At 43.3% G+C, this 144,179-nt stretch overlaps 1 protein-coding gene across 1 annotated transcript; it reads right to left on the bottom strand.

The window, feature by feature from the left end:
* Positions 1-19,091: 19,091 nt before the first annotated feature.
* Positions 19,092-73,433, bottom strand: LOC310949059 (solute carrier family 23 member 2; the record flags this gene model as incomplete). The annotated part of the gene is made up of 12 exons (XM_083916392.1): positions 19,092-19,273; positions 19,364-19,459; positions 23,709-23,817; positions 27,183-27,347; positions 34,177-34,430; positions 42,832-42,988; positions 45,806-45,923; positions 50,637-50,818; positions 54,558-54,741; positions 57,700-57,857; positions 63,055-63,207; positions 73,362-73,433. 12 exons carry the CDS (start codon positions 73,431-73,433, stop codon positions 19,092-19,094), a joined length of 1,830 nt encoding a protein of 609 aa, XP_083772518.1.
* Positions 73,434-144,179: the final 70,746 nt, after the last annotated feature.

The raw sequence follows: 144,179 nt of genomic DNA on the forward strand, positions 1-144,179 counted from the left end.
CAGATCTGAATCCCATAGAGGATCTCTGGAAAATCCTTGGCAACAAAGTAATGGCTAAGAAACCCAATACAATAACCAAACTGTGGAAGAGACCGCAAGAAGAATGGACCACAATCAAACCAGAGCACTGTGAGAAACTAGTGATGTCCTGTGGGCGCATTTTTGAATCCTATAGCCCTGAGACAACATTGTATAAATCTTCTCTTCTGATATATATATATATATTTTTTTTTTTAGAAAATAAAGGTTTTTGTTAAAATGCCTTAGTTAATTTAAGTTAAAGGTTAAAGGTTATTTTAAAAAAGGTTGCTAGTACAGCAGTGTTATAGCCACAGGATAATTCTTCTTCATAAAATCAAAAATTTATAATGTGATCTCTAATTTTCAGTGTATATCTGACAATGTTCAGTTGCATCAGAGCCGAGTATACACATTTGAAGATCTCTTACTTGTCCCTTGTGACATTACTTTGTCTCCAGGTCCACACCTTTTCTCCTGACATGTATTGTACCACTGCTCATCTTTTGCTGCCTCATGTTGCCAGTAATGGTAACTGGCGAGGCAAATACCACCTACATGGTTACTGGAGTTGTTTGCACTTGATGTGTTGGGCGGCTTGTACACTACCTTTAACCTGTCTGGTTTTGTGGTATGAGCCTGTAATCTGATACCAGAAAGACAATAGTTATAAGGGAGAGGGCTAACAAATCAACTCTACCACCCCCTCCAGTGGCCAGTAATGGCTATTGGTTAAACCAATTATGTAAAAAACGCTTCATGCTGCAGGAATAGCAACAAATGAAATTTCAACATCTGTATGTGAAGGCCCCCATGAGTCCAAATCTTGTATGACTACCTCCAATGTTGTCACAAGTTAGCACAGATCACCAAAGAAATTAAACGTTCTAACCTAAACATGCTCAGGATAAGTGAAGCTAGATGGACGGATTCAGGATCAATCAAAAACACTGGAGAAACAGTCCCATACAATGGGTGAAGCGATGGCTAAAATCATAAGGGGTATAGAGAAGTCCAGCAGTGAATGGAAACCCACCAACAACATAATAATAAGAATCAGTTTCAAGGGACAACACAACAATCTTACAGTTATTTAATGCTATCATTCAACCAATGATGCCAAAGAAGAATCAGAAGACCTATTCTATAACATCCTCCAATCTGAAGTCCAAAGAAGACCGTTATCTTTGCATAGTTCGCAGTGACCTAAATGCAAAGGTGGGCAACAGCAACAGCAAATATGAGCGAGCAATGTGAAAAAATGGAGTGATGGACAACAATGGTGAGCAATTCATTGCATTCTGTTTATCTAACAACATGGTTATTGGAGGCACCCTGTTTCCCCACAATAAACATCCCCAAACTGACTCTCACCAAATGGGAAAGACAAGAGCCGGATCAACAATTTCCAAATTATTTATAAAGCACATTATAAAGCACAACAAGGTTACCCAAAGTGCTGTACAGTCAGACATCAAAACAACACAAGAAGACCAACTTAGAACCAACAAGACACTAAAACAATAAAAGCATTCAGACCAATAGGAAAGGGAAAAGGATTAAGATGGGCAACTCTCATACCGAGCCAAAAGCCAAGGAATAAAAGTGCGTTATGAGGTTTGGTTTAAAAACAGGCAGTGTGGGGGACGGCTGAACATGTGGCGGAAGAGCATTCCAGAGCTTTGGAGCTGTGACTGAAAAGGCTCTTTCCCACCTAAGCTTCGGTCTTGACCTCGGGACAGTCAGAAGCAGCTGGTCAGATGGTCTGGGTGTCTTTGATAGAATAAGTGGTTTTAGACTGAGAGGTACTTTGGAGATTGCCCCTGCAATGATTTATATGTTAATAATAAAATCTTAAAACCCATCCACAAGCCAGAACAGGGGAGATGTGCTCAGGTTTACGGGTACCAGTGAAAAGACAAGCTGGTGTGTTCTCAACTAGCCGCAGGCGAGACAGACAGGCTTGGCTGACACCATGGTTAAGTGCATTGCAATAATCGATTTGATGATTAATGGCAAGTGGAGACGCTTATTATTTATTATTTATTGTTATTGAATGGCTTATCAGTGAAATCACTTAAGAATTGGAAATCCCCATGTGCTGACACCTTAAACGCAGAACTCTTCGAAGCTGATCCAGAACTAGCTGCAACCACCTGGGAAGATACCAGCAGGCTGGGCGATAGGAAGTTATTGTTAAAGTACCAAAGAAAGGTACATAGGCTGCACTGCACTTCACTGCAACAACTGGAGGGGCATTACACTTCTCTCTGTTCTCAGCAAAATGATTAAACTGTATATTGAATCACATCGGCAGTGAACAAATCAGTCATTGCTGCTATTGCTCATATAGGGCAGCCGACGAGTGAGGACTATATAAATGAGCTGCATAGTACTAATTCTTTTTCCACCCACCAAGTCCTTAAACAGTGGCGTGCACAGTCTTTTTTAAGGGCAAGGGAGAACAAGAAAACAAGGGCACATAAAGCGCATCCTCGCCACTGAAGAGGGCACTTTAACACACGTTTTGGCTCCTAGAAAGCACTTTAACACACGTTTTGGCTCCTAGAGGACACTTTAGCACGCATTTTGGCTCCTAGAGGACACTTTAGCACGCATTTTAGCTTCCAAGAGGGCACTTTAGCACATGTTTTGGCTTCCAAGAGGGCACTTTAGCACGCATTTTAGCTTCCAAGAGGGCACTTTAGCACATGTTTCGGCTTCCAAGAGGGCACTTTAGCACGCATTTTGGCTTTCAAGAGTGGACTTTAGCACGCAATTTGGCTCCTAGAGGGCACTTTAGCACACGTGTTGGCTCCAAGAGGGCACTTTAGCACACTTTTTGGCTTCCAAGAGGGCACTTTAGCACGCATTTTGGCTCCTAGAGGGCACTTTAGCAAATGTTTTGGCTTCCAAGAGGGCATTTTAGCACACGTTTTGGCTTTCAAGAGGGCACTTTAGCACGCAATTTGGCTCCTAGAGGGCACTTTAGTACACGTTTTGGCTTCCAAGAGGGCACTTTAGCACACGTTTTGGCTCCAAAGGGCACTTTAGCACGCATTTTGGCTTTCAAGAGGGCACTTTAGCACACGTTTTGGCTCCAAAGGGCACTTTAGCACACTTTTTGTCTGCAAGAGGGAACTTTAGCACATTTTAGGCTTCCAAGAGGGCACTTTAGCACGCATTTTGGCTCCTAGAGGGCACTTCAGCACACGTTTTGGCTTCCAAGAGGGCACTTTAGCACATGTTTTGGCTCCTAGATGGCACTTTAGCACGCATTTTGGCTCCTAAAAGACACTTTAGCACACATTTTGGCTCCTAGAGGGCACTTAAACACATGTTATGGCTGCAATGAGGGCAATTTAACGTGCATTTTGGCTCCCAGGGGGCACTTTAGCACACGCTTTTCAACAACTGGGCCAGGAGGGGGGTAGACCGCTGACACTGCATGCACTTTACGAAGCACAAGTTAAGTTACACACAGGGAGGCATGGATGTTCTGCTGAAACAGCAATAAAGGTTTCACACTTTCACTCCACAGCAGGCTAGGGCAAATGTGCCTCAAGATGCAGCAATGCAGCAAGACAACGAAAACAATGTGACTTTCGTGATCTGAATCAGAATAATTACTTTACTTAAATACTTTCTTTACAAAACTCCAAACAACAAATATTATACAGACAACATACAGCATAATAGAAAAACAGAATATAAATATATATTTATATGAAATATCAAGTTTAAATTTAAAGAAGGAATATAATATATACAAGATCAAAGATACCAGAATAATGTGCAAAAGAGCAGATTGTCTATGATTGAGTCCGTATTACAGAGAGGAGGTGACGCGTCGTACAGTTTAATGACGACAGGCAGGAAAGATTCCTCGTCAGCCTGGACCAAGTGGTTTTTGTGGCAGTCTGCCAGGAGGTCGAACAAAGTTTTCTTTAGTTATTCATTTATTTAAAATGATCATGAGATAAACGAACAATTAATGAATTATCATAATCCAGTTATTGCATCATGGCCCTAGTTCAGTGGTCTTCCACTTACATTCTTGTAAACCACTTTATCTTATCACCACTGGCTCCAGAGAACTGTAAAGCCTATAATGCATTTGAAAACAGCTTTTTTTTTTTACCTGCCAGTTTCCTGGTAATCACATGCTCCTGTGTCTGGCAGACTGACGACTAGACATATGATATGGATCCTGTTTGAAGGAATTATTCTCCCTCTGGATTCCCTGATACTCAGCCGGCATCTCGCCTCATTTTTCTCCTACTGTTAACTTTGAGTTGAGTTAACCTATTAAACTTTGTATTATCCACTTGTGTAGATTTGAATCGGTAAAACAATTATTGTAACGCTTGAGTTTGGATCTCTTAGTTTACTTATATTTAGCAAAAAAAGGAGCATGTCATGTACTTACAGTAACAACTTCACATTTATAATTTCGATATGAGTTTGAATAAAATAAAACAACATTCCATTGGGGCGGCTGTGGCTCAGTGGAAGAGTGGATCGTCCTCCATTCGGGAAATTGGTAGTTTGATCCCCACCTCCCCCGGTCCACATGTTGAAGTGTCCTTGGGCAAGACACTGAACCCCGAATTTCTTCCCAGTGCTGAGCATGGGTGTGTAAATGTGGTGTGAATGGTTAGATTAGATGGTATGTAGATGTCCACTGCCGTCAGTGTGAATGTCTGTGTGAACGGGTGAATGTGACAAACACTGTGAAAGCGCCCTGAGTAGTCAGAAGACTATTTACACACCCCTGCGCAGCACGGGGAGAAATTCAGGGTCCAGTGTCTTGCCCAAGGACACTTCGACATGTGGACATGTGGAGGTGGGGATCGAGCCGCCAATCTCTCGAATAGAGGACGACCCACACTGCAACTGATCCACAGTCGCCTGCAGTTACTATCAACCCTGTTTGCCACTAACAGTGTTGAGCCTGAACCTCCTAAAAGTGAATGATGCACTGAAGGTAACCGTCGTCAACACTTGTGACAGTTTTACGCTCTCACACTTTGTTTGACCCAAGGGTCTACTCGCTCTCTTGCTATTACACAGTAGCTCCACCCGACTCCGTTTTGGTAGCAGACACGGCGTTTTCCATGACACTTGAGTTTGTCATAGTACCTCCTCAATGTCGACGGGGTCGTCATAGCGGGGCTGCGCGAATGGGCCGTGTGATTGTTTTCTAAACACAAACAATTATGCGAAGCTTGAGGAGAGAGCCAGACAAAGATGCAGGCTGCGAGACAGTTTGGGAAGTCATAAAACAGTATGAGGCAGTATGAGAGGATAGGGGCCTCCGAAAGACGACCTACGTGGGTAAGCTACTGGTTGCTTGCATCATAAGTCAAGTGTAAGATACAATGAACGCAGGGTCTGATGCTTTAGTTGTTGTCGAATAATTAAATATTCATTTTGCCTTTGTCATGTGCCGACACGTGTACACCTGTGATTTGAGACCAACATTAAACCTTTGTACTCCACTTCTGTTTTATTATACTTTATATTTGCAAAGGTTACCAAGATTTACTGACATATAATAAATACTGCAAGATTGAAAAAAAAAAAGAATACTCCATAAAAAAAGTAAACTGCCAGTGGCCTGCAGTCTGTTGACAACACCTTTTAGTATTGACTCAGCTCGCTTGGATGTTCGAGAGAGGTCTCATCTCATCTCGTCTTCAACCGCTTATCCGGGGTCGGGTCTCAGGGGCAGCAGCTTTAGCAGGGGACCTCAAACTTCCCTTTCCCGGGCCACATTAACCAGCTCTAACTGGGGGATCCTGAGGCGTTCCCAGGCCAGTGTGGAGATCTAATCTCTCCACCTAGTCCTGGGTCTTCCCTGAGGCCTCCTCCCATGGATGTGCCTGGAACACCTCCTGTAGCTGCCTGCTGTGTAGGGGTTCCAGGTTCAGCTGTGGCTCTCCGATCAGCCGTACTAGCCCACCTCACAATTTGGTTTAGGGAATTTTCATTTTTTCGGGGGTAGGTTGCTGAACCAAGAGACCAGGTTAAAAGAGATGTGACCCAATTTACTCTTACTGTATTGCCTATTTCTCATATAAAATATTTTCAGAAACACATTTTAATATCCCTGAGCATACACCACCATTTTGTTACTGTAATTACGTCTGTCTGTCGTTCCTGCCTGTTACAGGGAAGGTTTTCGTTGCCAACATACTCTACGGGGGAATTGTTGGGTCTATGTTTATCATAAATAAGTCATAGAGTGTGGTCTTTACCTACTCTGTAAAGTGTCCTGAGATAACTTTTGTTATGATTTGGCACTATAAATAAAACTGAATTGAATTTAATTAATTGGTTGTAATTGGTTCATGGCTCTAGGTCTATCCAGTTGCATCTATATTCGTTTGCTATTAGTCTCGTGATGCCATTCATTCATTCATTCATTCATTCATCTTCAAACGCTTGTCCCTGTCGGGGTCACGGGGGGCTGGAGCTGATCCCAGTTGACATCGGGCGTGAGGCGGGGTCCACCCTGGACAGGACGCCAGTCTATCACAGGACACATAGAGACGAACAGAGACGGACAACCATTCACACCTACGGGCGATTTAAGAGTCCTCAATGAACCGAACTAAATATTAAAGGGTCGGCGTACCTGTAGGTAAGTCTGATTAACTCCATTCTATCACAGCTGATTTGTTTGGTGAGAAAAACTTACTTTTCCCAGTTTCAGAAAGAAATATTTGAGTTTTTGTAGATAACCAATTGATCTCTGTCTCAATTTTAGAAGTCATGAGTTCAAAATGCTGCAGCTTCCCCTCTCATGATCTCTTTCTTAATGTGCGCGACTAACATCATTTCATGGTTTTTTCTTGGAAACTCAAAAGTTAGGAAATATTTATTAACACGCTCCAGCTCTTATGGCGGACAATAACAGGTCGTGGTGGGGCCAATGCTTTGTGTGGATCTTACTTTATCGGTAATGTAACTCTAAATTATCAGTGTATCACCCAGGATGAACATACATGTCTCAGCAGATTAGCACAATATCATTTAATAATAGTAGCACTACTGTAATAATGTTTTTTTTCCAATTCAACAAAAACAGATTAGTGGTGTGACGTCGGATTAGGCTGACAATCACACTGAATTATGCATGACCTGCTCATTATTTTATCACCATCTAGTGACACTACTTGTGATGGCCAAAGATGATTTATTGAAAGACTATTGGTGAATTATTTAAGACTTAATACTAATAATATAATATGAAAACAGATTTCCTCACTGTAAATAGGTTGATTACAATATATGCATTTTTTTGAACCTCAGTTTTGGCTCATTTTATCATTTGTCCGTGCGTTTATAATGAATCATTTGAGAAATATTGCATGTAATGAATTTCTGCAGATCTATCACAGTTTATATTCATAACAAAATATATACTTCACATGTAATGTGATATAAAGAAATAACTCGGAAGTCAAATAAAAACTGAACATTAATGGCGAATGCATGCTGATAGATTTATTCAGTCAATACAATATGTTGTATACACATATACCCGTATATGTGAATAATATAATGCAAAGTTAGTAATTGGAGATGTCATCATGTGCTGTAGATAATATAAAAGTGTCAAATAATCTAAATTCAATTCAGTTTTATTCATAACAAAAGTTATCTGAGGACGATTTACATATGGAGTAGGTAAAGACCACACTCTGTGACTTATTGTTGATTTACAGAGACCCACGATTCCCTCTTGAGGCAATCTAAAGAAATCTCTTTACACAAGGGACAAGACCATAATTGGACGGCTGTGATCTTCGGGCTCTGGAGAGCCAATCAGAGGCCATCTCTATGAGAGCCAATCAGAGGCCAGCTCTGGAGAGCCAATCAGAGGCCACCTCTGTGAGATCCAATCAGAGGCCAGCTCTGGAGAGCCAATCAGAGGTCAACCCTGTTAGCTTAAATCAGAGGCCAGCTCTTTGACTTAATCAGAGGCGAGCTATGTGAGAGCCAATCAGATTCCAACTCTGAGAGCCAATCAGAGGCTGCGAGGCCAATGAACTATGACGACTGACTTGGTTGTTCCAAATACGGAATGTGCATGTGTAGTTCAGATAGATGGATAGAGAGAGAGATAGCTTGCTTAATGGATGTCTGGCGTCCTCTGGTGTTTTTTTATTATTATTTCGTAGTACTTTGTGCAATGACACTAAAGACATTCTGATTCTCATCTCATCTTCAGCCTCTTATCCAGGGTCGGGTCCCGGGGGCAGCAGCTCTAGCAGGGAACCCCAAACTTCCTTTTCCCGGGCCACATTTTTTTCTCAAAACATAAAATTTTTTAATCTGAGGTCGATGAACACAACCTGCGACCCTATGGTTCCCAGCTGAGTTCTGTTAGGACTGACCTTTTGACCTCATCACCCAGCTGTGACAAATCAGCGGTTGCCATGGCGAAGGCCCTGCAGTGTATATGTGGGTCAAACTAAAGCATTGGTCTCTGCACTGAAATGCATAGAAATTTGCTTCGAAACAACTTCTCACGGAAAAACTATGACTTGTATTGTTAAAATGTATTCACTTTGAGAATTATAAGGGTTTGGTCAACATGGAGATAAGTTTTTTGTTTGGAAAATGGAAAAATGACTAATAAATCATAGTTTTAAAACCATGCAGTTGTCTCGGCCCGATAGTTCGGTTGAACACATTTTAACATTGGAGAAAATGGGAGCAGAGAGGGACTTAGTGCTAGTGCTACAACAAGCACATTTTCTGAAAGAATTCTACATTTTGAGATAGAAATTATATCTGAGAAGTCAAAGTAGTGAAAGCTGGAGGAAATTTAGTCAGAAAGAGAACTGAACTCTTTAGCTCCAGTTAGGCAAGATCAAAGGGTTTCCTGTACACGCTCTCTTTGAGACCAGGTCTCAACAAACCATGAAACAGAAACTGTAAAAGTTATCCTGTGAATATTCTCATTTGTCCAGGTCGTCGTTATCCTCAAAGCAACTGGACTTGGTTATTTGTCTAGGAAGACGTTTAACCTCTCATCCAAGAGGCTTCATCAGTTCATTTACGCATCTGACCAGGCTGGGACTGGACCAGGACCAGGACCAGGACCAGGCTGGGACAGGACCAGGACCAGGACCAGGACCAGGCTGGGACTGGACCAACTAACTGGGATGGAAATCCAGGCATTTAACCTCTAACCTTTGTGAGAGGTTAAATACCTGGATCTCCACACCAGGTATTTTAGTAGGATGAGCGGTGAAACGTCTTCCTAGACAAATAACCCCAAACTTCCCTTTCCAGGGCCACATTAACCAGCTCTAACTGGGGGATACCGAGGCGTTCCCAGGCCAGTGTGGAGATATAATCTCTCCACCTGGTCCTGGGTCTTCCCCGAGGCCTCCTCCCAGCTGGACGTGCCTGGAACACCTCCCTAGGGAGGCGCCCAGGGTTCATCCTTACCAGATGATCCTGAACCACCTCAACTGGCTCCTTTCAACGCAAAGGAGCAGCGGCTCTACTCCGAGTTCCTCACGGATGCTGAACTTCTCCCCCTCTCTCTAAGGGAGACTCCAGCCCCCCTCCTGAGGAAACACATTTTGGCTGCTTGTACCCGTGACCTCTTTCTTTGGTCATGACCCAGCTTTCATGACCATAGGTGAGGGTAGGAACCAGGACTGACTGGTAGATCGAGAGCTTTGCCTTCCTCAGCTCTCTTTTCGTCACAACGGTGCGGTAGAGCGACTGCAGCACCGCCCCCGCTGCTCTGATTCTCCGGCCAAACTCACGCTCCATCGTCCCCTCACTGGTGAACATGATCCCGAGGTACTTGAACTCCTTCACCTGGAGTAAGCAATCCACTGGTTTCCTGCTGAGAGCCATTCAGTATCAACATTTGAAAAGTTTTGTGCCATTTTCAATTATGTATGGGGTTTCTATGACTTGCAAACGATTGCATTCAGTTTTTATTTATATCTTTGTCAAACTTTTCCCCAAAAATGTTTAACAGGGTTGTTTTCAAATAAAAAACATATGCCAAATAACAAAAAACAACAAAACAAAAGTGGACCGTAAAGTTCACATCTGTTATGGCAAAACACCAATTAAAGACACACAAGCAGCCACACTGTATCATGAATGGAAATGCTACTGTGAAATGTTTGGATAATTTGAGGGTGCACTTGAATTCCTTGTAAACAGATCCAGGAACAGAGGCATGTGTGTGTTTTCGTACATCCAACATCGTGCTAATTATCCCAGTAGTATCACTCACAACAAATTGAACATGCCTCAACTTGCGCAAAACTTTATCTTGAAATTCATTTTCCTGGAGAATGATTTGTCACGGCTTGTTTTCAGAACCGATACAAGTAACAAAACACGGACATACTCATACTGTGGCGACACAAGGCTGCATTAAGAGGCGTCTTACAGAGCAGCAAAGGGCTTCCATTCGAATCAACAGACAGAGAGACAGAGAGAGAGAGAGAGAGAGAGAGAGAGAGAGAGAGAGAGACAGAGAGAGAGAGAGACACACTGAGAGAGAGACAGAGAGAGAGAGAGAGAGAGAGAGAGAGAGTCAGAGAGGGAGAGAGAGACAGGGAATGAGACAGAGAGAGAGAGAGAGAGAGAGACAGAGAGACAGAGAATGAGACAGAGAGAGAGAGACAGACAGAGAGGGAGAGGGAGAGGGGAGAGAGAGAGAGGGAGACATAGAGAGGGAGACAGAGAGAGAGGGAGACAGAGAGAGAGGGAGAGAGAGAGAGATAGAGAGAGATAGAGAGAGAGAGAGAGAGAGAGAGAGAGAGAGAGAGAGAGACAGACAGAGAGGGAGAGGGAGAGGGGAGAGAGAGAGAGAGGGAGACAGAGAGAGAGGGAGACAGAGAGATAGGGAGAGAGAGAGAGAGAGATAGAGAGAGAGAGAGAGAGAGAGAGAGAGAGAGAGAGACAGACAGACAGAGAGAGAGGGAGAGACAGACAGACACAGAGAGAGAGAGAGACAGACAGAGAATGAGACAGACAGAGAGAAAGAGAGAGAGTCAGAGAGGGAGAGGGAGAGAGGGAGAGACAGAGAGGGAGATAGAGAGAGGGAGACAGAGAGGGAGAGAGAGAGAGACACAGAGAGAGAGTCAGAGAGGGAGAGAGAGACAGGGAATGAGACAGAGAGAGAGACAGAGAATGAGACAGAGAGGGAGAGGGAGAGGGGAGAGAGAGAGAGAGAGTGAGAGGGAGAGGGAGAGAGAGAGAGGGAGAGGGAGAGGGAGAGGGAGAGGGAGAGAGAGAGAGGGAGAGGGAGAGAGAAATAGAGAGAGGGAGACAGAGAAAGAGAGAGAGACAGAGAGGGAGAGGGAGAGGGGGGGAGAGAGAGAGAGAGAGGGAGACAGAGAGAGAGAGAGAGATACTGGTTAACAGGCTCGGTAGTGAATCACACAGTACTGCGGGTGTTCTCATTTGTCCAGGTCATCGTTATCCCCAGAGCACCAGGACCCGTCTCAGCCTGGTCACATGCGTACATGAACTGATGAAGCCTCTTTATTTTGATTTGATTCATGTTTTTATGCTTATTATTGTCACTCTGACCCTTTCCTGTCTTTGTGTTGAAACTGTTGCACAATAATTTCCCTCGGGATAAATAAAGCTTCTTGAATCTTGACGGATTGTTTTGGAAGTAGTTAATGACAGAAGTAACAGGTGAATCAGCTTTTAAAGTGACATTTTTTCAGTCCAGTGGGTCTAATTATGCAAATGTGGGGAGTGGTTCACGTGGATTTTTAAAAATAACTGATTCAAATACTATATTTTAGTTACATTTGAGAAGATAATTTGGTGTGGTGGTAGAATAGGTTATGTCTGGGTCACCAAAATGACATAATAAGCCCTATTTTTGTTATTTTGTTAATCGTGTTGCTGTTACTTGTTTGAATCCACAGTTTTGCATTTGAATATGTAAACATTTGTTCACATTTTGCTTTTGTTGCGTTAAACTATAAATGAAAGTTAGTGAAAATAGATGAACGTGGCCTAAATGAAACATAGTTAATGAGCTCTGAAAGTTCGTACCCAGAGGATTCCCAGGGTAGTTGTTAGTGGCAACCCTAAAGAGAAAATACATTTTGTAGATTTTAATAAAAGGAGGGTTGGCTGGAGTCTCCCTTAGAGAGAGGGGGAGAAGTTCAGCATCCGTGAGGAACTCGGAGTAGAGCCGCTGCTCCTTTGTGTTGAAAGGAGCCAGTTGAGGTGGTTCAGGATCATCTGGTAAGGATGAACCCTGGGCGCCTCCCTAGGGAGGTGTTCCAGGCACGTCCAGCTGGGAGGAGGCCTCGGGGAAGACCCAGGACCAGGTGGAGAGATTAGATCTCCACACTGGCCTGGGAACGCCTCAGGATCCCCCAGTTAGAGCTGGTTAATGTGGCCCGGGAAAGGGAAGTTTGGGGTCCCCTGCTAAAGCTGCTGCCCCCGCGACCCGACCCCGGATAAGAGGCTGAAGATGAGATGAGATGAGTAAAAGGATCTTTTTTTTGTATCAAATCGTGAGTTCAGCTTATAATTACATCCCTACTGTATATCCAGTTGTTCCCTGCCCTGTTTGTCCTGCACTGTTGAATTGAATGTATGGGACACAGGGGTTTTTTACCTTTAAGTCACTGTAAACAATCATTGTGATTGGGTTTATAGAATCCCAATGGCTCTTTTAAATGAAGCCTCTCAAATAATCCTACATAGAACATTTATTCTATACCTTAAATGTTGTACGTACAACCACTGACTGTATTTACACAGCCAAAAGGATTTTAAAATTGCCAGTGCAAATGAGTTCCATATGAAAGTAGCCGGTACAGTAGGAGTCAGGATTGGTGTTTTGGACGTTGTGATTATTGGCATGATTTACATGAGGAGGCTCTGGGTGTCTGGAGGTTCAGATAAGATCCTTGGTGATGTCTCCGACTTCCATGTTGAATAATCTGGTCCAAGAGTTACTCAACATTGTTTTGTCTCGTCCTCGGTGGCGTGATAATACTGGATTCTGTATGAAAGGGTACATACTATGTGACTTTAAGTTTGGGGTATGACTGTGTCCATGCCTACGAGCTACCAAGATCTTTTTTCATATTTTTGTGTAATAATTGTTGTAATAAACATATATTTTCAACTAAGTACGCTTAAAGCAACAACTAACTTTTTTATTCATCTTATTGAAAACATGGAGCTCAAGTTGATTTCAGAGCTGAAACACTAATACTAGGTGTTGTAATCAGTAAATTTAGACTTATGCAACAACAAGATGTCATGTACGACAACAGACATACGCAAACAATGTACATAACACACAGATACGTGACTTACACACATCCTGTATTGCCTTGTCCATGGTGCTGAGTGTCAGCGTATGGACACTTAAAACATGTGTATTTTTAAATCTAACACAAATGCAGAATACTATTTTGCATACTCAATGACCTTTACTTGGTTTGAAGGAGCAAAGATTGTCAGCCCCAAAAAATATTACATTTTTTCCCATATTTCAATATTATATGACACGTAATATTTAAAATGATAACGCATTTCCTGTGTAAATCAGGGAGTGGAAACCCAAAAACGGGCATAACCTTTTTAATAGTAACCAACTTAAAGACATTCCGGTATCATCATGATCCTATTAAGACTAATAAATGGCAGGTCCAGCCTTCTGGGCCCCATGGACTAATTCAATATGGTGTTCCTTGGAGTAAAGCTGCATAAAGTAGCTTAAGCAAGAGGAATCTAATCTGCACAATCGTTTGCTGTAATGCTCCATCTATTGGCCTTGGCTGCATCTGAAGATTCATTTCTTTTACTCTCCCTGATCTTTCTTGAGACTCCGAATTGTGCATCCAAATCCCCAAAATGTCCATCCAGCTTATTCTGTCCGTTTCGAACATCCGCTGTGTTAAGTTTTCAAAGACAACAAAGCTACAACTTGCCAGCACGTATGCCCACTACCCATGAATACATGACTGTCTTCTACAAATTCCATTACTTTGATTTTAAAGAGTTGTCATGGTTGTGTTCTGAGTTTAGTAGGCAGCACATTCCTTGTGTCAGCTCCCTGTATAGAAATTGAGATATCCTGACATACCACTTCACGGTTCACTGCAATAGTATTCCTAGCAGATGATCCAAAAGCATGCAATGTTCACACCATGCCCCGTGTCACCATGTTGTCAAAATGAAGCGCGTGTAGGTGTTTCAGGACGTGATGATGGAGATTCTACGTGTAGAGTTGACATGTGTAGTGTCGTATTTTAGTGTAGATGATTAGATCCAGGTCAGGTAATGCCCTGAAAGACTTTCTCTAATACCCTGAGTTCAGAACATTGTGGCTGAAGGTGCCTCTTCACTTAATCAACACTCGCATCTGTCGATACAACTCAATCCTGATTAGGATTTAGTAATCCCATTAGATTTGTGCCAACCGGGTTGAAAGGCTAGACAACCATCTCAATTTTACATCTGTGCAACTGGCCTGTTCCCTTGACCAGGTGATGGGGCTTGGTGATAAACTTGGCACTTGGCCCAGACACATGGCTTTCACATATGGTACTCACTGTGTGTGACCCGGTTTTTACCCCCGCTGATGTCACAGAAGCTGTTGGTTATGTACGTTACGTCAAATCAGCTTCAATTTACATATCGTATAAACACAAGCAGCTGGTGCACGTGGTTGGCAGCAGACCTAATATGTACAACACAATAAAGCTACAGGTGACATCCCTTAGAAGTTGAACATTTTATGTTTTTATTCTTCTATTTGATCCAAAACACTTATGTACAGTGCTCGCACCACTGCCTGATGGCAAAGGTTCACAGAACTAAATACAGTTTATGGCCATCCACATCAGGGAAACCTCTTACTCAACCTTTGCAACTACAACCATGAGCTCACTTGTCGAGACGATCGAGCGCTACAAGCACCTGGGATCAGTGACCGACATGAACTTGCATGATCTCAACAACATCTGCAATCTGCAAAAACGGCCTGCAGAGACTTCAGTTTGAGCACGGGCGCAATACTTTTAGTCAATTTTAACCATTTGTTTGATTTCTTGTAATGGGAACCTTAAAGTGCAAAACAAAAGTTGACTTTAAAGTTGGTTCAAATGCAATAAATGAACCTTGACTGCACTGTTCAGTAGCATTTGATCACATCTCTCATTCCAATGGTACTTTAAACGAAAGAATACATAATTTTTATTGGTTGTTTACTGTAACTGTGGTGTCTCAAGTCATCTTCTATGTTGTGTTTTGCCCTCTACAGCAAATCAAATGTACCCAATGTACCCAAGGGACAATACAGATCTTAACTCAACATAAGGATGGTTAAAATTAAAAAAAAGCCACCCACAAATTGCCTGATTGTGGAGGGGGTCCTATGGAAGAGGGACCTCAGCTTACCTGTGTTATTTCTAAGGTACTGTGCGCCTTGTGTGGTGCCAGTTTGATCCTGAGTATAAAGGGTCTGGAAATAAAAATAAATATGTTTTGCATAGCTGTTCCTATCAAAGTTCGTCTTCATATCATCAAAGCGCATGCCACTGACAGAAAGACAGTAAATGCCACAGGAGATTAAACCTTTGACCTCTGTTGAGATGTGACATGCTTGATCAGGAGACAGAAGAATGCGGAGACATTTTAATCACCCAACATTTTCTGAACTCCCTCAGAAGAGGCACCTGAAAGACAAATCTGCGCAGTCGGATAAACAAAAGTCCCTAATCCCTAGAAAAGGAAGAGATTTTAAAAGATCAATATCTGTGGAGAACGAAGAGCAAGACAAAACATGCACTTCAAAGTTTGTCTTTAAAGGCAACCAATTGAAAATGTCATAATATGTGGAGACATACTGTACATTCTCATGCGTCAACGTGCTAATTCACACACACACACGTGTAAGGGTCTCTTAGCTGCAGGACCCAAACCTCAACCTGACCGTGACTCTAACCTTACCAAACGTACCTTCTCCTAAGCCATGGGTGTCAAAGTCAAGGCCCGCAGGCCAGATCCAGCCCGCGAATGAAGTATCTCGGCCCCCGGGATGCTATTTGATTAGCATTAGAACCGGCCCGCACGCCACAGCCACCTGCTGGTGTTTTTCACGCACCAAAACTACATTACCCACCCATGCAAAGGTAGCCCGCAAACTCACTGCAGCGCCGCAAGTGGGCCGCCTCGGCTTCATTATTCATCAGCATTCAGGGCAGATGTCAACTTTCAGCACCCCCCCCCCCCCCCCCCCCCAATAATGGCTTAACTGAAGGTGGACGATGAGAACAGGGTGTTTGAAGCTCGGTGGGAGGCAGAGCACATCTTCACACAGCTGTGCGTCTTTATCTTGATATTAAAGGAACACATTTTATGTTTGAAGGACATTTTCTTTTTTGCTGTTTGCCTGTTGAAAATGTTTTCCTTGAAATAACTAAAGTCATAAGAAAATCTTGCTTTATTCATTTAATGCACAGGAAGTTTGTTTTTGTCTGTGAGCCGGTTGAAAAATTACTGACAGAGCCGTACAAAATATTGGATTATTCATTGAATTATTAAATAAAATACAGTACACTGTGTTAGGTCTTGGTTCAATAGGTTATATGCATCATTTTAATATGTTTTAATAAACATTGAACCAGTCCGGCCCTGGGCTTGTAGCAGATTAGTTTTTTTGGCCCTCTGATGTATTTGACTTTGACATCCCTGTCCTAAGCCTTTATACCAACCCAAGATGAAATGGTGCAGTGCAGCAAGTAGTGGCTACCTCAAATTTCTACGTCGTATCACAGAGGATTCATCCACAGGACCATCCTCCGAAGCTTGTTTTTAAATAGAAAGTAATGTTGCAATTATCGTCGTTAGCTCTTAACGTGCTATCACAAGTCCCCGGCGTTCGCCAGACACGGGCAGCCCAAAGGAGCGAAAGCAGACAAACGAGCAGACATAGCCTCGAGTATTTTATGATAGAAAATTAACTTAGAACAAGCCACCTTTGATATAATTGATCCTAAATTGTGCCAATCCTCATTAAGAACAACAACAGCCCCATTCACAGTAACTGATGACATGATGACCCCTCAGATAATATGCAGGTTGTCTGACCTCAGACAGGCACAATTTGGTACGTTACCCTCAGGATAAACTGCAATTACTGACTCTTCCCTGGTTTATGATTACATAGTAATGACATTAACATCAGCCTCAGTGGTACGTTTAGTACTAATTAAGATATGCTAAGACTTTATTGATCTCCAGAGGCGAAACTCCAATTTTGCTGCAGCACATACAGCAATAAGTAAATACAGAGGAAAGATGAGAATAAATCAAATTGTTTATACATATATATTCAAATATATCTCAAAATACAGTGAGCAAAACTAAAGAAAAGTAACCATTGTGTCAGAAGAGAGGATTTAAACAATGTTTTCTTCAGGCTATAAGATTCAAAAATGAACAGGAAGTGTAGAGGCCACAGCTTTGAATGAATTCAGCACATCTGCGAACACAGGACATCACCAGTTTCTCACACTGCTCTGGTTTGATCTATGTTCATTCTTCTTGTGGTCTCTAACACAGTTTGGTAGTTGTAGTGGGTTTCGTTGCCAAGGATTTTCCAGAGATTCTCTTTGGGGTTTAGATCTGGACTCTGAGCTGGCCATTTCATTGTTTCAATATTCTTAGCTCCAAGGAACTGCTTCACCTGTTTTGCCTTTGTGTGACAGGGGGCATTGTCTTGCATGAAAATCGCAGCGGACACAATTGCAGTAGCTGTTCAAGAGGCCCAACTCCTGCTGCAGAAAACATCCTGCAAACCATGAAACTTCCTGACTTCTTAACACACTCTGGATTAGTCGTTCCCCAGTCCTACACCCAACATAATGTTTCCCCATCAGTACAAAAATTGTCTCTATTTCTCCGTTCATGAGGATTTTCATAATATTCACCCGTTTAATCAATGAAGGGCGTGGCCACTTTTGCTCAATTTGGGATCAGCCTCATTTTGGTTCTCCAGAAACCTATGGGTGTCGTCACAGCCACTATGTCTGTACTTCATACAGTCTGTACTGAAAGCACAGATATGCCCAGTAAGTCTGGCAAGGTTGCCCGCATTGCATAAAAGACAAAAAAAACGTGTTCATACCATATGAATGTAATTAGAAATCAGTGGATATAAATACTTTCCAAATACATAAATCATCTAGTTTCTTTAGTTTTGAGAAACATGGTAGACGTATATAGTAACTTCAGAATTGACTTAACAACCCATCACAGTTTAGTGCTGACTGAAAAGTATAGTACAAACATTTGTAAAATTGCATATATTCATAGATGTATAAGTATCAGAGATAAAAAAAGAATGAAATTGAACTTCTATACAGTGACAGGACACAAAATTAAATACATAAAATAGTAACATCACATATATGTTTATGAAAAAGCCTTCCATCAATGATCTGTGTCTTTAAGCTACTGTTCTTGAGGTAGTAATGATCCTACTGAGAAATGTTATTACACAGTCGTAACAGCTGAACAGTGGCTTCTATGCGGCTTCATCACACATTCATCAACACGATCTGAGTCTTTAAGCTGCGTTCACACCGGAGGCGACAACTCTGGTGACACATTGAGCGACAACTCTACATTGAAAACCAATGTAAATGGCGTGATGACGCGCGATGCAGGCGGAGGTGGCGCAATGGAGCGTCATTTCCCTACTATGCACCTTGAGCATGGGCTAATCTGCAAAAAGATCTAAGACTAGAAACATTTATATTCATAGATTAATTTAAAGATATAATACACAAGGTCTTTGTGACTCTTTGCTTATTCAGGCACTACGGACGTTTTAATTACCTAACCATTGATTTGGTTACATTCCAGCTTAACCTCAGTTTTGCAGTTGAAACTCAATATTAATTCAAAAAAATGAACCAATGTTTACTCTACGTTAATGGCATTGAACTCAGACAGTATTCATTCAACCGAAGGGTAACTACTGTTTGGCTTTGTAGGGCTAATAGGCCCTGTAAGTCAGCACTGCGTGATTAGGATGTCCCCTGTTGGGTGTTCTTGTAAGAAGGTAGGAAAGGCAGATACTGAAAACATCTGAACCTTTTAAAAACACCACTGCAGAAGGGGATGTCATAGCACGACTCATCACACATGTTTTTGCTTTCCTGTTGCGCCTTGTCCTGCCAGCTTTTGATGCCGCGCTCTTTGTCAGTGCCTGAAAGACAAAAGGAAAGACGAGATTAGTCATCAGTGATGCTACGGCTCGTTTGATCATTTCCTATTACTTGCGAGTGTTTTGTAATACCTGGGATGGTGTTGTCCAGGATAAATCCGAAGAATCCTCCAATGAACATGTGCGTGGTAAAGAGCACTACAATCACTTGATCCAGCTCTTGTATCCCTTTAAACAGAGGAGAGTAAAGAAAAAGCATGTGTGTAAGTACGTCGTAGTGAAATAACAGTGTTACAACTAAAAGTGGTTCTCTTTGCTTTATTTCTGACCTCCTCCACACGGGGGTCAGGCGTCAGGGGCAAGGTCAACCCACTAAAACTGAAAGAAATACAACCTCCCTGAAACACACAGCAGCTGGGCCTGAAAGTAAATCCTGTCTGACGGGGTAACAGCTAATCCACACACAGTCCAGCTCGGATACATCTGCTGGATTGATCTCAAACCAGCTTTATGATTGTTGAACCATCCGTATACTTTGACTTTTAACTTCCTCCACATGTCCAAAGATGAAGTTGTCAACGTCCGAAGTACACTGGTAGCCACACTACTTCAATAATCAAATTGTATGCAACATTTTGTTAATATTACATATTCATGAAGCCAAGATTAAATGCAAACACAGTTTTTCAGTTTCAGATCGGTTCAGCCGATTAGCGGGTGAAAAGGGTGGCAGGTGTCAGATCCATGCAGACCAATGGAACAAAAACACAGACAATACCATAACAGCATCCAAACAACGATTGCAGACCGGGTCAATTCCTTTGCATGTTTCAGGCAATTTCTCCGAGATATTGGACACACTCGTAATATATTTATATGAGTTTCTTTTTTGTTTGAAAGTGAAACCTTTGCGATCATTTTAACCCCCATAGCACACCTGAAAACACACATCACAAACATTTACGCACAGTGGGCATGCACGTACAGTGTGCATAACACTGCTGGACATAGAAATGGTCACAAATCGCTCAAATAATAGCTCGTCTCATGCACATGTAGGCAGGAGTTAAAAACTGGAACCACATTGAAAATGAATTAATCCAATTTTAACTTCATTTATTTAATTGTCTTTTAAGTTACCATCTATCAAAGAGTGAGTTAAACAATGGTGATTGTTCATATGACCCACTAAAGAAAGCACCTGTATTTGCTGCTTTGCCTGCAAATACGTTTGAGTGTCTTTGACGACATTCGAGTAAAATTCAATTGCAGCGCTCCATTAGTGACACTTTCACATTAGTCAGCAGTGGTTGGCCGGCCCAGGTGGAGGTAGTCACTGAAGCGTATGCTGCGTTCACTTGTAATCAGAGACTGTGAACTTCCAACTTCTGAGTCAGGCTTGTAGTAAGGGCTGAAGTGTTATAGGATCGTGTGTGTGTGTGTATGGATGGATTTAAGAGGGTAACATATAGGGAATGGACTGGTAGCAGAGGTAAATGTCTGTTTCAGTTTACAAAAAATAAAAAGAGCATGCATGTGTCCCATCTGGATATTTATATAACCTCTGAGTACGGCGTGATACAAGGCTCGCTCTAATGTGTCTGACCGGTGCATATCCATTTCATTAAGGCTGACTCACAATGGAGAATCAACAGACAGAAAGAAGAGCATTCAAGTTCCAGTCCAAAGAAAACTAAACAAAAAACCAATGGAAGAGGAGAAGGGCAATAATCAAAAAGCTTGGCGTCTGCAAACGTGACACGATGGAGGGCTCACCTGTAATTACATCGTACCGCCTTATATTACCCGGCCAAGTTAAATTAAAATTCTGCTAGCAAGATACCACTCAGGTAACGTTTCTCTGGTAACTTCTTGATCTACCTAGACGAATCTCAGTGCAACTATTTATGACACAAAACTGACATTCAAAGAGAACTGGTACACTGCTTTCAGGCGTGGATTAATGCACAGGCTGACCTAGCAGCAAAAAATGAATTATGAAAGTATAACAAACGGCTGAAAGAGGACCACGATCTAGTAAAACAACAAAACAGGGTGTTCTGTGCTGCTGCAGATGTTGTAACTGTTGGATTAGAAAACGAAAAGTTGTAACCAGCTTGCAGGTGCGCTGTTGTAGCTGCTTATAGTAAAGGCTGTCTGTCTGATCCCACTACACCCCAAGTGTGTGTATGTAAGCCATGTAATATCCCTTACACGCAATCATGGCACTAAGTTACTTTTTAATTACGGTAAAGCATGAGTAAGAGGGGACCCCATACAAAGAGTAGCCTCGGGGCCTATGAGCACCTTAATCCGCCCCTTATTGTATTGAGCTCCCCTGGACGGACACATGGCGGCCCTGGCAGAGTTACAGAGTCGTAAAAATGAAGAAACATTAAGCCAGCACTGCAGGTCAAGATATTTGGACTTAAAGGTTGCTTGGCGGCTCCTGCGACCACCGCTGCACTCCAATTTCCTGGGTCACAGTTGACCTTTGTTGTGATAATGCGGTTCATGTGTGAACTGCCTAATACAGCTGTGTGACATTGGAAAAAATATAATCAAGAACTGCAAACTGACATAGTTTGACTCTGAACAAACATACGTCGTGTTCAAAGAACAAAAGAGCCACACAAAAACATTTCCTGACCAGAAGAGGAGGAAGCAGTCGAAAGTTCAAGGCGCCCGCTGAGCTCGCTTTAAGTCCCACCGCCTGTGCATCTAAAGACGTCTGGCAGAGCGTATGTACAAAGAGTGCTTACAGGCCCCGTCTTGTGCGGCACTATCAGCAGAGTGTTGAGGCTGGGGAAAAACTCTGGAGAAAGAGTGCTTTATCTGAGCCGGGCAGATTACAGCCAGTGACATGGGGGTTAGCCAAGAGGATTGGGAGGTAAGCAGCCTAGACCTGAGAGAACCAGACAAACCCTCATGCCCACTGTTGAACTCTGGATTAGTACTTTCCTGGGAGACAGGCGCATCACATGACTCATGGGATCAAGGTCTTATGTCTGCAGAGAGGAGCTGTTTAATCTTGAGGATTGCTCTTTTGATGGTGCTTCATAGGAGGTTGCCACAAAGATGCTCCGGAGCCGAGCAACGTGTCATCAAAAGCAGGGAATCATCAGCCGATAGCCTGCGATCGATCTCTGATTGATTCTGAGAGCTCTAAATGATCAGACTTGTATTTGCAACAGCTTCACAAGGTCCAGTTTCATCTGCTGGATTAATGTTTCATGGCTGGTTTAGCGTTATTGGTTTGCAACTGTTGCGTGTATGTTTGTACTTGTGAAAGTGCAGGTGTGTATTATGTCCATGTAATGTAAAGAGGAAGATTCCCTGTCTTGCTAAACCATATTTCATGTTTTTTGTAATTTTTTTCTCAGTTCCCACAGGTTTTATCCCATTTTAACCAGCAACCACTGCCATTTGTGTACACTGGAGCATACAACCAGCATACCGACCACCATTAGACCAGTTTAAAACAGGATTAAACCTGGATTAAACCCAGGTGCTGATGACGTGTGAGAATTTTGCCCTCGGTCACCCAGGTACCCCAATGCTCTGCCTCTGAGCTTTTTCAAGAGCTGCCTGGTTCAAAGTAAGCAATAACTGGGGCATGGGTCCGTTTGGTCGTTTATCTTATTAAGCTACCCACTCAACCGGACCCCTGTGGTTTGACCTGACCAGCTGTGACACACACTGACTGACATTTCCTTCCTTCAACTGTGGGGTAAAACAATGCCAGAGTTTAGACAATTAAAAAAAAAACATCTCTTTACCACTATCAAATTCAGGCTTAACACCAAAGGTAACAAAGAATTTGCCATCTGGGCCTGTGGGATTTGGAAACACCTTGGCTTGAGGAGCTTAGGCTGGCAGAATCACTGCTATCTTTTCAACGGTAATCTGTAAATGCAGCAGTGGGAGCACACAACCTCCCACTCACTGTCAGAGGATCACATTGCTTCTTTTACATCATGGATGTTTCAGTTTCTGGCACTGTTTGCAGATTCCATCTTTGCTTTTTTAAAGAACAAACAAGACGGTGAAACCCAAGACGCATTTCTCAGCGCCAGACCGAAAGGATTGCCGCAAAACGGTTTGCACAAAATAAAAAGCACACCAACCAAAAAAGTATACATGAGAATGTGTGAGGGGAGGATGGGGGACACAAATTACGATTGTTGGGCCCATTATTGATAAAATCTAGGCATCACAAATGATCTGATCCAGTCTGGAGCTTGTAATATGGGCAGACGCTGACCACTCATCATATTCTACCTGTACCCCAATGCCTCGTCGTTCGATGTTCCAACCTGCCTGTCGAAACTAAAGAAATATGGGTATGTGTAAAAAATGTGTGTAGATGTATTAGTAATCCAAGGGCTGTTCTCATTTTAAGGGGCTGAGTCAGAGAGTGCACATGTACATTTGTGTGTGTGCATGAGTGAGTGTATGTCAAAAAAAAAAAAATCACCTGTGTCAATGATGCCCGGGTTGGAGTGAAACCAGGTAGGTAAAACAAGACCGCTGAAGGTAGAGAAGCCAAGGATGAGCAGGTTGCGGGACGAGTTAAGGTCCACATACTGCAGAGAGAGAGAGGGAGAGACAGAATTAGAGCGGGTGCACAATCTCTATGAACATATTCTGCAAAGTTAATGGTAAATGGTAAATGGACCTGTACTTATATAGCGCCTTTCTGATCTTCTGACTACTCAAGGCGCTTTCACAGTGTTTGTCACATTCACCCATTCACACAGACATTCACAATGATGGCAGTGGACATCTACAGACCATCTAATCTAATCTGACCATTCACACCACATTTACACACCCATGCGCAGCACGGGGAGCAATTCGGGGTTCAGTGTCTTGCCCAAGGACACTTCGACATGTGGACCGGGGGAGATGGGGATCGAACCGCCAATCTCTTGAGTGGAGGACAATCCACTCATCCACTTAGCCAGTCGCCCACAAAGGAACGAAGAACTACAACTCTGTTCTCATGTCTTAAGTTGCTAATCGGACCGTAAACAATTCGAAAGGAAGAAGTCTTGACCCAGATCTCCGCAATTAAGATAAAATAAAGATCCGAGAGGGACTTTATGTTCTTGCATTGCCTCAGCTGGCTACCATCTCTGTTATGGAACTTCTCTAAAATGTGATTAGAAATCTGGAGCAAAACAGGCCTGATGTCTATTTCGGTCCAGCATTCACATTTATTTGGTTATGACAGGACAAATGAGGCTAGCCTGGGGGCAACCCTGTCTTTGAACCAGCCCTGACGGATTGATTAAAGTAGAAAGAAGAAACATTTATACAGCCCTTTTACACAAAAAGGGCTGTGATACTGAGGAGGGTCGACACAATTAGCTTGTGTTCGACTGGCTTTCAGCTCTAATGTATTTTCCCAATGAAGAGTTCTTTCATTAATCTCTGGAAAAAACGAAATATGACACCAGGGTCTTCTGTCCACATTCAAGGCTGACTCTTAGCACCTCGTCATTGCAAACAATTTTGACACCTATGACTAAGACCCAAGGGAGCTGTAATTGTTCAATGCAAACAAATATACGGATAATGGATATGGATAATAATATGGACACAGAATCCTAGTATAATGTTTCATATCTTTACAAAGATGGAGAAAAAACATGGGAAATATACACTGCCTGCATGGGAGTTTGGCTCTCTATACTAAAGATTCAGGGCTCACAGTGTACATACAAAGATATTTATGTATTTTAGAGTTTAATGGTCTGGCCGATCTGTCTCGAACACCCTGCTGCTTGGACCTAAAGACCCCCTCCCCTCTCTGTCCCAGCGAAATACCCCAAGGTTTCCTCTTGATGATAAAGCCAATAACTGGCATTTCCTGAACTAATATCCAATGAAAAACACTCATCGCCTGATGTTGATAATGTAAAATAAAGCTTTGCGGTTTGTTTTAGGCAGCAGTGCTAAAAATCTACCCCGTGACTCCTGCTTTCATCACACAGAGCCAGGAAACAGGATTACAGTTCACTTGTCTGCCTGTTGCTTGGGCTGTTTCCCAACGACACACAGCTGGCTGAAAGTGTATCACCACCCAAACAAGCTCATGCATGTGTCATGGCCGATAACTGCCATGCTCAATATGAATAGTTTTTGATGGATTGGTGGATTTTGATTTGTTTGTCTGCAACCTTTTGATTAGTTTATTTGTTGTTGTTTTTTTAGCACTGACCTACTCAAATAAAGTGTATTCTTATTCATTGATCCACACAGGAGTTTTCTATGTATACTCTTATTTCAGGTCCCAGGGTCAGTGCAAAAGCAACAACCCTGGAACCAGCGAGAGTAGTTTAAAAAGCAGACTCTCAGTCATCCAAATTAAATTGCCCTTCGTCATGGTAAATTGACTGGTAGGAAACAAAATGGAGATTGTTGTTAGTTGTCATAGAACAGAATAGAATCAAAATACTTTGCTGATCCCAAGCTGGGAAATTGCAGTGGTGACATGGGGACAACAAACATGCGTGGGGGCCGTAAAGTGTGTCCCAGAGCACTGGGACGAAGCGAACCGACGAATCTTGAGAGAGGATGTTCCCCAGAGAGGCTGGGAGTGTGGACGAGGCGCCGTCAGACCCAGGGGCAATTGGTCAGCAGTTTGTCTGACCCAGGGTCATTGGGTCAGCAGATCGTTAGTCCCAGCCCGCCATTCGGCTCATTTTCTGTAGCCAATACAGCATGAAAGCAAGGCGGAACCAGCAAAGCAGCAGCCAGTCAGCAAACGGCTGGCTAGTGTGCTAGTTTGCTAACTCCTCCATGCCCCCAGACCGCTCCGTTAACAGAAAACCAGCAAATGTGTCACTTATCAAAGTACTTTTCTACGCCGTGACAGAAGTGTGCGGTTGAAGCTGGGTTGTGACTCTCATTTAGTGGCTGGCTCTCCTAACGTCGCTACTCCGTTGCTCGTTTGCTGTCAACCTCACTGCCGCAACTTGCCACAAGTTGGTTTATATGGACAGGGAAGTTAGTCCATTGCGTCGCAACAGTAGACATAAACATGGCCAACGCTTTGACCATTCTGCTACGCTGATATGAGTAGAAATTTCCTTTTTATCACATTTGATCACTAGTATCTATACTTTACTTTCTTTATTACTCAAGTAATGGAGTACTTCGTCCGCCACTGCCACCGCCTTTGTGTAGTATAAAGAGCAACGTGTGAGCTCATTAAATGAAGCTTGGCTACCTCGGGTGCTGCTGTCTCTGCTGATGCTCAGGACTCAAACTGGCTGACACTCAATTTTACTTTTATCCAGTTTAAAGCTACATTTTTACATCACACTTGAGATATTAATCGTTTTCATCTGTATCTTTTAACTGGGTGAAGGATTATAGTCGTGAGGCCTGGATTTTAAGTTTACTTAAGCCATCAGAGAACCCATGTCAGAGACAAACCAAGCCGACCTACAGGACCTAATCTTCAGCTTTTGACACATCATCCTACCCTGCCTAGCTATCTACTGCGTTTTGGCTTTTGAGCTTTCCCTCCCCTCTTTGTGGAGTTATCCTTCACACTCTGTCAGCAAGCCCACGCTGCAAACTTTAGCTGATTCAACCATGCCTTCACTCACCGCTCCACCTGAGTAGTGACTCTCATCTAGTGGCTGGCTTTCCTTACGTTACTACTCCACTGCTCGTATGACCAATACATCCAAACCTCACTTACGCAATTTGCCACAAGTTGGTTTACATGGACATTTATACAGAAGTTAGTCTGTTGCTTGGTTATAATACACATAAAAATGAGAGGAACTAGACCATTCTGCTGCACTGATATGAGTAGAAATGTCCTCTCTATCCAGTTTGAGTCTACGGTCTCAATGTTCCACACAAGTGGGGATTTTGGGAAAATTGTCCACCAAATAAAATATGATATGTTATAGCTTTGAAATGTGTTTACCTGAAGATTAGAGATCCCCACAGCTGCAATCATTCCAAACATAACGAGGAACATGCCTCCGATGACCGGGTCTGGGATGGTGATAAAAACGGCTCCAAATTTCCCGAAGATCCCCAGGACGATCATCAGAATGCCAGTCGTCTGGAGGACCAGTCTGCTGCCAACCTGACACAGGGTTTAAAGCAAGAAATGATTTACTATAGTGGTATAATCTGCAATTTCCCACCTTGGGATCAATATAGTATTTCTATTATCTTCTATCTATTGTATAATTAGGAATGGTGCGTGAGAACTTTAAGCCCTGGACTTCGATCGAGCACAGGAACTAGTTATCAAATGTATACAAAATGGTTTGCCAGCTTTATTTTTACGAGGAAAAAAACTCATGCAGAGGAACATGACTATCAATGTCATGTGCATTGATTTTAGGTTGCAGACAACACAAAAAGTCAGTAAAAGAATGCGCGGGTCAGGCCTTTAGAGGCCGTTAAACATTCAGCTGTAGCATCGACTTTTATTTGGGCTCTCCTGCTCCAAACATTTAGACTTAGGCTCGGGTACATAAAACCGACACAGCTTGTGGCTTTGGCTCAGCGCTATATACTTTTTACAAACCTAGTTAATTACTCTATAAAAATTCAACCAAATCCATGCCTTACTTCCCCGCTTATGTCGTCAGAGTATGCCAAGAAAATATAGAATACATGCGTTTGTAGATGTTCTCATCTGTGTGAGGCTGACGGTTGCCTGTGCAGTTTTATTCAAATGTAACCTGTTATTTAACGTTATTGATTCTTCTTCTTCTTCCTTCTATTTTGCCAGAATGTGGAGATTGATTTATTATTGAAGAATATATAGAAGTAGTTTAGCGGAAGTTAGAGAAAGAGGACACAGTGCAATAACAATCACAAACTGCATCTAATTTATTAGCAACCCGGCCACATGGCAAAAAACAGCAAGAACCCCCGTAAAGAACTCAAAATGGTAGCGGTGCTTCCTCCTGCAGTTATATGACCATCACTTAAACTGTCAGTCAGGTCAGCATCTCAAACAGTGAGACTCAGGAACAACTGCAAACATCTTGCCAAGCTTAAGCATATCTGACCCCTAACACAGTGCGAGGAGCGCGGCAAAAGAGTATTAAAGGCAGTATGGACCATATATAAGTCCTGACCGCAATGGCAGCACAAATATGTTACACTAATGATCATTCACTGAGGGGAGATGACCAAGAATACAACAAATATACAGACCATTGAACACACATTTTCCAACAAAGAAAGCTATCTGTATTATGTGTTATACTGATGTGGTTGTATGGTGTTAGTAACAATTGTAACAACAATGATCTAACCTCACATGCTAGACCAAAAAGAAATATATAATCAGTGTCTATTTGCACACAAGTGTATAGCCAAATCTGTGTTGTGAGGCTATTTACAGCCACTGCCCTGTGGGGACAGTAACCAAGTAAGTTTACTTAAGTACTGTATTACCCACCGCAAACCCCGTTCTTCTCCTCTCTTCCCCCTTTTTCTTTTTTAATAAGACAGCAGCTACAATGAGAGGCTTCTGGACATGAACCCAGGGGGTTGATGAAGCAGCACACATCGAGGCGTAACCCCACTCTGAGCCACGCTCCCCGGACAGGTGTGACATCCGTAGAAACCTCAACCCTCTTCACACCATTCATCCCCGACGATCGACCCACGGCCTTCATCCCTGGCAATCGACTCTCTCATCATTCCCTCGACCCCTCTCTTCATCCCACCTAAACGCACCCTCACCCCACCTTCTTGCATTAAACTTCTCCAATATCGTACAATGGTGTGGCCTTTATTATATAGGACAGACATGAAATGGGGCGAGAGAGGGGGGGGACATGCAGCAAAGTCGGAGTCAAACCCTTGACTGCTCCCTCAAGGACCTTCAGCCTCTTTACATGGGACGACTGCTCTAACCACTGTGCCACCAGCCGCCCCATTATCTATACTTTTACTCAAGTAATGGAGTACTAAGTCCACCACTGCCACCGCCTTCATTTAGTATAAAGAGCAAAGTGTGAGCTCATTAAATGAAGCTATGGCTACCTCGGGTGATGCTGTCCCTGCTGATGCTCAGGACTCATACTGCCCGCCAGAAACGCTGACTCAGATGGACTTTTATCCAATTTAAGCTACATTTTTATATCACACTTTAGATATTGATTGTTTTCCTCTGTATCTTTTAACAGGGTGAAGGAATTTAGTCATGAGGCCTGGATGTTAAGTTTATTTAAGCCATCAGAGACAAACCACACCGACCTACAGGACCTATCTTCTGAGCGGGCCCAGTCTTTAGGCCCGTATCTGTAGGTTGTTCCTGTAAGTCTGTGTAAGCTTTCGTTCACATTACCCTACCCTGCCACCGAATCAATCAATCTACTGGGTTGTTGCCTCCCTTCTCTTTTGGCTATCCTTCGCACTCTGTCAGCAAGCCAACACCGCAACATTAGCTGACTCCACCACGCTTTCACTCACCTCTCCACCTGAGTTATTCCACCTGTTGCTGACTACAAATTTGGATCTCTTCCCTCTGCTACATCAGGGAAGACGAACGGCTCCTGGACTCTACCACTGTCCCTGCTAATGTCGAGCGCTTCTTGGCTCTCCTGCTTATCCTGACTGGGAACTCCCGGCCTGAGTACTCCATTGTGTTGCTGGCAACAACACGGAGCTAAACTGAAGAAAACGGTTAGCTCTTGTCCAGTCCAGCTGACTTGGCATGTCATCCTTAACAGCTGTTAGAAGAAGTCAATCCCTCGTCACCCTCCCCCTGCAGAGCTTGATATCCTCCATCTGCAGGATTTCTGTCCATTGGACCCAGTGCCCTCCCACCGCCCAGGCCTGGCTGTATGGGTCAACCAGTGCCCTCAGCTGTACCTGCAGCTGCCAGACGTACTTTCTTCACCTCTTGATCAGCCTAAAGCCTTGCCTGTTTTTAATCAGTTTGAACCTGTGTACCTTTCCTCTCTGCAGAAAGTAGTCTGTAACTTGAAGCCCACCGCATGACCTTCTGACTACATTCCGAAACTTCTACTAAAAGAAGCGTTTGATACTGTTGACCACAGCATCCTGTCTGTTAGAAACCGTTTCCTTTCCACGGGCTGCTTCCCCTCATGTTTTAGACATGAAGCGGTTAAAACAGTCCTTAAAAAGCCTGACTTGGAAGCAAATATTCAATCTAATTAATATCACTGACAACTTCCTCACTTTCTAATCAAGAATGACATCTTTGGAGCTTTTCAGTCTGGGTCTTGGGGGCAACGTAGCACTGAATTCTCTTCTATAAGTTCACAATGATTCGTCGGTAGCAGCAGACAATGGACACTGTGCCATTCTAATACTGAGACCTTAGTGCGGCATCTGATATAGCTGATCATAAACTGCTTACAAGACGTTACAAGACTTGAACAATGGGGTTGGGATTCAGGGAACAGCCCTAAAATGCTTTAAGTCTTATCTTGAAAATAGAAGGCTCCCTCTGGGCTCTGTTCTTTCGCCTCCCCTGTTTAATCTATACATGCTCTTACTGGGTCCCCTTGTAAGGAAGCACGGTATCTCCACAACGCTGCTGCAGTGCTAATGTGTGAGCATCCTTTAAAAATGTGTGAGTGCGCCCTAAGAAACCAAGAAGAAGCAGACAAGTGAACAAGCGATTTCCAGCAAAACAATGTTATGGTGTTACTGACCCTGAGCTAAGCTTACATTACATGCTGTATTATTTTGAAGTGAGTTCAGCTGGCATTTACTGTAAACATAACTCTGAATGTCATCATACTGTATTCGGCCTTAGAACCTCGGCATTAGATGAATTACAGGTGGGTTTTGCCCCGTCAACATAAGCTCAATGCCACGAAAGAAGGAGTTACAACCAGCTGGCGAAGCTCTCAGCCAGCAGACATTAACATCAATTTATGAAGGATTTGAAAACCCCTTACGTCTGTCTGCATCGTCTGGTGCTGGTGATTTAGAGTGACTCAAAGGCAAATCTAATTTTAAATGAATTAACTGAAAGCAAAGCAAATCGTTTCTACAAAACACAACCATATGTTATCAGAATATTCAGGAAAAAGTACAACAACACGCATGTTCACACTGTAACTTGAACAAGCGTAGTTTAAACTAGCTCTAAGCTTCTGGTTAACGCACACTCAAGCCTGCTGTCAGTGCCAGATTCTGCTGTTGGTTATTTTAAGTGCGGGAACAATTTTCTGTATCTTGACAGACACATGGGTGTCACTTCATGCCTTTTAGGTTTTGCAGCCCCACGGCTCCTGTTGTCTTTAGTTCCACTTCTTTAAAATAACAACTCAGTTTGACCGAGCTCAAAGCTTTGTGATCTTCTCTCATCAGTTCCACTGCGCTACGGAAATGGAAAGTCATGTGATTGATTTATCGATTTCTCTGCCTATCTGAGGGCAACTGTGTTACTTACTTTAGCCACACTAGCACAATGCTAGAGCTTATCATGTGACAAATCTATTGGGTTATAAATTACTAAGCGCCAAGTGGAAGTGAACACGGGTAGATTCAGTTCACCCAAAGACTGAATAATGACTCGAAAGACTAGTTGCATTCGCCGAACCCACAGAGACATACCTAGCTAACTCTGCAGAGAACTTTACATTATGGTTCACTCTCAGTGTTCTCATCAACCCCATTCCAAGCAGCAGCAAACAAGAGCTGATCAACGCACTGTACTCTACCGGGCCAGCATCAGAATACTGAGTACCTTATTTTTCGGATTATAAGTCGCAGTTTTTTTTCATAGTTTGGCCGGGGGTGCGACTTATACTCTGCAGCGACTTAAGTGTGAAATTATTAACACATGCCCGGGCTATTATTTATGTCAGTCACGTAAGAGACTAGGCGTATATCAGCAATCGTCACACACACACAGACACACACACACGTCAACCAATCAAAACTCGGCGGGGATGGGTCATGGCAGAAGTGCACTGTGAAAAAAAAGATGCTAGCTGCTACCTCCGTACCGTTGAGTTGGCGGAGTTGTTCAGAAGTGACACCGAGGAAGAAGAGTTCAGTGGATTTAGTGATTAGCAGTGACAGAGTGTTTGGTAAACGTAGAGCATGTTCTATATGTTATAGTTCTGTGTGATTAGTGACAGAGTGTTTGGTAAACGTAGAGCATGTTCTATATGTTATAGTTCTGTGTGATTAGTGACAGAGTGTTTGGTAAACGTAGAGCATGTTCTATATGTTATAGTTCTGTGTGATTAGTGACAGAGTGTTTGGTAAACGTAGAGCATGTTCTATATGTTATAGTTCTGTGTGATCAGTGACAGAGTGTTTGGTAAACGTAGAGCATGTTCTATATGTTATAGTTCTGTGTGATCAGTGACAGAGTGTTTGGTAAATGTAGAGCATGTTCTATATGTTATAGTTCTGTGTGATTAGTGACAGAGTGTTTGGTAAACGTAGAGCATGTTCTATATGTTATAGTTCTGTGTGATCAGTGACAGAGTGTTTGGTAAACGTAGAGCATGTTCTATATGGTATAGTTCTGTGTGATTAGTGACAGAGTGTTTGGTAAATGTAGAGCATGTTCTATATGTTATAGTTCTGTGTGATTAGTGACAGAGTGTTTGGTAAACGTAGAGCATGTTCTATATGTTATAGTTCTGTGTGATTAGTGACAGAGTGTTTGGTAAACGTAGAGCATGTTCTATATGTTATAGTTCTGTGTGATTAGTGAGAGTGTTTGGTAAACGTAGAGCGTGTTCTATATGTTATAGTTCTGTGAATGACTCTGACCGTAACATGTTACGTTAACACACCAGGCACGTTCTCAGCTCGTTGTTCATGCGTCATATAACGTAAACACTTATTCAGCCTGTTGTTCTCTGTTCTAGTTTTATTTTAAATTGCCTTTCAAGATGAAATGTCGTTTCTTGGTGTTGGATTTTATCAAATACATTTCCCCCAAAAATGCGACTTATACTCTAGTGCGACTTATATGTTTTTTTCCTTCTTTATTCTTCATTTTCGGCCGGTGAGACTTTTACTCCGGAGACACTTTTAATCCAAAACATACGGTAAGAGACAGATATTTTCGGGGTTGGTGGAGACAAAAACAGAGCTAAAAGGAGAGTGAATAAGACATTTATAATGTTGGCAGAAACATGACTCAGGATACCGTAATTTCCGGACTATAAGCCGCTACTTTTTTCCCTCGTTCTGGTCCCTGCGGCGTATACAACGGTGCGGCTTTTCTACGGCTTACGGTAAACAGGGGCGCGCACTACCGAGGATGCGCCAGACCGAGGCAGACATCTGGCGCCAGGTAAGGAGAGCAAAACAAAGAGTAGGAGAGCGTCAGCGACAGTTTGCGCGAAGGAAGTGTTCATGCAAACACCCTCAACATGGAAAACAAACGGAGAAGTGCATATGATGCTGCTTTTAAGTTAAAGGCAATCGATCTGGCTGTCAAAGAAGGAAATAGAGCTGCTGCACGTACCCTTGACATCAATGAATGGCTGGTTATTTTGATAACGTAAACGGCCGCGGGACTGCACTTTTACTGCCGTGTTACAGGCGAGCACTTTGTATTACTTTGCACCGTTGTATTATTTGTACTCTGCACGCATGCTGTTCGCCATGTCAGAGATGTGAAAGTTTGATTGAATGATTGAAAGATTTATTGTTAATAAATGGGACGCTTTGCGTTCCCAAACAGTCATCTCTGTCCCGACAATCCCCTCTGTGGTAGCAGGAACCCCTATATACTACGGTAATTACACATCAAAACGCCTGCGGCTCATAGTTGGGTGCAGCTTTTATTTGGAGCAATCTGTATTTTACCCTAAATTTAGCTGGTGAGGCTTATAGTCAGGTGCGCTTTATAGTCCGGAAATTACGGTACATTTTCCTGAAACATTAGAGAGAAAGAGTGAAGGAGTCCTACGACACACGGAGACTATTATGACATGTACCTTGGTAATGCCGAGTGCGGCGATGTTCTGACTGTAGGAGGTGGTACCGTTTCCAGTTCCCCACAGTGCAGCCAGGATGCAGCCGAGGCCCTCCACGGCGATGCCTCGGTTTATGGCGTGAGTCGGGGGAGGAGGGGCGCCGGACAAGCGAGCACACGCGTAGTAGTCACCGATTGATTCCATGGTGGATGCCAAGACGCCTGCCATCATACCCAACACTGAAGACACACTCACTGTAGGCATACCCCATTGACCTATGTGTGCAGAGCAGAGATACAGACACTCAACTACACACTCAGAGACTGGATTTCTGCCAAAACACTTAAACATTTTAAACATGTTTGTTCTATAATTTCATATTTTTTGTTCCAGCCCTGGGCGACACATTAACTGAATGTTCAATATTTAGTTTTAACTGGGTGGATGGCTAGCAGACTGCCACCACGTGACCCGAGAGGTCATTATGGCTCATATGTCAAACCATTCCTCCTAAACTACTAAGAGATTTATAGCAGCACAAAACATCTGCCAGACCAAAGCTTCACACGGCGCCATGTTGACCTTTACTCAATGAACATCTGGACTGATCCAAATATCACGCTAGGATTTTATTTCTTACCGTTTTGCAAATGAACTCATTCGAGCAGTCTCAGCAGAATTTTTTCTGTATCAAAGAATTGCTCGCATCATTTGAACGTGCACGCGGGATGCTGGCACCCTGGCTGTGCAAACTATGTACAAAAGCATCTGATTAAATATGTTCTTCTTGATAACGGGGCAGTAGGACTCGGCACAAACGAGATAAATACTAATGAATATTACTTACTGTAGGGAAAGCTAGTTTTCTTGGGCATGTGTGCTTTAAAATTCAAAAAACTTTATTTGTCCCGGGGGGAATTCAGGGCACACAGAGCAGCAAATAACGACATTGCAACTATACAAAAACATTTTAACAAGAATAAAGTGTAAAAGAAGAATAAGTGTCAGGATGTTAGTGTGTTAGTACAGGTAGAATAAGTGTCAGGATGTTAGTGTGTTAGTACAGGTAGAATAAGTGTCAGGATGTTAGTGTGTTAGTACAGGTTAGAATAAGTGTCAGGATGTTAGTGTGTTAGTACAGGTTAGAATAAGTGTGTTAGTGTGTTAGTACAGGTTAGAATAAGTGTCAGGATGTTAGTGTGTTAGTACAGGTTAGAATAAGTGTCAGGATGTTAGTGTGTTAGTACAGGTAGAATAAGTGTCAGGATGTTAGTGTGTTAGTACAGGTTAGAATAAGTGTCAGGATGTTAGTGTGTTAGTACAGGTTAGAATAAGTGTCAGGATGTTAGTGTGTTAGTACAGGTAGAACAAGTGTCAGGATGTTAGTGTGTTAGTACAGGTAGAATAAGTGTGTTAGTGTGTTAGTACAGGTAGAATAAGTGTCAGGATGTTAGTGTGTTAGTACAGGTAGAATAAGTGTCAGGATGTTAGTGTGTTAGTACAGGTAGAACAAGTGTCAGGATGTTAGTGTGTTAGTACAGGTAGAATAAGTGTCAGGATGTTAGTGTGTTAGTACAGGTAGAATAAGTGTCAGGATGTTAGTGTGTTAGTACAGGTTAGAATAAGTGTCAGGATGTTAGTGTGTTAGTACAGGTTAGAATAAGTGTCAGGATGTTAGTGTGTTAGTACAGGTAGAGTAAGTGTCAGGATGTTAGTGTGTTAGTACAGGTAGAGTAAGTGTCAGGATGTTAGTGTGTTAGTACAGGTAGAGTAAGTGTCAGGATGTTAGTGTGTTAGTACAGGTTAGAATAAGTGTCAGGATGTTAGTGTGTTAGTACAGGTAGAGTAAGTGCCAGGATGTTAGTGTGTTAGTACAGGTAGAATAAGTGTCAGGATGTTAGTGTGTTAGTACAGGTTAGAATAAGTGTCAGGATGTTAGTGTGTTAGTACAGGTTAGAATAAGTGTCAGGATGTTAGTGTGTTAGTACAGGTAGAATAAGTGTCAGGATGTTAGTGTGTTAGTACAGGTAGAATAAGTGTGTTAGTGTGTTAGTACAGGTTAGAATAAGTGTCAGGGTGTTAGTGTGTTAGTACAGGTAGAATAAGTGTCAGGATGTTAGTGTGTTAGTACAGGTAGAATAAGTGTCAGGATGTTAGTGTGTTAGTACAGGTAGAATAAGTGTCAGGATGTTAGTGTGTTAGTACAGGTTAGAATAAGTGTCAGGATGTTAGTGTGTTAGTACAGGTAGAATAAGTGTCAGGATGTTAGTGTGTTAGTACAGGTAGAATAAGTGTCAGGATGTTAGTGTGTTAGTACAGGTAGAATAAGTGTCAGGATGTTAGTGTGTTAGTACAGGTAGAATAAGTGTCAGGATGTTAGTGTGTTAGTACAGGTAGAATAAGTGTCAGGATGTTAGTGTGTTAGTACAGGTAGAATAAGTGTCAGGATGTTAGTGTGTTAGTACAGGTTAGAATAAGTGTCAGGATGTTAGTGTGTTAGTACAGGTAGAGTAAGTGTCAGGATGTTAGTGTGTTAGTACAGGTAGAATAAGTGTCAGGATGTTAGTGTGTTAGTACAGGTAGAATAAGTGTCAGGATGTTAGTGTGTTAGTACAGGTAGAATAAGTGTGTTAGTGTGTTAGTACAGGTAGAATAAGTGTCAGGATATTAGTGTGTTAGTACAGGTAGAATAAGTGTGTTAGTGTGTTAGTACAGGTAGAATAAGTGTCAGGATGTTAGTGTGTTAGTACAGGTAGAATAAGTGTCAGGATGTTAGTGTGTTAGTACAGGTTAGAATAAGTGTCAGGATGTTAGTGTGTTAGTACAGGTAGAATAAGTGTGTTAGTGTGTTAGTACAGGTAGAATAAGTGTCAGGATGTTAGTGTGTTAGTACAGGTTAGAATAAGTGTCAGGATGTTAGTGTGTTAGTACAGGTTAGAATAAGTGTCAGGATGTTAGTGTGTTAGTACAGGTAGAATAAGTGTCAGGATGTTAGTGTGTTAGTACAGGTAGAATAAGTGTCAGGATGTTAGTGTGTTAGTACAGGTAGAATAAGTGTGTTAGTGTGTTAGTACAGGTAGAGTAAGTGTCAGGATGTTAGTGTGTTAGTACAGGTAGAATAAGTGTCAGGATGTTAGTGTGTTAGTACAGGTAGAATAAGTGTCAGGATGTTAGTGTGTTAGTACAGGTAGAATAAGTGTCAGGATGTTAGTGTGTTAGTACAGGTAGAATAAGTGTCAGGATGTTAGTGTGTTAGTACAGGTTAGAGTAAGTGTCAGGATGTTAGTGTGTTAGTACAGGTTAGAATAAGTGTCAGGATGTTAGTGTGTTAGTACAGGTAGAATAAGTGTCAGGATGTTAGTGTGTTAGTACAGGTTAGAATAAGTGTCAGGATGTTAGTGTGTTAGTACAGGTAGAACAAGTGTCAGGATGTTAGTGTGTTAGTACAGGTAGAATAAGTGTGTCAGTGTGTTAGTACAGGTTAGAATAAGTGTCAGGATGTTAGTGTGTTAGTACAGGTAGAATAAGTGTCAGGATGTTAGTGTGTTAGTACAGGTTAGAATAAGTGTCAGGATGTTAGTGTGTTAGTACAGGTAGAATAAGTGTCAGGATGTTAGTGTGTTAGTACAGGTAGAATAAGTGTCAGGGTGTTAGTGTGTTAGTACAGGTAGAATAAGTGTCAGGATGTTAGTGTGTTAGTACAGGTAGAATAAGTGTGTTAGTGTGTTAGTACAGGTAGAATAAGTGTCAGGATGTTAGTGTGTTAGTACAGGTTAGAATAAGTGTCAGGGTGTTAGTGTGTTAGTACAGGTAGAATAAGTGTCAGGATGTTAGTGTGTTAGTACAGGTTAGAATAAGTGTCAGGATGTTAGTGTGTTAGTACAGGTAGAATAAGTGTCAGGATGTTAGTGTGTTAGTACAGGTTAGAATAAGTGTCAGGATGTTAGTACAGGTAGAATAAGTGTCAGGATGTTAGTGTGTTAGTACAGGTAGAGTAAGTGTCAGGATGTTAGTGTGTTAGTACAGGTAGAATAAGTGTCAGGATGTTAGTGTGTTAGTACAGGTTAGAATAAGTGTGTTAGTGTGTTAGTACAGGTTAGAATAAGTGTCAGGATGTTAGTGTGTTAGTACAGGTTATAATAAGTGTGTTAGTGTGTTAGTACAGGTAGAATAAGTGTCAGGATGTTAGTGTGTTAGTACAGGTAGAGTAAGTGTCAGGATGTTAGTGTGTTAGTACAGGTTAGAATAAGTGTCAGGATGTTAGTGTGTTAGTACAGGTTATAATAAGTGTGTTAGTGTGTTAGTACAGGTAGAGTAAGTGTCGGGATGTTAGTGTGTTAGTACAGGTAGAGTAAGTGTCAGGATGTTAGTGTGTTAGTACAGGTTAGAATAAGTGTCAGGATGTTAGTGTGTTAGTACAGGTAGAGTAAGTGTCAGGATGTTAGTGTGTTAGTACAGGTAGAGTAAGTGTCAGGATGTTAGTGTGTTAGTACAGGTAGAATAAGTGTCAGGATGTTAGTGTGTTAGTACAGGTAGAATAAGTGTCAGGATGTTAGTGTGTTAGTACAGGTAGAATAAGTGTCAGGATGTTAGTGTGTTAGTACAGGTAGAATAAGTGTCAGGATGTTAGTGTGTTAGTACAGGTAGAATAAGTGTGTTAGTGTGTTAGTACAGGTAGAATAAGTGTCAGGATGTTAGTGTGTTAGTACAGGTAGAATAAGTGTCAGGATGTTAGTGTGTTAGTACAGGTAGAATAAGTGTCAGGATGTTAGTGTGTTAGTACAGGTAGAATAAGTGTCAGGATGTTAGTGTGTTAGTACAGGTTAGAATAAGTGTGTTAGTGTGTTAGTACAGGTAGAATAAGTGTCAGGATGTTAGTGTGTTAGTACAGGTGACAATAAGTGTCAGGATGTTAGTGTGTTAGTACAGGTAGAATAAGTGTCAGGATGTTAGTGTGTTAGTACAGGTAGAATAAGTGTCAGGATGTTAGTGTGTTAGTACAGGTAGAATAAGTGTCAGGATGTTAGTGTGTTAGTACAGGTAGAATAAGTGTCAGGATGTTAGTGTGTTAGTACAGGTTAGAATAAGTGTCAGGATGTTAGTGTGTTAGTACAGGTTAGAATAAGTGTCAGGGTGTTAGTGTGTTAGTACAGGTTAGAATAAGTGTCAGGATGTTAGTGTGTTAGTACAGGTAGAATAAGTGTCAGGATGTTAGTGTGTTAGTACAGGTTAGAATAAGTGTCAGGATGTTAGTGTGTTAGTACAGGTAGAATAAGTGTGTTAGTGTGTTAGTACAGGTAGAATAAGTGTGTTAGTGTGTTAGTACAGGTAGAATAAGTGTCAGGATGTTAGTGTGTTAGTACAGGTAGAATAAGTGTCCGGATGTTAGTGTGTTAGTACAGGTAGAATAAGTGTCAGGATGTTAGTGTGTTAGTACAGGTAGAATAAGTGTCAGCATGTTAGTGTGTTAGTACAGGTAGAATAAGTGTCAGGATGTTAGTGTGTTAGTACAGGTAGAATAAGTGTGTTAGTGTGTTAGTACAGGTAGAATAAGTGTCAGGATGTTAGTGTGTTAGTACAGGTAGAATAAGTGTGTTAGTGTGTTAGTACAGGTAGAATAAGTGTCAGGATGTTAGTGTGTTAGTACAGGTAGAATAAGTGTGTTAGTGTGTTAGTACAGGTAGAATAAGTGTCAGGATGTTAGTGTGTTAGTACAGGTAGAATAAGTGTGTTAGTGTGTTAGTACAGGTAGAATAAGTGTCAGGATGTTAGTGTGTTAGTACAGGTAGAATAAGTGTCAGGATGTTAGTGTGTTAGTACAGGTAGAATAAGTGTCAGGATGTTAGTGTGTTAGTACAGGTAGAGTAAGTGTCAGGATGTTAGTGTGTTAGTACAGGTTAGAGTAAGTGTCAGGATGTTAGTGTGTTAGTACAGGTAGAATAAGTGTCAGGATGTTAGTGTGTTAGTACAGGTAGAATAAGTGTCAGGATGTTAGTGTGTTAGTACAGGTAGAATAAGTGTGTTAGTGTGTTAGTACAGGTAGAATAAGTGTCAGGATGTTAGTGTGTTAGTACAGGTAGAATAAGTGTGTTAGTGTGTTAGTACAGGTAGAATAAGTGTCAGGATGTTAGTGTGTTAGTACAGGTAGAATAAGTGTGTTAGTGTGTTAGTACAGGTAGAATAAGTGTCAGGATGTTAGTGTGTTAGTACAGGAAGAATAAGTGTCAGGATGTTAGTGTGTTAGTACAGGTAGAATAAGTGTCAGGATGTTAGTGTGTTAGTACAGGTAGAATAAGTGTCAGGATGTTAGTGTGTTAGTACAGGTAGAATAAGTGTCAGGATGTTAGTGTGTTAGTACAGGTAGAATAAGTGTCAGGGTGTTAGTGTGTTAGTACAGGTAGAATAAGTGTGTTAGTGTGTTAGTACAGGTAGAGTAAGTGTCAGGATGTTAGTGTGTTAGTACAGGTAGAGTAAGTGTCAGGATGTCAGTGTGTTAGTACAGGTAGAATAAGTGTCAGGATGTCAGTGTGTTAGTACAGGTAGAATAAGTGTCAGGATGTCAGTGTGTTAGTACATGTTAGAATCCAGTCACAGAGTTAGATACGGAGAACAGCAGAGAGGAAAGTGTCTAGATGTTAGTACACGGATAATGGACCCCCCACGGTAACATTTACACAACAAAGTAAACTGTGATCTGACGAGGCAAAATTAGAGTTTGGGAAATCACGGACACTGTGTCCTCTGGGCTCAAAGGGAAAGGGACCGATCCGACTTGTTACCAGCACAGTTCAGAAAATGCCATTTTCAAATGACAGCAATTTGTATCCTAAGCAACCAAACACTTACAGAGGGTTGTTAAAAGAAGAGGTGACACAGCAGAGGGATAAACGTCACCCTGTCCCAACTGCTTTGACACATTTCGCTGGAATCAACTTCTAAATGAGGAAATCAGTCCTCAAAAGCAATTCAAATTTTTGGTTTCAACATTTGAAATGTTTTCTTTTCGATTAAATTTGGGGTGTCAGTGATCTGCAAATCAATACATTCTGGTTTTATTTCCATCTTACACAGCTTCCAAACTCTATGGAAACAGGTTTGTGATCTGACCCTTAAACGTGATCAAACACAGGCGCAGTACGTTTCTTTAATGAAGGCATCAACAGGTGGATGTGTGTCACACTCAAAATGACACGTGAAGCACATATGTCAACATCTTGAAGGTATATTGAAAAGATTACACACATGGTAGAAGGGGTCTGGGTTCATATCAGGATAAGAGAGAGGAAACCAGCAGATTTCATGTTTCATTCATTTATACCTGGGTATGCACACCGACTGTGTCCTGTCAAAAACACTGTGTGCAGACATTATTTGTTAGTTAACATCATATCAAAAGTTTTGTTCATTTATTCCATAGGGGAACTGTTTTTTCCTATTATAATATTTGATTATTTTATGGGTGAAGCGAGGTTTACAGGATCTTAGTGAACCTGCAAACACCAGGTGCCATGTGCAAATAATCTAAAAGTCATAAAATTGCCATTGATATTTATGAATTAAGCTGACACCCAACTGACCCTGCAAGGGAGTTTTCCAACACACTCAATCCATAGATTGCTTTTGACACATATGCATTCAATATTCGGCAGAATCAAAGAGTTGATGTCACCGTTGTAAGATGGAAACCATAACCTGCTAAAATGATTATTAATGAGTGCTTTTGAAAGTCCGTCCAAAGGTTAAAAGGATTGAATAATAGCAGCACATGTCCCTTGAAACCAAGGAACACATACTTCACATGGAAATGCTACACGAGTTGTTGCCGTTACAGCTTTCAATCCTAGCCGACGCGACAGGGTTCTCAGTCCCGGTGAGGTTTTGGAATCTGTCATTCTATTCATCCATCGCCATCATAATCGTCCCAATTTAGACACCGAATTATCAAGAGGTACACTGAAATTAAACCAAGCGGTGATCATTTTCATTCACTCCGACAGATTCAGCGAGATTTTGGCGGATCATTAAAGAGCAGTTGTGCAACCCTCGGCTAAACTACACAATGTTCTCTGTTTGCATTTGGTTTGGACGTTTGTCAAAGATGAAATTAAGGAGAGGCTGGCAGACAAGTTGAATAAGTTCTAGGAACCACAGCACTCAGCAGTTTGACGGCTGTTGACAGTCAGGACACTTTGACATGTATTACTGCAATAATTGACTGTTAAGTGCCCCAACTACTGCAGGACTTGATGCAGCACTGATGTGCTCACAGTTATTGTAAAATGCATCCTGTTTACAAATATATTTACCTTAATATTTGCGTGTAAAAAGGGTTAAATAACTCATCCATCCCACTTAACATCTGTCTAGCAACTACTAAAGTTGCTCTGTTAAATATACCTGTACTTAGGTATCTCATCTCATCTTCATTCGCTTATCCGGGGTCGGGTCACGGGGGCAGCAGCTTTACCCTGGGTGCCTCCCTAGGGAGGTTTTCCAGGCACGTCAAGCTGGAAAGAGGCCTCGGGGAAGACCCAGGACGAGGTGGAGAGATTATATCTCAACACTGGCCTGGGAACGGCTAAGGATCCCCCAGTTAGAGCTGGTTAATGTGGAAGTTTGGGGTCCCCTGCTAAAGCTGCTTAGGTATACAGAACTGAAATATATTTATGCGCTAACCTGGGTAGGGCACGTGGAACCAAGGGGAGTTTGCCACAGCATCCAAGCTGATGTCGGTCCTGGCTGAGTAGCCGTACCCGTCAGAGTTCGAAGGAAAGACGTCAAAGACGGTCAGTAGGAAGCAGAACAGCCAGGCTCCGCACATCCCGAACAGAGCCTAGAACATCAGATACATAGTGTCTCAGGACATTTGAACTGAACGCAACAAACTTAAAACCTCACTGGAACGCTTGCTTTGCAGAAACACATTGATAAAAAAAACACAAACGTTTAAATGGAGAACTTAAAACATTACATAAATGATTTTAGGCCCGGTGTGGCAGTATTCACTGTATGTTATGAAGACTATTTAGACACAATTTAGTAAAATATTAAACTTAGCTACACGCCTTGCTTAGTCAGTAATCTGAATTGTATCACGCCATGCCGGTGGCTATAAAATTTAATAATGCATTTCATTGCTGTGCAGTTTATCACTCAATCGCATTAAGTGTGAGCCTGCATGTGTCCTCTTCACACAACACGCCCTGGGCCATGGTGTGCATCTCTGATTGCGTTCGTACAGGGATCACACATGTGTGCGGAAGAATGCTTTCGCCAACGCAGGGCCCTTCCAGGACAGTCGAACACTAGCTTTAAGGCGTCAAGCTCAGAAAAACCATGCAGGATTTGTGTTCAAATGTCATCTCGACACCTTCAGCTTTAAGATCCGAGAAGAAGTGAGATTAATAAGACCTATAGAAATATTATACATCCAAGTGCCAGAGTATGGCATGCATTCTGTAACCACTCCATGATAAATAGGACTTGACAGGAGGCTGTGTATACTATTCGGGCGTTGACTAACCTCATACAGTAGATGGGCTCTTTCAATACGGCTTCATAATCCCCGGGTTTGTTCCTTCACGTTAAAACGCACCAGATGTTATGCTTTGCACGGCTTCATTTGATGGTGGACAACAACTAGTGATGAATAGCTATGAAAACTTTGTTGACTGTAAGATCAAGAGACCTTTGTGGTTTTTCTGTTGTTTTTAGGCTTTTACAAGATGCGTCATCCCGTCAAAATGTGTGAGGCTGCGATACACGAAGCATTTTAACCCTGAAGCCACGCTGACTCATAGGCCTCCACTTCTCTGGAGGAGGAGCACCTGCAGTTGGTTTTATGTTTTAAATGTAATTCATTGAGTCTGTGTGGCATTATCATGTCTCTTTTCTCATCACCCCCCTAAGCATTCACGCAAACTCCCACCCAGGAACTTAGAGGCATGGCCGACCCACCTTCACACTGCTGCAACCACTGGTTTATTTTGGCTGTTGTAGAACAGAAGGAAACATGTCCTGTGTGTTGATGCTAAATGTTTTTTATCTGCATTAATCCTGAGCAAAAATCTACATGAGGACATTTTTCATCCGTGTCGTATGTTGTATGTTGTATGTGCGGGCAAATGTATTGGCACGGAAATTCGGTTGGTGCACTGTTGGTGTGAAGCTTACACTGCTCAAAGCGTACCGTTAACCTGTGTACACTGCACAACTGTGGTTGAAATATACAAAAGCCAGCCTTCAGAGACGGCAAGTGGCATATAGTGACGCTCTGAGGATACTTTTAAAAAGGCCCAGATGGATCAGTGCCAGTGAGCTGAGGAGTAAACACACTGCACGCGGTTCCGAGAAATGTAATGCACGGGTTCATCTGCCGGTTAAATGACTCTGAGAATCTAAATGTTGTGGCAATGGTGAACATTATGTACAGTGACACGCGCTGCACGTCTCAGTTCTGGGGGCACTGGTATAAGTGTCTTTTAAAAATCAGTCATTAGATTATTATTATTTCATTGTGTGATTCTTAATCCTTTTGTACTGTGTGTCTTGCTTTTACTTTTTTGTATGGACCTTGAGTCTGGAATAAAGCTTATCTATCCATCTATCCATCTATCCATCTATCTGGATCCTTGTCAGCACACAAATCTGCTGAGCTCTGATTGACAGTGACCAGTAGGGTATGCAGGTGCGTGCATGAATGTGAAACGGGGTGGATGTTAAAAAGAGGCCTTATGCTTGACTAAAACCCAACCTTAGATAAATACAGGTTAAAAAACACATTCTCTTGAGGTCCATCACCACAGGCGATCTCTACCTGACAGCTAATAACTGTAGTCACGAGATAATATATTTGAAGGGCTTAGAAAAGGGGCTCTCTTCGTCTCACTAAAGACTTTGACTGGGGTGGTGTTGACTTAAGCCCTGGAAAGACCCTCCGCCCACCAGAGGAAAAGGAAAAGACACAATCCTGTCATTTCCTCATACATTCGTATCTATTGTCACATCGACTGCTATTTGTGCGTTAATAAAGGACACAAAATTGTGAACAAGATGATACTGATATAGAGGTAATTATAGACTATGAGAAGCTTATTTCTTGTTGGTTGTCAGCTCCATAACTGGACTACTCCACATCAGTAGGATGTTCTGTTCCAGGCCTCTTTGACATGAGGATAATACTCCAGTGAGGGGCCAAATAGACCAATTTTCTTTAAAACAAGATGTTCAGTCCATGCTGATTGTTTGTATCAAGTGTGTGGCTTCAGGAACGGATCAATTATATTGTAAAGGAAAACAAAACCAATGTGTCCAGTCTAGTGAGTAGAATAAGTGGGAACTACTTTATTTAAAGTCAAATTTCAGTTGCATTTGTAATGAATAAAAAGATTATCTACCACACTATCTGACTTATTCCCCTTGTACAGATCTTGAAGTCTATTTTGCATAGTGTATTGTAAGACTTTGGTGATGCCGGGTACACTTTTTGCAGTGGATTTTCATAAAAATGTTATGTTTTGAAGCAAGGCAAAGATGTCATACACTGATTTAATGGGACACTGGAGCTGAAATTAAAATTGTAGGGTTCTCCCCCCCCCATGGCAGAAGATAAAGCAGAATGCATGAGATTTGGATAACGTCGGCAACTCACGGAGAAGAGCTTGAAGAGGGGATACTGGAAAACCTTCCACTTCTTATCCTTGTAAGCAATCATCGGAACATCCACTTTGCTGAGATACTGAGAGAACAGGAGGATAAGACACACCGTGCTGTGGGAAAAGAGAGAAAAGGACATAATGTGTCATTCAAAGTTGCCCCCCTCCCCCCCAGGCCTGGCCTTCACTCTCACCTAGTAGTGTGGCATGTTGCCATACACCATAAAGTTAGGAGGAGGTCAGAGTGTGTGAATACATGCCGTTTAAAACAGCAGGCATGCCAGCGTGATACGTGTCCTTGTGTATAGGGTTATGGGTAAGTAACAGTAAAAGAGTGGCGATTTAAACACTGTAAAATACTGAGTTCCCTGCCTTTGAATGGCATGCCATGCTTTGCCTGAAGCACTGTTGTGACACTGGAAATAAGGAGGGAGACAGGAGCTCATTTCTTCATCTCTCAGCTGCACCGTGCTCCACATACTAAGAAAGGCACTCAAATCCAAATTCAAATATTTACATTGTACATGAAACACTGAAAAATACGAGCTTGAACTGACAAATTGTAACTGGTGTTGTCGTAAAGACTGATGTGGGAAAGGTATATCGGAGAGAGGATCATGTGATGAGTGACAGGCTTATCTTCCATCCATGCCTTCCCCAGGTGTGAGAAACTGGAGCTTCCAGGCCTCTGAGGTCTCCAACAGGACATGGGTTCATGAAAAATGTTACTTAAATCAAACATTTAGCACTTTACACGTAGAGAGCCGGTCACTGATATCTCATTACTTTTCTAATGTGTAATTAAATCCTGAATCTTTTGGAAACTTAAATTGTTGACGTCAATCTCTTTTTTTTATCGCCTTTATTGGTATTTTAATCATTGGTCTTTGCTTGTCGCGTTTGTCATTTTTGTTGCTTTTACTTGTTTCCTCGCTACCATGTTTGCATCTTTCATCTTTCTGTGGTTCGGGCATCTAGTAAGGATGAACCCTGGGCGCCTCCCTAGGGAGGTGTTCCAGGCACGTCCAGCTGGGAGGAGGCCTCGGGGAAGACCCAGGACCAGGTGGAAGGCAAAGCTCTCGATCTACCGGTCGATCTTCGTTCCTACCCTCACCTATGGTCATGAAAGCTGGGTCATCACCGAAAGAACGAGGTCATGGGTACAAGCGGCCGAAATGGGTTTTCTCAGGAGGGGGGCTGGAGTCTCCCTTAGAGAGAGGGGGAGAAGTTCAGCATCCGTGAGGAACTCGGAGTAGAGCCGCTGCTCCTTTGCGTTGAAAGGAGCCAGTTGAGGTGGTTCAGGATCATCTGGTAAGGATGAACCCTGGGCGCCTCCCTAGGGAGGTGTTCCAGGCACGTCCAGCTGGGAGGAGGCCTCAGGATCCCCCAGTTAGAGCTGGTTAATGTGGCCCGTGAAAGGGAAGTTTGGGGTCCCCTGCTAAAGCTGCTGCTCCGCGACCTGACCCCGGATAAGCGGATAAAGATGAGATGAGAGATTTGGTCCTTCAGTTTGGCTCTATTGTATAACGACGTTATAACGCTTATATCGACCTCTGGGTGCCCTTTCTTTTGCTTCATTCTCTCTGTCAAAGCAATCCGTAAGCTCCTTGCTGATCATATTGATCATGTCTTACAAATACATCTCCATTCCCCTTGCCCTGTATCTTATAACAGACCGGTGGAGTCTAAGTAATTTTGTGTGTCGGGAGTGTTGTTGATCATATCTCAGGATGTCTGTCTGTGCCCCTGTTAGCTGGTTGTGCTGCACGGAGACTGTGCTTGGAAGGATATGACTGATCACCATCCATACGTGGCACTGGGAGGTGGATGTGCTGAACCTTTTAAAAGCCACAAGGATCACTCTATGTAATGACTTTAGTCTGCATTACGTGGAGACGGAAGCGGTAAATTAAGACGGATTTCATGGGGTTGGAGAGATCAGGAATGAAAGGAGAGTTAATGTGGAACAGCGAGTTGCACCAGGTTTGGGCATTAGGTGGATTTAATGTTTAAATTGGGGACTCGACTTCTTTGATAAACAAACAAAGCGGGTGGAAAACGGATAATTAGATATTGAATGAACACAAACATTTTGTCACACAGGAGCACAGAAATTAGATTAAATTTCCATTTCTGGTAATGTTGTTAGTTTACCATGTTTCCCTGTGTATTATCTTTTATCATGGATAGTTGCTTTAACACATATAAAATTTATAATAACTGCATAACGCACTTTTCAGGATAGAATAGAATAGAAATATTTTATTTATTTAGGGTTTTTTTGTTCTGTTTTTTAGAATTTTTCCAAAACAAGTTGCAACTTGCTTGACAAAGACATGGAAAGAAATATTAAATGATAAATTAAAATAAAGTAATAATGACAAGTGAGGTATGAATTACAACAATATAATAAAAAGGTGAAGAGTAAAGCGGCAGAATAGTCGATTCAAAGCAAATCTAAAAAAAAAGTGTTTTACGAGAGATTTGAAAGAAGAAACGGGGCAGGACTTTGTGAGCGGTCCTGCAGCATCATTTCAAACTAATTACGGTTTGTTGAGGTTGTGTCGGGTAAGAAAGGAACACAGCGCGTTACAGTAGTTCAAACAGGATGTAATGAAAGTGTGGATGAGAGTCTAATTGTCCAGAAAACACAATGAGAGACTGACTTCGCCTGGTGGTCAAATCACAACAGATCGAAGATAACATCTGCTGTAGATGCAACGGGATAGAGAACCTCAGTGAAAAGAAAGTGGCGCCTGGACGGACCTGGTGCCACGATAACGGCTTCTGATGCATCAGAGTTTAGAGAGACAGTCGAACGTCTGGAAGATAGGGTCGTGCTTTGACAGGAGGCTGTGTCTACGGTGCCTTGCTCAACAGCGATGAACTGGCACCTCTCCAGCACAGGGACTCAAACCGGCGACTATCCGGTTCCAAGCCGACTCTTTCATTATTATTCATGTCACACACACACACACACACACACACACACACACACACACACACACACACACACACACACACACACACACACACACACACACACACACACACACACACACACACACACACACACACACACACACACACACACACACACACACACACACACACACACACACACACACACACACACACACACACACACACACACACACAAAAGTACTGTGCATATACATGCAATTAATGGAGAGATGTCAGAACGAGAGAAAGTGAGTGGGGGGCGGCGGTAGCTCAGTCCATAGGTGACTCGGCTGGGAACCGGAGGGTTGCAGGCTCGAGTCCCTGTGCTGGGGAGGCACCGAACCCCCAACTGCTCGGGGCGCCGGTCCACTGGCAGCCCCCTCGCTCTGACATCTCTCCATTAATTGCATGTATATGCACGGTCCTTTTTGCGTGTGTGTGTGTAACATGAATAATAATGAAAGAGTCGGCTGGGAACCGGAGGGTCGCCGGTTCGAGTCACTGTGCTGGAGAGGTGCCAGTTCATCGCCATCGGTCCACTGGCAGCCCCCTCGCTCTGACATCTCTGCATTAATTGCATGTATATAGGTCCTGTTATACAATTATTTGACCTGGGAGTTACGTAAATGGAGTATAATGATATCCACATTCATGTATCAGTTGCGTATTGTGATTTTATCAGTGCCCCTCATCTCACTAAGCTGTAAGAGAGACGTACAAGGGACGTTAAGTGCAGAATAGTACACGCAGCCTCAGACAGAGACAGATGACAGAAAACAGACAGAAAGTTTAAACCTAAATAAAAGCGTTTACAGATCTTATGCAGATGCTTTTAAAGAGAGTAATAAGGGCTCCTAAAGAGTTTGAACTTGAAGTAAATGATGTGATTCATATGCTATGGCCCTGACAAGACACAGATCTGACCCAACCGAACATGTGTGGATTTTGAACTTGGGCTCTGGACATAAAAAACATCAAAAGAGGGAATATCTTTTTGTAATGGTGTTCATCCTGTAAGTGGAGTTCTGAGAGGAACTGAAGCTCTGCATGTTTGTGGGGTAATAACAGGTTCATAGGAAAGTTTATGTTGTTTTTTCACTTTAATCTGTGGCTCATCTGTAAATGTAGACAGTTAGGGCTGCCCCCAAACAGCCGACCAAGCACTAATCGACCAAAAAATCATTAGCAGACCAAACATTTCATTGGTCGATTGGTCTCACCAAACATTTGGAGCCGCTTCTTGTCAAAATTAAGTGAACATCTATGTGAATTGAGGCTTTTAATTTGAAGGGCCGGATACAGAAAGTAGTGACACACACGCACTGTCTCCCTTGGCTGCACATCGCGGTTAGACAGTTAATATTTAAACAGCCAATGGTGTCGGGAAAGACGTCTAAAATATGGGATCAATTATGAATTGAATGTATCATTGTGGGTGGTTAGCACTGTCTTGTTCTCCTTGGTCTGAATGTGTTTTCACCGCGTTCTCCGGTTTCCTCCCACAGTCCAAAGACGTGCAGGTGTTCGGTTCCTTGATGACTCTAAATCACCCGTAGGTGTGAATGGTTGTCTGTCTCTGTTTGTCTCTATGTGTCCTGTGATAGACTGGCGTCCTGTCCAGGGTGTACCCCGCCTCACGCCCGATGTCAGCTGGGATCGGCTCCAGCCCCCCCGCGACCCCGACAGGGACAAGCGGTTGAAGATGAATGAGTGTGTACAATGTTATGATTTCATGAAAGGAACAAATAAACACACAAAAAAAGCTCTATGTACAGTACATTAAAGTAGACACACATAATTACTACTTATGGATGTCCTCCGCTATAAGAATATCTACATGTCGTTATAACAGCAGCTACTCACAGAGCAGATATTCCCCAGTGACCTCCGGACTTCTTCCCAGCTTCGATGAACAGTGACAGGCCGATGAGGTTGATGGTGGGAGCGATAGCCAGAGGGCCGATGTACTTCAGCACGAGACCCACCAGCCCGGAAAAACCCAGGACTATTTGGAGCAGAGAGGAAACCAGGATGGCCCCCTGGATCTGTGGAAGACGAGGCAAGACAGAACAAACGAAAGAGCAGGTTGTTTTTTTTCTCACTACTCAACTGTACATCACAACTGCATTCCTGCGGTGCTCCCTGAGGCGTGAATTGACTTTAAAGTGACTTTACCGCTTTCCTCTGAAAAGGCGAGCACGTATCACAGGCCGCAGTTAAACGCCGTGTACCTTTTTAGCCCCGTTACAAGGTGATCTCGTGTTGAATGAAGAAAAGTACATAAAGAGTCAAAGGAACAACACGTGTGATATACGATGCTGAAAGATAGAAGTGGGAAATAAAGGGAACAGAAGCTATTGCTCTGTGATGTGTTGTTTTTCCAGTCACAGGCCTGTTTTGCGGATATTTTAGTAAGCTTGATAAAAGATTCAGTTCAGTTTCAGTTTGTTTTCAGACATTTCAGACAAAGACATTTCATGACAAGCACAAAAAAATTCATAAGGTCTGAAAAAAGGGGAATAGGCAGAAGCTAAAGCTTATAACGCCTACCCTTTAAAGTACATAACCTTAGGGCGCACTCACACTGTCCTTCCGCACCGCGCCCAAGGCTTTAGGGTACTTGTCCCCCCCTCCCTCTCCCCCCGCGCCCCAGGCCCGTTTGTACTCACACTACCTGGGCCTCGGCCAATGCTTCTTGCTGTCCGTACGTCATCAGGTCGTAACACGTCACACGCATTGATGACGTCATCGCGATGCGTCGCTTTGTTTACAAATCTTTCCACAGACCTCGGAGTTTTTGTGCGTCTTGTCGACTGTTTTTGAATCTTTTCATCGACCAAATCTGCAGTAAACACTCCACCTCCGCATCACACCAACGTGAACCTTTCACCGCCATTGTTGTTGTTGTAAAATGTCCGCGCATGGTCCCTCCTTCTTTCTTCTATGTCCGAACAGGCGCACATAAATGACGTCAGAACCGACGTAGGCCTCGGCCTCATGCTCGTACACGTGCGCACGCTCGTGCTCGTACATGTGCAAACGTGCTCTACAAAAGCCCACCTCTCTCAGACGGGCCGTGGACGGCCAGCTGGCCGCAGCTATGCGCGGAGCGGGTGCACTCACACTGGTCAAACGCACTAGGCTTTAGCTGAAAAATCTGTTTTGGCCCGGTGCGGAAGGACAGTGTGAGTGCGCCCTTAGGCAGCTGCTACGCTCAGGTCAAAAAGATCTAATGATAATTAATGTATTGCTGCTATCGGCAACACAATCAACATATGTTTGAATAATGTTCCTCTTGAGAACAGTTTTGAAGTAAATTCATGTTCTGCAGTCTTTTAAATCTACGGCCAAATCGTTCCAAACATTCACTCCAACAACAGAAACACATGTTTGCATTTGTTCTAAGGGTGGGCTTCTTAAGCACGTCTTGACCTCTCAGCAGACGGGTTTAACAGTGGTTCAAGAGGGGGAGAGAGAGAGGAGAGGAGAAATGGAGAAATGGGAAAGGGAAAGCAACAAGTGGAAATGGAGAATGAGGGAAGACGAGGAAAAGAGCGAGAGGGAGGAGAGAGAAATGAAGAGAAGGGGAAATATGATTCTGCAAAGGAAAAGGGATAAGATGGAAAGAAAGAAAAGCTAAAATGACGTCGGTAAAGAGGGAAAACCTCGCCGTGTGGTCCGGTCTCATTCAGGTGCAAACGCAGTGTGACGGGAATATCATCAGACGATCAATGTCCAGGCTCTTAAAGTGTCATCCAGGCGCTAAATCATCCCGTGGTCTTTTTCAGCGCTTACATACGTTAAAATAAGCCATCAAGGTTTTTTAATGTAACAACTATTAACAGAGAAATACGGGAAAGCCGCTAACAGCCGGACGTGGCTAACACCGATTAGCTCGGGGCAGCACGGTGAAGGCATTCAGGCGTCTTTTTTAACCACAGGCACTTTCCCTTTCCTGAAACAGGTTCTGAATCAGAACGTGGAATCGATTATTCTTCATTTTAAACATAAATTGTGCCGTTCGAAAGTAAACCAAGTCCTCAGATTTCAGGCTCTTATCATATGAAAAGTGCATTTGTGTGTTCCCTGTATCCAGCTTTATTTATAGGTCGCATTGTCCTTTTTTTGGAAAGGTTAGAAGATAACGGCAATATATCGCTATTTATCTGCATACAGACATTTTATTTTTTTTCCCTTTTGGTGTGGTAGTTTATTTTCGATGCCTATTAGATGCCTATTATGTGGGCGGCAGTAGCTCAGTCCATGGGTGACTTGGCTGGGAACCGGAGGGTCGCTGGTTAGAGTCCCTGTGTGGACCATGAATGGAGCGCGGACTGGTGGCTGGAGAGGTGCCAGTTCATCTCCTGGGCACTGCCGAGATGCTGTTGAGCAAGGCCCCGAACCCCCAACTGCTCGGGGCGCTGGTCACTAGCAGCCCCCTCGCTCTAACATCTCTCCATTAATTGCATGTTTATAGGTCTTGTCTGTGCATGTGTGTGTGTTTCAGGCCTGTGTGTGTGTGTAACATGATTAATAATAGAATGAAAAAATTAAATTTCCCCGTTGCAGGATAAATAAAGTAATTCTTCTTCTTCTTCTTCTTCTTCTTCTTCTAAGAAGATAACGGCAATATATCTCTACTTATCTGCATACAGACGTTTTATTATTCTTCCCTTCTGGTGTGGTGTAGATGCCTATTCTGTATTATTTTAGTGCAGATCCACGTGAGAGAGTGAAAATAACATAATAATGTGAACGTTTATGAACAGTTACATGAAGCAGTAGCCGTGTTTCACTGACAGCACATGTAAAAGTGGTTAAAGAAAAAGCCCTGCTACAGAAACTTGCAGAGCTCTTGCACTTCATCAATCTCTCCCTCTGAAAGCTTTAAAGGTGGGTAAGTTTACAGTCGAGTTTCCATTTTGAAACATACATACATCTGTGACAGATGTTGCTACAGGGTGAAATCTGCAAAAGCCTGCTGACAAGGAGGGGAGATATGAGAGTACACATTTGACAAGCTAATCTGAAATTGATTTAGATTAAATTCCAACAAAGTTCACATTCAACCCCCTGAACCTGCCGAGGGAACTGCTCCACCGATTTGATTCTTTTCATCATGGAGGTTTTGGGGTCACGGTTTACCTAAACCACCAGCTGTTTGGGTGATTCACTTCACCTGAACCCTGTTTTTTTATGTGGCTTTTTAACACATTCGTTGAACCACACTTGCAGTGGTTTTTAGCTCTAAGTTACTAAGCACACATCTTGTGGCTCTTATGGCGTACTCACACTGTCCTTCCGTACCGCGACCCGGACTTTAGGGTACTTGTCCCCCCTCCCTCTCCCCCCCGCGCCCCAGCCCCGTTTGTACTCACACTGCCTGAGCCTCGGCCAATGCTTCTTGCTGTCCATACGACATCACGCCGTAACACGTCACACGCATTGATCGCGTGTGTGTGTGTGGCTTTGTTTACAAATTTCCACAGACCTCAGAGTTTTTGTGCGTCTTGTCGACTGTTTTTGAATATTTTCATCCGACCAAATCTGCAGTAAACATTCCACCTCCGCATCACACCAACGTGAACCTTTCACCGCCATTGTTGTTGTTGTTGAATGTCCGCGCATGGTCCGTCCTTCTATTTGGACGGCCCGCTGGCCGCAGTTATGCGCGGAGCGGGTGCACTCACACTGCTTAAAGGTACTAGGCTTTAGCTGAAAAAACGGTTTTGGTCCCGGCCAGAAGGACAGTGTGAGTACGCCCTAAGTGAATACTTTACATACCTCGCGCATTCGTGTCATCCAGCCCTCATCAGAATCGTCCGTTTGCAGTGAGCCGGTGCTGTTCTGCAGATGCATGGACTGCATCCCGGAGGCCTTTGGGTCTGGACACTGCCACTTGGGCAGAGCCAGAATGGCCAGGGTCGGGGTGATGAAACTGAAGGTCCCACCTTGGAGGATTGGTAACCTGCAAGTCAGTAAGGTGATAGTTTTAAAGGTCGGAGGTCACTGGACAACTGTTAAAATGAATGGGTATGTTGTTTTCCTCAGACCAGCAACCACATGCATAGATCCCTGTGTAGATAAATAAACTGTGTGTACCGTCCAAGGCAGAAATCTACTGACACATTCTTTTGTCAGATTTATAGAGATGCACAAAATGGCAGATTCATGCTCATTCAGACCTGCTGTATATCTACTCCCACGATTCACCATGAATGGATGAAGAATCACCCTTCAACTCAGAGTGCTCATCCAAAGTTGAGCCCTTCTCCATCACTCATGAGACCAGTCAATGAGAAATATGGCTTTAGGGCGCACTCACACTGTCCGTTCTAACCGTGTCCCAGGCTTTAGGGTACTTAGCGTGCGTGTGTATTTCGTGTGTGTGTGTATTTCATGTGTGTGTAACATGAAAAATAATAAGAGTGAAAAAATCGAATTTCCCCGTTGCGGGATAAATAAAGTAATTCTTCTTATTTTGAATTTTTTTTCATAACTGTAGACACACCTCCCACCCGCCCAAAGGCGTCCTTGGTCCGATAACCGCACGAAATACAGTCATGAAGTGAACTGAAAAGGTTTGTAATTTAGTTATTAGAAGATATTTCAAGGCTGAGGTCAAAGATGGCTGTGCCTTTATGATAGATACGGCTGAAGGTAGAGAAACATTCTGACTTCTGAGTTATGATCTGTCATGTTTTCTGTGTAGTCTCTCCCCTCTCTCTCCCCAAATTTGCAAGATAATACGCCTGCATTTTAATTTCAACAACTACTTGTTCCAAAGGACTGAAGTGGACCTGAGGTGGCAGTACATTTTCACCTTCAGTGGAAAAGCATTTCCCAGTGGCTTTGCATGAAGTGATGTGGGCCCTGCATGTATTTCTATGCACCTTTGTCCGTATGCATTTGAGTTTTTATCCTTGTCTTTGTTTCACAAAACCCTTCAAGATTAACTTACTTACTTACTTTTCAATGTCAAAGTGTGAGCTGGGACCCCACTTTGGTCCCTTTAAGCTTTTGCCAAACTGTGGAGGCGGAGAACTCAAACAAAAGCATTAGCTACTGTTGCAGCAGTGGGTGCAGGAGCGTGTGTGGGGAGCCCTATACTGTATTATACTGTACTGTATGTGTGGGAGGCAGCTGCACTGCGGTAAGGCATACAGATAGATGGTTTAGGAAGGATTTTGAGCTCTTGAGTTATTTATTTCATCTTATTTTCTTATGAAAAACACAGATTGAAGGATTAAGAATGCAGCTGGAGTCTGGAGGTATTTTTAGACACTGCTCTGATAAGCGCTATTTTCAAAGTCAAGTTACTTTTTTTTTTAAATTTCACTACAATGGTATTAAAGGAAAATGTATTTTATGCTTAGGTCTGTAGTATTATTCCTCATGCATCCTGCCATTCACTCTTCCCACACATGCAAACTCATTATTTCCTTGCTGTCCTTCATCAGGGACTGTCAATCATGCTGCTTCTCGTCAGCTGCTCACATCAGCTGATCTCATCCAGTCAATAAGCACAGCGACACACCTATCTACTTTCTGCCAGAACTTAATTACCACACACATTCCTTTTGGACGGCAGTAGCTCAGTCCATAGGTGGCTGGGAACCGGAGGGTCGCAGTTTGGGTCCCTGTGTGGACCATGAATGGTGCGTGGACTGGTGTCTGGAGAGGTGCCAGTTCATCTCCTGGGCACAGCCAAGTGCTGTTGAGCAAGGCACCGAACCCCCAACTGCTCGGGGCGCTGGTCACTGGCAGCCCCCTCGCTCTGACATCTCTCCTTAATTGCATGTTTATAGGTCCTGTCTGTGCGTGTGTGTGTATTTCACCTGTGTGTGTGTAACATGAATAATAACAGAGTCCCGTTGCGGGACTAATAAAAGAATTCTTCTTCTTCTTCTTAATTAACTCGTCTCTCATGATTTAAATAGTGTAATAGAACAGTAATAGTGTTTAACATGTGACAAACAGACCTTACCCACTGTGACAACGTGCTGTCACCACCTCAGTCATATGAAGAAGCGGTGGCGCGCCGACAACTTTTTAAAAATGGGTCTTTGAGAAGCCGAACAGGAAACAGCTGCAAAAATGTCTGATTTCTCTACAAAAGAAAACTTACTCAAACAAAAAAGCACAAAATGAAACCCCCGGGATTTACCAGCCAACTAAATTAGACTGGGACAAATGAACATCAAACAAAAGCAAACTGCGACCTCAGAGCAAGCTGCCCCCTTCACACACACCTGCGTCTCCAAAAGTAAGCCAGCTGTATTGTAAAGGACCCCATGAACCCGAAGAGCAATAACCTCCCCGCCCTGCACTTAATTTTTCACTTTTTGTATGGCGTACCACCTCATTGTGTTTAGGAGTATATTTATCTTGATTTTTAACTGTCGCCTCACAGCGAGAAGGTTCCAGGTTCGCATCCCAGCTGGGGCCCTTCTGTGTGGAGTTTGCATGTTCTCCCCGTGTCTGCGTGGGTTCTCTCCGGGTTCTCCGGCCGTGGCCCGCTGTCCGCAGTTATGCGCGGAACGGGTGCACTCACACTGCTTAAACGTACTAGGCTTTAGCTGAAAAAACGGTTTTGGCCCGGTACAGAAGGACAGTGTGAGTGCGCCCTTAGGGTACTTTCCCCCCCCTCCAGACCCGTTTGTACTCACACTACCTGGGCCTCGGCCATTGCTTCTTGCTGCCTATACGTCATCACGCCGTAACACGTGACACGCATTGATACGTACGGAAACGCAGTGTAACTAGTTGTCAGTTCTGTCTGAAATAAGAATAGGAGTTCCCTTCACCTCGGGAAAAGTCTTAACACTCAGTTTCCACCTGTAGTTCATCATAAACCTGACTGTCAGCAGTCTGTGTGGCCTGGAACCTCCTATTTTAATGGTGCTGCAAGACAAAGAGTACGTACCTGGTACCGACAGTGGTCTGCAGCAGTGTAGATAATCCTGACACAAAAAATATGGTCGAGATGAGCTGGCTTTTGGCAGCGTTGTTGTCCTGTATGCAGAGGGGCTCAGCCAGGATCAGCGGGACGGCGATGATTCCCCCAAAGGCAAGGATGTAATGCTGCAGAGAGAGACACACGTGGATCGATCGAGGGACTCTTTGAAGGGGTAAAACATCCTCAATACTTTTGCTTTTATACCAAATGTATCCTGGCTTCTCTGTTTCCTTTGAACGAAGCTGCTCTTTATTGTTATACAGTGGGGAAAACAAGTATTTAGTCAGCCACTGGTTGTGCAAGTTCTCCCATTTAAAATGACGGATCCTAGCTACACTTCCACTGTGAGAGACAACATGTGGAAACAAATCCTGGAAATCACATTTTAGGATTTTTAAAGAATTTATTTGTAAACTATGCAGGAAAACAAGTGTCAATATCCTACCTGTAGTAAATTGACACTTAGTTATTTGACATTAACAAAAGTTCGACTCAAGGTCAAACGTTTAATGTAGGTCTTCACCAGGTTTGCACACACTGTGGCTGGTATTTTGGCCCATTCCTCTGTGAAGATCTCCGCTAGAGCAGTAATGTTTTAGGGCTGTTTTAGGTTATGAGCTAAGACCTAGACTTTGGGGTTAGATCGGCTACTTAAATCTAAGCGCAGCTTCCAAGCCCCTCCTTTGCCAATGGTGTCACTATACAGGTGTCTCTCTGGAGACGGAGGGTCTTTCGGGTCAGATCCGATCCCTTGGCATTGCCCGAGATTTTCCTTCATGAGAGATGAAGGTTCTCATCAAAGGGTATTCGCTACTTGATCTTATGTTGGCAATGCTATACGAAGAAGCCGTGCACTTAGTGTTGCGCAATGCGTCCGTGTTTCTCTGCGATTCTTTGCCACAGCTACATATTTGCATGCAGTCGGTGATGTGTGCCGTGCTATCCTCAGGGTTGGAGCTGCGCTAAACTCATTGCTTAATACGTTTGTGATGTTTCAGAGCTTTTTGACTACTCAAATTGTCAAGGAAGGATTTTATAGTCTTTGAGGTGGCAGTAGCTCAGTCCATAGGTGACTTGGATGGGAACCGGAGGGTCGGCAGTTTGAGTCCCTGTGTGGACCACAAATGGAGCGTGGACTGGTGGCTGGAGAGATGCCAGTTCATCTCCTGGGCACCCCCGATCTGCTGTTCAGCAAGGCACCGAACCTCCAACTGCTCGGGTCGGGTCACTGGCAGCCCCCTCGCTCTAACATCTCTCCATTAATTGTATGTATATAGGTCCTGTTTGTGCATGTGTGTGTATTTCGGGCCTGTGTTTGTAACATGAATAACAATAAAAGAGTAAAAAAAAAAATCGAATTTCCCTGTTGCGGGATTAATGAAGGAATTCTTCTCTTTTTAAAAGTAAACCTCTGCCTCTGTGAGACACAGAGTAGAGGTAGAGTGAAGGCAGAACGTCAGTCTTGACATTCTGCTTGCGGGGTTTATCCCCAGTGTGATGTGCATTCATCTGTGGCTTAAAAAGGTCCAATTCTTATGTCACATGGAAAACTTATTCAGTAAAGGTTATGGAAGTATGGCCAGTGTGGCGTATGACATATTTAGCACATATTTGTGCCATTTTGTTTGACAAACAGTCAAATCCCCAAGTAAAGTTTACTATCTTAGAAAATGAGGAAAACCAGCACGTAATCTCATTTGAGAAGCCTGACTCAGAAGTTTGGCATCTCTGCTTAAAAAAAATCATACAGTAAAAACAACACACAGTAATCCCTCAAAAGAATACAGGCTTTCGCGGCTGTGTACCGCATAGTGCTTTCCTGGAATTCATTATAATCATTTTCTGAGAAATGGATGTAGTAAGTAAAATAGTAAGGTGACAAACACACATCAAGCTCCTTAACAACAAACAACAGGACTTAACTGTGATGTACAGGAATTATAATAATGAACAGCACGCTTAAAAAGGATTTTACCACTACACATTTCTCCCTCAAGGGTATGAGGCTATCGTTTTTACCCCTTATATGTTTCTAAATCAAAGCTGGCGTGTTTTCTTCAAAGAAATGCACTAAAATAATAAATAACAAGCACTGGAGAATAAAAATGACTAAGCATCCAAGGGTGATAATTATCACAGCAGTCATTAAACAGACATGTCTTGTTTCATACCCCCAGCTGGAAGACATAGACATCATATCACACACACACACACACACACACACACACACACGCACACACGCACGCACACCACAAGCACACACACACACATACGCATGCACGCCACAAGCACACACACACAGTGTCTTTAATGCACAAGTAAACTGAAAAATTACAGTCTAAAAATATCTAAATTGCTCATTCATGACCAACTCTTCAAAGTTCATAGTTTTGCAGGGCTTCCTTGTTACTAATTTTAATGCATGACTCAAATGTCATGGCTGATCAAACTCATGACCTTCTGGTCCTCTGATTTCCCTGTGTATACTCAAGCAAGACTTTTAATCACGCCCTTTAATCAGAAACAGAATAAAAAAATACTTAAAGAATCCCAGATATACAAACATATATTAGAAAAAACTCAAATTTAAATGTACAGAAATCAATATTTACAGTAGTGAAGTATATACAAGATCAAAGATCGTCTGTGGATGAGTCTGAACTACAGAGAGGAGGGGACAGGCTCTCCAAGGGTGCATTGTAGAGTTTAATGACCACAGGCATGAGAGATTTCCTGTGGCGCTCTGTGGTGCATCTTGGTGTGAGGAGTCTCCTGCTGAAGGTGCTCCTCTGCTGAGCCAGTGTGTCGTAGTGAGGGTGGGAGACATTGTCCAGGATAGACCGGGGCCTGGACAGCATCCTCCTCTCTGTCACAGTCGTCAGGGTGTCCAGCTCCTCCTCCTGGTCGGTTTGTTCAGTCTGTTGGTCTGCGACCTTCAGCCCACTGCCCCAGCATGTGACAGCGAAGAAAATTGCACTGGCCACAACAGACTCATAAAACATCCTCAGCATCATGTTACAGGACCTCAGCCTCCTCAGGAAGAAGAGTCAACTTTGGCCCTTTTTGTAGACAGCCTCTGCGTTTGTAGTCCAGTTGAACCTATAATTGAAGTACACCCCCAGGTACTGATACTCCTCAACAGTGTCCACAGGGAACCCCTGAAAGGAGACAGGGGTCACAGGTGTTTTCACCCTCCTCAGATCCACCACAAGCTCCTTTGTTTTAGGCACATTGAGCTGCAGATGATTCAGCTCACTCCAAGTGACAAAGTTGCCCCCAACAGTCCTGTATTCACTTTAATCCCCCTAATCCTGAAAATTTCTGAAGGTGGCAGGACTCAGTGCAATAGTTGAAGTCTGAGGTGAAGAGGGTGAAGAGAAAGGGAGAGAGGACAGTCCCCTGTGGAGCCCCAGTGTTGATGACCACCCTGTCAGACACACAGTTCTGTAGGCGTACATACTGTGGTCTGCCCATCAGGTAATCCACAATCCAGGAGACGATGGGGGCGTCCACCTGCACCGCAGCCATCTTCTCACCTAGTAGAGCCGGACAGATGGTGTTGAATGCACTGGAGAAGTCAAAGAACATGACTCTCACAGTGCTAGCAGGCTTGTCCAGATGACTGTAGACTCTATTCAGCAGGTAGGTGATGCAGTCCTCAACTCCCAGACGGGGCTGGTAGGCGAACTGTAATGGATCAGTCAAGGGCCTGACCATAGGCCTTAGCTGCTCCAGGACGAGTCTCTCCATGGTCTTCATGATGTGGGATGGCCAGAGGTCTGTAGGCTCAGGCTGAGGCTTGACTCAGTACTCCACACAGCTGGGGGGCACAGCCTTTAAGCACCCTGGGAAATACTCAATCAGGGCCTGCAGCTTTGCCAGAGTGGAGTGCCGTCAGCTGTCTTCTCACCAGGTCAGGTGTGAAAGACACTGTAGAGGTGTGTGTTGGGGGAGGGCTGAGGTCATCTGGTTGTGGAGGACATGATGTAGAACAGGGGGAAGGGGTGGGATTGGTAGGTGTGAAGTGAGGTGGTGAGGGGCAGACAAGGGGTCTGTAAGGAGGATTTGTAGGGGGAGGTAAAGTGGTATGCATCCTTGATGTTAGCATACATCAGGTCCAGAGTACTCTCCTCTCTGATAGGAGAGCTAACGTACCAACATGATGATGAGGGCAATGGGGTGTTGAGTCTGGAGTCTGGAGATGGTGGCATGTATGATGCTGCAGGCAGATGTCGGGTTTGCAGAGGGAGGGATGTACAGAACAACAGTGATGACATGCACGATCTCTCTAGGCAGACGATATGGACGGAGTCCAACAGCCAGCAGTTCAACATCCGGGCTATAGAGCTGTTCTTTAATGGGGATATGACCAGGATTACACCATCTGCTGTTTACTAGAACGGCAAGCCCCGCTCCTTTCCGCTTGACGCTCTTTGTGCAATCCCGGTGAGCCCGAATGGCGTGGAAGCAATCCACGGAGAAGTTCTGGTCGGTAATATATACTGCACATCATGTTCACCATACTATAGTGTTTCCCCTACCATCAAACAAACTGAATTTTTATACCTCATTTTTGTGCACCACGACATGCACTCATTTAATTTCAGCTCAGTGTGATAGTTTTTTTCTCTTCTCCACCCTTGGTGACATGGCCACACACACACACACACGCACGCACACCCTTCTGTCAGGAGTTGCAGTGACTCCAAGTCAAGTCGTAAAGAGAAGGCTTGTGGAGCTATGAGTACGGTAGAAATCAGTACATTTTATTGCGTCTGACTGCAGGCGGTGACAGATGTGTTTTTAAAATTCTGAGCAGTGACCATACAGCTATTTCATACAACAGACGTGTACAGCACGGACCTTGTGATGGTCATTCAACCCACTCTAGACCAGCTGTCACTCTGTCACCGTTAGCAGAGACGTCAGTCTGCGGGGTAGGTCATACACTTGATTGATAAACCGGTAAATTAAAATGCGAATCTGGTGAAAAACCATGCTATGGTCTTGTTCGGCACTTACATTAATCAAATTAACCATCAAGACAGTTGTTTTCGTGTATGAACTATTAATAGAGAAAGGGTCGCTAACAGCCGGACGTGGCTAACACTGATTAGTTCGGGGCAGTACGGTAAAGGCACTACAGCGTCTTTTTTAACCACTGATACTGCTGAAAATAACAGCAAACCTGTGCAGTAGCATGAAAAGAGTCCTTACACATTAAAAATGAGTAATGCAGCTTTAAAGGAGGATTTCTGCAGCACTATTCAGTTAAGATTATAAGATTCACAATTGACTAAACAAACCATGCGATTTATTTACCTGGAAGCCGAGCAGTATGCAGAGGTACCATGGCGGCCTGTCGTTGAGGGAGTAAACCAAATCTGCACTCTTGTCCACAGTCTCCTCCAAGGCCTCTCTGTTTGTCTCTCCAATGTCAACTGACAGCTGTGGCTGTTCATCACCGTCTTTGTCCTTGGGAAGAAGCAAAGCAAACGACTAATGAGTTCATCAATTTCATCTACCTAAGCGAACTTCAAAGACAAAACAATATTTTCAGACAAATGCCGATTTCATTCCACCTAAATTAGCAGAAGCTTCATGCGGAGGGCAGATAGAGTGGACAACATACCTACCTACCTCCCAAATCCTATCAAGACTCTGATGATTAAGGTGCTAAAGTCATAATCCGTAAGAATTGCGAGACCTTGTTTCTAGCGGCCTCTTTGGCATTACGACATAACTGCAGGCGAGCCTGTTCTTTCAGAGCCTGCACCTTGTCAGATACACAGCCCCCATGTGTGTTGAATATCATATTACTATTATTACCTATACCTCTGTACTTCAAGTCCATCCCCTACGTATATGTTCCCCTCTTAAACCCACACACACACACACATGTTCCTATTACACCTTCGCCCTTACAACAAAGCCTGACTCAGAAGTTGGAAGTTCCCAATTTCTGATACTGAAATGCAGCATAACTGGCAGTGACGAGCTCCACCGGCAGACCAATTGCCGTCAGCAGTGTCACTAACATGGCAGTACATTTGAATATAGGGAGGGAATGTCGCCACAGTCACACAGATGAGAATATTCCCTACTTTTGGCCACCTTGCTTGGATCACACCCAATTTCAAACTTGGTCTTCATTTTGATCTCAACTACACACCTTTAAGTTTCGTGACTGTATCTTGTACAGTTGCAACGCTTTCTGATGGGTAAGATTTTGTGTACAGACCGACAGAAGGACATAAACACCTTGCAAAATACTCAAAACCTACACACACACACACACACACACACACACACACACAGCAGCGTGGCTGTCATAGCTGGTAATAATAGCATGGACGTTTATCTTGTCTTTTAATGTGTGCGGTGATGTATGAAGTGTTGACTGTAACTCACACACCGTTTACAGTGTCGTCACAGTTAAATCCTTTATCATTTGCTAGAATTACCTTCACATATTTCACAAACAAACCAAAGGAACCTGGAAATGACGTATCTTATCTGTATGTTATCCTACTTGAAACAGCCAAGAGATGCTTTATTTGCCGTTTAAATCATTTTTTGTGAGATCAAGGACAAAACAAATCATAGAAATATTAGAAAAATGTATGCCATGTGTGGTCTTTGGGTATGCAACACTGAAGGTTTTGGCTTTCTTCCCACTAACCAAAGACAGATGGAATAGGTCAGGTTGTTAATATTGAGGGAAATGAGCCTCCACATAAAGTCATAAATGTGATACACAAACAAAAGCCTGTTTAAAACACATAAAGCATGTTTTGAAAATACATATATAAGGATTTAAATATTTAAAAAATGGATGTTGTGTGTGGTCTTTGGTTAGTGGGAAGAAAGCCAAAACCTTCAGTGTTGCATACCCAAAGACAGATGGAATGGGTCAGGTTGTTAATATTGAGGAGAATAAGTCTCAACATGAAGTGATGCACAAATAAAAGCATGTATAATACATTTAAAGCATGAAACATAAATGAATTGTCAATAAGCATGTGCATGCAGTTTCAGGATAGGGGCATAGTCTCTGCTTGATGTGACAGAAACAGTAAGTCAGTGTCAGTCAGTGAAACTGTCAAAATAAAAGCTGACACAATTCTACCTATACAGACTTACATTGTCTTTTGGGGGAAAATGCCTCTCCCACTTGGAAATCCTATATCATTTTGCCAAAAAGACATATATCGAGTTTCCACTAGTCCCTAAAACACATTGAAACTCATATCTCTCCATAGGTTAGAGACTACTTCTGGTTATTGGCATGATGTACAAGCAGCCCATCCTGACCTGTGTTTTAGTGGGGTTTTCTTTGGCATCCTTTGGGAAAAAGATATAGCTGATGATGGCGGATGTGTCTGCGACTTCTATTGACAAACATATAAGACAGCGGTCCAGCCATCTGATATATGTGAGACCAAGTGCTGTCTTCAAATACAAAGAGGTCAACTCCCTCTTAAATCAGGCCACATGGGACATATCAGCTTACTTTTTAGGATGTTTAAAGTGTAAGTATGCCTGGTTTGGTCATTACATATGCGTTAACACTGTTAAGTCATAGAATTAGTCATTTTACAGATAGCTGCTGATAGCTTTGCTGTGTAGCGGACTTCTCAGGATTAGACTGTATATTTTCTATTAGATTTTTGTTTACACTGTATATTATGAGCTGCCCAAAGAGGTCACTTCCCTCTTAACGCTGTCTCCACTGGACATATCACTGAGAGCTGGATTTGCAATCACAACAAAAACAAAAGGGAAAATTTAAAATCACAGGCTGATGTAACTCAGTAGTGTGTACGGCCCCTGCGTGCAAGTATGCTTTACAACATCTTGGCATGCTCCTGATGTGTCGTCAGATGGTGTCCTGGGGGATATCCTCCCAGACCTAGATCAGGGCATCAGTGAGCTACTGGACAGTCTGTGGCAGTACTCGGCGATGTTGAATGCACCGATACATACATTTCCCATAAGTGCCAAATTTTTTTTAGGACAGGGGGACGAGCAGGCCAGCCAAGCAACATAAGGCCTGGAATTGTCCTGCACCAGGAGGAACACAGTACCCACTGAACCAGCTTAGGTCTGAAAGTCGCTTGAGGATTTTATCCTGGTATGTTACAGCAGTCAGGGTACCGTTGGCCATGACATTGAGGTCTGTGCGACCCTCCGATGATCTTCCTCCCCTGACCATCATTGACCCACAGCCAAACCATAACATAAACATAACTTTAACTCTGGTGTTGTCTGACAGTTTGGCAGGGCTCTGGAAATGTTCCTCCTGTTCCTCCTTGCACAAAGGAGCAGATACCGATCCTGCTGCTGGGTTGATGCCCTTCTACAGCCCCACCCAGCTCTCCTCATGTGAACGGCCGGTCTCCTGGTATCTCCTCCATGTTCTTTGAGACAGTGCTGAGAGCTGCAGCAAACCTTCTTGCTACTGCACATATGGATAGGCTATCCTGGAGGAGCTGGATTACCTGTGCAACGTGACTGGGCTGCAGGTACCACCTCAAGGACACTAGCAGAACTCACAGTAGAGAAGAATCAGTCAGGAAGGATGAAGAGAGAGCATTGTCCGTGGTCACTAGTTGCAGAACCATTCCCTTTTGGGGCTGCCTGTCTTGCCTATTGTGTGTTTGTGTGTGCATGTGAGTGTGTGCGTGTGTGCGTGCGTGTGTGTGTGTGGCCCAAACTCAAACTGGATAACTGAATAAAACAACAAAGAAACCCATTGTTTCATTGCCGCCCTGTGTACTGTGTGTGTGTATATATATATATATATATATATATATATATATATATATATATATATATTGTTGCAGTTTACAAAGCACTACAGTAAAAGAATAAGTAAATACTCCTTTTAAACTGCTTTTAATATTGACTTTTTCCCCAAGATATCCTCCACCTAAAACCATAGTAGGTCAAATGTTAACGTAGAGCCAGCACACAAGCTAAACTCCAGGGTGAGTCTGGCATTCAGTCAGCCCTTCAAACAGGAGAAAACAACTTGATCTACGCATCCCACCTTTGCACGTCTCCCATAAGAGTCACATGACAGGAAAATGTGTAACTATATACACAACACTTCCTCTCTGTCTGTGATTTATGCTCTTGTCACAAAGTCTTTAGCAGGTAGTGTACACAGACATCTGCTTCTACGATTACGTGGCCATTTGCTTCCATCTGGTGGTTTTCTGACTGCACTGAAGGAACCACGGGAGACGAGGGCATGCAAGTGGAGGGAGCCACACAACCAGTGCAACAACTGTTTCTATTTCCCTTATCCACCTAATTACTTCATCCAATTAACAAAAAACAAGCACATTGTCTCACTGACTTTTGTACCTTGACATACCGGATGCTTTGATGATCAAATGATCCATACAGAGGATGAAGAGGTCACTGTCAGGTATCTCAAGCCTCAGAGATTTCTCTTATCAAAGATATGAGACAGAACAGGCAGCTTGACACCAATGATCTTGATAGAGAGAGATTGCCAAACGCTGATGGCTGCCTCTACCATGGAGATGTAGAAGTGTCATGAGTTTAGCACACAAACCAATTTAGTTTCTCAAGGATTGTTTTTGTAAAAAAACACCATCAGTGGTATGTCTCGCTGTACCGTAGCTGCTATTATATACGAGTTAAGGAGAAATTCATTAGTCGCCGTGTCTCCATTTTCATTCTTTTATGCGCATTTTTGAAGTATCATATTACAAAATCGGTATGGAAACGGCAAAATTCAATCAAACATGTGCTTCATGGGATATGGAAGTTGCCATAAAAGGTTCTGATGTAGCGAACAGTGACACAACGTCTTCTTGGATTTTCCCATAACGTGTCTTTGTGTCCATGAAAGAACGATTAAAACTTGAATTAAATTCCTGAGGACCTTTCAGCATTTTTAAGATGGGTCAGAATGCCAAGGTGACTTGCTGATCGTGGTGGTGCCTGCTGCCTTGGTCCTGCATGACGCTTCCTGCTACTTCTACAACTATTAGTCATTTATACTGTCTCTAGTCTTTTAAATTATAACATTTGTAGCCATAAAAACACCATCAGTGGTATGTCTTGCTGTACCATAGCTGCTATTGCCCCTACTCATCATTGATCGTGTTTGTCAATATTATTATCATTTTCTATCACCTTAGTTGTGCTTGTTTCTACTATTCTGCTGTATTAACTGCCATAACATATGAGTCATATTCACATTACTATAGATTTTATTATAGTTACTGTTACTCTTTGGTTGCTTGCATCTCTGGAAGTGTGTCTGTCTCTCTCTCTCTCTCTCCCTTTCTTCCTCTCTCCGGTGCAGACAGATGCCCGTCCTCCACAGAGCTGGGTCTGTCTGACGTTCCTGTCTGTTATAAGGAAGGTTTTCGTTGCCACCGTACTCTACGGGGGAATTGTTGGGTCTATGTAAATCATAAATAAGTCATAGAGTGTGGTCTTTACCTACTCTGTAAAGTGTCCTGAGATAACTTTTGTTATGATTTGGCACTATAAATAAAACTGAATTGAATTGTAAAAATTGCCACTGAGTCATTTGAGTTGTGCTGTTCCAACATAAAGTACTATACCAGCTATTTGCATGGCTATATACCATAAGGGATAATAAGATGTGATTTGGCTAAACTAAAAACAGTGTTAACTGTAAATACACAACAGACGTGTTAAAGCTGTATATTCAACATCACACTCAAGTAATAGTACAAAAACGTTACTAAAGCTACAAGCAGCAACATTTTGTGACTTGGCAGATTCATTAACAATGTTATAAACTCAACAGTTAATTTCCTAAATTTGCAAAGCAGTCACCAGTACCAGATACCAGAACCTCAACAAATGCAAACAAATGGTGCTGAAAGGGTGGATAATCAGAAGTGATGCTGGCCCGTGTGATTACTTAGTGTGCAGCATCATGTGCTGAGATGTGTGCCTTCCTCACGCCACAGCTGTGATTAAATAAATTGTGGTAAGACCAATCAGTTTACTGGCTGTATGGAGGAGTTTGGAGGGGCTCTTCATTTTATTGTATTTAGTTGATTATTTGACAGGGACAGGGCACACCTTTTTAGTACATCTGTTAAATTAACACTGTAAAACCACAATTAACACTGACAGTAAACATCCAAACAGGATTTCACAACATTAAGACACATCAAGTGTTTGTGATGTGTGCATGATTGGTTTTATTATAGCAATAAGAAATGAAAATCAGTGAATCTCCAACATGCTCTGATATTACTGGACATTGAGCTCATAAAGTTTGTTGCTCTAATATAGAAAACGATCTACGCTTTCAGTAAAGCATACTGAAAAATACTAAAGAAGTGGTTCATTGTCGCTGTGATGCAACAACAACACAAGCGTTTTAGTTTCTGGATGACTGTTTGTTGGCAGCATCTGTGACGTTTGATGCCGATTCAAACTGAGATCATTATCTAATGAGGAGATAGTGTTTGCAAGCCTTAACCTTAACCATACCAAAGCCAATTGCATGTAGTAGGTATAGGATGTTAAAGTGAATCATTTCATTGTCTAGGGCTACACAACATGTGAAAAAACAATTTGTTTTCTGCGATATATTATTGCAATATGAAAAATAGCCTACAGGAAATCCCGCCCTCGGGGGATCCAGAGGCATACTCTTCTGGACGAACATGTACTTTTTAAAGTTAAATGCATTAATCGGATGGACTTTGAGAGCTAAGATTGAGAATAAGAAGCTAGATCGATGCAAAACATTGTGCTCTTGTGAACAAATTTGTGCTAGTAAACTATTTGATCATAAATACAGCGGTTGTACGGATATTATCCTTTGCAAATGAAATTATCCATCATAGACACAGCTTTTGAAAGCCGTGAGCCACGAGCCACCTTCAGCCTGAGCCTTTCTACGCCAACCTCAAGTCGGTTGAAGTGAGAGTGGGTAGACAAGGGGATCCTCCCACACTGAGCCGCCGAGAACTGAATTCCCCAAGAAAAACTGTGCAGATCCCATTTATAGAGTACTGTAAATATATTTTCAGTCCAGTAAATTATACTACTGCTATTAATACCTCAATGCTTTAGTACTTGACATTGCATGTCCTGCAATGTGTCTATGGTGCATTGCGCAAATGGCAATGTTGATGCTGAAACAGTACACAGTGCAGCCCTATTGTTGTCACAGCATGGACTACAATGTTCAGGTAGAATATGATTTTGCAAAACAACGGACCGACTTCATCTGCAGATTTGAAATAGAGATCAAAGGACAAATGGGAAACTAAACTTAAAGGAAGTAACTATGTACAATGAGTTCCCATTTTAGTCTAGAGGCCTTTTTTCTTACTTTTTAAAGTTAACAGTTACATACGTAGTAGTTGATTATTGGTCTATGTGGCCGGTTCCTAGTAGCCTGTACCCAAAGTGTTTTTCGTGAGTCAGGGAGTGCACAGTTTGACCGGAATTCCTCCTCAAACAACCAGGTTCACACCCGAACACTAATCGCTAACCTGACACTGGGGTCAAGCCAACTCAGGCTAAAAAGCCAATAGCAAACAGCAGCAGGAGCAATATCGCGTCACCACTCACCCATTTATCTTTGGTAATGTGTGTGGTGCTCTGCCATTGATGCTGATGCTATGTCTTCATCTGTGCCAGCCTCACCTTGATCGCCAGCGAGTATCTCTATATTAGATATCAAACGTGTATTTTACCAACAAAAACAAGCCGTCAACCCATTTCTTCTGCATCGTCTTTCACGTCAACTGTGACGTACATAGCTACATTAAGATAATCGCTAATCGTTATTATATAGTTTCCAAAATCTTAAGTTGGCTACAGTTTCTCCATTTAAAACTCTTTTAATATTGGCAAACTGGTCCACATCTTTCCTAACTTCGACTAAAGGCAGTCTGAGATGAGAAAACCGCTGCTTTTCTGTGACCCTCTCTCTCTGAGCCAAGCAGACTAACAGGTGACTGGGTTACATTGATTTCCACACTCTTACATACAACCCATGCATGCATGCAACAACATACACACAGTACTTGCCATATAAGTCTTTAAATACTGCTACTTCCTTGCCATAACTTACTTTTTGGAGATGACATACTTCTGTAATCATACTTTGATTTTGTATACAGTACCCTTTCTATTCATTAATTTAGTTTGCAACAACATACTGTTGCCACTACTGCCAGCTGTTTTTTTAAACGTAAAAAGTTTGCCGGTTGTGTCATTTATTTACAGAATCCTGTACAATGAGTAAAGCTTAGAATGACCCTCAAACCTTATTATCACCAACATTAAAAACACCCACCAGTAGGGGCGTCGAGCTTCAGAGTTACTGTACCATGACAGTGTTAAAGTAACCAGAGAAGTTTCCAAAAGGTAAGAATAGATGAATAGTTGTTTCTTGTGAATCCAACCTTTGTTTTGGAGTTTAGCCTCCATCCTGTGTTGATACCCGAAACCCTGAATTGGCTTCCACTGGACTCAAAGCTGAACTTACAAAAACCTGCACTTTCTGTTCCAGGTGTACTGTGTACTGAAGTCTTGTGTCCTTTCACAGACACAAAATTACAATCTATATGGCATCTATATGGAATTTAAAATTCTCCTCTATTCAAAAATGTTCTTCAGGTTGTCTCCCCTAAAATGTATAACTTTGACTTTACTGACTTCTATCCATGCAACATTTGTCATTGGAGAGGTATTTACACATTACTCCCCTGAAGGAGGAGATGTCTATGCACTTCCCTGAACTCCGAGAGTCAAACATATACCAACTAAAGCTTGCCCGGGATGTCACTAATCTGAAACCAATCTCTGCTTAATACGCAAAAGCAAGAAAAAGACCCTGAAACCTGCAGTGCAGAGCAGACTGTTGGTCACACACCGCCATCATGGCAGAATCAGCCGTTGCCTGTTAGACGATAACAAACAACATAAACAGATCAAAGATGCTATAACTTTTAATTCTGATACATCTGCTAGTCGATGATTTTTGTGCACAACAGATTCCTCATGTGAATTTGACTGAGAGATTCAGGACTATAAAACGAGAGAGAGAGAGAGAGAGAGAGAGAGAGAGAGAGAGAGAGAGAGAGAGAGAGAGAGAGAGAGAGATGTGTTGTCCTTGTTAGCGATGTACGATCCTGAGTAATAAACATTAAGGTTTTCATCCATTAAATCATATAAAGTCTGTAAATTGTGTGAAAGGTTGAATCACTTTAAATTGCAAATAAAGGCCGACTAGAGTTTGATTGTTTGGTCTGCACCAGAGTTTGAATGTCCCCCCCAAACTAAGTAGACACTAGTGACGGTTTAAACAGACCACGCAGCTCAGGTGTGAAAGCACTGCTGGGATTTCTTAAATGTTATATGCGCCTGATGTTTTTAGCACTGCAGGAAAATCTTGAAAAAGGCACAAAATATGTTATTAGGCTGTAATAATAAATCTTTGATGGGATAATACTGGTCTGCAGGATAATGCATGTTGCATTTGTTTGTTGCAAGTCATAGAGTGTGGTCTTTACCTACTCTGTAACGTGTCCCGAGATTACTTTTGTTATGATTTGGCACTTTAAATAAAATTGAATTGAACATAACGGGTCCTCTACAGAGTGAAGTGGCATGTTGTAGAATACTTTATGAATCTAAGATATTTTAATATCTGTGGGCTGCGTCTGTGATTCGGGTGCTTTTATCCCATAATGGATTGAAAACACCCGGCACTTCTTAGTAGCAGCCTTCATAAGCATCATATTCATCTATTTACATGCTCAAAGCCTAAAAATCAATTATTAATCTGGATGCCAAAGTCTGCAAGCTCAAATTATTTATTAAATGTATTTACTCTACTTCAACATCTTTGAATTCATTGTATGGTAGAAGACTGTTACTGGGCTTTTATATAGAGTGTCAAGTAGTTTAAAATACAAGAAAAATAATAATAATAAATGAGGCCTCTTTCCATTGCATGTGTTATTTTTCCTGTATATGTTGACAGACTGACACGTTCACCCATCTGCAAAGGAAGCTGTGCTGTTTGTTATGTGTTCCCTTTCTTCTAGACTCTTCAGCTCACCGGGACGGGGAGAAAAAAGGAAACGTCAACCCCAGACTCAGCTGTGTACACTTGCAAACCCCATGAAGTCAAACCACACACTCACACACACACTCATGCACGCACACGCCGGTGTCCTTAAAGTAGAAATGCTCTTTGATTAAAATGTCAACTAAGAAACAGAAAGGGAATGAAGCGTTGAGCTCTTCGACCCTTCTCAAATACTCTGATGACTGATATTCGTCACATACTTTGAAACCATGCAATCGATTCCACTGAAATATTCCCTCTCTCAACACATTCACACGTTGGTCACATTCCTCAGTGGCTTACACTCAGCCCGTACTAATGTAAGAGCTAAATGATGTTGTACTCTTTTCTCTTGGTCTGTGAGAAAAATCAAAATAATAAAAGAATCATCCTTTAAATAATAATATAATTAATATCGTGTATATTCATAATACAACTCAAACCCTCCTGGGGATTTAGTTGTTGCATCAAAGCCAAACTAAAGAGAGAATTAAGGTGACAATACACTTACCCCAAACGCAGGATTGACTGTCCCCTGCTCCTTGAGTCCCAGCTCTATTTTCTCCTCTGTTTTAAGACGCATTCTGATAAAGTCAGACGAGGTGAAGTGCAGTTGTTTCTTGACCGAAGTGGACTTCACACGGATCAACAAACTTGTAAGGTGGGCGTAAAACTCTGACTGAGTGCAGACCTTATAGGACAACGTGGACGACCGCCTCGCGTCACCAGGGAAACTGAGTATCACAGCCTGAAAGAGGGTTATTTTGTAATCTCCTATCCAGCTCGGAAACGTTTCTGGTCTGCTGCTGAGCCAATGTAGGCTATAGTTACGCTGACTTACGGTCATGTGCCTGCTGTTGTGACGATGGATCCTATGAGAGGAGACAAGTAAGCTTGTCACATGAATTTATAATTTGTCATACTCATTAAGAAGGCCTTCCCTTACCAAAGGTTTGCGGTTCATTTTGGGAAGAAGAGTCATTGTGCAGGATTTCAATGGATCAACCTCTGGTGTAGGATTTGATTGTTAGCAATTTCACTTGAAGACACAGTTATTAACCTGTACTATAATGGACAAGGTATCATGTGATAACATTGTGATGCTTGAAATTTAGGTAGGATGACATTATCATTAGTGTTAGTTTATGTCCCTGACAGATCATTGTGTTCTGCTCCAGAACTAAAGCCTGCATGATGATGATGCTGCTGTATTATGTTAATTCGCCTCCAGCCTCCTCCACATTTGCTATTGTGCACATTGCTACAATTTTTACCACATAAAATACTTGCTTTCGCCTAGAATCGTTTATCTTTCCTTACCACTACTATTTACTGCTATTTAATTTGTTATTTTGTAATGTAGATTTTCCAGAGAGATGCTAGTTGAGGTTGTTCGGGCATAAGAATGAACCTTGGGAGTCTCCCTTAGAGAGAGGGTGAGAAGTTCAGCATCCGTGAGGAACTCGGAGTAGAGCCGCTGCTCCTTTGCGTTGAAAGGAGCCAGTTGAGGTGGTTCGGGCATCTAGTAAAGATGCCCCCTGGGCGCCTCCCTAGGGAGGTGTTCCAGGCACGTCCAGTTGGGAGGAGGCCTCGGGGAAGACCCGGGACCAGGTGGAGGGATTAGATCTCCACACTGGCCTGGGAACGCCTCGGGATCCCCCAGTTAGAGCTGGTTAATGTGGCCCGGGAAAGGGAAGTTTGGGGTCCCCTGCTAAAGCTGCTGCACCCGCGACCCCATCCCGGATAAGAGGCTGAAGATGAGATGAGATGCTAACAGCCTGCCGCGGCTAACACGTATGAGCTCGGGGCGGTGAGTTGAAAGCATTAAAACATCTTTTTAACCACTAATACTGCTCCAAATAACACCAAACCTCTGCAGTAGCATGATAGAGAGTCCTGACACATTAACCAAAGGACCAACAACGTATTTAGTGAACACAGTGTTTTGAAAGACTGATCAACTGGCCCAGTACCAGCTCCTCTCGTGTAAAGTCCATTCAAGTCGATTATCAAATCCAATCCAATCTCTTCACTTCAAGTTGCAAACCAGAGTCAATGTAGGCCAAGCATTCACTCCATGGACTTCAACGGCATTAAAACACATGCCCAAATGGCTACGTTTCTCCTTGATCGGCAAAATCAGTTTCATGTTTACTTAGCTGGAACGACAAATGTTAACTGGCAGTCAAACTCCTCTGCCATACTTGTCTTTATAGTGCGATTTGATGGAGGGGATGAGTTCAAACAGACTGTTCTCGTGTGTCCTCGCTTGACACACTGGCAACCTTTTGTTGTTGCGACTACGATCTTGAGACACTAGATGACGGCGTTCTGCTCATTCTCCATATTTAACCTTTAAGGGTAATAATTTGAAACTGAAAAGGTCCTGTTCCAATCGTCTACAGGCAAAATAAAATTTCCACTGGTAAGAATAAACATCTAAAATGGTCATCTTTGGATTAAGCTGCAACCTGATGCTCAATATGTCTTGTTCTCAAGGTTTTATTAAAAAAGGTAGATGAAAAAGGTTATTCAAAAGTAAATAACTCTGCTTAATAGTACAGCATTTCCTATTCAGGCTGTTGACTTGTTAACAAATGTCTATGAAGTATCTTTAGAAGTATTTTTCTCCATCCTTGAAGCTTGCCAGACGACTGCTGAATATAAGATCGGCTTTCCGCAACGCATCGTCTTTATGCTCTGCTTCAAGTTGGTGGCACGCATCGGGATTTTAAGGTGATTGGATGTTTCTTTGCAAAACGCTTTTTTTCTGGAAATTCAGTTAAAATAACATGTTATATTAGGATGGACACTTGACTACAGAGAAGTAATTTGTGCTCAGGGGATCAGTTTCAGACATCAGATCTTTGATTTTAAGGAAATGTTGAAAAAGAGCTGGCTATCGTTTTTCAATACAAGTAAAAATGAAGGTCACCTGACTTGAATAGAGTTGAGTTAGATAACCTGATCTTTTCATTTTTCAAAATGTCATTGAAAGTTTAAGTGCATTGTTAGAAATTGCATCACTACCACCAATACTACGTAATAAAAAGGGAATACATAGCTTATGTTGTGTTCATTCAGGTGTATAACAATTTAGAAAGGTATACTCTGATAAATATGACAAACTGTATGTGAGAGCATATTTACAATGCACCCCTGATCAACTGGTACAACATGGTCAAAGTCCAGAAAATGGGTTCTTGTCAACTTATATTACAACTACTTAAACTACTCTGAACCGGATGTCGGATTTCTAAACCTTTTGTTCATCTGTACCGGATTTGAAACAATTGAAACCTCATCTGACCCGAAGGCACTTATCCTCCCCGTTCTTACTTCCATTTGGACACACTCTGGGTATGTGGAAACAAACACCATACACACTATGAATACTATGCTAAACATCACAACCCTGCATGCCAGATGGGAATCAGTTTTCCTTCTAAAGGATGAAATCAATTCACTCCTATGTCATGGCATATTTGGGTGACCTGTCATGTGAGTGGCAGTCAGTAAGAAAAGGTTCAGCTGGACGAGGAGCAGCTGAGGGCTGACGCTTTTCTAAGCTTGGTAGTTGGAAAAAAATGTACATCGATGTGGGGAATCTGAACAATCTCATCATAGACTAAACTGCACAGAAGCTTGGACCACAAGTAGGGAAATAATGTTGAACGTACTAGTTTGGGAATAATTATGCTCAATAGAAATGGATGAGAGTTTAAACTAGAGATGGGATCAACTCGCTGCGACACATGCAAAGTGGAAACGTTCCCCTAAATTTCAAAATGGCAATTTATGGTTGAGTTTAAGGGCACACTCACACTGTCCGCCCACACCGTGCCCCGGGTTCTAGGGTACTTGTCCCCCCCCTCCCTCTCCCCCCCTGGCCAGGCCCGTTTGTACTCACACTACCTGGGCCTCGGCGAATGCTTCTTGCTGCCTATACGTCATCACACCGTAACACGTCACACACTTTGACTGACGTCATCGCGATGCGTCGCTTTGTTTACAAATCTTTCCGTAGACCTCGGAGCTTTTGTGCGTCTTGTCGACTGTTGTTGAATATTTTCATCGATCAAATCTGCAGTAAACACTCCACCTCCGCATCACACCAACGTGAACCTTTCGCCGCCATTTTTGTTGTTAAATGTCCGCGCATGGTCCGTCCTTTTTTTTTTTTTCTATGTCCAAACAGGCGCACATAAATGACGTCAGAACCACCGTAGGCCTCGTGCTCGTGCATGTGCGCACGCTCGTGCTCGTACATGTGCAAACACGCTCTACAAAAGCCCACCTCTCTCAGACGGGCCGTGGACGCCATGCGTGCTGCAACTAGGCGCGGTACGGTTGCACTCACACTGGTCAAATGAACTAGACTTTAGCTGTGAAACGTGCTTGGGCACGGTACGGATGGACAGTGTGAGTGCGCCCTTAGACATTTCACCCAGAGGCTTTTTATTTGTCTGGAAGAGTTACATATGTCCCCTGGTTTTCGTAAATGTACATCAATCGTGGAGTCTGGGCTGATTCTGGCGGGCGCTAGTGAGCCAAATTGCCAATCCTTTTACCGAAACCAAAAAGGAAAAAAAAAAAGAGGAAATGGGCCTTCGCTGGACCGACATTGTTGGTGCTCAGGCCCTAATAAAGCCATATTTTTTATTTGCCAAGCTTCAGATCAATTGAATATCAGCATATCTACCTTATCATGTAAAGTCTTATAGCGTGCTCACACTGTCCTTTTGGCTGCGGCCAAAACCGTTTTTTCAGCTAAAGCCTAGTACCTTTAAGTCATGTGAGTGGACCCGCTCCGCGCTCAACTGCAGCCAGCGGACCGTCCACGGCCCGCTTGAAAGAGGTGGGCTTTAGCGGAGCCGTTTGCACATGTACGAGCACGAGCGTGCGTACGTGTACGAGCACGAGCACGAGCCCTACGGCAGTAGCGTTATGTCCGCCTGTTCGGACATGTAAATAGAAGGACGGACCATGCGCGGACATTTAACAACAACAACAATGGCTGTGAAAGGTTCACGTTGGTGTGATGCGGAGGTGGAGTGTTTACTGCAGATTTGGTCGGATGAAAATATTCAAAAACAGTCGACAAGACGCACAAAAACTCAGAGGTCTACGGAAAGATATGGAAACAAAGCCACACACACGCGATCAATGCGTGTGACGTGTTACGGCGTGATGTCGTATGGACAGCAAGAAGCATTGGCCGAGGCCCAGGCAGTGTGAGTACAAACGGGGCTGGGGCGCGGGGGGGAGAGGGAGGGGGGACAAGTACCCTTAAGTCCGGGTCTCGGTCCGGGAGGACAGTGTGAGCACGCTCTTAAGGTGACAAATTCAAAAGTGAATTTCTTTTATATGAGAAACTGAGCCTGGTATTCAGACTGGATGATTTTCTTACAGCTCCTGCAGTCTGAAGCTGAAGTCTGAAGTTGCCTTTCTTTTAAGAATTTCCTCTGAGGGAATAATTAGACTTTTGACCACCATGTCTGACACGACTGCTGTGATTTATTTTCTTTTTCTCAGATGAAACTGATAGTGTTAGCTAACAAACATCAAGTATTTTGAAACAAGTTCACAGAAAATGTCAGCTGAAGATGTGATGAAACATTTGCCCTTGTGTGCAGAGCATGTGAGTGGACAGGAGCGGTGAAAAATGAGGTTCCTCGTAGAGCTGCCCCCCCCCCCCCCGTTCTGCTGCTACACTTCACATCACTCACTCCAAAAAGACTAAAAAGAAAAGCTAACTCCAGCTCGCACTTCCTGCCAATTCCAATTTATGTATTGAGAATATTATATATATTTACGAATTCTCATTTCTATTGTCCTTAACATGAGCATACTTTTGTGTTAAATGTTGTGTTAGTCCTCATGAGGGCAAAGACGACATATTATGAAATGTTTGCTATGAGTTCTGTATATTAGCCCTTACTAAGCGTACGTACCGTATGTCTACGTTTAAACTTAGGAAGGTAATATGTCAATCCATTGCAAGAGGAATAAATATCAGAAAACACAAATTACAAAACTTTATACTACTTTTGACGGAAGAGTGGGTCGTCCTCCATTTGAGAGATTGGCGGTTCAATCCCCAGCTCCCCCGGTCCAAATGTCGTAGTGTCCTTGGGCAAGACACTGAACCCCAAATTGCTCCCTGTGCTGCGCATGGGTGTGTAAATGTGGTGTGAATGGTTAGATTAGATGGTATGAAGATGTCCACCGCCATCCGTGTGAATGTCTGTGAATGGGTGAATGTGACAAGTAGTGTGAAAGCGCAAGAGTAGTCAGAACACTAGAAGGGCGCTATACAAGTCCATTTACCTAATCCATTTTGTCCTACCATCACTTTGAGGTTATTATATTTTACAGAATCCTTTTCTTTCCAAGCTTTATAGGTATAAAGCTTGGAGCTAAGAACAGTCTGTGCTTGCTTGGACAGAGGAAACCAAACTGCATAATTGTGTTTGGTTCGGTGCACTCGAGTAGATTGTGCGTCATTGCGCCGTGTAGAGCTGAGTCAAAGGAGATACAACAGTTTGGGATTGTTCGCTTTAGAAACGCTGCCTGGTGTGAGAATGAATCTCTGAGCCAAGTTGGTGAACATTAAAGCTGTTGCATGTTCTGTCCTGAAAAGCCACCCTTTGATTTTCTTATTTATCACTTTCTTCGTGTACTCACATCACCACAAAGAAGCCCCTCTGAAAATGTAAATGGCATTTGATAATAGGTTGTTTCTGCTCCTGTGCGAAATCGTTATTTATGTCCGTTTTCAAAAGATACCGCAGACACGTCGCAGTCTGAGATTCCTTAAGAATTTAAACTCCCACTGTAAATCCTGGATGAGTTTCACACATTTCCATACTCATTATTTTCCCCTCCCCTGGTTCCTTCATGCCTCTTAAGTGCAGCTTACAGACTTTTTCTCCACAAAGTTGCTGCTGTGAATCCGTACAGCAGGTGAAGGGATTTGATATGGCACTACTTGCACTGAAAAGAGTATTTGTACCTTCAGCCTCTCACAGTTCACAACAATGTCGTGGCGAGTCTTCCGCGTGACGAAACCATAGAGATGGGAATATTTCCGTCCTGAGAAAGTTAAATTTGTTTCAGGTTTCATTTTGTAGCTTCATGAACGGAAAGCAGAGTGAGAACTGGATACTGTACGGTACATTTAAGATTAAGGATCTTTCGTTTAAATAGAAAAACACTAAGACGGGGGTAGCAAAACTAACTACAGATGTGTTTGTATTGTGAAATACAGTATAACAGCATAATATGTTGCCGACCACTTCTAACAAGCCGTCGTATAGATAGTGAATACCCAAACATGTGAGTAGATGTCAATCGAAAATAATTGATCAGAGCTTAATTTCCAGGCTCTGATGAACCGTGGACCCTTGTGACGGTGTGACGCTCCAAGCCAAAGGAGTAGCTGTTAACCCGTGTGCGAGCAAGCGAAAAGCATGAATGTACTATCTGCAGAGGACGGCTTAAATCAACCTATATTGGCATAGCGGGAAGTAACGTGATGTTCAGACAGCGGAGCAAAAAGCCAAAGGAAGGAGGTCAGGGTGGATGATGTGTGTGTACGAAGCATTTGACTTTCTCATGAGTTACAGGGGTAGGTAGGTGTGCTGTCTCTTCGACACGGTCTTTATAAAAAGGACAAATATTTCCCCAACCTTAAACCTACAGTGCAGAACTTGTGTCGCCACCCTCTGGCAGTGAATATGCACACGACAGACTGTTGGTACGTGCTCATGATGTATACCTGCAGGTGGGCTTGCTGCATCCCCCCGGTCCCCATGAGCGCTCTTTTCGTTCTTCTTAGGATTTTTCCTCCATAGCTTCTGCTAAACTTCTAGCTGCTGCGCCGTCGCTATGGTCTTTCCCCTCATACTGCCCCCCTTAGCTATGGATGGTCGACTTCACTTCCAGTGTGCTAGCGCTTAAAAAGTTGCCACAGACACTAGACACTTAACTCCAGAATACTGCGGCGATAGACTTAAGCAACAACAACAACAAACTTATTTTGCAAGGGCTTGAATGTAAGTAAATGTATGAATGTATGGTTTTCCCAGGTAGTTGCTGCCCAGCACATCACCAAAAAGCTCAAAGGGGTTGATATGGAATGTGAGGTTAGAGATCACACCTAATTTTTAATTAATAGTTTTATTTGATGAAGACAGGCACCCGCATGGATATTTCGCCCTCTCTACCAGTCCATGTATGCCAAGTTACTTATAAATGATGTACTGTATTGCTGTACGAGTGTACACAACAGCGGAGCTCTTCTTCACAGAGCACTTGTAAGGAAGCTAGACACAGTTCGTCTGTTTCCACAGTGGCGGACCAACTAAACGGAAGACCTGATTAGACTGATGAGATCAACTTTGACAGACCTCTGATTTTTCATATTACTGACACACAAGGTTAACCGTGTCTAGTGTCAGAGCAAATGTCCTGAGTTCAGTCTTCACCACAAGATGTCCGTTAAAAGAACTACACTCAGTTCAGCCCAAATTTCCCAGATTGTTGAGATGAGTGTAACTGCCTGCCTCTCAAAACTGATGTTGGTACGTATAAGCAATGTCTGATGGCAGCCCCACAAATAAATGCCTGAGGGCACTGTAAATCAATGATGACCAGAACAGAAATCATTTGCTTTGCTTTAGCTTCCCTTTAATCAACTCGGCAGACACAAAAACACAGTAGCCAGTACTCAGCCCCACAATGTCAGAATATTAACCATTTAAATGGGTGTTTGTTTATGCCACTAAAAAAAATACAACTCTGTTAAATCACTTTCAAGGAAGAACTCTTGATTTATGAACATTTCTCTTGGTTTGGTAACCTTAAAAGTATGGTTAGGCTTTGCTGTCAGCTTTCCAGCTCATTTGAAAAAAGAGAGAAAAAGAGTCACATGAGATAGCAGCTACGGTGAAATGTAATGCGTCTCAGGCGAGAGACAATCGATCAACTGTGTGTGACCGACACCCGGGGGCAAACGTCGTTTCCAACCACAAATAATACAGTCGTTTGCACAACCTCTGCTACACTGACGTCTTCACGATGAGATAATGATGATGATCTTTAATTCCCATCACCACTTTTGCAAACAGTGTACATGTTTATGGCTTGGACACTGATAGAAGCCCCCAGGGGACTGAAATGTATGTGTAAACTTATCGGCCGCGCTGTGGCCTTTAATGCTTTCAGTGTGTTGGGCCTTAATGCAAATATTGTGTTTGTGGTCTGTAGCCTTTGAAATATATCAAAAAGAAAGACATAACAAATTAAAAGGTCCTTGCTGATGGAAAAATGACATATATTCAGATTTACCCCCAAGTAAAAAGTAAAAACCTCACAGGATACACCTACTTCCAATACCTGTCAGTGGACGGAGACACTATGCCTTAAAATAATACTCCATCATTATGTCATCCTGGCTGAAAATGACACTATGACTGAATATTTAATAAAGGACCAATATCTATCAATTTCGTAAAATTATTTTCTCTGACCCTCTTCAACATCAGATCCAGACATTCTCATCTCATCTTCAGCCTCTTATCCGAGGTCGGGTCGTGGGGGCAGCAGCTTTAGCAGGGGACCCCAAACTTCCCTTTCCCGGGCCACATTAACCAGCTCTAACTGGGGGATCCCGAGGCGTTCCCAGGCCAGTGTGGAGATCTAATCTCTCCACCTGGTCCTGGGTCTTCCCCGAAGCCTCCTCCCAGCTGCACGTGCCTGAACCACCTCCCTAGGGAGGCGCCCAGGGTTCATCCTTACTAGATGATCCTGAACCACCTCAACTGGCTCCTTTCAACGCAAAGGAGCAGCGGCTCTACTCCGAGTTCCTCACGGATGCTGAACTTCTCCCCCTCTCTCTATGGGAGACTCCAGCCCCCCTCCTGAGGAAACCAGTCAAATCTAAAAACCAATCAAATCTGCATGACAAATTCAAATTCAAATAAAGGTTATATGAAATATAATCGAGGCAAAGTAAGCACAGGCATTGTATACACATTGGTCAGATACGTACATGAACTGATGAAGCCTCTTGGATGAGAGGTGAAACGTCTTCCTAGACAAATAACCAAGTCCAGTTGCTTTTGACTGAAATTGCTTTGGGGATAATGATGACCTGGACAAATCACCCCCCATCCTAGAATCTCAGTGCAATGTTGAATTCAATGTATTTCCTGAATTAAACAGATTTTTTTTTAAATAGCTTTTCAGCATGAGGTATATTTCCCCTACTACAAAAACAAAGTTGAGAATACTTGAAAGGCTGTAAAGTATTTTGTCCACAGGATGGCAGTATATCATAAGGCAGGATGTGACACTTCTCTGCTAAACTGACTGAACTGCTGAATACACAAAGAAACCCAAATACTACGGCGATAAGAAAAAAAGTTGTTCAGCATCACATCTGTGTTTTTGACTCTTGCCTGATTACACCTCTTCTCAGGTAGTACTTAACACTGGTAGACTGTTTTTTCCAGCTCATGTGATGTATATTTTTATTTCAGACCTCTCTTTCCCTCCATCTGCTCCATGTGGGTTCTTCTAGGAAGCAAAAACTAAAACATTGTACTTAAGTTCAAAATGTGTTGAAAGGAATTCCGTAAACTTTAAGCCTTCATGGACATGAACTTATGAACTTTCATTTTTAGTTGATCCAGTTCCACAAAGCAAATCCAACATAGTTTAAACTCAGTTACTATGCCAACTTTTGCTGGCAAACTAATCTGGTCTAGGGCGTCCATCCGTACCGTGCCCAAGAAAGTTTCACGGCTAAAGTCTAGTTTGTTTGACCAGTGTGATTGCAACCGTACCGGGCCTAGGCGCGGCCCGTTTGGGGGAGGTGGGCGGTTCTGATGTCATTTATGTGCGCCTGTTGGGACATAGAAAAAAGAAGGAGGGACCATGCGCGTACATTTAAAACAATGGTGGTGAAAGGTTCACGTTGGTGTGATGCGGAGGTGGAGTGTTTACTGCAGATTTGGTCGATGAAAAGATTCAAAAACAGTCGACAAGACGCACAAAAACTCTGAGGTCTATGGAAAGATTTGTAAACAAAGCGACGCATCGCGATGACGTCAATCAATGCGTGTGACGTGTTACAGCGTGATGACGTATAGGCAGCAAGAAGCATTCACCGAGGCCCAGGTAGTGTGAGTACAAACGGGCCTGGGCCGCGGGGGGGAGAGGGACGGGGGGACAAGTACCCTAAAGCCCCGGGCACGGTACGGACGGACAGTGTGAGTGCGCCCTAAGACTGAGTTGTTCTTAACCAGGGTTTCGTAACACTGACCCAAAGGGAAGGATTTTACTTGACGCCATGCTGCCACATAATTTGATTTATCAACCACTACTTAGAAAATACTACTACAATGTCAATCATGAGATATAGGCTAGATCGATGTACATTAAATTGTATGGTATGCAATATCAAAAATTTAAACTCTAAAGTACTCAAATTAAATGATAATAGCTACATGCAGCTGAAGAGCAACCGGTGCTTAGTGATATTCAATCTCCTCTACTCACTTTAACCATTGCTACTTTAAGTCCATATAAAAAGGTATGTATGCTTATGCAGTCATCTTGACTACTTGCAAATAAGTCGGATTGTTTGAAATGCAGTAAATCTACTATCATATTCCCCCCAACCTCTACTAATTACTCACAATAACTGGGGGTGTACAGGGCCTTCATATCCTACAACAAACCAATCATACTGAAGTCAAAATCCCTGTTTGTGTAGGTCCCTTGTAATCCCTATAATTGAGCACACAGACCCCATTCATGCATAGGTTAAGGTTTACAAAGGTACATTCACAGGACAAACATAGTAAATCCTAATCTGTAGGATTGACCCCATAAGGTCATTACATTTCATTCCAGTGCAAGATTATTTTTGAAATCATACACTCTGGAGACCTCTGGATTTGGACCACGTGGATCCTGAATTAAGCCATTCATAAAAGTGGGCCATCATCCCATGTGTGATGACTGTAGCGATATCCCAAATGACCAGGGGGACTTCAGAGATGCAGAGAGACACAATATTTCACCACATTCCCTCTGGGGCCTCATTGCATAAACTCCCCATGTCTGATATTCTATCTTCTTTTTCAGATGACATTTAAGATTTTGGTATCACAGAAACTTATTTAGTAACTGCATCATCGATCTTGGCCCATTCTTCTTGCAGTCTCTTCCACAGTTCAGTAACTGTAGTGGCTGTTACATGTTCTGTAGCAGCCACTACCCCCCCCCCCCCCCCCCCCCTCTCCCCCCGCCTCGCGCGAATGCTTCTTGCTGCCTATACGTCATCACCGTCCTCAGCATTGATGGCGTCATCGCGATGCGTGGCTTTGTTTACAAATCTTTCCATAGACCTCTGAGTTTTTGCGCGTCTTGTCGACTGTTTTTGAATCTTTTCATCGACCAAATCTGCAGTAAACACTCCACCTCCGCATCACAACAACGTGAACCTTTGGCCGCCATTGTTTTTAATGTCAGCGCATGGTCAGTCTAGAGACCATTGCATTGAAGGTATTGCATGTTGCAGAAGTAGGTTCACATCAACATTTGCATTCACCCTGCCATGTAGCTGTACAAGAGGCCCAACTCCTGCTGCAGAAAACATCCCCCAAACCATGAAACTTCCTCCTCCAAATTTAACTGACTTCTTTACACACTTTGGGTTCAGTCTTTCCCCAGTCCTACGCCCAACATAATATTTCCCCATCAGACCCAAATTAATTGAACACACTCCCACCCCGGATGTGCATGTACAGTATGTGGGCTCCCTTTTAATCGTTCACTTTCCATTAGTCCACTGATTATTTTCTTTCACACATAAACAAGCACCACCAACACTCAATCAGATCGGTCTGTAGTGATATTCTCGATGTTAATGGAATGCCACAAAGCCAGCAAGTTGAAATCCCACAAAAACACTAAAAACAGTGAGTGCTCGGTTACATGTTACCTCCATCTAGAGAAAATCAGATTGCTCTCCTCTCTTTCATCCAATCAGTTTTGTGAACCTTTTGTTTGTCTAAGCACATAATCAAAAATCTCCACTCTACAACTCTTTCTAACACAGACTCAATACTGACGCAAATGTATGGACCATGGGGAACAATCCATTTAACCCCGACACGGACACATACACTTCCTGACTCCTGCTCTGACCTACAGTTGTTGTTGTGTGTGTGTGTGTGTGTGTGACACCAATTACTAGTCAGCACAAATGGCCTCAGGCCTCAGTGAGTTTGACTGACCCAGTTTATATTGATGTTTTAGGCATTTAGTAAACATTAGCTCACCGTGGATTTAATGAATGGAGCAGTTTAGAGAATATTGCAACTCCTTGACTGTCTACATTTGAAGCCATTTTATTTCAAAAAGTACTTGGTCTGCTCTCGGTGCTAGCCCGTGCAACACCCGTAATATCCAACAAAGCCCCTTTCACACATGCACTGTAGCCTGAAATTATCTAGACATTACTCGGCAGAGCTGTATGTGAGAACACAAATGCCAGAATCTCAGACCAGGAACCAAATTGGTTTAACTTCCTTGATCCCAAGAACAAAGTTTATTTCTCAATGTGTGAATACAGCTACTCATTCTCTGGTGTATTCACAAAGGGTGAATGGGCGTGTTGATGACCTTTCTATCGTGCTACGGCCAACAGCATGAGAAAACAAACCTTCCGATAGGGAAGAAGAAGGGTGATTTACACAAAGAAGGCAACAAAATTATCAAACTGGAGAGATGACAAGATTCGGGACCTTCCGTTGACCGACGCCAAAATCACCACACTAGTTCGAAGAAAGGCATGAGAACACAAAATTCCAAGCCTTTGGGCCCTCTTTACCGCCTGAATTAGAAGCCTTTTTGTAGTAGCAGTGTTAGTAGTAGTAGTAGTTGAAGTGTTAAAATGATGAAATACATTCTTAAAATAATACATTTGCTTGACATGGGGAGACACTTTCACTGGAACGTACTGACGCCATCCACATTACCCAATTGTGATTGTAGATCTATAGATCATGTTTGCCCTTTACTCTGTTGTTGGAGAGATAGATAATATTGTATCTATATATAGATAAATAGATCTATGTTTCCCTTTAACTCTGTTGTTAGATGGATAGATAGATAACATTCGATGGATAGAAAGAAAGATAATATTGGATGGATAGATCATATTGGATAGATGGATAACCTTTATCTATAATGTCTATTTTTACCTATTACTCGATCGATCGATAGATAGATCGATAGATGGATAATCTATAATGTCAAATTTTTCCCTTTAACTCTGTTGAGTAGATCGATGGATCTAAATTTTGTTGCTTTTACTCTGTTGTTGCGTCTTTGGGCCTGCCTAGCTTCTACTTCAGCTGAAACAGGACACCGTTGCTCTCCAAATCTTCATCAACTCTAATCCTGTAGCGTCTTTTCCTCTGTCAGTATCTCTAGTCGTGTTTTTAGTGTTTGTCTCCCTCTTCAGTACACTGCACCACAGTAAGGCATACTGTTGTACCAAATGTATTGTATTGTAACGTTTAATTTGCTTCTACAAAACTATGCATGATGCTGATAAGCATTACAAATGTTACTATCTCAGGTTTCTTCAATCATAATAATCCATTGCTTTTGTACATTGTCTCTATCTCCTGTTCTCCTGCTTATATCATTTAGCTGAAAATGATGTCTCCGTCTCTCTTACCCTCCCTCCATTTACATCCACTGCATTCTTGGAACAGTCCACTATGTAATACTCTTTTTATATGCTTCCCTTCTCCCTTTCTCTTATTCACTCCCTCTCTCTCAAAGCCAGCTTTTCTGAATGGGTACATTTCCTCCGATGACGGCATGCATTCCCCTCCTGCTCAGGCGCTATAGTCTTTTCGCTCCCTCCCCCCTCTTTCATCCAGCTGCTGTTTTCCTGAATGAGCGGTGAACCACCCCATGACCTCACCATTTGTTCAGCTGTTCCCCCTCCCCCCCAAAGATGGAGCGATGATGATGATAATGATGGTGGTGGTGCCGATGATGAGGGGGGTGTGGGATGGAGCAGCAGTCAAACAACTGTCGTTGCCATGTTATAAGGCAAACAGAATTATCCAGTCCTCTGCAGTCAATTGTCCATGTTCACACACGAACACTCACATGCAGGCGCTGCATCACTGCAATTCAGGACTACAGCACTTAATCTGCATGGCAACAGCCCCCATGCTGCTGTAATCCTGAGCCGATGGGTGAGAGAAAGGGGAGAACGAAACAAAAAGCATGAGAGGAATAGAACGAAAAGTGCGAGACAGAAAATCAAAAAATGACACGGAGACGCACAGATCTGAGAGCGAGAGACAAGGGATGAGAAGGCAGCAGGGAACGAGAGCGAGGATTAAGAATGGCTGCTTATCCATTCATAATTCCCTCTTCATTCAGATCGCCCATCGGCACAGTGGACAGCCTTGATCACCCAGTTATGTAAGCGATAGAAGGGGAGGTGCAACCGGAGGTGAGATCAGGTAAAATAGGGTAAAGATGGAGCAAAAATAGATGAAGTAAAAGAGGTGAACAAGCGATACAGCCAGCTGCACTGATCCCATCCTTTTACTGCCCGACCAATCACCATAGCATCATCACCAGGATGTGATTTATGTAGTTTGATGACGATGATGGCAATTGATGATGTCACAATGGTTACAAAGCCGCAGAAGTGGTGCATGCAGCACGGACGCTGTTGTTGTAATGGTGGTGCACTGCGCTGCATAAAAAATAAAAAAAGGAAAAAAGCCCCAACTGCGTCCATTATGAAACACAGAGTGATATGATGTTGCCCGTGCAGATCTATATAGTATTATATTTACACTGGAGATCAAAATTAGACCAAAAATGATTCATATTTGATTCATTCTGAAATTCTGAAAAATTCTGAATTTGATAGAATATCGTCTGTGGCTATAACACTGCTGCACTAGTGTGTTTTTTAAATAACCAAGGCACTTCAACTAAAACCTTTATTTTATGAAAAAGCAAGAGTAGAGTTACACTGAGATCCCTCCCAGTTATCGGTGTTAATCTGGCACCTGGTGACAATTTACTGAATTGTTGGACACAGCCTATTTGTCTGGCAGCTCTCCTGGTTACTTTGCAGGATGACAAGTTGCTCTAAGGTTACTGAAACACTGAGACAGCAGGTTGTCCAGATGAAGGCTAAAGGGATGACCCTCTCAGTCATCAGAGAGAGGTTAGGCGTCCCAGGTCTGTGATTTCAAGAAAGTTGAAACTTTACAAGGACACAGATTCATTCAAGTCCTTCAAAAAGGCCGGTCATCCACATAAAACAAGTGCACGAGAGGACATGATTATGTAAAGAGTCTCAATGGTGGAATTGGTTCAAAACTGCAGCTGGAGTTGCTCGCCAGTTCAGTGCTTAACAGGGCAAGGATCTGTCTCTGCACAGTTTCTCATCATTTAAGACTCTTTGGATTGAAAACCCACTCTGCACTGACCAAACCTCTCATCAGCAGAAAGAATACAAAGGATAGACTTGCCTTTGCTGAGGGGCATGTTGTGTGGACAGATGAGAACTGGTCCAGAGTGACTTCAGAGATGAGAGAAAATCCTATTTATTTGGGTCTGATGGGAAACATTATGTTGAGCGTAGGACTGGGGGAAGACTGAACCCAAAGTGTGTAAAGAAGTCAGTTAAATTTGGAGGAGGAAGTTTCATGGTTTGGGGGATGTTTTCTGCAGCAGGAGTTGGGCCTCTTGTACAGTTACATGGCAGGGTGAATGCAAATGTTTATGTGAACCTCACCAGCAAAAAAGTCACACCCAACTATGAAAAATGACACAGGGTCCATGTTTCCAGATGGGTCGGGTGAGTTGCAGACATCACCACAGACCTCTGGCGCACGGAAGACAGTCCGGCCCAGTTGACAGCTGCTCCCAGTAAGGAGAGGGTGCAAGCATTTACAAGCCAATTTAGAGCTGCATCACCATGGAGGAAATGAGAGGCTGAGGATCAGTAAGTGCCAGGGAGATGAGGGAATCCTTGCAATGACACAGGCAAACTGTGTAGCCTCCATCCATTGAGAAGTGAACAAACATTTTCAGTTCACCTACTTAGGTAATTAATAGGAAACACTGGATTAGGCATTGGAAATGGGAACCGTGAAAGTTTCATTTTGTACATTGAATCAAAAATGTTGTAGCCTAATGTGCTCGTGTTAATTTGCCTGACTTGACATCGCATGCCCCTGCGATGTGACCATTGCGCACACATTGTCCATGCTGAAATGATCTATCAGGGGGCCCTAAATTTAACACACCTTGACAATGTCACCTGTTTTTAGTTAGTCCCACCCACGGAGGTAATGACTGATGCAGTATCTCCAGCCAGGAAAATAACCCTCAGCCATTCATGAGGGTGACAAGACCTTTTTGAATCACTGGCAAAATTGGAGATGGGGGTGGAGGTCTGCTACAGATAATTGGTGTTTCTAAACATAAACAATGTTTATTTTCAAATGTATCATTTTCAAGGTAGATGTAGTCATATGGTTAACATGTCCTGTTACTTGGCTCTATAACTTTTAGGCTGTAAGGTGAACCTCCAAAAGTCTATTAGAAATTGAGTTCAGTCTGGCATCTACATAATATTTAAGCAACCAAAAAAAGTTTGTTGCTGAAATTCCAGTTGATTATCCATGCATCTATGTGTTATGGAGAACTATTTTTTTCGAAGCATAATAAGATTTTAGTCGCGGGTGGAGGCATGGTTTAACACGTGATCGTGCTTAACCAATAAGGTAGCCGTTTGGCTTCCTTATTTCTTGGTGACGTGTAAGTTCGCATCCTCTATATTCTAACCACATCCAGCAGGTGATGAAGCGCTTGTATATATGTTATTTGAGACATAGGCACCATCTGTACTGCTTGATGAAACCGCAGAGGACACTATCTTCCCATTCTGTTGACAAAAAGCAGCTACGTTGTTGGTTTAGCACGATCACGTGTTGAACCGTGCCAACACCCACGACCGAAATGTTATTGCACTCTGAAAAAAACCGAGTTCTGCATAAAACATAGACGCATGGACAGGAATTTCAGCGACAAACTCTTTTTTGGTAGCTTAGCGTGACCCATTCTTTTTTCTGATTTTTTTATTATGAACTAAAGATTGTGTAGATGACGGACTACGTAGCGGGATTAAACTATAACAGGGTTCACCTTGTGGCCTATCTGGCTTAAGTCATCTAATGGCATCCTTGAAACTTGGATGCAACTTCAAATGTACACACATTTATACATTTCTGACTAACTTACTCTTCTTGCCTGATCTTGCTTAACCCAGAATGTCTTTTCTACAGTAAAGAGGTCAGTTTCTCATTCCGTCATCCCTACCACCCCCCTAGAGACAAAAAAGGAGAAAGGGAGTTTAAGCATGGTGAGAGGGATGAGAGAATGAAAGAGAGGGCCAAGAGACGCAGAGAGTGAACCAGGAGATGAATCATGCCACGATGACTAACATCTTGCATAACCCAGTCTGAGAATCCTTCCTATTGCTTGTCAGTGAGTCCCCACAAAAACGATGTTCTGCGAGCCTCCTACTGTGCCCTCCTTAAAATACAGCGCTGCAGACACATTAACACCATTTGCTCCTAAGTCAACATTGGTAGGGTCTAGAGACAAACTGCCACATGACACAGGAGTCAGTTGTACATGGGTGACAAAGTTTTGCAACTCTTCTTCTGTGGCCCCCGAGGGTATTGATATTATTGGGCTGATCAGAATAAAATGCAATCACTGTGTTTCTTTTCCTTTTTCAAAATATACAGCTGTATAACATCTCATCTCATCTTCATCCGCTTATCCGAGGTCTGGTCACGGGGGCAGCAGCTTTAGCAGGAGACCCCAAACTTCCCTTTCCCAGGCCTCATTAACCAGCTCCAACTGGGGGATCCTGAGGCGTTCCCAGGCCAGTGTGGAGATATAATCTCTCCACCTAGTCCTGGGTCTTCCCCGAGGCCTCCTCCCAGCTGGACGTGCCTGGAACACCTCCCTAGGGAGGCGCCCAGGGTTCATCCTTACTAGATGCCCGAACCACCTCAACTGGCTCCTTTCAACGCAAAGGAGCAGCGGCTCTACTCGGAGTTCCTCACAGATGGCTGAACTTCTCACCCTAAGCTGTATAACATGAAGGTGAAAAAGAAATAGCCTAGAACATTTCATAACAAGACTAAGTCAAAAACTAGTAAAACCCAATTTCAAAATTAATTGGGACCAGGTTCTTTTAGCATTTAAAGAAAATCCATCAAGGCGTTCCAAAGATATCGCAGTCATGAAAAGGGGACGGACGTGAGGTCACAGTGACCCTGACCTTTGACCTCCAAAATGTAATCAGTTCACCCTTGACTGCAAGGAGACATTTGTGCCAATTTTGAAAAAAAAAAATCCCTACAGGGATTCCTTAGATATCACATTCACAAGAATGGGACGGAGGGATGCATACAAAAGTTGTACAAAACCTTCAGTGAAATCTGAAATTGTTTGTTTTTCGAGGGCCGAGGCTGGAGACTGCAATCTCGTAATCTCTGCTAGAGGCTCGAGGTTACATTAGCCAAAGACAAAAATGTGGCGCACACACACTCTCACACACACACACACACAGCAACATTTCAGCCTAGAGACACACACACGCCTTCAGCATGATCTGAGGCTGAAATGTTGCTTGAAGTGTGTGCGTGTGCGTGTGCGTGTGTGCTACAGTTTCACTTTTAGGTATTCAATGTTGGAACTCTTTCAAATTTGGTTTAGCGCCAACCGTTGCAATGAAGCCCCCCCTCTCAAAGACCCGACTGCTGTAGAAGTGTTTGTGTGCAACAAACTGTATCCCTGAGTTCAGCGCGTTCAGTCCATGTCCCACATGAGCAGGAAACACAGCGTAGAGACCAATTTAGAAATGGGCCATCACACGGGAACACATGACTGAGGGCGAGTGTTATCCATTGGGAACGGGGCCAGTATACAAAAGTAGAAATATATTTGTGTATGTAAAAAGAAGTCCTTGTTTTTGAGAGGAAATGAAGGGCTGCGAGATTTCTTTTTAAAGCTCTTGGCTTCAGCTCTGCGGGCTAAATCAAAAAATTAAACGACACAAACATGTAAATAATGTGCAAATGTGAAACTGGGTCAGACATAAACTTCACTGACACTCACTTAAGTCATTCCTGGTTAAAATACTGTTCAGCATCTTTTGTCCTCCCTTATTTCAAGGCAATGGTCCACGTGGGTTTGTGTCTCCCCCACCGTCACCCTCCCAAACACAGACATCCCTTTGATGTCACCCTGCAGTGCCATCCAACCGTCCCTCGTGGATTTGACCGTTTCATCAAACCTAAATAAACAGCCAGAGGAAGTAATATGAATCAGACCCCTCCAAACCACCCCATGACCTCATGACTGGTCACTAGTTAACAGGGAGAAAATCATCCAGCCAGTGGGGACGTTTGTATGTTTTGTATTTAATTCCCCTGGAATTAACTTTTAAGGGCGCACTCACACTGTCCTTCCGCACCAGGCCCAAACAGGTTTTACGGGTAAAGCCTAGTTTGTTTGACCAGTGTGAGTGCAACCTCTCCGCACCTAGCTGCGGCCAGCTTGCCGTCCACAGCCCGTTTGAGAGAGGTGGGCTTTTTGTAAAGTGCGTTTGCACATGTACGAGCACGACGACTACAGCGGCTCTCACATCATTTTATGTGCGCCTGTTCGGACATAGAAAAAAAAAAAAGACGGACCATGCGCGGACATTTAACAACAACAACAATGGCGGCGAAAGGTTCATGTTGGTGTGATGCGGAGGTGGAGTGTTTACTGCAGATTTGGTCAATGAAAATATTCAACAACAGTCGACAAGACGCACAAAAAACTCTGAGGTCTACGGAAAGATTTGTAAACAAAGCGACGCATCGCGATGACGTAAATCAATGCGTGTGACGTGTTACGGCGTGATGACGTATGGGCAGGCAAGAAGCATTTGCACGAGGCCCAGGTAGTGTGTGTACAAACAGGCCTGGGCCGCGGGGGGAGAGGGAGGGGGGGACAAGTACCCTAAAGCCCGGGGCGCGGTGCGGAAGGACAGTGTGAGTGCGCCCAAAGATGAAGACGTAATTCTTTAAATAATGATAAAATACTTGTTGAGTGGCTTGTTTAAAATGTGATTAAATTATTGAGATCTCTTCCATACTGCTACTACGTTAAAGTCTGATAATTGTTTTGATTTTCGCCTGTTTAGAACGACTACAAGAAAGCAACATGCATCATCAAACATGTTCAAAAGGTAAAAATCCTTATTGCTAAATCCAAGGAGGTCCATGGTTCACACATGGACTCAAACCAGCGACCCTGCTGTTACCAGCCGAGTCACCTATGGACTGAGCTACTGCCGCCCCCATAGTATAGTATTTATTTGGCTTTTGCACCCTGCTTCTTTTTGCTTGCAACACATAAACTTACACTTAAAAAGAAAATTCATGCAATATTGTTTTGTATCGATATACAACAAAATGACCCGAGTCCGGCCCAAAACATTGTATTTAAGAAAAGAACAGTCTGTTCTCGTTGCCAAGGCGTCACACACTTTTTGTCGCAGCACTAACGCACCTGGCTTTCAACCGTAAACCCGTCTGCGGTGATATCAGACGTTTAGAACAATTGGTATTTGATTATTTATTATTACCATATATAGTTGATTTATGGTGTTTCCTCATGTAAATGGTGGTTTTGCAAGAGCACAGTCATGCAGTGTGTGTGGGATTCATCACTGCTGATGGGACACTACCAGTTGTTGGTTCCTAGACACATATGCAACACGGTTTATCGATGCTGTCGTCGGAGTCTGTATCCAGATGTTTTATGCTGTTGTATAATAATGGTCAATAAGATGGCTTCTTCTTGACATCCTGATGAGACGTTACTATCACATACACGCAGACACACTGAAGACTCTCAAGTACTAATGAAAAAATTAGTAAATCCATATTAATATCAAAAGCTAAGCACAGGCAAAACAAACCGAGCTTAACGTCATCTAATTCCCCACTTTGCTCGCTCATTTTGAAATCTTACATGTACTTTTATGAAGTCATGACTACATACTTAGACCCATTACACCGTCATCCATCCTGAACTCACGGCCCGGGGCGGGGAGCTGACAGCAAATATGAATTCTTTATGACCATTAAGGGAACAAACGTTACGTGACGTCACTTTCTTGGAAATACGCTAATTCAGCTGTTCTAAACTATTTTTTATCTACTTGTGATGCGCTTTAAATATTTTGGAGACAAATGCCGAGGTCAAAATTTTACACATTTACAGAAATGTATATTAATGTCCACTGGCCATGGAAATTTAAGATGTAAAAATAAAAATAGCCATGTATTTCCAGTTACAATTAATGGCTTTCCTTCATAGAATAAAAGAAAAAATGTAACCTTTGTTTACCATTGTGAAAATGTAACCTTTGTTTACCATTGTGGGGGTGGAGCTGGACACCTTGGCTGCAGTGTCAGACAGGAGGATGCTGTCGAAGGTGCGGGCGATACTGCAGCATGGCTCTCACCCTCTCCACAACACTCTGGCTGAACAGAGGAGCACCTTCAGCCAGAGACTGATTGCTCCTAAATGCACCACTGAGCGCCACAGGAGGTCATTCTTACCTGTGGCCATTAAACTGTACAACTCATCTCTTTAATTACCGGACTCTTGACTACTTAAAACAAAACAACACAAAATATAAATATCTGTTCTCATTTCATTTCATTTGCCATAACAACCTAATTGTACAGTGTATATATCTCAGATTGTATTTTCACACCCACTTCAGATTGTTTACTTGATTGTTTATTATTTATTTGTACTGTATTTTATTGGCTATTTATTAGCTACTTAGATTTATTTTAATTGTATTTTATTTGAGTCTTTACTTTATTTTATTTCTACTTTATTCATCTTTATGGCTTGTTTCTACTGTGCACGGAGCATGGGAACGAAAGAATTTCCCCCCGGGGATCAATAAAGTATTCTGATTCTGATTCTGATTCTGATACCTTAGTGCTATTTGTTGAGCGGTGAACGTTGGTCCCTTTTGTTTAAGGCTGATTGGCAAGTGTTAGCACATTAAACTGTTAAACAGGGGTGATAAACATTATGCCTGCTAAACATAAGCGTTATTTTTCCACTTCCACACACAAAAGTTTGAGTGTAAATGAATCTAAAGGCTTCTAATCAGAATCACCATCCAGTTAATCACAAGTTGGCAGCATGAACTTGTGGTGAGTGTTGTTTTGTTTCATATTGTAATGCCTTTTATTTGACATTAAATCCATCATGGTGGACAAGAAGCAACAACTGTATATTGTATCAAATTAGCATGAGTAAACATATAATTGTATAAATTATAACATTAGAACTATTGGAGAGTTGGGTCTAGCTTTGAAGTAGAGTAAGTGCAAGTGCCTGAAACAGCAAAATGACATTTTATTGTTTTAAAATGGAATATAAATTGCATGGAAATTAAATATTTAATTTAACCTGTCATAAAACATATGCACGATTTGTAAAAGTAAACACTCTTCACACAACTTGTCATATTTTGTCATGTGAGCCTGAACCGCACCGTCAGCCTTCACGACCACAACCAAACGGCTCTGAGCCTCCATCACTCTGAACCGTCAAATGAGAACCCACGCAGGGGTTTGTCTCTTAACGGTGTGTTCTCACAGGCATCAACATCTTGGCTGTGGGCTTTGATGTGGTACAGAGAGGGCGTTTTCCTTCAACTCCACCCATTTCTACATTAAGTTCCATACCACACCAAAGGCCAAAGACATCTGTTGTCTCTCTAATGAGGAGCTCAGCTTCACATCAGCCAATACTGTCTGAACTCCATAACATATTGTCATCATGAGGTAGAAAAGGTCATAACATAAAATAGAGACACCTTTATGACACTAGGCTATACTTTCTGTAATCCAACAGAACATACTCTTCCAACAATCCTCTGCAACTCTCTCTCACAAGCCCCTTTCACACAGCCCGTTCACGGTGAGACTTCGACTTTAATCTGCCTCGTGCTCTCTAGGAGCCAAAACACGTGCTAAAGTGCCCTCTAGGAGCCAAAACTTGTGCTAAAGTGCCCTCTAGGAGCCAAAACGTGTGCTAAAGTGCCCTCTAGGAGCCAAAACATTTGCTAAAGTGCTCTCTAGGAGCCAAAACATGTGCTAGAGTGCTCTCTAGGAGCCAAAACACGTGCTAAAGTGCCCTCTAGGAGCCAAAACTTGTGCTAAAGTGCCCTCTAGGAGCCAAAACGTGTGCTAAAGTGCCCTCTAGGAGCCAAAACATTTGCTAAAGTGCTCTCTAGGAGCCAAAACATGTGCTAGGGTGCTCTCTAGGAGCCAAAACATGTGCTAAAGTGCCCTCTAGGAGCCAAAACATGTGCTAAAGTGCCCTCTAGGCGCCAAACGTGTGCTAAAGTGCTCTCTAGGAGCCAAAGCGCATGCTAAAGTGCCCTCTAGGAGCCAAAACATGTATTAAAGTGCTCTCTAGGAGCCGACATGTGTGCTAGAGTGCCATCTAGGAGCCAAAGCGTGTGCTAAAATGCCCTCTAGGAGCTAAAACATGTGCTAAAGTGCTCTCTAGGAGCCAAAACATGTGCTATAGTGCTCTCTAGGAGCCAAAACATGTGCTAAAGTTCCCTCTAGGAGCCAAAACATGTGCTAAAGTGCCCTCTAGGAGCCAAAACATGTGCTAAAGTTCCCTCTAGGAGCCAAAACATGTGCTAAAGTGCTCTCTTTGAGCCAAAACGCGTGCTAAAGTGCCCTCTTCACTTTTTTTCCATCCACAAATGAAAACCACAAATTTATACATGTTGAAATTTGGAACCTGTGTGTTTTTTAAAGGGGGGTTGACAGAAGTATCAGTTGGTTTCAATAACCATCCCAAAGCCAAAATAAGCAGTGATAATTGACTAATCCTTTGAATTATAGTAAACATATACCATTACAGAGTCCACTAACAAATATCCCACAATTCCTCTTTTGTCTTTGTGAGTAAAACAAAGATGAGACAATAATAACAGTAATTACAGGTGTGCTCATATTATATTAACAAAAGAAGGTAGCAGGAAGTTTGAGGCCACTAATTGTCCTTAAATTGCTCCTCGAAGATCCATGATGACAGAAGGAAACACCCAACTATTGACTCACACACACACGCTGAGCAAATTACCAAAGCTGACCTAAGATTAGTACAACTGGCAAGTTCTTAAGTGCTGACACACACTGTTCTTACCTTATGTGACAGGACTGGTCATCAGCAGGGTCAACGGGTGCTGCCTTTGTGGATCCACTTGTCGCAGGCTGTGCTCTCTGTCCATAGTGTCAAGGTGGATGTCTCTTCATCATCGGGAACCACTGTAACGGATGGGAACCCAGGTTGTGGCTGGTGATATTATTTGCATATCTGCAGGCAAAGACAGACATGCACGCACAGTTATATACCCACTGTGTATGTTGCTCAGGAATATAACATTGGTAGTAAATACAAATGGAAGTAAACTTCTGTGGTTTCCATTAATGATAACTCAATTTTACAGTAAACAAATCCACTTGATCAAACTCACCTGCTGCAGGCACTGATGGAGCAGCATAGTCCATACTCTGACTCCGTCCGTTGACTCCTTCAAGGTCACCGCAGTATGCTCAGGGAGGGATGGTATAAATCAGCTGCTAACTAAGCTTAAATGTCTGCTGTTAGCTGTGCGTGATAATCGAGTCATTATACGTATTTTGCTTTCTTTTCATCATCATCTTTGTTCCGTTTTACCTCCGTACGGCTCGGGCCTCGTCATCATTTATGAAGAAGAAAATCGGACAAGCGCTCTGATATCGTTCCAAATCCGACCACGCGGCCACCGTTTGCTTTGCTCTACTGTCAGCCATCTTTTAATGTGCGTGCATCATATCCATCCCACGCACAGATCTTTTTTTCCCCTTCTGGGTGCTGCCGAGTCCAAGTGATGTGCCACAAAACATACAAGTTACCGACACTGACCAATCGGAGTGGATTTGGCTTTTTCGGGAGGAGGGCTCAAAGAGACAGGCGCTGTCTCTGTCGGACAAAAATCTGTTTACACTAACCCGTGTATATATGCCTGAGCATGGCAAACCTGTAGGTGTCATTGTACAGAAAAGCTCAAGCCCACATTAGACAATCATCCATGATCTCATCTCATCAACTCATCTTCAACCTCTTATCCAGCTCAAACTGGGGGATCCTGAGGCGTTCCCAGGCCAGTGTGGAGATATAATCTCTCCACCTGGTCCTGGGTCTTCCCCGAGGCCTCCTCCCAGCTGGACGTGCCTGGAACACCTCCCTAGGGAGGCGCCCAGGGTTCATCCCTACTAGATGCCCGAACCACCTCAACTGGCTCCTTTCAACGCAAAGGAGCAGCGGCTCTACTCCGAGTTCCTCACGGATGCTGAACTTCTCCGCCTCTCTCTAAGGGAGACTCCAGCCCCCCTCCTGAGAATTTCGCACATTTCGGCCGCTTGTACCCGCGACCTGGTTCTTTTGGTCATGACTCAGCTTATAACCACCGGTGAGGGTAGGAACCAAGATTGATCACTACAACCAAATAAAAATGAAAACACGGGTCACACCTATGACGCAGGTACGAGTTCTGGAAGTCGGCGGCCTCAACTCCCTTTTTCTCTGTTTACATGCAAACGTGCAACAGGAGTTTTTTTAAAATCTCCACCCTGGCTTGAGTTATTAGAAAGAATCGTTTTCAGATGAATTCTCCGTTTGAGTGTAAACGAAGGGCAAAAATGCAGGAAAATGTCAACGTTATCAAAAATAAACATGTTTGTGTAAACGGAGCCTTAGATATTAGTTGAGTTCAGGTATATTCAGACAGACAGTGTAACAGAAACAATGTGTTGTTGATTTTTTTACATTAAAGCATGGAAAGGTGTTCTACAAGAAACCCCAAAATACAAGTATGACAATTACAAAACATGAAAATCAGAATACATGCTCCCATTTCCCGTGAAATGTCATCCTTGATAAAATAAAAAACAAAAATAGACTTTATGGGATCAGGTATGAGAAGGGTCAGTCTGTCAGTACTCACTGGTCCTTTCACATTCAAAACAATCTTTCCAGCAGTTTCCAATAAACACACCTGAAGCTCTCTCTGTCCGTGTGTGTGTGTGTGTGTGTGTGTGTGTGTGTGTGTGTGTGTGTGTGTGTGTGTGTGTGTGTGTGTGTGTGTGTGTGTGTGTGTGTGTGTGTGTGTGTGTGTGTGTGTGGAAGCAGCACCCGAAGCTCACTATCAAACAACCAATACGCTTCAATAACAAATGTCCACATGAGCTCAGTTTACATATTAATATTATTAATTATTATTATTTAGTGGTTGTACTCACCCGGTGCAAAATGGGTTTACACACACACACACACACACACACACACACACACACACCCTCTCTCGTCTTCAACCCCTTAGCCTGGGTCGGGTCGCGGGTGCAGCAGCTCCAGCAGTGGACCCCAAACTTCCCTTTCCCGGGCCACATTAACCAGCTCTAACTGGGGGATCCTGAGGCGTTCCCAGGCCAGTGTGGAGATCTAATCTCTCCACCTGGTCCTGGGTCTTCCCCGAGGCCTCCTCCCGGCTGGACGTGCCTGGAACACCTCAACTGAGGTTTACGCATCCCCGCACTGTGTACTGTCCGCACATTGCACCCGTCCATGGTTGGAGTTAGTGGGTGTTCACCGCGTTTGCATCAATAAAGTGAAATCAGCTCCAAACAGGGCTCGCTTCAGTCCCTCCCACCCGGAAACGGCGCTCATCACTGATTAAAGCAGCGGACGACACCTGGCTGACCAATATGGGTTACCACCATGAGAGGTTCAGGGCCGCTCAAAACGTAGGTTTTTCAAATACTTCAGTACCAGATTTATCGGACAAGCAGTGGTTATGCACATAACAAGGTTAGGGTTATTAAACTCGAGCTTTTGCATACTTACTCAGGGATAAAAGATATAACAGCTTTAACATCTATACTATATATGAACTGGAAAGCCTCTGCATGTTCTCATGTGTCCAGGTCGCCGTTATCCTCAAAGCAATTTCAGTCGAAAGCAACTGGACTTGGTTATTTGTCTAGAAAGACGTTTCACCTCTCATCCAAGAGGCTTCATCAGTTCATGTACGCATCTGACCAGGCTGGGACTGGTCCAGGACCAGGACTAGGACTAGGACCAGGACCAGGCTGGGACTGGACCAGGACCAAGACCAGGGCCAGGACCAGGACCAGGGCCAAGGCCAGGACCAGGCTGGGACTGGACAAATAACCAAGTCCATTTGCTCTTGACTGAAATTGCTTTGAGGATATACTGGAAGGGTATATAGAGGTATGCAACGGAGATCAAAATTAGAGACCAACTAATAAATAACCAATAATAATATTCTTTTTTATTATTCAAAATTTGATCGAATCTCCACTGTGGCTTTATCACTGCTGTCCTGGCATGGCGGTGGTGGTGGCAGTCGCCCCATGTAAAGAGGCCGAAGGTCCTCGAGGCAACCGCTGAGGGTTCGACTCCGACCTTATTAAAGTATTTCTAATTCTGATGAGCTGTACAAGAGGCCCAACTCCTGCTGCAGAAAACATCCCCCAAACCATGACACTTCCTTCTCCAAATGCAACTGACTTCTTTACACCGTTGGGTTCAGTCTTTCCCCAGTCCTACGCCCGACATAATGTTTTCCTAAAAACATTGAACATACTCACGTCACTGAAGTTCTCCTTTGTCCACACAACAATGCTCCTCAGAAAAGGCACGTCTAGCCTTTTTAGTCTTTCTGCTGATGAGAGGTTTGGTCACTGCAGAGTGGGCTTTCAGTCCAAAAAGTCTTAAACGACGAGACACTGTGCAGAGACAGATCCTTGCCCTGTTCAGCACTGAACTGGCGAGCAACTCCAGCTGCTGTGTTGAACTGATTCCCTATTGAGAGTCTTTGCATAATCCTGTCCTCTCGTGCACTTGTTTTACGTGGACGACCAGCCTTTTTGAGGGACATAAATGAATCTGTGAACTCTGAACAATACAAAAAGTAAAAGTATTTCAGAGCTGAACTATACAGTAAACATGCTGTAAAGTCAAAGAAAGACCGGAAAAAGGCAGCTGATGGGAACTGCAGAGTTGGGGGATCAATCTCTGGGTTCATACTCGCAATCCTTTCCACATGGTCATCAGACCCATTTTTAATATTTAAAAAACATTGAATAAGAAAACTTAAACTTTTTTAATTGTGACATATTTACTTGTACATTTACTTGTATTGGTTTGATGTAACACCATTGAAAAACCATTATATAAGATTTTGCCCTCTGTTACCTGAAGAAATAAGACTAAATAGAGTTTTCAAGAAGTATTTAAAACAGTTTAGCAACAGATTTAAGCCCCGTTGTGTGTTTGCTTTGTCGCTGTTAGAGGGTAGTGACTCACACCAGTGTGGATTTATCTTTTCTCCTTCTTCTTCTTCTTGTACTTGTGTTGGCAGGTTTAACTTCTCCACTGTGACTCACCTCCACTGAGCAATGTTACAACTTGGAGGTGTTTGCACAACGTAACTTTATAACAAGGGTGATTACGGGTACATTATAAAGGAAATGACTCACCTGACATGTTTACAGCTGTGTGTGCGGTGATTCAGCCTTTCCATCTTTAAATTGTTAATTTCCCATTGTTCTTCTTCACTAATCCGATATGATTCATTGTTCCAAAGCTCCCTAAGATCACAGTCAAATCCACATTTCAATACACTACAATTAGACGAGGGCAGGAGGTATGGTATGAAGCTTTTACACCCATATTAGTACAGTTTTCACATTTCAGCTGCTGTAATGCAACTTTTTGTCAGCTACGCAATATGTTTCAATTTACTCATGTTCAGACCTTACAGTCTATGTCTTACAAAAAGGCCAAACATGCTAGTTTTATTGTTATTTTTAAAGCCATGATGAGTCCGTCTTGCAAGCTTCAAAAGATGCAAATGGATCGCAAACGTATGTGCATCTCCAGCCCTCACCTGGTGACATTGGTGTTCTTTATTGTGAATGGACCGCAGCCCAGATTTAAGAACGGCGTGTCCTATAAAGTGTATCATGTGAAGTGTCCTTTAATCCCTTGAAAGGTGCTATAAAAATGCCAGCTGTTATTTTTCATTCACTCATTCATTCATTCATTCATCTTCAACCGCTTGTCCCTATCGGGGTCGTGGGGGGGCTGGAGCCGATCCAAGCTGACATCGGGCGTGAGGCGGTACACCCTGGACAGGACGCCAGTCTATCACAGGGCACATAGAGACAAACAGAGACAGACAACCATTCACACTCACATTCACACCTACGGGCGAGAACACATGCATGTCTTTGGACTGTGGGAGGAAGCCGGAGAACCCGGAGAAAACCCAGGCAGACACGGGGAGAACATGCATGCAAACGCCACACAGAAGGGATTCAAACCAGGAACCCTCTTGCAGTGTCTTATGTGTACTCTAAAAACCACATGTGGGTGCCCTCCATCGCTGACCAATCAGATTGTTTGGGTGGAGCTACCTGGCTGTTGTATAATGTGTAGATATGTGCAGCAGTGCAGGGGAACATGAACACACAGAGGGAACATGTATGACAGCTGCTGAAGGAGTCGGGCCGTTGCATTAATTATTATGAGTCGTGATGTAACTGTGTGAAAGCTGTGCAAGAGCCACAGCGGGACTTTAAACATGAGACCTGCTGCCTCTCATAAACCATTTTGCATGAACCGGTCCACCTTGCATGCATGAAGACTTCGACTGGCATCACACACACACACACACACACACACACACACACACACACACTACATACTACACCAAAAACATGAAACTAGTCCTACTACTCATAGTTCACTGTGCACAGAAGCGCACATTCTCTCGTTTTCGCACAAATACTTGCACAAGTATAAACTGTATACACACACACACACGCACACAAACACACACACACGCACACGCACACACACACACGCACACACACACACACACACACACACACACACACACACTACACACTACACTGAAAACATGAAGCTAGTTCTTCTACTCATAGTCCACTGTGCACAGAAGCGCACGTTCTCTCTTTTCGCACAAATACTTGCACATGTATAAACTGTATAAACACACATACACACACACACACACACACACACACACACACACACACACACACACACACACACACACACACACTGTTTTCATTAGCTCGTTCTCCAAAGCCACTCTGACTCATTCGCCGTATTATGCAACTTCCCATAAGCAAAGGATCTTCTGGAAAGCCTTCAGTATAATCATATTCCAATCCTGTGTGAATGGATTTTATTGTTTACATTCATATATTCTTAGAGAAGAGGGGGGGGGGGGGCATGTTAAATAACAAACATAGTTTTCAGTGGGGCTTCTTACTTGCTGCTGAATGAGAAACACCTGTAAAACAATTGCATACTGCAACCACATGGTGTCATGAGTTGAGTGGCCAACATGTTAGTCTCCTCAGGCATCAACACTTGCGTTAACAGACTCAAATGAATCAGGCTCTAGAAAGGATACAGAAATTGTGTTGTTTCCCCTTAAAACACCTTCTGTCCCTGAATAGAACACTATTTCCACTAATCACAAGGATAAAAAACTTGCTTTTGTTTTCAAAAAACAAGGTGTGCAGCTGAATCTCCTATCACGTTGTTGCAAAGTGTCATTCTGGCAAAGGCACTATTGCTTTAAATGTGGACAGCTCAATTACATAACTTTAGAGTCAGTGCTGTGAAAATGGAAGCAAAGGCTTTGCTAAGAAGAAGAAGAATTACTTTATTTATCCCGCAACGGGGAAATTGTATTTTTTCACTCTTATTATTAATCATGTTACACACACAGGCCCGAAATACACACACATGCACAGACAGGACCTATATACATGCAATTAAGGAGAGATGTTAGAGCGAGGGGGCTGCCAGTGAGTGGGTTCGGTGCCTTGCTCAACAGCAGCTCTGCAGTGCCCAGGAGATGAACTGGCACCTCTCCAGCCAACAGTCCACGCTCCATACATGGTCCACACAGGGACTTGAACCAGCGACCCTACAGTTCGCAGCCAAGTAACCTATGGACTGAGCTACTGCCGCCCCAAATGCACTTTTCGTCCGTATAAAAGCCTTGAAATTCGAGGACTTGGTTTACTTTCGAACGGCACAATTTATGTTTAAAATGAAGAATAATCAGTTCCCCGTTCTGGTCCAGAACCTGTTTAAGGAAAGGGAAAGTGCCCGTCTGCTGAGAGGGTAAGACGTGCTAAAGAAGCCCACCCTTAGAACAAATGCAAACATGTATTTCTGTTGTTGGAGTGAATGTTTGGAACGATTTGGCCGTAGATTTAAAAGACTGCAGAACATTCATTTACTTTAAAACTGTTCTCAAGAGGAACATTATTCAAACATATGTTGGTTGTTTATGCTGACAGCAGCAATAAATTAATTATCATTAGATCTTTTTGACCTGTGTGTAGCAGCTACCTAAGTTTATAAGTTTTAAAGGGTAGGCGTTATAATCTTTAACTTCTGCCTATTCCCTTTTTTCAGACCTTGTGAATTTTCTTTGTGCTTGTCATGAAATGTCTTTGTCTGATATGTCTGAAAATAGTTTAAAAAGACAATAATTATATGAATGCACTGGTTGCATGACAGTAAACCTCTCCAGTTATTATGTTAAGAATACATGAACTCTTCGATTTGAAGACTTTTACTGAAAGGTCACCATATTGCTAGAAAATGCATGATTTCTGGTCCGCAGCCGAGCATAGGAAAGGATCTGGGAACTCACGCCTCCTTTCACAGCATCAATATTTTAGTCCCCTTACGAGCCTCTGCTTCCGCTCAGCAGTGATGCCATGTTGAGTCAGATGTTTGACTTCATCGGTCTTAGATGATTTTGCAAGGGCTGGGAGAAGGGTTAATATAGGTCAGGGACGGCGGCGCAGAGAAAATTGAACTCCTGTTGAAAAAGACAATGCTCTCTTCCCTACTCCGTTCTTTGTAATAATGGAAATATGTGACTGTGAAGGTTTTGTGTGGACGCAGGGTCGCCAAAAAAAGCCCTCTTGTGATTGATGACAGTCCTATTTAAAGGCCGCAGGAAGCGAGAGTTTAACGCTATGGCCTTGAAGGACAGTTTTCAACTGTCAAGTGACAATTCATTCCCAGGTGTTTTACGACCCCGTTGATGACCGTATTCATGGGCGGCCATTTTTCTCTGCCTGCATGTGATACCCAAAACGTATGTTACCACAAGTGAAAGTCGTTTGATCATTTGTACACATTAATTTATAATTTATACCCTCAAATTACTTCTCATCTCATCTTCAGCCTCTTATCCGGGGTCGGGTCGCGGGGCAGCAGCTTTAGCAGGGGACCCCAAACTTCCCTTTCCCGGGCCACATTAACCAGCTCTAACTGGGGAATCCTGAGGCGTTCCCAGGCCAGTGTGGAGATCTAATCTCTCCACCTGGTCCTGGGTCTTCCCCGAGGCCTCTTCCCAGCTGGACGTGCCTGGAACACCTCCCTAGGGAGGCGCCCAGGGTTCATCCTTACTAGATGATCCTGAACCACCTCAACTGGCTCCTTTCAACGCAAAGGAGCAGCGGCTCTACTCCGAGTTCCTCACAGATGGCTGAACTTCTCCCCCTCTCTCTAAGGGAGACTCCAGCCCCCCTCCTGAGGAAACACATTTCGGCCGCTTGTACCCGCGACCTGGTTCTTTCGGTCATGACCCAGCTTTATGATTAATTGGATGACTTAAATAAGTAATTTAAGCGGCCAAATGACTAATATGTGCACATGAATTATCGTGCATTTTCATCTTAACCATCGTTGTCATACATTCTTTTGTTGCTGTGTGGTTGCTGGTCAGGCTCAAAAGAGTTCAAAGGTCACTGAGACTTTCCCAGTAGGACGAGCCCATAATATGCTGCTTATCAGGTGTGTGTGTGAAAAGTCTCCACCCAACAATTCATGGTGACCTTTTGAACTTCCTGTTAGGATGAGGTCAAACTCCTTGGTGTTGACCAGGATACACTGGAATTTTTACAACGCGAATGGCCTGCTGGGGATTCCACAAGTGGCCCACTTCAAATGAGAGTGGTTCTGCCTTTAAGGGCCGAGCATGTGACCCCCCAGGATCAGAGGTCGAGTAAATAAAGCTTTATGGCAGCCTGCGAGGAACAAGAATGTCAGCTTTTAAAGCACTTTGCGCAAAATGGTTGAAGACAGGCTTTATAGACGTTTGTTTTGTCCTTTCTTTAAACAATTTCCCCCTGGGATATAAAAGTATTTCTGATTCTGCTTCTGCAAGGCAATGATTTCTCTCCTGTCCATCAATAATAATATATATATTATATTTGTATATTTTCTGGGTTGCTTTTTTACTTGGTGTTATCGTTGTGTGCACAGCCCGCATGGCTGGCTTCAGGGGAGGAGATGAAATGTGTTTCTTTTGCAGAATATACTTTTTATTGGCTGAGGATCACATGCAACAACTAAAATGCTTAATGAATTGTTTCATGAAATGTTTGATTTGGTAATTAAATATTTAATTGGGTATACAAGTCCAGCTGGTCTAACCAGATGGTTTGTTCCACAGAACCGTTTGAGAGGGTGTCTTTGGAAACTGTTTAAGAAAGGGCAGGCACTTTTAAAACACACCTGTCACGTGATTGGATGAACTATCTGTCAATCAAACTCCGGAGAGAAGAGAAAAATACATCTTTACCACTAGGAAAAGCCCTCAGTGTCGATCTCTTCTCTTAATGAAGAAAAACTCAACAGTTCTGATGAAACTGATGCTATTGCAGCATCTAAGCTAACCTCTTTAGTAGCAGCCATTGTTCCTCCTACACCCAGCACTTCTGTGCAGCATCTGTGGCTCTGGCATAACAGCTAGTATAGCAAATGAAAATGAAAATTAATGTTTTTAAATTTATATTTCTGACTTTTAAATGTCTCACCAAAAATACATTGTTTATCCCCGAGGTCCATGTTTACTTGCTAGCAGTCTTCTTCCTTGACTTTGTTGGTGCATTGCTACGTTTGTTATCCTGTTATTGACCACAGCATTCTTATCGTATCCTCTACCAACTTAAAAGTCCCACCCCAGACAAGTTTTAAAGTAAGCTACTCTGATATGTATTTTGTGCGAAGCCATTGTTGTTTTGAATGAGCCTCATGTTGTCATCACCATCACTGTACTAGGGAGCTGACAGGGTGAAGTCTGTTTGATGTCCAGTCCAACTGATTCAGGTATTTCCGTTTTCACATACAGCTGTGTCGATGTCTAGATAATTTCAGGTTGCGGTGCACGTGTGAGAGGGGCTTACGTCCTTTAGTTTGAAACAATTTCCACCAAAGTCACAGTGCAACCAAACTACTAACTATAGTTAATTACGAGTAACTGTTTTCATTCTTGATCTAGTTATGTGTGTGTAGGCTGCAGGCATCTTAAACTAAGAACTCGAGATTTCCAGAGAGTTCATGTGGCCGAGCAGGCAAACAGAAAGTACAAGAAAGTACCTGTCTACATGCTGGAGTGTCCTTAAGCGAGACATTGAACCCCTAATTGGGGTCCAAATAGCACTGCATAGTTCTAACAATGACTCATGACAAAGTAGTACACAAAACAGGGTGCACAGTGAAACATACTTTCCTCAGTGAAACTCGCTCCTGAATGGCATCATTTGTTGAGCGGTCATGTGAACAGTTGTGGTTAAATTTGGCTTCCTCTCTGCATCTCATGACATCCTTTGAGAGCAAGCGATCCGCGCTGGGAGGAAGGGAGCTGAGGAGATAACCAGCGCACCACAAGTTCAGTGTTAATCACGAAGCCTTTTCTGATCGAGGGCAAACTGACGACAACAACATCTCATGTGCAGTGCGGGGTGAAGGCAGGCAGGGATCAAGTATCCGGAGCGGGGATCCATATATTGACACTCGTCAGCGTCAGGATGTGACGGCTGCCTGCTCACCAACCTCTGAGTCAACATGCAAAGTGGTCTCATAACAACATCAAAGTCAGCGACTCAACTCCGTTCACATGACTCATTCAGAAGGAGGCGCATGCAACAAACATATATATGATACATGTTGCGCACACTCACACACAAAAACACACATGATCACACAAAGTTACATTTAACTTAAGTTCCTCCTCCACCCAACACTTCTGTGCGGCATCTGCGGCTCTAGCATAACAGCTAGTATAGCAAATTAAAATGACAATGAATGTTTTTAGAGCGACACAGTGATATGGTGGTTAGCACTGTCGCCTCACAACGAGAGGGTTCCTGGTTCGTATCCCGGCTGGGGGCCCTTCTGTGTGGAGTTTGCATGTTCTCCCCGTGTCTGCGTGGGTTACATCCCAGAGACATGCCTGTGTTAGGTTAATTGATGACTCTAATAATTGCCCATAGGTGTGAATGGTTGTCTCTATGTGCCGTGTGATAGACCAGTGTCCTGTCCGATGTCAGCTGGGATCGGCTCCAGCCCCCCCACGACCCCGACAGGGACAAGCGGGCGAAGATGAATGAATGTATTTATATTTATGACTTTTAAATTTCTCACCAAAATACATTGTCTTATCCCTGAGGTCCATGTTTACTTGCTAGCAGTCTTCTTCCTTGACTTCGTTGGTGCATTGCTACATTTGTTATCCTGTTATTGACCACAGCATTCTTATCGTATCCTCTACCAACTTAAAAGTCCAACACGTTTTAAAGTAAGCTACTCTGCTATGATTTGTATTTTGTGTCAGACAGACCCAGTCTCAGATGAGTCTGTTGTGCACTAATATCAGCGACTAGAAGACATATCAGAATAGTAAGTGTAGTTAGCATTTTTTTATTTGTTCCTGTTGTTGGTTAGCTTGTTAGCTAGTAACTATAAAGGTTTCAGGTTTCGTTGCTAGTCTTGTGTTGATCGATTGATAGTTGTACCCCTGCTGAATAGTGTTTCATAAATTAGACAGCAATTGGTTTATGCATACCAACTGCAGCTTACCGGGAAATGTGCACAGACATCTCCTTCTTCTTTAAGGTTTAGGATTAACTTTAAGATCAAGATTCAAATTATGCAATGTTTTGATTAGAGGGTGGGCTAATGGGTTAGTTTTGGGGGTTTCAGGATGGGGTTGCACCAGGCATTGTCTTTTGCTGAAAGCATGTAATCCCTCCTCACAGGTCTGTTCATTGAGAAGTTAACCAGCGACTATCCATTCAAAAACTCCCTGAAAAGCCCAGTGAACTGAAACCTCCTCTCAGTTGTCTCCGCTTCCTGTTCACTAATCACAGCAGAGAAAATTTCAAACGCTCCATTGTTGCCGCCGCCTGTGTCAGGTCCCAGTGGGTTACGCAACCCACGTACTCCTTTTTGCCCATCGAGGCGGATGTGGCGGTTCCTCTTAGCCAGGCCTCGGCTTTCTCGGGTTACTGAGTGTGCAGGCGGGCAGGTCCTTATGTGTATCCCTTACACTTGCTCAGGCAGGCAGGAAGTCTCTGTTGACATGAATGAACTGGCCTTTCAATAATGTAGGAGGAGCTCAGGGGAGAACGGCTGCCTCTCCCTGAGGACCATTACCTCAGTAACTGTCCTGCTTAGGCTGGCCAAGAGGCTTGGTGTGTGTGTGTGTGCGTGTGTGTGCGTGCGTGAGTGCGTGCATGCGTGCGTGTTTGTGTGTGTGTGTGTGTGTGTGTGTGTCTCAGGAAGAGAGAGGAGAAAGAAGAGGAGGAAGCAGAGTCTTTATTTTATGTTAAGTGGATGCATTAGTGTGTCTGCCCTTGTGTGTTTGTGTGCATGTGTTCATTCTTACTTACTGTGTTAATGTGGACCACATAAACATCCAAGGAGAGAAATAATAAGAGTCAAGTTGGGTTTCAAGTTAAGATTAAAAATGATGTAAAGCGATTAAAGTAATGTTAAGTTTTCAACAAAAGAGCTGCTGTAAAGGTGGTGCACAGGTATTGGGGGAAGGCTGTAGTTGAGGTGGTGATTTCTTGTCTGCCTGTGCCGTCCTGTTTGCAAGTGTTCTTGAACACGAAGACACACTTCTGAATTGCTCCAATTTAATATATATAAGGGCGCACTCACACTTTCGGCATTCGTACGGTGCCCAAGCACGATTCACGGCTAAAGTGTAGTTTGTTTGACCAATGTGAGTGCAACTGTACTGTGACAGGCCTAGATGAAGATATATTTAAAATACGTAGGTCAAAATATATTCACAATATTCGAAAGCAATTGGATAAAATGCACAAAAACTCATAGAAAACAAACCAATGCATTGTGATGCCCCTGTCGTATTAGGAAGTGACGATGTATAATAAGCAACAAACAATCCTTCCATGGCCCGGATCTTTTGAAACAGCGAGCGCAGGCGGGACAATCGCGTTTAAACACGGCACGGATCAACCGGGCCGAGTGTGAGTGCGTCCTAAGTGGCTTTGGATTAACGCTTCTACAGAATAAATGTAATGTGTATCTTTTGTAGCTAGCTAGTGTTAGCAGTAGGTTCCATTAGCTGCACGACAGTTACCAGTTTGTGCAGTTTCAGATTTGCAAGAGAAAGAAAACTGTTATGCACATTTCTGAGCGACTTCAACCTTTTGAATGCATGCATGTTTATCTTTATCTTCTTAAACTGTGACCTCTGCTCACATTTTCTACACCAGGCCGTTCATCAAACAGACCTCGTCCCAGCAGATCCATTGTAAACGCTCCTTGTTATCTGACCAGACTAAACAAGCCAGACTACACAAACATTCTTGTTTGGCCATAAAAAAGCTCAGAGTAGAGCCTCTCCCCTCCTCTCAGCGCAGCCTCCACACCACACTACTCCGCACTCCTGAGCAGCTCTTTTGAAGTCGTCCCCCGCAGCCCTCCACCATTAGCCAGCCTCCCATCTGCTGTGCCACAGCTCCTTCATTACCAGCCTACCGCTGCTGCCATAATCAGAAAGAGAACAGCAGGCTAACGTAGCCGTGGCGCTTCCTGAGCCGAACCTCCTCTCGCTCCCATCCTAGCTTCTTTAATTAGCAGTCGGCTGTTGGCTTTTATTGACCTAAAACACCCTTAAACCTTATTCCTCCACACCCTCCGCCAGCTCATTAAGCCTCACAAGAGCAACAGTAAAAGCTCAGTCCCCAATGAACACATCTCTACGTTAAGTGCTGGTTAAGTCGATGGTTCAGAGAGAAATAAATGTGACAGAAGCAAAAACCTTTGAAAAAACGCTTTTTGTGCTTCAAATTATGATGTGCCACATGAATGCAACATATGTCCCGGGTGTCTTTAGATGTGATTGTTTTCATTCTCTTGAACCCGGACAAGTGATTTGCCCTTAACAAGACAGAAAGTGTGTTTTTATTCTTTTAGATATGCCGCAAAACACCAGATTTAACGTTACAGAAAATGCCTCAAAAGTTGCAAAAGTTCAGTCATCAGCATCCTGAACATCTGTGCAAAAGCTGCTTTTGAAAAGACTTTGAGTCGAACGAAAATCAGCACAAACGTCAGTGCAGATGATGCACACATGACCGGGGATGGAGCAACACATAGGACATGAAAGAGCACATGCTGCAGACTGTTCTGTCAAGCAAAATGAGAGCATGGTTCGAGGTTCGTACAGCTATTTAAGTTAAACCAAAGCAGAGTGGTGTTCTTAACGCTACTTTTTGTTCTTCTTCCCTTTCAGTTGCCTAAGGTGGAGCTTCAAAATGTCACCTATTGAGAAGGAGATAAAACAATATCAAAATCATGTTCCCAACACAATATTGGTCTCACGATCACGATCGACATATGTTGTACAGCTCGAAGTCCTTTCAACGAACATTTGTGATTTCAGGCTATAGCAATGATCTTCAACAGTCCTTAAGCTGCGTTCACACTAAACGCAATAGATGGGAATACAAATGCTTGAATGGGGTCCCTTGCTCACATTTATCACATTTTTGATCATCGCTTCAATCGCAGGTAGAAGCCGAGGCAGCTAGCTAACTGAAGCTAACCCCTGGCTCAGCCTACACTCACTATTGTGTGCTAAATGGAAGTTATGCTTGTGCTGGGATCTGAATGCTTCACTCTGCATTGACGACTTTCTTCTTCTTCTTCTTCTTCTGGATTTCTGGCAGACTAGATGCCTAAAGGCACGTCGCTGCCATCCACAGTTATATCCATTATATTATAAACAGAGGAACAGTCTGATTTCCTCCAAGGACTGCAACAATAGCGGCTTTGGTAATGTCCCCTGGATGTATTACGGAGCCACGATGCCGTCTGAAAAGTCAGATATTTTCAACTTTATTCACGCCGCTTTAGATGCTCCAGACGCTAGGTGCTCGATTCGCACCACGTCTCGCCGCACTAGCCGCTCGATTTGCACCTCCGCCTGGATCGTGTGTCATCGCACCATTTACATTGTTTTTCATTGAAGAGTTGCCGCTTAATTTGTGCTATTGTGTTTGGTGTGAACGCAGCTTTATGCCATGGCAGAAACCCCTTGCTGCGTATATCATATAAGATTGAACTGTATATTAAACTGAGTCTACAATAACGTGTAGGGCGGCCTAAAGGTTATAACACACCGCTTTATGGTGCACACAATCCCAAGCTATTAAAATAATAATCATTGACATATTCATAGATTTATCATGTTTTAATGTGAAACATACATGTGGAAGCTACATGAATTATTAAGCTTGACTGTACCTACGGATGGCTACGGTACTTTACCTAAAGGCCAGTAAGCCTATGGAAATACATTTTTATTTATTATTTATTGATAGGTATTTTCACAAATTTGTCTTAAAAATATGTTGGATTCAAGTTTTCAGAATTACATTTTTGAAGGAAAAAAACCCTACCATAACTCTGAGGCCCCCTTAGGGGTCACAGACCCCCCGTTGATGATCTCTGGACACTTTCTTTCAAGTGTCCAGCACGAACGGCCCTGCACTTACATACTTGTACCTTCGCTTAGCAACTCGGTTTTATTGTCCCATCATGGAATTTTACCACAACTGAGGCAAAGATCAGTATTTTGAGGCACACACTCACCATTAAAAAGAAGAACAACACGCCTGCACAAGCTACACAGGAGGGACATCTGTTTTTCCAAATCAGAAAGCATTAGTCTACTACTCAGCTATCTGGCATCCAATATACTGTTCCTCTCTTTCTTGTTTTATATGAGGGGTTGTAAACAGACAGATAGCCTCTGGCTTTACGGCCCCCGCCCTCATTTAGTGGCTTCCTCTCTGTGTGGCAATAAAAACGAACTTTATTCCTCATTATTCCTCTGGTTTTGTTGTAGCTCCAGACAGCAGGATCAAGTTGAGGTCAGCCAGGTTGTCGGCCTATGTGAGGGGATGCTATTGTGTAGCGTCGCTGCAGCTCCTGACCTCTTCATGTAGATTTTACTCAGATATCGGGTGATTAGAGAGATTGCACGCTGAGCTGCTTTGATGTTGGTTTGAAAGGTGGAAAGTAAAGAGCGTTTGCACATTGAAACAATGGGAGTTTCTTTGCTATGACTCTTTTTTATGAAGCTAAAAACTGAGACGTCAAATTGAGTTTATGTTGACGAGATCAGCGATGCTACTAGGAATCATGGCTGTTGTAATTAAGTTTAGTATAATGCATAATGTGTTAATGTGTGAAATGTATAAAGTTGAAACACAAGTAAATATCGAAACATGGGAAATTTAAAGCACTTAAACATTGAAATGCATCTAAAAACGTGAGGGAACTTAAAAAAATAACAATATTAACTCCAGAATATGTAGTAAAATAAATATAGTAAATATTAAAATGACAGCAACCAACATATTAAAGGGGAAATGGAGAGTTTTTAACAAACACGTGCATACACAGGTCGACTTTACTCATCTGTCACCCACGTGTGCCACATCACACCTCAGTGCTGAGCATGTGGTTTGTTTATGACGCCATCCGTCACGTGGATGCACACCGCTTCCTCTCCAGGAGGGTCTCAGCGAGGTCATCACATCGCAGGTGCACGCTAAAAAGGTCAAGCCAAAGTTTCTCGTTGAGCACAGACGACACTATGGCCTGACTCCTCTCTCCGCCCCCCTGAATCATCAGCGCAGCGCTGCACTACTGGACCTTTTCAAGCACTCTTCATGCGTCCACATTTAGACACTTTTTTTCTTCTGTATGTGCTCACTCAAGTACATAATTAGTCTGTAAGTATGAATAATAACAGCACTGTGACAAGTTAACATGTTCCACGGATGCTTCGACTACTAGGACAACTTTTAAAAACCTGATTTTTGGATCTCTTTGTAATAGTTTTAGTTCTGTTTGCCTTTATTCAACAGTCTGCCGTAAACAAGGACAGAATCAATCTTTTCTTGGCCGAGCATCAACTGACCGTGTACTCGTTCCAAAGGCCGGAAGACACTGTTGACACCTGAGTCCAATTCTCGTTTTGTTCTTGTGACAAAAGCATTCAGAATGAAGCAGGGGAAGACTAGAGGAGGCTTAGAGAGACGCCTCACATGCACGCACAACGTTTGTCAGTGCCAGGAACCATTCAGACCCTCGCGCTTTGGCTGAGATCCAGAGACCTTCAGCAGGCCTATCCTGTTTCTGTGTGTGTGTGTGTGTGCTTGTGTGTGTGTGTGTGTGTGTGTGTGTGTGTGTGTGTGTGTGTGTGTGTGTGTAAGGAACTAACTAGACTGTATTTGTATCTAGGGTTGGGAGTGTTGTGTTCATTTCTGGGGCCATTTTGGAGTGGACGGAGCTTTGATGAAGAGCTGCTATTCAAATCCACTTAACTTGCACCTTTTTAGGTGTGGGTGTTTTTTTTTCTTTTGCAAAAGTGGATTTGAACAAAAGTGCATATTGCTGCAAAAAAAAAAGGAACTACTGTTTGAGTTTGCAGGAACAGAAGGTGCGTTAGAGTATGTGTGTGTGTATGAGAAGGAAAGAGAAAGACAGAGCAACAGCAGACTACATTCACACTGTGTCCATTTTTGGGGGGGATCCACTTTGTGCATATGGAAAAATGCTGGTTTACTGTGGACAAAGGGCTCAAATGGAAAGAAAAGGCTACGTTTTCAGATTAAGCTGACTGAGCGCAGACTGGGGAGCAGGTTAGCGCGTACTGCACTCCTCAAAATCTCTCCCTTCTGCCTGTGCCGCCGTGACTTCCCACATCTGTGTGATCTGGCAGGCATCTTGGCACGCACGTTACCAACCTGTCCACTTGCACACCACAAATTCTTCAACCCAGAACCTCCTCACCTTCCTCAATCCTGCGCCTTCACACAGCGCCAATACAACCTGTTTGTGAAAAGTCGAAAAAATAATGAGCTCACGTGTGAAGGCGCTGACCTGAGCTGTAAAGCACCAGCCGCGGTTGTTTTCCTGACAGTTTGCACATGCTGTACTCCTTCTGTCAGCTCACCTGGACCACTTGTTCTTTTTTTCAGTCATTAGAGAGAGCAGCTGATACGGTGTGATACAAAAAGATCCTGACGCCTTTGATCTCAGACCTCGGCATTCAATCTTTGAGAAGCACAAATTAATAAATGTCTTAATTAAGCCTCATTTTTATGCTTGGATATCATTTAGCTAGAGCAATAAAAAAAAAATCGCTGCAAAATACATTCTTGTCTATTGGTACAGCTTAAATGTTGAACTGCTGTTCAAAATCAGTTCGTGAGGTATATTAAGCGATGTGAAACCATGGCAACAACACTCATGCTTCATGTGACAATAACCCTTGAATACAATGGAAACAGTCAATTGATCCCCTGGGGGAGCTATGGTATAAATGTGATATGCACATGTACTCTGTCCTGGTGTAGAGATGAAGACATTCAGCTAAGGAAACCTCATCTGCTTCTCTCCACGATCAGAACACAGCGTCCTAAAGAAAGTGCTGGAGACAAGTTGATTTGTTTATTGAAAAGTTTCACTGGGGATCTTTTTTTCTAGGTTAGTTTGAAATATTTCACATTTTTTTACTTCTACTTTTAAAAAAAAGAGTCATAAAGCCAAAAAAAGTGTTTACATTGTACGTTTCTGCAAACCGCGGATGATGATGCACGCTCACAGTTTTTAACACATGATTCATGTTGTGCATTCAAACCAAAAACTTGTATTTGTTACTTAGGTATAGCTATTGAAACTCCATGGTTGGCGTAAGCATGTTATGTAATTGCTTCAACATGGGACGAGACACGAACCGGGGGTCTCCTGGGTGAAAGTCCAGTGTGTGTCTGACCCACCGATCCACCCCGGACTCCTGCCTCAGCTGAGTTTGAGGCTCGTTATAGTGTCACCTGACAGAGTCAGCTGAACGGCCAGAGGTCGCATACAGATGTAACATGGTGGCTCAATGTTTCTGTGGTTTGTTGAAACGCACAATAACAACATTCTTCAACACAATAGTCCACGATTCACCTCTGAGGGGAAAACTGTGACATGTTTTGACAGTTGAGTGATCGATCCAGTCTATGAATGTGTTGAAACGACTGCGTATAGCTGAAGAAGCATGCGTGACACGGACATGCTTTGTAGTGGCGCTAAGAATGACAAAGTTCATTGAGTACAACCTTGCCCTTTACTGCAGATCAGTCGTTTTGTTTTGACATTCTTTCACAACATTAATCTTACTCCTCCGTGTGTTACACAGCGGGGAGGCTATGGCCCGTGGCTAATCTGGGTAAGAATGTCGACAGATGTATAAACAGCAGGAGGAAATGTACTTGCTGTCATGATATACTAAGGGCGTGCTCACACTGTCCTCCCGGACCACGACCCGGACTTTAGAGTACTTGTCCCCCCTCCCTCTCCCCCCCGCGCCCCAGCCCGTTTGTACTCACACTACCTGGGCCTCGGCCAATGCTTCTTGCTGCCTATACGTCATCACGTCGTAACACGTCACATGCATTGATCGTGTGTGGCTTTGTTTACAAATCTTTCCATAGACCTCAGAGTTTTTGTGCGTCTTGTCGACTGTTTTTGAATATTTTCATCCGACCAAATCTGCAGTAAACACTCCACCTCCCCATCACACCAACGTGAACCTTTCACCACCATTGTTGTCAAGTCAGTTTTATTGTCAAAAATTGCAATATGTATGACATACAAATGCAAAAAATGAAATTACAGTCCTCTCAGACCCAGTGCAAACAGCATATATTGTTGTTGTTGTTGTTAAATTTCCGCGCATGGTCCGTCCTTCTATTTACATGTCCAAACAGGCGGACATAACGCTACCGCCGTAGGGCTCGTGCTCGTACACGTGCGCACGCTCGTGCTCGTACATGTGCAAACGGCTCCGCTAAAGCCCACCTCTTTCAAGCGGGCCGTGGACGACCCGCTGGCCGCAGTTGAGCGCAGAGCGGGTGCACTCACATGGCTTAAAGGTACTAGGCTTTAGCTGAAAAACCGGTTTTGGCCGCGGCCAAAAGGACAGTGTGATCACGCTCTTACTCTAAGAACAGAGGTTATGCCGCCTTTATTCAGTCACTGCAGCCAGTGATGTAAGGTGTTCTGGTAAAGGGACCCGGTGTGACCATGCATAAATGATCAATCCACACTGAGAACACTGTTACGACAGGAAATCTGCAGCTTCTTCAGCCAGCAAGATCCGATCCTCCTCGAATCAGCCGGGGAACCTCTCGTGTAGATCATGAGGTAAGTGTTCTAGGGTTTTTACCCTTACACACTTTATTCAAACAAACTGAATATTTGATGTGGGATACTGACACTTTCAAGTTATTGCTGTTTACATGGCTTGCCGTCTACGGCCCGTTTGGGAGAGGTGGGCTTTTGTAAAGCATGTTTGCCTATACGTCATCACGCCGTAACACGCCACACGCATTAATGACGTCATCGCGATGTGTCGCTTTGTTTACAAATCTTTCCATAGACCTCGGAGTTTTTGTGCGTCTTGTCGACTGTTTTTGAATATTTTCATCCGACAGAATCTGCAGTAAACACTCCACCTCAGCATCACACCAACGTGAACCTTTCGCCGCCATTGTTCTAAATGTCCGCGCATGGTCCCTCCTTCTTTTTTCTATGTCCCAACAGGCGCACAGGAAATGACCTCAGAACCGCCGTAGGCCTCGTGCTCGTGCTCGTGCTCATTCAAACGTGCTTTACAAAAGCCCACCTCTCCCAAACGGGCCGTGGACACACTGGTCAAAACAAACTAGACTTTAGCCGTGAAACGTGCTTGGGCACGGTACGGATGGACAGTGTGAGTGCGCCCTTAATCACAAACAACAGGGTCTCTTGTTATTCCTTGGCCATTTCAGCTTCAGTGCCTACCGACAGAATCTCATTATCTCTCCCGTTAGACATTTACGTTGCCGTCTTCATGTTACATCTCCCTTCTTCTTCACCACCGGAGGCTTGTATCCATCCTGTGTTAACCGCATCGTCATGAGAACATCATCAACGCGCCATTCGCTCTCTGTGAATACACCAGAGAATAAGCTGTATTCACATACGGGCTCACACTGAGACTCAACAGTCTTTGTACTACGGAGCCGGGAGGGTAAACTCAATTTTGATGTCCACTAAGTCCCTATTGTTGTCGCTCTTTATACCACATCATGTTACAGCAACACAGTCTAACATCTGAAAGCGACAAGGATGGGTGATCCAGTTTACCAGTAGAATAGACAACAACAGCCTACAGAGCCAACTAGGAGGTAGAGTAGGGCTGCCTCGTATCTATTGTAGTGATAAGCTACTGACGACACCCATCGTTTGACAATGGTTGAATTGGCTGCTCTACATACATGCATGTACTAAGTAGATTCTATTTACTTAAATCCTCCTAATCGGGAGCATTTTTAACCCCGTCACATAAACTAAAATAGACCAGACTCTATTCAGCTCCTCTCAGCCTCGACAGAGCAGCCACCACCTTTATCGTTCCTATCGTCTGTCAACTCAAAAGTCAACCTTTTAACCCCACAGTGACCCCTGTGGCCCCCACCAGCGGCACACTGAATGAATCACAGGAAAAACACAGCTTCACAGCCTGCAGGAAGCCCCTGACCTTTAACCCCACCAGCCCCATCTAGGGTTTTATTTTCACGCTGTGAGGCGACGCTGTTCCACACCATTTGCCTCCGTGCTCTCATCGACACTCCTGTGTTATCTGTCTGCTGACACAAGAGCTGTAGCAGCAGTGAAGCCTTTACGCCTCGACTGTTTCATCGGGCCTTTTCCAAATAAACCATTAATTATGAATGGTAGTATATTGCAAATTAGCTGAAAGAGTATAAGTGCAATTAGAGCGGCCCAGCGGTGCAGCAGATTATTCGTGTACATAGGGATTTGAATCCTGGCTTGTTTGAGGAGGGAACTCATGCACTAGGCTTTCAGTCAGTGTGTTTACATGCAGTTTAAAAACCTGATTACATTCGGGTTAAGGGCAAACTCCGGTTTCTCAAACACCATGTAAACACTGTAAAATCGCAGTTCTCATACCCCTGTTAACAAACCTAGATAACTCCTTTGGTAATCGGGGTAATCATGCATGTAAACATCTTACCCGGAGTCATTTCAGGGGTCCGATCTGTGCATGCGCCAGGGGTTATAAATCCCCCTCCCCACTCCGTGGCAGTGGTCTCTGAACTGTAAATAGAATAAACCAGGAAGCAACAGTGAAACAACATGAAAAAAAACAGCAACAATACAGCGTTACCTTAAACCGAGGGAGGACTTAACCATGGCAAGTAACATCACTACCAAGAAGACCCGCTTCTGTCATAATTCTGTCCAAAAGTCGGCCATTTTCTTCCTTCTTCTGAAGGTGAACCGGGGAAAAAAAGCCGTATTGTGAACAGCTGTGTAGGCGGCGCGCCACCTACTGTACCGGAGGTCGAGTTACTCCCATCATTTTCCTATTCAACCCCCTTTCATGCATATAAGGGGAACTTCAATACTGGGTTACGGGCTACTGATGTGCATGTAAACGCACTGCATGAAGCACCCTTTAGTCCCAGCTGTTCCAGGGCTAGACTTTATCAAATCAATGTCCAATTGTAGTCGGTCCAACACCTGCCTCCTTCACATAATCTTTTTTTTACATTGGCAGCGATATTTACCATTAGCATCTCCTTTAAAGACAGATTCTTTCTCTTAATAATTAATAATAAAAGACAGCAGCAAAGTGTTTTACAGAAAGGGTTATTTCTTTATGAATGTAAGTCGGTTTCTCCATTTTTGTGAATCAACTCTCTCTCACAGTTGTAAATGCAAAAACAAAGACAAGGAACCTCGCCAGGGAGCAGAGAAGGGAGGATGGAGGGAGGAGGAGGAGGAGGAAGGGATGGAAAAACAGGGATTACTGCCCTGCATTGTCCTGCTGCTAATCCCTCCTCCACCTCACACAAAAACATTTGACACCTTTCAGGGGCTCAGCTCAACACTCCAAGTTCCTCCCACACACTCAGGGTTACACAAACTCCAACAACATGGAGGCACACACACACACACACACACACACACACATACACACACACACACACACACACACACACACACTGCCTCTGTCCACTATGCTTCTCAGACAGCATGGAATCTGCCCTCCATTGGTGGTTGGGTCTCTCATCTGTTACACCCCCTGCTTCTCCTTCCTCCTCGCTTTCATCCATTCTCCATGGCTCCGCCTTCCTTTGGGGGCCTCATAAGGCCTTTGTGCGGATCGATGGCCTGTGGCTAGCCTGGAAGTAGGGTTATACAGAGTGCACCCACATCACTTTTACAGGATTTTTCAGGGATTTTATGAAGGGGAATATTCAAATCTCTCATCCCTGACTTTGTCATCGTCTGCGCAGCTTCCTGTGTGGCTAACCAGCCCGCAAACCGCCAAGTCATTTCAAATTGAAATCCCACATAGTCCTGATGAAACCGTGGATGAAACATTTGGATCTTTTTACTTAAGTAAAAGTTAAAATACCACAATGGAAATTATTAATATGCCTTGGAAAAACTGTACATTCAAAATGTTCGTTTAGCAGAACATTAAAAGGATAAGGCTGGTGTTTAAAAAAAAAACAACATCATACAAAGATAGATAGATAGATAGATAGATAGATAGATAGATAGATAGAAAGATAGATAGATAGATAGATAGATAGATAGATAGATAGATAGATAGATAGATAGATAGATAACTTTATTTATCCCAGAGGGTAAATGAGGTCATCGTAGCAGCGGTACAAAACAATCAGAAGTACTACAAATAAGATAAAATATAAAATACAAAATATGAACAACAATAAAATAAAAGTACAGTATTGCAGATAAAACACTATATTACAATATACCATGTGGATTTTAATGTGCAAGAGAGAGAAAGGTGCATTTCAGTGATAGGTCAGTTTGAATAGTGTGAGTTTATTCCCTGAGCGTTACTCAGAGTTGTTGTGCAGCGTTGTAGAGTCTGATGGCAGCAGGTAGGAATGGTTTCCTGTGGCGTTCTTTAAGCAGCGAGGTCGGATGAGTCTGCTGCTGAAGCTGCTCTGAAGCTTGTCCAGGGTTTCGTGGAGACATTGTCCAAAATGACCCAAACTAAAAAAACTAAAATGACCAACACCAAACCGATCATACTTACAAGTAGTGTGTGTTGCCACAACCTGAGATATCTATAGATATATAGATATCCACACATTCCTCTATTACCTTTTTAAAAAAAAAGATATTTAGTTGTTCATTGATGACTCTAAAATCGCCCGTAGGTGTGAATGGTTGTCTGTCTCTGTTTGTCTCTATGTGTCCTGTGATAGACTGGCGTCCTGTCCAGGGTGTACCCGCCTCACGCCCCATGTCAGCTGGGATCGGCTCCAGCCCCCCGCGACCCCGACAGGGACAAGGGGTTGAAGATGAGTGAATGAAAAATGAATGAAATGGTGTTTACTCCTGTTTGAGTAATATAGAAAAATAATAATCACAATGCATGGCTTTAAAAGCGAATATCTGACCTTAAAAACTACAACAAACTATAAAGTCTGTAAAGATTTAGGTTCACTATAAACTTATTCTTATTCTTAACAAAGAGAAAACTAGACCGCAGCCTCAGCCATCACACAGTAAAGGTAGAGTACTTCACAGCCGTGAAGCCGTATTGTTAAGCTTTGCAGCATGCTGTGTTTTGTAGTGAGTAAAGTTTTATATTTCCTATGTTGTGGGTCAAATGTTGCCTTTAAACATTACTGCGTTCTTTCTATTTGTGGTTTCATAATGAAAAGATGTCAAGTTAATGAGATTGCATGAGAAATTATCTGTAAACTGATACGTTCCATATGCAAAATACTACTTTTTTGTCCATTTTGTCGGCTTCGGTGAGTATGAAATGTTTTGACAAAGCACTCCGGGGTTCCTGCCCGTCCCTCGCACTCTGTAATTAACCTTATCCTGCTCTTCTCACACCTTCCCCTTTGGGTGGGGTGACTTCACAGGTGAGGTGCGAGCTCTGCGACCTTTTGACTCTCACGCTTCGCCCTCCTTCTCATTTGGAAAGAATTTATTTGCAGTTCCTTATTTCTTTTTTTCCCCCAGCAAGTTCCACCTCCTCGATGCCCCCTCCGGAGGCAGTTAAAGTGCAGCTGTCGCTCTCAGCTCGCCATTATCCAGCCTGAGGGGCTGAGCGGGGCGGAGGGGGAGAGGAGTGGAAAGAAGCGGAAAGTATGGGATGATATTTTAGCATTTCTGGGAAGCCGTGGGTGTAGCCGTGGATTGCACAAACAGGTGTTACTCAAGTTTCTTTTCTGCCCTGCTCTCACTTCCTTTGAGGAAAAAATATTAAATATGCTGTAAAGAAATCTTACACATGTTCTGTAAAACAACAAAGGAGTATTGTGCGTGCAGGGTTAGGCAGTATAGTCAGTTTATTGTGGATTGTGTGCATATTTTTGATATGAGCATTATTCATTTTTGACTGCAGATCCTGCATTGAGAGGAGAGATATGAGTAAGGCTGGGTATTGGTGCCATACAATACCTGGGCTGGAACCCATGGACCCATTTTGTTTGGTTGATTCAATCGTTGTTAAACGATTGAATGGGCAGTGTCAGTTGTTTATAAGATAAGAAGCATTCCTTTATTAATCCCGCAAGGGGAAATTAAACTTTTTTCACTCTGTTATTATATTATTTAGGTTACACACACACGAACAGGACCTATATACATGCAATGTATATAGGTCATTGCATGTATATAGAGCAAAGTGGCTGCCAAATGGATCTGCGCCGTGCAGTTGGGGATTTGGTGCCTTGCTCAGCAGCACCTCTCCTGGGCACTTTTAAAGACCCCATGAAGTAGGTCTTTGAACTTCACTGTGCATCTTCGGGCTGCACTAGTAGACGTAACTAAAAAGTTGAACCAAATCATCTTTCATTTCTGCATTATCAAAACACACTTAAGATTGATCCCTGGCTGTGTGTTTGTTTATTTTAAGGATGCACCAATTGTGAAATTCGGGCTGATTCTGATGTTTAAAATAATGATTTAGCCGATTGCTGACACCCATGTTTTGGTATTAATTCCCCTTTTGTGACAGGGAGACAAATTTTTCTATCTTCGTATTTTATCAATACTTTAATAACAGAAAATACACTTTAATACACATCCATAATGTGTGGGGCAACTTTGGCTCAGTTGGTAGAGTGAGGCCAATGTCTGAAGGGTCCGTGGTTTGATCCCCACCCTGCCCTACTTGTGTCATTGTTGCCTTGTCCTTGGGCAAGACACTTCACCCACCTTGCCTGATGTGAATGTGTGTGACTGCTGTATGTTTGAGGAGATGGTCTGAGGGGCCGTTGGCGCTGATTGGCTGCCACGCTTCCAACAGTCTGCCCCAGGGCAACTTTGACTACTGCGTAGTTTACCACCACCGTGTGTGTCTGTGTGAATGAATGAAACCTGGACACTGTAAAGCGCCTTGAGCTCTGAGAAAGGCGTTATATAAATCAAAGCCATAATAATAAAAATAATAATTCATACTCACAATAAGACACCATGAATAACACAACCACAAAGACACAGAACTACCAACACCAACTCAAAGCTTGTCTAATACCTATAATAGCTCTGAGCTCCGCGTGTTTGATAATGAATAGATCCAATGGGTGGAGTTACTAAAACGGTGCATGACTTCAACAGCTGTTCAATGTCCAGTCTTTTATTTCCTCTGCCATAAAACAAAGGTGTTGACGGCGATCTAACGTGGCTGATATCCACTCCACTAATCAGTTATTTTACCTTGACCAGAAGGAAAACCACGATGTTAACTGAACTCCGTGCACCCGTCAGTCTGTCGGCCCGCCTGCCACCCTATCCATCTCACTCCTCGGGATCAATTTGGCCCGAGTTGAACAAGGGGTCAAGGCAATTTAACACTCCTCCTGCATTGTAAAACAGGAGAGGAAGGGTCAGGGCTGGGCAGGTGGCGGTCAATTTTGCAAGGGCCGTCTGCGTGTGTGTGTCTGTGTGTGTGTGTGTTTGTGTTTGTGTGTGTGTGTGTGTGTGTGTGTGTGTGTCTGTGTGTGTGTGTGTTTGTGTGTGTGCATGTGTGTTTGGGTTTGGAGGAGGGAGGGTTGACAGGAGGCAGAACACTGCCCCTGGTAAACATCATCATTAACTGGATAGTTTTGTTTGGGATTGTGTGTGTGTGTGTGTGTGTGTGTGTGTGTGTGTGTGTGTGTGTGTGTGTGTGTGTGTGTGTGTGTGTGTGTGTGTGTGTGTGTGTGTGTGTGTGTGCATGTGTGGGTGGTGCCCTTGTACTTCTATCTAGTGAGGAGTTTGAGGCTTCGAGGGTGAGGACATTTTGTTCATTCTCACTACTTGTAAATGCTATGTCACTGAGTCATCACAGGTATCCTTGATACAATAAGAACTCCGCTTTTAACTCCTTTGCATCGTGATGTACTCGGTTTAAAGGGTTTACCTCCAGCGTGTGATAATGCATCCACAATTGTGTGCACGTGTATAAAAGTGTGTGTATAATTCAGTCAGTAAATGTCAGTCTTTAGTGCAGGTCTCCAGGAACAGGGAAGAAAAGAACAACCGGCCTTCTACGGTTTCACGGTAATCACCAACACAATTATGAGCAAGTAAGAACACACACACACACATGCACACGTACGCACCAGTCTCCAGCTAAATTATGGTTCATTTCGTTGTCTGTGGTTTTGCAATTTTCCTCCCACGATGCCATCGGATGACGTAACGAAAGTACAGAGTACCTGGAGATGGAAGTGGAGGTCACTTTCACCAAGACGTAGACTCCATCAACGTCTTTAAATGTTGGAAACACATGATGTCTGAGGTTTTCGCTATTTCCTGGAGTAGCAGATGGCTCAACCCACTTACTTCCCTTTTACTGGATATTTATTATATTATCATACGGCTGCTCCGTGCCTGTGACAGTTTTCCACGGACCAGATGATGGTTACATAATGTAGATAGATAAATAGATAGATAGTACTGTCAAGATCTGGTTCTGTCAGTGCCCTCCTCTCCTTTGTCTTGTGTGTGATAGAAGGATCAAATAATGTATCTGACGGTTGCATAAGCTCTATATTGGGGTGACTGTGGCTCAGTTGGTAGAGCGAGTCGACCAATGTCCGAAGGGTCGATCCCCACCCTACCCTACCTGTGTCATGGTCGTTGTGTCCTTGTGTTTGTCTCCCTCTGTCTGCGTTTCCCTGCATGTGCTTTCCCCTGTCTGTCTGTAGGTCCGGTAGGCGTTCCCCAAAACTGCAGCCTGTTAGCTGATTACACCAACACCTTAAAAGCCTGAAGCTGGCAGGCACGCAGCGCCGGACCTTCGTCGACCCAACCTTGGTAAAACTATTCCCCCCGGATTGGCATCCCCCTTTCTCGTAGTGATTTTCACGCTCCCCGTTGTAAGCTTACTAATCGTGTTTTGTGTTCTGTTTTCTCTCCGTAGTTTCCCGTGTTCCCGTTTTCCCGTCCGTCTCCCGATCACCCGTCGTCTCCCCGTTCTTGTATTTCCGTGTTAGTTCAGTTAGTCTTGTGTTTGATTATCTGTAGTGTTTTTCCGTTTGTATTTATTAAACGTTTAATTTGTAACTTTATTTTGTCCGTGTGTGCATTTTGAGTCCACCTTTGTGTTATTCCTGTACCGTTCATGACAAGTACTGCCTTAAGATACTTCATAAAAGGCTTGTTGAGTGGTACCTAATGACTTTATTAATGGTTAAAACCATTAAGAGCTAAAAAAGCAGTAATAGTCCATTTGAAATAGGTCTAAAAATATTATTTTCGTCCGCTTGACTTGCAATAAATCAAACTGATGTGAAAGGTTAAACATTTATAAAGCCTGTTACATCCTATCAGTCCTTTACAAATGGTGCTTTGATGAGAAGGTGGGCATAACCGAATTACTTCAATAGGAAAAAGCCACTTGTTCCTGATGAAATCATTTCAGAGCCTGCATCCTCCTTTCTTTGCTTTACTGGGTGCAGTACTGAGTCGAATTCAGTGCATTCGTTTCCATTAAGATGTTTCCTTTATGGTATTTTTGAGCACTCGTGTTCCCAGAAGCTTCTTTCCGTCAGAATAATATAGCACCGGTTTGCTGAATCTGCTCGAGTCGGTGTTTGCTCGGAGGTTCAACATGCCTGGATTCCAGTGGAAGAGGCGAGCCGTGGACACAAAGAGGATATTGATTTCAGGACGTTTCCTCTTCTTACCTTTCACCTAAGTGTCAGTCCGACAGATGGAGGCTCACAGGCTCAGTGTCGGAGCTCGGGCCAGACTTCGCCCCGCTTACAAAGAAAAAAATGGTGCTTCAGAGGTCGTGGAGTTTCTTTTCTGCTGAAACCTTGGAGCCAGCATGTCTGGCTTATGTAGATTCAGCACTGGAATTTCTTAAAGGTGCGTTGTTGAGCCAAAAGTCATGTTTGCATGCTTGATGCTACTGAAAAGCACGTGTCTCATTAAGATCTACCAAATGTGTTAATGTCCTTCCACATGAAAAGACAATCGTATTTGTTTTGTTCGTACCCGTGTCACTGTAGCATTCTGTAGCACTACTAGAGATCAAAGTTAATGTAGGTTTGAATCGGCATATTATGAATGATCATTGCATTAATGTGCCTGATATGACAAGTTTGTTTTCCATCTCACAGCCTCTTGACAGCATTTTGTCAAATGACACTTATCATATGATGAAGTTCATCCTCTGGATTTGTAAATGTATGATAAAAAAAACTGTTTTCATTTACTGAAAATACATTTTCCTCATGGTCAGCTAAAATTCTATCAAATTTGTGTTTGTTCCACAAATAGAAATTATAGTGTAATGTTTGAGTTAATTTAATCATCTAAAACTAAAGTCTAACTTCTTATCTTTCTAACCAAATATGTTTTTTACCACTTACCTTAGCCTTCTGTTTACAAGAGTCCTCAAAAGGACGGTGACTTAGATGTCTTAGAAGTGTGTAAATTAATTCTACTTGCACTTCGGTGATGATCGTCCGGGAAGAGCAACACAAAAACGGAGTAGACCACTTGGTCCAAGTTTCGTGAGCTGGCCAATTGCGCTCGATGGAGTAATTTGCATTGAGTTGAGGTCCAGTCAACTTTATGCAAAAACCTCACACCCTTTTTTTACATTGTAAACTTAAATAAAACTATGTGGTCAGGTTTAGTCAACAAAACCACTTGGTTAGGGAAGACTCATGGGTGGGGTCAAAATAAGTGTGTTTACATGAACAGGACACGAACCACAGTCTCCTGGGTGACACTCCAGTGTTTGTGTCACCCTTCCACCACTCAGTGCGTTTAGATGCACATCAGTTACCTGGAAATTACCTTTCTCTGGTTATGGTAATAATGGGATTATTGAAGTTCCCCCAGTATACATGAAAGGGGGTTGAAATAACAGGAGTAACTCGACCCGCCGGTACAGTAGGTGGCGCTCCGCCAACATGCACAGACGAGAAACCGAAACAGTAATCCGGGATTGATGTTTACATGCTTAAATAATCGGGAACTGAAGAAGTTCTGTAGGTCTGTTAACCGGGGTATGAGAACTCCGATTTTACCCGAGGTACGGAGTTTACGTGGTGTTTGAGAAACCGGAGTATGCCCTTAACCTTGGTTTTTAAACTGCATGTTTAAACGCACCGACTGAAAGCCTAGTGCATTTGGTGTGCGGTGCCAAACACAGAAGGCCGTGACAAAATAACGGTATTTAACGCCCTGGGACAGACTTTCCCACCATGCACCCCACTACTTCGTCTCCTGCTTTCCATTAGGAAATGAAAAGAAAGCATCAAGAAGCTACGTTATGGTGTTTCATGTGAGGATCACACAAAGGTTATTAAAGGTGTAATCTTACTTACCATAATCGCTGTAAGGTCGTGAAGGCATTCACTAAAACTTTAACTACCGTAGGTGAAAACACCCTTTAAAGTCTCCTGTGTCGATGAACGTCAAACAACAATGACATGCCCTTGAGCCAGACACTGAACCCTCTCGCTATTGTGCATCTGACCCTGACCTGTGACCTTTCTCCTTCAGGAATCAATAATCCGGCTGATGATGAAATGAGGTGAGGAGTAAAGTTGAGTGTCGAGTTCCTCTGGGGGGGTTGGCGGGGCAGCCAGGGAAAACATTACATTAGACACACTAAAATATTTACAAGCCTCTGTCGGCTCCGGAGCCTCCAGCCTTCATCAAGTGCCAGGGCTCTGCCATCCGGTGTGGCCCCTGCTGTTTGTTAATGGACTTCCTGCTCTACTCTGACAGAAGGATGGCTGCTGTGTTTATGTGCTCAAGGCCTTTTTCAGGAGAGAGTACTGTGGGAAGAGTAACAGGTTTGAGGTGTTTTTTTTAGGTAAATGAATGAAGAAATGGCGATTTGATCCATAAAAATCAGATTTTTCCTCCTGTGTTCTGTGGATGTTCTGCAGACTTGTTAAAGGAAACTGCAGACAGATAAATACATGGGTTAAATAAATTCATTCATTCATCTTCAACCGCTTATCCCGGGGTCGGGGTTGCGGGGTGGGGCTGGAGCCAATCCCAGCTGACATCGGTCGTGAGGCGAGGTACACCCTGGACAGGACGCCAGTCTATCACAGGACACATAGAGACAAACAGAGACAGACAACCATTCACACCTACGGGCAATTTAGAGTCATCATTTAACCGAACACCTGCACGTCTTTGGACTGTGGGAGGAAACCGGAGAACCCGGAGAAAACCCACGCAGACACGGGGAGAACATGCAAACTCCACACAGAAGGGCCCCAGCTGGGATATAAACCTGGAACCTTCTCGCTGTGAGGTGACAGTGCTAACCACTCCACCACCGTGTAGCCTAGTTAAATAAATAAATTTACTTTTTGTGAAGTGTGAAGAAGGTATATGAACCGCCATATAAGGGATTCATATCTTTGAGGTTGTTATTTTGAGACATAACCAGAAGGAGGTAAACTCAATGTGCCTGACGATGAACCTGAAACTCTCAGGTTCTTCTTTAGGTTTGAAGATGTCCGAGGCAACCAGGGATCTCATGATTTTTCCAGTCCTACTAATAGATATACAGTATTACGGCTTTGATTTATATAGCGTCTTTCTCAGAGCTCAAGGCGCTTTACAGAGTCCAGGTTCCATTCATTCACACAGACCTACACGGTGGTGGTAAATTAAGCAGTAGCCACAGTCGCCCTGGGGCGGACTGACAGAAGCGTGGCAGCCAATCAGCGCCTAAGGCCCCTCCGACCACCTCCTCAAACATACAGCAGTCACACACATTCACATGCAAGGTGGGTGAAGTGTCTTGCCCAAGGACACAACGACCATGACACAGGTAGGGTAGGGTGGGGATCGACCCTTCGGACATTGGTCGACTCGCTCTACCAACTGAGGCACAGTCACCCCAATATAGAGCTTATGCAACCGTCAGATACATTATTTGATCCTTCTATCACTATCCAAGTCTTGTTTAAAAGGTGCCAATATGTAACATAATTATTTTTATGTATTCGAAGGCAGATATACTGATAAGTCGAGCCAGTTTGACAATCACAAATTTGTCTCAGGCAGCTTTACAATCTGCACCAGATACAACAAAGGCCATCCTTAGAAAGCCTTTGATTTGTATTATAAAGAAAAACTTGAATAGGAAAAAAACAAGAGAAGCAACAGGGATGATATAATTTGAATGAGTATGATTATTGTGATATTTCTTGATATCCTATGTGATTATTATCCTGATGTCGCTTATTACTGTTCAGTTTACTTCCCTTATAAATGTTATATTATTGACACATTAAAAAAAATTGTTTTAATGAACCACAATGAAAACGAATCGACAGGAAAATGGAGAGTCGGGTGAAGGCGACGCTGCGATGATGAAGGCCCCGTTACCGAACATCTTTAGGGGAATAGACATAGAGAAGAGTCTGTTTCTCATTCATTTCAGAAGAGGACGATTAAAAACCTCCACATCGCTGCCTCTGAATACAGCTGACCTATTTCTGAACATGATAAGCTACTAACAGCCTCTATTCACCAACTTTCTCCCATTCACAGGCAGCAAGCGAGGGCGCATTCAGACCAAGGACAGCAGGCTCTGTTTGTCTGTACCCTGGTGTCTTTTTCTTTTTTTCTTCATTTCAAGCCTCTGCTGGCTAATGGTCGGACATAATGTGTATTTATTTATTTCGCCCCCATTGGCCTGACGACACAATGATTCAAAGAGGACACACAAAGAGAGACACATGTGGGGTGTCTATATTTACCTCGTTTTCTCCGAATGAGGATAATATGAAACGCAGTAAGAGCAAAGCATAGAGACACATTGATGATGAGGGAGAAGATGTAATTAGAAGCAAGGTGAGCAGAAGTTAGAGAGCAGGGCTGGTGCGTTTGCATCAACTGGTTTTGCAGCAGTGTAGTTTGGTCAGAAGTTAGCCCACGGCCTGCTTGAAAGAGGTGGGCTTTAGCAGAGCCGTTTGCACATTTACGAGCGTGCGCACGTGTACGAACACGAGCACGAGCCCTACGGCAGTAGTGTTATGTCCGCCTGTTCGGACATGTAAATAGAAGGACGGACCATGCGCGGACATTCAACAACAACAACAATGGCGGTGAAAGGTTCACGTTGATGTGATGCGGAGGTGGAGTGTTTACTGCAGATTTGGTCGGATGAAAATATTCAAAAACAGTCGACAAGACGCACAAAAACTCTGAGGTCTACGGAAAGATTTGTAAACAAAGCCACACGCACGCGATCAATGCGTGTGACGTGTTACGGCGTGATGGCGTATGGACAGCAAGAAGCATTGGCCGTGGCCCAGGCAGTGTGAGTACAAACGGGGCTGGGGCGCGGGGGGAGAGGGAGGGGGGACAAGTACCCTAAAGCCCGGGTCGCGGTGCGGAAGGACAGTGTGAGTGCGCCCTTAGGACACTTTACAGAGTAGGTAAAGACCACACTCTATGACTTATTTATGATTTACATAGACCCAACAATTCCCCCGTAGAATACAGTGAGAACGAAAACCTTCCCTATAACAGACAGGAACGTCAGACAGACCCAGCTCTGTGGAGGACGGACATCTGTCTGCACCGGAGAGAGGAAGAAAAGGAGAGACAAGACAGAGAGATAGACAAAGACAGACAAAAGACAGAGAGACAGACATACTTCCAGAGATGCAAGCAGCATGGATGCAATACGGATAGGAGTGACAACTCTGTTTGGCTACTTTTAGCTAAACTGACTAGCTAGCTCATTCCATCGTACTTGCATGCTTCACTTGTTGCTGAACAAAGTTATCACTCATTAGGCGACAGCAATGGGCTTTCGTGCGCCGTTAACATTTTACTATTTTAGTGGCTGACTAGCAAGCTAGTTAGCTAGCTTGTTAATTCCAGCATGCTTTAATGATACACTCGTTACAGAAAACGAGCTAGAAAGCAGGGCGTTGGCCAACAGAAGCATCGTTCCTTCTGCCTCCTTCGCTGGGAGGAGAGTGGATGGTCGGCAGTTCCGCGGAGCAAAGATAGACCTTTAGTTGTGACGATTTTTTATTGTCGTTCCACCATGCAGTTGTGGAAAATTATTTTTTGCATGCGGGGTGTTTTAATGGCAGAGATCTTTTCATACCATCGAAATACTGATGTCAGATATAAAGCAGCGAGCGCCAAGCCAACCCCGATTTGCTTCAGATCTGGGGCTTTTGAGGTGAGCTCGTGTCGAAGACGTGTAGCGGGAACTCTGCATTAGCTGCAGTAGCTACCATCAGTAACATTATGACAAAGGAAGGAAACATTAAAGCTGCCTAAATGTTTATTATGCTGATTGATCTATCTTGTTAAGCAGATGTCAAAGTCTTTATACCTTGTTGAGTCGTGATAAACCAAAATTATCCAGTCCAGGTCCATTATAATAGGGCGACGTGCACAGTAGCAGCTACATATTGTGTCTATTTTGGTGGATGTCAACAATCCTGTGAAGTATTCTGTTTATCATCCAATAGTTGGTGAAGTGTGCTGGGAAGCTGAAGTGATGAAGTGCTATTTCCTCCCACTGTCTCCCTTATTAGCTTTCTTTCCCCTGTTCTGTCGCTGAAGTGGCACGGTTGTGTCAGCAGCATTACTCATACCTGGGCTGGATACACTGGGCAGGCAGGCAGGCCTGGATCTGCCTTAATCACCCATTTCCACTTCCTCTTTCTTGACGTGCCAACAACCCGGCGTGGGCAGACACTGATGACGGGAAACAACACAGGGAGAAACAGGGGGGAGTGCTTGACTAGGATACTATTATAGATTCACTAATATAGGGGCGGGAGACTTGGAAGAAAAGTGCTCCTGTCTGAAGTCAACACACCGGAAGAACACGCACATTCAGAGGAACGCAGATTTACTGATTCACTTAGAGACACTACAAGTGAATAGGGGGAAAAAATAACTCATTGATATCTCCATGAAACTTCCCCGGTTGATTACTTACAGGAGGTAAACTACTTTTATATATTACAAGTTTTACAAAATGATTGTCAGACCCGGGCAAGAATGAGGACTCAGATGCGGAGGTTCGCAGATCAAAATGGTATTTATTCTTAAAAAATCCAAAGCGTGAGGCACAGAGCCGATAAACCACAAAACAAAAGGTCGCCCCGAACAGGAGGAAAAATAATTATCAAAAGCACAAAACAAAGTCGCTCCGTCCAGGAGGAAAAACAAGGTGACCAAAAGAGCTTTCAAAAAAGGGATAAACTTACTATGACAAAAAACAGGGAATACAAACACCTGAACAAGGATAGTAAGACCTCTATGACACGAACAAGGCTGTGAAAAGGGGCTGGAAACATTCGCCATAACGGACGAGTTTTTGACTTCCAGACATTGACGCTTGATTTGAATCGTTAACCATAGTTTTGTATGGCCACAACACTGACCATGTGTTGAAGACTTCCCTTCACATTCAAAGAATTACGCTAAAGCAGTACCCAATATTGTTGAAATGAAAATGTCGCCAAGAGATCTGGACCAAGCATCCGTATGTGGAGAATGTGTTAAGTATTCATGAAATTGTCTCGGTGACCTTTGTTCTTTCTCCAGAATACCCTGTAATCTCTCATTTGGAGCTAAATCATAAAGACCATCCACATTACAACAAAGGCTGTATGAAAGAAGAAGAAGAAGAAGAATTCCTTTATTAGTCCCGCAACGGGGAAATTCAATTTTTTCACTCTATTATTCACTATTATTATTTTTCATGTTACAAACACAGGCCTGAAATACACACACCTGCACAAACTGGACCTATGTACAATTAATGGAAAGGTGTTAGAGCGAGGGGGCTGCCAGTGACCGGCGCCCCGAGGCGTTGGGGGTTCGGTGCATTGCTTAACAGCACCTCGGCAGTGCCCAGGAAATGAACTGGCACCTCTGCAGCCACCAGTCCACGCTCCAATCATGGTCCACACAGGGACTCTAACCAGCGCCCCTCTGGTTCCCAGCCAAGTCACCTATGGACTGAGCTACTGCCGCCCAAAGTGGAGTACAAAAAAAAGAAATCTGAAATCTTCAGTGCTTGATCACTAAGCGAGGGTTACAGTCATCTACCAGTCATGGGATTATGTGCCGATATATCCCCGCATCACTGTCAGACTGACACCCGACAGGTGTTGGACACAACTGACGCTACGCTGAAAGTGCAAATGAGAAATGGAAGCCGAAAGACAACAAAGTGAAAAAAGAGGATCTGCATCAGTTAAGTGGGCCTGATAGAAGGTCTGTCTGTGTGGGTGGGATGTGATGTTTGCTCGCCGTGTTCCTCTCATTTTCTCATTTTTAAAACAGCTTTCAAAATCATAATGACTATTTATACTCCTCTTGAGTTGACTGCGTGGGCTGGACGGAGACAGCGCGGATGATTCACAGCAGTTAGAGATCGCCTTTTGTCAACCGGCGCTTCTCTTCCTTGTGTCTCTCTCTTCTCTTTCTCTTTCAGTTTTTCTCTTAATCTCTCACTCACTCCGTCTCTTTCCTTCAGCAGAGCGATAACAGAGAGATCACTGCAGCCACTTCAGGTAAAGGCTGTGTGGGCAGAAGGACATGCTGACTCGAGGTTCATGTAGAAGCCAAAGATAGTTTTCAAGGAAAGGTTTCATAACTCTCCAGTCTGACTCACGATGAATGCTACCTAGCCAATGAGGTCTCCGTGCTTCTTTGACTTTAGAATTTAAAAGGCTGATAGATGCGACTACTTTTAAAAACGTCTCCGTTTTAAGGCGCTGTCTCCTAAAAACAAAACTGCAATTTTAATTTAATTTCATTAAACTCGAAGAGTGGGTTGTTGAACAGAGATCAGCAAGTAGAAGTGTCCGTACAATCACTATTCGACTGAAGGCAACAGCGCTAGCACGCCAACTTAACATCAATGAATTAAGAGGCGGTCCTTAACGTAACCCTGACTCAACTGTAGCGTCTATTCTATGCGCATTTCATTGTGTTTGTCTTTGATGTATCACGTATACGCTTCTGGAGAGGTGGGTAGGACTTTCAACCAGGAGATCGCTTGTTTGGGTCCTGTATGAAAAGCAAGATTCAAGATTCAAGATTCAAGATTCAAGATTCAAGAAGCTTTATTTATCCCGAGGGAAATTATTGTGCAACAGTTTCAATACAAAGATGGGAAACAATGACTAATGTGACAGAGTGCAACGGACATTGTGGTTAAACGTAGGTATAGAGCCGATCCCAGCTGACATCGGGTGTGAGATGGGGTACACCCTGGACAGGACGCCAGTTTATTGCAGGGCACATAGAGACGAAAAGAGACAGACAACCATTCACACCTACGGGCAATTTAGAGTCATCAATTAACCTAACACCTGCACGTCCATGGACTGTGGGAGGAAACCAGAGAAAACCCAAGCAGACAGAGGGAGAACATGCAAACTCCACACAGAAGGGTACCAGCCAGGATACGAACCAGGAACCCTCTAGTTGTCAGGCAACAGTGCTGACCACCAAACTGGACAGGGTTGTGATTTTACATAAAATAATGACAATTCTTACGGCATTCTTGTTGGGGGTACTTCTTTTTTTTTGGACTTGCCATTGGTCAGTTTCATGCGGGAATATTACTGTAAATGGATTGACAGATTCCCGTGCTTGGTTTTCCTCTAGAGCCCAATGTCCTGGAAGGCGTGTGTTCGGTACAAGAACAGATACTTTTTCTCTACATCTTCTGCATCCTTAATGGCCAATCACGGCCATCTAGTAGCCATCCACCACTGAAAAAACTTTTTCTGCAAATGTATTTATGTGCCAAATATAATTTCTCAGCTAAAATGCCATTGTCACTGCTGGTATCGTAATCCTATCACATCTATCAATAGTATAATAAAATGTACCACATGCTGAATCATTATCAGGGACATGAGAAGGAGTGTGTAGGACACGACATCTGTCATAGCGACAGCCAGCCAAGTGGCTTCACTAACATTTGCTCAGCCACTACAGAAGAAGCTGACTCAACATGGCCTCATCTACCGCTTACTTGTTGTTGAGTAATAATTGTTTAATCTTGCATTAAGATGACACACAGACTAACTGAAGACTTGCAAGGTCATTCTATAAATGCGGCACTATGAGCGACTTTTACGTCAAACTTCTATTTAATTCAATTTAGTCAGCTTCAGATGAAGATTATGACTGCCACAGTTCACGTTGACTTTTGTGATATTCTGGCAATATAGATATGTTCTTGATTATGTTTCATCTGCAATAACATCCCTACGTATCCGACAGACTGTGGTTGGTCTTCTTGGTTTGAATGTGTCGATACAGCAGGTTGTTTGTAGCTTGTGTCCTCTGGATACACAGAACTGGAACTAACAATTTTCCAATCAAGCACCCGCTCCTCTAACAATCCAAGCTGGTTCTGCCTGGATATCTATAATGGTAAAAGCTCATTATGGTATAAACCATGAAAAACGGATGTTTCCCCCATTGCTTTGCCTGTATCTGGGACAGCTCACAGCGGCACGTGCAGCGCTAGACAGCCAGCTATATCAGCACCCTGCAAATCCATCAGATCCGCACATGGATCAGAGTTAGAGATAGGGGAGGAGGGGGCTGCGGGGAGGGGGCAGGAAGGTGGGTGTTATGAAGATACGCAAAGGATACCCAGCGACTTCTAAAGAGGCGATGGGAACTATTTTTGTCAGCGTCGGTAAAGCAAGTTGGGGTGACGTTTTGGTGGGTTAGCAAAGGGGATCGGAGAAAATTGAGGGCACATCTGCAACTTTGGTAGAGAAAAGAAAAGACAAACGCAGCAGTTTGAACACAGAACTGGTTTCGTCACATGCTTCGCAACTTGTCGGGAGAAGGTTCGAGTTCTACCTGTTGATGATTTTGCAGGAAGCTGCTGTCTGTTTGCTCCTGGCTTGGATTGGACATTTTTGACTGCAGGAGCAAAAATTAATTGAACACTAACCATTATTCTATGGTCATTATAGTTAAGTTGCTTTACCTTAAAACTCTCCATGTAGAAAGAAGCATTAAATGACTGTTTTTCCAGTATTAGTCACTATAGTTTTGAATTTAAAATACTGTATTTTCCGCACTATAAGGCGCACCTAAAAACCTTCAAATGTCTCAAAAGCCGACAGTGGGCCTTATAATCCGGTGCTCCTTATATATGGACCAATATTGAGCCACAACAGGTCTCCAACTACGGTGAGCAGCCGCCGACTCTATTTTCCCCCGTAGAAGAAGTAACGTGCGGTGCATGTTGAGATATACGACTGGGCGAAGCGTGCCGTTTCATTTCCATGTGTGTGTTTGTGTAAAGAGCCCAAAATGGCTCCTGTTAAGAGACATGCTTACGACGCAGAGTTTAAACTCAAGGCCATTAGTCACGCAGTAGAACACGGGAATAGAGCAGCAGCCAGAGAGTTTAACATGAACCAATCAATGGTGCCAAAGTGGAGGAAGCAACAAGACGACCTGCGCCACGTAAAGAAGACTAAACAGAGTTTAGAGGGAACAGAGCGAGACGGCTGCAGCTGGAGGACAAACTCCAACAGTGGGTTGTTGAACAGAGAGCAGCAAGTAGAAGAGTCCGTACAATCACTATTCGACTGAAGGCAACAGCGCTAGCACGCAAACTCAACATCAATGAATTTAGAGGCGGTCCTTAACGTAACCCCAGCCTCGACTGTAGCGTCTATTCTATGCGCCTTATAGTGTGGTGCGCCTTATAGTGCGGAAAATACGGTACCCTAATTATATAACGAATAGTCCCCAAGTCATTGACAAGTAAATTTAGTTATCTGTAAAAGAAACATGTGATCTATTCAACAAAGTGCTCAACAGAACCTCATCATTCAAAGGCTTCAGAATGACCAAGAGGAGTTCAGTAATAAAGCAAGGTTGCAAGCATTGTACTGCAGCATTTGAAGGCTCCGTATTCATGGTGCACAGAGGCGGTGGTACAGGACAGACTGTGCGGTATAAAAGGACCAGATCATCTCAGGGTGCTCACACAGAAGAGTCTCAAACACATGCTGCAGCTTTACCTTGATGCAAAAAAATACATTAATGTCAGAGTTAAACTTAAATCATGTCACGGGTTGCGTTAAAATGTCAGACTGTTCCAGAGCAAAGTCTAGGTAGGGTTATGATTACACTGGAAAAGAAACTGTCTCGCTGTGGAAATTGCGTGGGCGAGGATAGAGAACATTGTATTATACCGTGTGCACACACACACACACGCACACACACACACACACACACACAGAGAGAGAGCAAAACTCAGAGTCCTGAAACAAAGCTCTTCATTCTGACTTTCCCCCTACTTCAAACATTCCTGCCCAGCATTCCAGAGGGCGTGGGTGGGGTCAGAGGTCCCAACGACACAAGTGATGATTTTAACAGTGGGGAAGCATGTTAATAAAACCTACACGCATGTTTGTACTCTTTCCTATACTTACGAGGACCAAGTAATAATTGCATTTCTTAGACCTGACCTTATGCTTTAGCCGAATCTAACTAAACAAGACAAAAATGCCCTTACTCTCAAGATCTACGCTCAAACTGGTCCTGCAAAGGATCATACAAAAACACAAATACACACACAATGAGGGTGGTGTTTGCCCCAAGGCAGATAAGGAAATACAGATACGTCTTGTGTGAATGCAATGCAATCTACGGTAAGCTCAGACTTAGCTGCATTGCATAGGTTGCTGGCAAACTACAGACAAAGTTGATGTCGGCAATGCTAAACCAATAAACTCTTTGTTAAATTCAGCAAATATCTCCTCACGACCAACTGGTTTTACACACTGAAAAAAAAATGCGGTGTTCATACACAGCCCTGGCTCGGCACACGGAAAGCAAACAAAGTGTGTTGGACCCAACCACAGACTGTTCAGACAGGGGTTCAGGGGACAGCCCATTGATGCATAAAGAGAAAGGCAGTGGGAGCGACAGCGGCGGTGAATCTGGCACATGCTAACAATCTGAAGGGGCACTGATGGGAGGGGTGTATTTGTTTGGGTGTTAAGTTCAAGAATAAACAATGATCCGTCCAGAATCACAGACTCCACCTTTAATGTGCGTTAGCTGCTCGGGGGCAGATAAACAAGCTTCAACAGGCCTCAGATCGAGACAGGAAACCACATTGCATCTTTGATGATCTGGAAGGGAATGAATGGAGCTGGGCCGGCATTTGTGGAGACAGACTGATGAGGGAATGAGATGCAGGTGAGGAGGTGTGCAGGGAGGGCCAGGCTATGGCAGAGCTGATGATGGAAGTGGGAGCAGGTGTGTAGACGGTGAGGGCAGTCAGGCGATGGAGAAAAGGGGGAGAAAGGAGAGAAAGTCTAAGGGCAACCGGATGGATGGAAAATGAGGATGAAGGGCCTGGGGAAGAGGGAATGTGCCAGATGGAAGACTTTTTATTGTAATGTCAACATTACACACCAATTAAATATGTGGAAAATGCACAAATTACCGCACATTATTGTTTGTTGTGATATATGTCTCCCCCTGTCCTCGTCCCTCACTCTCACTCTCACACAAACACAGCACACACCTGAACACATGACCCTCCTGCACCAACGCTCACTCATAACAACACAAACTTAACATAAACAAAAGTGGCATGTTTGTTGGAGAAGGTGGTTTTCTAATTTTAACTAACACTCATATCATAACCGGAGTGTGTGTGTGTGTGTGTGTGTGTGTGTGTGTGTGTGTGTGTGTGTGTGTGTGTGTGTGTGTGTGTGTGTAAAAGGGTGTGTATGATCTGTATGTGTGCAAATCCCCCAACAGGAAGTGTTTGGGGGGGGGGGGGGTGTTTTTTTGTGAGCTGGTCCATCTGTTGCTTCGGTTTTGGTAGCAGCCTGTTCACTGAGTGGGATTAATAATCTGGTTAGAGAGAGCGTGAGAGTATTTGTATGTATGTGTGTGTGTGTGTGTGTGTGTGTGTGTGTGTGTGTGTGTGTGTGTGTGTGTGTGTGTGTGTGTGTGTGTGTGTGTGTGTGTGTGTGTGTGAGAGAGAGTGAGAGAGAAAGTCGGAAAGTGTGATGGTGTAAGCGAGATTGTGAGGATTGCCAGTGAAAATGATAGCATGGCTTGCATACAAGAGTGTGTGTGTGTGTGTGTGTGTGTGTGTGTGTGTGTGTGTGTGTACGTGCGTTTTTGTCTGCCTTTGCAATTCTGGAACTTGTAACACGATCTGCGAGGGCAACAGGAAATTGCTGGAGTGGATGCAGGGGGGGGCAATGTGACATGAGACAGGTGGGTGGGGGGGGGGTTTGCTGTGGGAGATGATGGAGGGATGGATGGAGGAGGGCGAGAGGAAGGGGGGGCGGGAGGCTGCTGTCAACACGCTGTCGCTTGAGGGTAAGAGGGACAGGAACCGTTAGCGGAGGATTAGCAGGCGCGCCAAGTTTAGCCTCACAACCTCTTGCCTTTATTTTCACTGCCAAAGCGCCAGTGGGAACTGGGGTAGCCACGCTCCACGCCGAGCACTCGGCTGTGTGTTACACTCAATCATAGAAACGGATGTGGCATTTTCAACACTACAGGATGTTACTTTGTACGCTAGGAGAAATCAGCATGGCTTGGATGCTCAAAGTACAAAGTAACAGACGTTGAGTGATTGGATCTCTGACCGTTGCCAGCAACTCGACAGTAACTTCTGATTTCAGACTTTCAAAAAGTAACCTTTTGTCCCGTGCTCTGTTTTAGAACAAGACTCCCCACACACACGCAACTCAACTGCTCCAACTGGAGGATGCCGTTATTAGCAAGCACCTGGAGTTGTTAGCCGTCTCGGCTCCAAACACTCCTGCCAAAATAGCACTCGGGCTGTTATTTGACCATTCAGTGATAGCGGTTTTATTCGAGCGTAATGGAAACACGTTATCTTGATGTTGTACAGTTTTACTGGTGACAGCAGAGGTGAAGGTTGAATTTACGTTGATGATGCAACACTGTGTTATCAGCATGAATCCTGTTACTCAGAAAAATAATGCGTCACTTATTAATAATTTCAGATAGACGGCGTTTATTCCTCTTACCAGTCCTGCTGTAATTAGTCGCTGCGCGTGACTTTTCTGTCTGTCATGTCTTTTCTTAGCTTTAAAAGTCGGGACTAAACATGTTTCTCATGAATCATCCGGAGGAGCTTCGCAGCAGCGATGGTCGACGTTCATGCCTTCTTTGCATGCAGCCATGTGTGACTGCCCGAACACCATCTATCAGTCATCTCACCACATGTCCGCATACCGACCCCCCTGACAGCCCTCACCATGACCCAGCCATACGTGTTTCCAGATCCCTGTATGGACTGCCCTGTCATAGCCGCTGTGCCGCTGTGATGGAGGTGCCGATGGGGTCTGCCAAGCACATCTACATGCCTGTCTAAAATTAGCAGCAGTAGTTTCCTGTGCCCTTTAATCCTTGGCTTTAAAACCACGAAAGGCCAAGCCGCAGACAGGAAGAACGGCCATGAGAGCCCCCGGGGTGCTCGGCGTGCCGTACATACCCCACCACCTTATCTGTCAATCCCAGTCCTGCAGTGACATCACGGCAGCCCAGTCTAAGAATAAGAGCCTGCCAGTCTTGGCTATAGTTGGGTTTAGGTTTTGATGGACGATATCCGGATGGCTGAAGAGACCTGTCCCTTCACCTGCAGGTTCACAGGTTCGATCCCCTGCAGCAGCCATATCTGTCATGGTGTCATTGAGCAGGACATTGAATTTCCAAAGTTGCGGTCTGACATTATGGCTCATATATGGGAAAATACTGCAGGCACAGATGGCTGCATGCAAAGGAAGAGGGCACCACTGCTGATTGAATATGCATGTTTGTTTTGTTTGTTTGTAACTTTTATCTGCTCAATGTCTTAATTTATTCGGGTCGCAGCCTTGGCAATTGCCATGTTGCACCAACCCCTAGTGGAATATAATCACATTTGAGATGGATTGTTATGAATTTTAAAGAATCATTCATTGTCCCCAGATGATGATGTTGGTACATTCTGGTAGTGGTACAGTGACTTGGTGCGTAGCATGATTTTAGCAACTACAAAATTTAAATATGAGTCCCAGCCGGGGGCCTTTTTCAGTATGGAGTTTGCGGTCTTGCGTAGAGTTCCCTCGACCTTTGTTGTACGATTTATATGATGTGGATACTGGATAAGTTTAGTGTTAGGTCCGAATGTCATCACTCATTGCCTGTACAGTACATTAATGCATTAACCCTGTGATAATCAGGTAACCTGCTGCTCAGTGACTTTTCTTCCCTTGCATGTTTAAATTCTTGTGGGTAAAATGGAAAATGAGGAAATCTCGGACCCATAAAAACGAGTTAGAACAAACATTGGGCATTACGGTGTGTACTTTGCTGTTACAGTTGGATTGTAGGAGTCGTATTATTATGAAATGATTACCCAGGGAACGGAAAAATATCACCTGAACTGGAAAGTGTGCAAAGGGGAGAGCGCTGGCACCTAGTGAAGTGTAGGGAGTCTTTTTATAAATCATTTGCGTCAGGACATGAGTGTGCAGGTTTGAGGCCTTTGTTACATCGCCAATGAATCACTCGCTTTGTTCCGATGCATGACAGTTTAAAACCTAAAATAGACACGTCGGTTTTTAATTTAATCTATTTTGTCCAGTTATTGCTTATGTATCACATATTATTGATAATACATTTAACTTCCCTGGAGTTTTTAGAGCAAAACTTCAATAGAACTACAAGACCTATCTCCAGATATATGTGATATCTTTATATGTTATATCATCTTATATGTTTGCCTCTATAATTAAGTACGAACATGATGCTGTAAAGATAAAAGTACTGTCCACTTATATTTTGCATTGTCTGCCTTTGATATAAGAGAGGTATTGTTGGTGCTATACCATTAATAGTTGTATTTTGTGTATTTTGCCTACATATTCACTGTACATCTTGATTAAAGTGACTCTTAGCAGCTAATAAGAGTGAGAGTGTGATTTGTGTTGACCCACTCACTCTTTACTTCAGCTCCACGACGAGCACATGAGCTGCACAGGAGTCAGTCTTC

This window comes from Echiichthys vipera, assembly GCF_963691815.1.
Source record: "Echiichthys vipera genome assembly, chromosome: 7".
Lineage (NCBI taxonomy): Eukaryota > Metazoa > Chordata > Actinopteri > Perciformes > Trachinidae > Echiichthys > Echiichthys vipera.